This window comes from Aricia agestis, chromosome 21 (assembly GCF_905147365.1).
Source record: "Aricia agestis chromosome 21, ilAriAges1.1, whole genome shotgun sequence".
In the NCBI taxonomy this organism is placed as follows: Eukaryota; Metazoa; Arthropoda; class Insecta; order Lepidoptera; family Lycaenidae; genus Aricia; species Aricia agestis.
The window spans coordinates 3,854,900-3,975,995 of record NC_056426.1 but is presented as its reverse complement, the minus strand read 5'-3'; the positions used below and the strand labels follow the sequence as shown (position 1 = coordinate 3,975,995).

Here is a 121,096-nt window from a genome sequence, read left to right as displayed (position 1 = left end):
ATTCGCAAGACGTGTCACGCAATTGAAGTCTGTCAATTCAATACAAATTTAGAGATGCATCTACGCGTTGCGTTGTGGTCTGAGCTTACTCTTAGTGTCTAAACACACTACCTATGCCGAAGTTCCGCGGCGGAAATTCCGCATGATTACGTCACCAATGTCGATCGCATACAACTGCGGAAATACGGCATAATGAGTTTAGACACTACGCGGACGGAACCACACGCGATTTCTAGTGAATAATATTATTGTATAATGTGTCCAGTCCATTTACATAAACAAAGGGTGTCCCAACAGAGCAGTTTAAAGACAACAATACCTCATTTATATGTATGAGATCCGCACGAATCGTATATTTTTGAATACAAACATTAGGATTTTGATGAAATCCCGTATTGTATTAGGATTTTCCGTGTATTGTATTAATAAATCGGGGGCTCGATTCGCGTGAATAGAAAGTCGCTTCGAATTTCACATGAGTCTGAATTTGACGTTGCATTGGGGTCAAATCAGACCGCAACGCGACGCATAGATGCATTTATGGATTTGACAGATTTGCAAGACGTCTCACTCAATTGATATCTGTCAATTCAGTACCAATTTAGAAATGCTTAATGTGCGCGTCGCCTTGCGGTCTGAATTGAACCTTACCGTGCGTTGCGTTTCCGCAATCGGATAGTATAATCCGCCTCATTAAATTACGGATAGCCGATTTGAAAAAAAAAAGGTTTGAACAAAAAACGGCCGCTAGGTGACTATCCAGATTGCAAATATACAGGGATAATAATATAAATGATAATAAAAGAATACAGAGATAATACTTTAGGACTTCACTGTGAAAGTAGCAGTGCTGAAAGAGTTACTTTTAATGTATGTTTCTATGAAAAATGTCCCAACGTAATAAATTTGCCCTTTCAAAGGCCGGCAACGCACCTGCAACACTTCTGATGCTGTGAGTATCATGACTCCTAAGGCGACGGTAATTCATCAGTTGACTCGTTTGCATCTTGCCTTCTAATTTTATATGATTAAATAAATGTGACTCTTTCGACGCTGCTACTTTCACAGTGAACTCTACCTATATAATGGGCAAATACAAACCCTTAAGTATTATCACTTTGTTTTGTTACAATCAATCAATCAAATTAGCCTATATTCGTCCACTGCTGGACATAGGCCTCTCTCAATAACGCTAAGATGGCCGATCTGCTACTCGCATCCAACATGGGCCTGCAACTAAACGGAGATCGTCCACCCACCTAGTTGGAGGTCGACCTACACCCCGCTTACCCAGCCTTGCTGGCCGATTCTGTATCGTACATTTGTGAGTTAATAACTGAGTTAGTAACGAAACGGAGGAGTGAGTAACGGAAAGTGACACTTTTTGTATTCACTTGCATTCCAGAGTAAGTTTACTCCAGCGATCGTCTGTTTTTTGAGCCACGTGGCCAGCCGAGTTCCACTTCAGCGTACTAATTTTCTGCACTATGTCAGTGACTTTAGTTCTCTGACTTTGTTTTGTTACGTATAAATATTTTCCAACTCCACTGTGCGTCACGTCTTTATAATCAAACTCTCTCTAGTTAGAAGGTTGTTTAGAGGGAATCGTGAGCTCCCCAGAGTCCTAATTGTGAAGAAACGCTACACCAAACTCCCAACATTCTTGGTAACAAGTTTGTCGCGTGGTTCATCCTAGTTCTAATTTTCTTTGGAATTCGATGGAACCATGGTACTGATGGTGCTCGCTAACTATTTTTCCGTGGAATAGTAGATATAATAACAGACGATACATATAATATTTTATAAATAAAACCAAAGTGCGAATCTGATTGGCGCACGTAGGGTTCTAGCTGTTATTCTGTAATATTATGGTGTACAATTATTAAGTGCTACATGACCCCGTAAACTTCTTATCACTTCCCTTCCAATTAAGGCTTCCCAGGGGGGTGAGCCAAAATCTTTTCGTTATCGCTTCGTTATAGAATCGCCGATGAAAATGTATGGAATTGACATAAGCGTTCGTTAATCTGACTGTTCGACTCGTCTTATGTCAATTCCATACATTTTGATCGGCGATTCTATAACGAAGCGAAAACGAAAAAGTTTCGGCTAAATGGCCTGAACTGCTACAAAAAATTTAAGACTAAAATTAGCCAAATGTGTTTAGCGGTTCTCTTATTTTAGCGAAACTTATAAAATTTAAAAATATTTTTTATTTAAATAACACGTATAAGTTTTGAGAAATGCCTGAAGTTCTTTTCAGTAAGTAAATGTATCCCTGCTCCTGCTGTTTCAGTACTTCCGGATTTTTTTTCTGCTTCTGTTTTCTTACTTTAAACTTTGAGAAAAGTTCGTTAAAAATAATTGCGTTATGTTTACGGAATTAATTTCCTATGGATACCCTCGTATCGGAAAGCGGATCAAAATTTAAGAAGCCTTGTTTAGTAATGAATTCGTCTTATAAAAATCGCTAACGAAGGAAAAATTAATTACCTTAATTCTTAATTGAGATTTTTTAAAAATCGTGCTGTCCTACTTTTTTGTTTTATCATGCAATTTATTATTCCTAGACAAACTGACCCGGCAGACCCGGCAAACCTTGTTTTGCCATGTAAAGTATTTCGCCCATATTATTTTATTGAAGTGACAAAATAAGAATGGCACCATGGCAACGTCCATCGCTATCCCGTCGCACAAACAATGGTCGCCGTCAGTCTCGAGTTGTAATAATTTACTATTACTTATTCAACAAATGCACATTTAATATAAAAAGAAGCCATTACCCGATTCTCAGTCCTCAGTAGGTCTATAATTAAATTAATTATGCATATAAAATTTGGTAAAAATCAGTAAAGCCGTTTCGAAGGAGTACGGTGACTAACATTGTGACACGAGAATCTATATATATATATATATATATATATATATATATATATATATATATATATATATATATATATATATATATATATATATATATATATATATATATATATATATATATATATATATAAAACTATCTATAATATAATAAATAAATAAATAAAAACTCAAAGGTGACTGACTGACATGGTGATCTATCAACGCACAGCCCAAACCACTGGACGGGCTGAAATTTTGCTTGCAGGTAGATGTTATGACGTAGGCATCCGCTAAGAAAGGATTTTGATAAAATCCGTCCCCGAGGGGTTAAAATAGGGGATGAAAGTTTGTATATAATAATACTTCTTAACGCGAGCGCAGCCGCGGGCAAAACCTCGTTTTATATTTTATATATAAGATAAAGCGTGTAAAACAACACACCTATCTTTAGCTAAACCGTATTGTTATAAAAAAAATTACAAAGCGAAGGCTTTTTCATAACTTTCGATTAGTTTTATAAAAAACGTGCAAATTCAAAAACATGTTGTTAATTTAAACCACTAATGAACACTTAGACTACTAACAAATTCATCTAAAAAAACTAGTATAACATTATGCTTCACATCCGTTGTGGATGATTTATACAGTACTCAAATACTGTATTGCCTGGGACGTGAATTTTAAATGTCCGTATGGTTGCCCAAGTCGACCTAGTCCAGAGAAATTAGCAGGGTCCCCATGCGTCCGTATTTATGTACTTGTGATATGAAAATGTCTCAGTGGTACACGCCTCCACCCGGGATCAGACCTACATCCTCGACGTGTCTCTCTCACCTTTTATACGTGGGAGAGCCATGCTTCTGCACGAATGGGCCGGCTCGACCGGATAAATACCACGTTCTCACAGAAAACCGGCGTGAAACAGCGCTTGCGCTGTGTTTCGCCGAGTGAGTGAGTTTACCGGACGCCCAATCCCCTACCCTATTCCCTTCCCTGTCCTCCCCTATTCCCTTTCCTTCCCTCCCCTATTACCCTATTCCCTCTCAAAAGGCCGGCAACGCACTTGCAGCTCTTCTGATGCTGCAAGTGTCCATGGGCGACGGATGTTGCTTTCCATCAGGTGACCCGTTTGCTCGTTTGCCCCCTTATTTCATTAAAAAAAAACCTTAAAAAACCGAACATTTAATAATTATGATTTCAACGATAATAATAACTAGCTCGTTCACGTCTTCACACCTTGACTGACGGATGTACACATATCTTTAAATAAAAAAAAATACTATGCACATTCAATAGGCGTGAATTTTTGAAGTGAAAACTTCTTTAGCGGCGTTGAGCACTTTTGTGGGATGGGTAAAAACTGTGAAACTCGCGTCAGATTCTCGTGCTGATCGAAAAATCGTAAGACGGTTGGAGAGTAGTGTTGTAACATCGAAATCGAATCGATTGTTTTTTCCGATTGTCGATATTTTTTAAATTGATTGTAAGGGTTTCGATTAATTAAAAAAATAGATTTCTTAAAAATCGATTTTCATAAAAAATGGGTTAAAAAAATAATGCACAACGTTAATAATCAAGTTTTCACTTCTGCCGGTACTCCCGGAGTGCAACCTGTCTTTTTTTTCCCGTAAAGTGTAGTGCTCGCTTCGCTCGCCCTGATACTGTTTTTCCGCACAAGTCTTGTGATTACTATCGAATGCATGTATTTTCGTCCCACGATATCCATGTAACCTTACTTCCGGATAAAAAATTAACCAAGGGCCAGAAGTTCAAAGTCATTATCAGCAAGGGCGACCGCGGTCGATACTATATTACTGCTCCGCAAGGCCCATGTAACCTTAGTATTGAAATGGGTAATGTTCATATTATTATGATTTGGACTATAATAAAATGATGCCTGCAATTTATTTGTTTACTAATTTGTTTATTGCTTAAAATCCGTTCTTTTATTTACGGGCTGAAAGACTATTATTATGTGTCCTTTCCCAGAACTCAAAGTATCTTCATACTCGTTAAATCTCACATACTTCCTCCTCTTCCCTATTATATGTTCTGTACTTTCGTTGCAAAACAGCTTTATCATGTATCTCGGGCTCCCTGAGGTCATAATATTATTATCAAATGGTTTTCGTTGTTGGATACAGGTGGATACAGGTGGCGATGGCGGGAATGTGTGATGGGCCAAAGCCCGTTTTTTTTTTATGAAATAAGGGGGCAAACGAGCAAACGGGTCACCTGATGGAAAGCAACTTCTGTCGCCCATGGACACTCGCAGCATCAGAAGAGCTGCAGGTGCGTTGCCTGCCTTTTTAAGAGGGAATAGGGGAGGGTAGGGATGGGAAGGGAATAGGGGAGGTTAGGGAAGGAATAGGGTAGGGGATTGGGCCTCCGGTAAACTCACTCACTCGGCGAAACACAGCGCTAGCGCTGTTTCACGCCGGTTTTCTGTGAGAACGTGGTATTTATCCGGTCGAGCCGGCCCATTCATGCCGAAGCATGGCTCTCCCACGTATAAAAAATATAGATCATCCCATGCGGAACGTGCTGCGTTTTTTTAATAAAACAAGTGTAACTGAAATACCATTCCCTAATCTATGTCGACATCCATTCCTGCGTAATTCAAAGGTAATAAATCCAGAAGGCACTGATAAGGGTACAGATAACTCTCATGGAAATCAGATTCGGACATAACGGATGTGACAACTACGAGCAAAAACTTTGTTTTAGGGTGCTATGTGAATAGATGGGGGGTAGTGTAAAGAGATAGGGAAAAAATGGGATTTAAACTACCCTCCATATTTTTTCTAACATATAAATTATTGTCATGGAATGTTCGTTGCAAAATTGCTCCGCAATTAGAATGATTGTGAAACAAGTTTTTAAACTATTGCATACCTTTTATCGCAGGCTTTGATGCGGCGACCGAATCGAGAAATTCCGTAACAAAAATAAACCTAACACACTCCCACTCCGACCAGCATAGCGAATAGCGATGTTTAGAACGGTGTTTGTATGCGTGCGAAATATAATTGCTTAAGTTGATAAAAAATGGTATGCAATTAGGGTTGCCAGATGTCCGATATTTTCGAGGCCTGTCCGGTAAAAAATAAACGGCCATACCGGGCAGAACAATGTCCGGTATTTTGAGGAACGTCGGTGACTGATACCTAGTTTTAGGTGATTTTATGTAAATTATAGAGTAACTATATTATGGCGACCACAATTTTATAGCCGCAATAAAACCATACAAACAATTTGGTGTTGTCTGGTATTTTTTCCTGACTCACCTGGCAACCCTATATGCAATTACCGCGGCAGTCCAAGAGTGCCACACATATATTTTTTACCCGACTACGGCGAAGCAAAAAGGAGGGTTATGATTTTGGCCTGTATGTCTGTATATACATACATACATACAGGAGAGGAGAAATACCACGTTATCACAGAAAACCGGCGTGAAACAGCGCTTGCGCTGTGTTTCGCCGAGTGAGTGAGTTTACCGGAGGCCCAATCCCCTACCCTATTCCCTTCCCTACCCTCCCCTATTCCCTTCCCATTCCCACCCTCCCCTATTACCCTATTCCCTCTTAAAAGGCCGGCAACGCACTTGCATTACATACGACCACGGCTATCCTTTAAACATTTCCATATCCCTATAAACTGTTTTCTTGTTTCGTACTTTTTAGAGCGTGTTTTAGTAGTCGGGTTTTAGTTTTTTAAACTTTATTTTTATTAAATACTAGATGTCCCGCGCGGCTTCGCCCGCGTAAATTAGGAATTTTACGGAAACCGTACATTTTCCCATAAAAATAGCTCTTATGTCCCTACTCCCTTCACTTGGTCTACTCTATATCTGTGCCAAATATTGCCTTAAAAATTGCTCCAGTAGTTCGTAATTTCTAATATTTCCCCCGTTTTTCCCACATTTTCCTGAGTTTCTTCGGTCGTATTAGTCTTAGCCTATAGTCTTAGTTCTTACTCGATAAATGAGCTATCTAACACTGAAATAAGTTTTTAAATCGGATCTGTAGTTCCTCCGATTCCGTTCAAGCAAACATACTCTTCAGGTTTATAATATTAGGTAGGTATAGATTTTTTTAAATTATCGCTTGACAAACTCGAGTCTCGATCTAAAAGACTATGAAAAGTACTTACCAATAACATGGTATAATATGGTAGTGATGATGATGACGATGTTGATGATGAATGTAATTTGCATAGAAGCATATGCTTTCCGTTCTTAAAACAACGCCGAAACTCCCAAACTTGTATCTATAAAGAATCAGGAGTTCTCTCAGCACCTTCCGAACCACGGTATACCAGGTATACCTCGGTTCAAAATCTTACTTGTTGGTAGCATATGCTTAGAATACTTCTCACGAAACCGAAGTCACCACATATTTCCCTATAATTTTTGAGGAGTTCCCTCGTTTACTTATGGATCCTTCATCAGATCACCACTTTTGTGAATATAATACCGAATTGGGATGATACCCTATATTTATGATGATACCCAAAAGAAAAATTTTGAAAATCGGTTAACAAACGACGGAGTAATCGTTGAACATAAGAAAACGAACATAACACCTCCCCCATTTTGAAAGTCGGTTAAAATTGTAGCCTATGTGTTATTATGATGTTTAAGCTATATTATTGTAAAGTTTCATTAAAATCCGTTCAGTAGTTTTTGCCTGAAAGAGTAACAAACATCCATACATCTACATATACATCTGTGGGATAATGCGTGGCGACGCTAAAGGAAGATCTTCCGACCGAGCGAGGTGTTATGCTCGGTCAGGCCGAAGCCCACGTGATACATTTCAGCTGTCGTATATATACCGACGCGCTCAGAAAACTTCGATAGCGCGATGCAGGAATATTAGGCGATTTGTGGGTACCGCCACACATCCAAAATTTTTCTCACCTTTTAAACCTTCCCTAGACCTCCACGAATAATTCAAGACCAAGATAAGATAAATCCGTTCAGCCGTTCTCGAGTTTTAGCGAGACTAACGAACAGCAATTGATTTTTATATATATAGATTATTAACTGCATGACTTAGGAATATTGAAACTATTTGTCTACTCGGCGGGATTCGAACCTGTGACACCCGGCCTGAACGTCGATGCGCTCACCAACTAAGCCACAGAGGTCATAAGAGGTACCAGACAGAAATACAGACAGACACTGTTTCGCATTTATAATAATACTAGCTGTTTGACCGAGCTTTGCTCGGTATTCGATAAAACACGAATAAAATGACATTTTCTGAAAATGATTCCTAGCTAGATCGATTTGTCGCCCCCGAAACCCTCTATATACTAAATTTCATGAAAATCGTTGGAGCCGATTCTGAGATTCCAATAATATATATATATATACAAGAATTGCTCGTTTAAAGATATAAGATTAGTATGGATACAGTCCACTCATCTTTCATCTCAAACCAAATACTCATTACTCATAGATAATAATAGCTATGGAGCTATTATTGTCTATGTTTGTTTGTCCCACGGGCACCGAATGACAGCTACGAGAATACCCCATCTACTGACTTATGACGTCACGTCGGATTTAATTACGGGTAACGGGTATTACCCAATTACAACGGGTAATACCCAATAACAATGGGTAACCCGCGTCAATCAACCCATTTCAAAGTCGGGTTACATTTGGGAATCGAAGTTATGTGAATTATCATATTGACTGTCATATACGTAAAGGATGAGGCATATCGAAACACAAAGTGTTGTAAGTTTGATGGAGTGTGGGGCAGTTGAGTTTGATTGATAAAATGTTGCGATGAAAATTGGGCAAAATATAGGTATGAAATATAGTATATTTATTTATATTTTCTTCGAAATTAATCATAATAATATGACATAATAATATGGTTTATTATATAAAACCGCTCACTCGATTATTTTTTATGAAAGATTTTTTCTCAAAACAAAATTACTTTAATAATATTTCTATAAGCCGATTTTGGCTTATTTTTGTTGATAAAGTGTGCATTTGCACAAGTAATCATAATAATAATATCATGGTGCGGGAAACACTATTTTCAGTGTGAAGAGATTTCCTGTCGACGGTGCGACACAGCCCATCTTTATTTTAATATCACATTGTTGTCTAGGATTTACATTAGTTTATATACTTAATAGGTTTATGAAATATTATACCACTGTAGTCCCAATATGGTCATTTGTGGTTTAAGTTTACCGGAGGCCCAATTCCCTTCCCTATCCTCCCCTATTCCCTTCCCTTCACATCCCTACCCTCCCTCCTATTACCCTATTACCTCTTAAAAGGCCAGCAACGCACCTGCAGCTCTTCTGATGCTGCGAGTGTCCATGGGCGACGGAAGTTGATTTCCATCAGGTGACCGTTTGCTCGTTTGCCCCCTTATTTCATCAAAAAAAAAAAAAACATCTCACCTCGTTTCGTCACGTTTACTCTCCTTCTCTCCGTGAAGAGATAACAGACAGACAGACACACTCATCATTCATTTGTAGAGAATAATAATACTCCCCACACCGATTTCGGTGACGGTGGCCAGTTTCATTGAAACCAGGCCAGTTACGCAGGAGTAATTTTATAGTGCTCAAGTGTGTGCGCAACTCAAGAGCACTCTCTAATCCTTCAGTCTCGTAACCCAGTGGGACTGAAGACCGACACGACTGGCGAGAGATCAGGCACAGGACCGACTTTTTACATACCCATCCGACGCATGGATCATCTTACTTGTCAGACAATCAGGTGATCAGCCTGCATTGTCGTAACCAAACTTGGAAATAACATGTTTCCAACGCGGGAATCAAACCCACGACCTCCGAGTCGAGAGCCACGCCTTAACCACTAGACCACGGAGGCGTTCAGTTTAGTAGAGAATAGAGTTAGACGAAGTCACATGAAGAGCCTAGCTAAATATATTTACGTACAGCCTTTTATTAGCATTTTAATCAAATTATATCATAAATTGTAGGCAGTAATTCAAGTTAATTATCCCGAGCCGAGATGGAGTCATTTTGTAATGATATTATGTCCTCATGGTGTACTGGTTTATTTTCATCCAAATATTATAAATGCGAAAGTGTGTATGTCTGTCTGTATGTTTGTTACTTCTTCACTCACAAACCGGTGAACCGATTTTGATGAAATTTGCTATGGAGATACTTTGGACATAGGATAATTTTGATCCCGGAACAATGTATGGTTCCGTTCGTCTAAAAAGTCCGTTTAAAGTTTCCGTTTGTCTGTTTACAATATGCCTATTTATCTATTTGCCTATCTTATCTGTACCTTAATCTTATTTTCTAAGTGCTTTGAAATATTTCTTGATCGATTCTAATTAAATTTGGTATAGGAGACACTGAAGAAGATTGTTTCAGTCCCGGTAAAATACAAAATAGTAATAATAATAATAATATCTATGGACGCTTCACACTACGTCAGTCTGGCCCCGTGATAAGTACCTGATGGACTTGTGTTACAGGTACCAGACAACGGAAATATATTTAATACTTTGATACATATATTTAAGATTTTTATTATAAGATACATACATTTAATACACATCCATGACCCAGGAACTTTGAAAACTTTTTGTTCCGTCAGCGGGATTCGAACCCGCAACCCCCGGCATGAGCTACCAACGCGCTCACTACTGAGTCACAGAGGTCGTCTTTATATTAATTATATTATATTTTTTTTATCCTAGAAAAAAATGTAGTAACAGCGACATACAAGAAATGCAGTGAAACAAAGCAACGAAATCCATACTAATATTATAAATGCGAAATTGCGTCTGTCTGTCTGTCCATCTGTCTGTCTGTCTGTTACCTCTTCACGCCCAAACCGCTGAACTGATTTGGCTGAAATTTGGCATGGAGCTATTTTGAGCCCCGGGAAAGGACATAGGATACTTTTTGTCCCGGAAAAATGCACGGTTCCCGCGCGATAAACGAGTTTTGGTGCAACGGAGTTGCGGGCGTCATCTAGTATTTATATAATAGCCTATTTCTGCCGACAATTCATAAGAAATTGAATTTAAACCTAGAATAATTAACTCGTTTAAAAGAAAATTAAGTGCATTCAAGGAAAGAAAGATAAGTAAAGTGAACAAAGTAAAAACTAATTCATGAATATATTATGAACGAAGACTTTGTAACTTTCAAATAATATTACAAAACTTTGTAGGCAAGGGTGATAGGGTTGCCTATAAAACAAAATTGAATAGAAAGATTTTAAGGTCAAAACATATAAATAATAGTATGTATTTTTAACATATAATAATGAAATAAGGGGGCAAACGAGCTAACGGGTCACCTGATGGGAAGCGACTTCCGTCGCCCATGGACACTCGCAGCATCAGAAGAGCTGCAGGTGCGTTGCCGGCCTTTTAAGAGGGAATAGGGTAATATGGGAGGGTAGGGAAGAGTATAGGAGAGGGAAGGGAAGGGGAGGGAATAGGGAAGGGAATAGGTAGGGGATTGGGCCTCCGGTAAACTCACTCACTCGGCGAAACACAGCGCAAGCGCCGTTTCACGCCGGTTTTCTGTGAGAACGTGGTATTTCTCCGGTCGAGCCGGCCCATTCGTGCCGAAGCATGGCTCTCCCACGTTTAAGAATAACGGTTTGTATAAGAGTAACGGCTAGACCGGTTTTAGTATTTCATAGACATAATAATCTCTTAGTCTCGCCACAAGGTTAACTTCAGTTCCTTTGTGGTAAGAGTACCGACGAACCTTGGATGGATGGATGTAGTCTATCGGAGGTTCCGGGGGAGACTCCGGAACGAAGCGAGTCACGTCAAAATGTGACAGTGTTAGTTTTTAAGTATATATAAAATATGTATGTTAGTTTTAAGGTATTATAAATTTAAATTTAAAAAAGTAGTTAAAGAACGTTTGTGTGCCAAAGCCTATTATAAGGTCAATGATTTCATAAACGATGGCACACCTTGGGAGTAGGATGGCTTCTTGCAAGGCTACTTCTTCATTATTATAGGACTTACAATTATGTATGTGGATATTGTATATAATATTTAGTTACAAAATTGTAAACTTTATTTTAAAAGATTAATTTTTTCTCACTTTTTTTGGTAAAAAAGTGGGCCCCGTGCGAGTTTCTTACGCCGGTTCTTCTCGCCGGGTTAGTTCCCGAACCGGTGGTAGGCATCATGTAGGACTTTCTGAAAACATTTATTTTAAATTTATTCAGAAATAAAACAATTTTGATTTGATTTGATTTGATTTGTAATATGGACCTCTGATGCCCGAATTAAATGATTTGATTTGATTTGATAATAATATCCAATTATTGTAAGTATCTAGAGAGATACTTCGTTTATCTATTACCTTGAAATATTATGATGGTAAATAATGTTTTTTGAATTATACACATGTGATAGGGTTGACTATAAAACAAAATTGAATAGCAAGATTTTAAGGTCAAAACATATAATAATAGTTTGTAGAGTAACGGCCAGACCGGTTTTAATATTTCATAGACATAATATCTAATTATTTTAAGTATCGAGAGAGATACTTCGTTTATCTATTACCTTGAAATATTATGATGGTAAATATATTTTTTTTTAATTATACACACACTTTAGCACTAAAGCAGACTGGTTCCGACAAAAATGACACGTCATAATGAGATTTTCAAAATTATTTTAATGATATTATAATTTACTAGATGTCCCGTGCGTCTTCGCCCGCGTAAATTACGAATTTTACGGAAACCGTACACTTTCACATAAAAAATAGCTTATGTCCCTACTCCCTTCACTTGGTCTACTCTATATCTGTGCCAAATATTGCCATAGAAATTGCTCCAGTAGTTCGTAATTTCTAACATTTCCCCTGTTTTTCCCACATTTTCCTGAGTTTCTTCGGTCGTATTAGTCTTAGCGTGATAATATATAGCCTATAGTCTTACTCGATAAATTAGCTATCTAACACTGAAATAAATTTTTAAATCGGACCAGTAATTCCTGAGATTAGCGCGTTCAAGCAAACATACTCTTCAGGTTTATAATGTGTATTAAGTATAGATTTTTTTCAATTATCGCTTGACAAACTCGAGTCTCGATCTAAAAGACTATGAACTATGCAAATTACATTCATCATCATCATCATCACTACCATATTATACCATACATCGTCCCATGGTTATGATTTATGAGTCCATAATGACCCTGTTATTGGCACAGGTGCCTTACTCCGATTTTCGATTTTCGATTTCAACGGTTTTTTGACATTTTTAGACATATTTTAGATGGCTAAAGTGTCAAAAAACCGTTGAAATCGCAAATCGAAATCGATATCAGGGAGTAAGGCACCAGCTGTACCAATAACAGGGTCATTATAGACTCATAAATCATAACCATGGGACGATGTATGGTATAATATGGTAGAGATGATACCCTATATACCAAAAGAAAAATTTTGAAAATCGGTTAACAAACGGCGGAGTAATCGTTGAACATAAGAAAGCGAACATAACACCACCCCCATTTTGAAAGTCGGTTAAAATTGTAGCCTATGTGTTATTCCTATGTATAAGCTATATTATTGTAAAGTTTCATTAAAATTCGTTCAGTAGTTTTTGCGTGAAAGAGTAACAAACACCCATATATCCAAACAAACTTTTGCCTTTATAATATTAGTAGGATTGTGCTAAATATACTACATTTCTTTGTAAGGCAAAACCTAGGCAAAGTCATTAAACACTGTAATTTTTGGTAAGTAATCTATATTATGATAAATCAGGATTAAAAGTCTACTACTATGCATTTGATATAATCCATTCAGTAGTTTTTGTGTGAGGAATTGACAAACATAATAATAAATTATACACTCACAAGTTCTCACCTTTGTTTGAGTGTGAATTTGTGTACTTATTAAAATATTAAGCTCTAAAGCTTACAGAACTTTAATAACATTTTTCAGCGGCATGTACAAAGAAAGCTTCCATCGCACTTTTAAGCTTTTAACAGTTTGACACGATGCAATTTTAACACAATCATTATTACGAGCTTATTAAACGGCTTTCAAGTTCTTTCACGTAGTTCCTTATTAGAACGTGGTTAGAATGGAGCTTACTTGAAAGTTCCTTGAAAACTCATTTTTTAAATTGGTATTCCTATTTTGTAATAGTACTTTACTTATCATACTTAATCCATCTACTAAATTTTTAAATGCGAAAGTGTTTTTTTTTTTTGAAAACTTGATTATGAAATTTTGTATGGAGATAAGTACTTACTTCAAGTCCTAAGAAATTATATAAGGATATTTTTTATCGATCAACATGGCACATCCCTAGTACGACATAAAGAGTAAATGCCAAAAGAATTTAATCAGAGTCACGTAGTAAGTTTTTGTTTACGGTAGGCAAAATATTAATATTCCGCCGCTTTTTAAATAAATTTCACGTTACCCGTACACTCATTTTACAGCTTACTTTACTCTCAAATATTAAATGTCTAGTGTTGTGCCGTGGTCGATAAAAGTATCGTCTATGTCAAATCAAAATCAAAATATTTTTTAATACGCGATACATATTTACTGGTAAGTATGTAGAATTTGATGAAGTTAGGGTCGGTAGAGTTAGTCCGTGTAGATTCAGAAGCTTGACTCTACATAAGATCTCATATATTTTTATTTTTCTACTAAATCGGGGCGTATTTGACTGCAAACAAAACCATTCTTTGACAGAAATCATAGCTGTTTATTGCCAATATTTTCCCAACAACCATACCTCATTTGGATTAACGCAGCCGCAGGCAAAACCACGGACGCAATTACGCAGATTACTAAAGGTCAATCCAGACCGCAATGCGACGCGTAGATGCATTTCTAAATATTTTGTACCATAAAGTTAATATACCTAGCGGAATAGAGAAACCTACGAATAATAAAAACTAAGAAAAAGTAACTCCGTCAAAAAACATGCACCACAATACTTGTCAAAAAACTGTAAGAGACGTGTGATACATGATAGCAGCATTCTTTTTTGACGTCCAGTCGGCACGTGCCGCACGTTGACAATTTAATCTCATAGAAATCATGTTCAATCATGCTTGTGTAAGTGTATACGTACACATATTTTTACATACAGATGAAACCAATTTCGGTTTCGTTTGACAGCTCGAGATTGTTGCTCTATTCCGCTAGGTATATTAACTTTATGATTTGTACTGAATTGACAGATTTGTATGACGTCTCAAATCTATCAAATCTGTACTTTAGAAATGCATCTACGCGTCGCGTTGCGGCGTGAATTGACCCTAACCGTTGTATATTCCCTGGCGAACTAAGATGGCGCTAATACGTTTATCCAAGTTCTACGATTAACTCATAACTTGATAGTAACGTGTATCGGCGTGAACTTTCCTTGTTCCGTTAGTTGATTGATTTAATATTTATTGCTACACATAAATGCCATTTTCTACGTTGAAGTATGACTAGCTAAAGGCCGAGCTTTGTGAGGGCTCGATTGATGCTAACATTCTTCATCTACATTTAAATAAAAACTAGCTCTCCCGGCAAACGTTTCTTTGCCATATAAAGTGTTTCGCCCGTATTATTTTATTGAAGTGACTAAATAAGCATGTCACCATGGCAACGTCCATCGCTATCCCGTCGCACAAACAATAGTCGCCGTCAGTCTCGAGTTGTAATAATTAACTATTATTTATTCAACGAATGCACTTATCAATATAAAAAGTACCCAGTAGCCGATTCTCAGACCCACTGAATATGCATATGAAATTTGGTTAAAATCAGTAAAGCCGTTTCGGAGGAAGACGCGGCCTAACATTGTGACACGAGAATTTTATATATAAGATTACTATATTAGCACAAATCAATAGTCATGATAGTTTTTCCGTAAAGTGTACTACAAAATGTACAGGTTGTGAGATATACTGGGGCTCGTTGTGCTCGCCCTGATGAATAACGAAAAATAACTATGGAAAGGTAATTGAATTGAAGGACTGCAGAAAATGCACTTGGAATGGAATTTTCTTGCTCTCAGTTGGTTGTCAAAATAATATTTTGTATTATGATCAATTCAGACCGCAACGCAACGCGTAGATGCCTTTCTAAATTTGAATGGATTTGACAGATTGCAACCGCATATGCTCTTGCCAATCTGTCTGTCCGGAAGGAAAGATAAAGTTAATCGATTAAAAAATATCGATATTTACCACAGTACATCACTAAATAACCATAATGAGCACGGCTCGAAACCTTTTAGCGCGAACTTCCCAGCTCTAGACAACACTTAACCGAAGTTTAAACAAAGCGAATAACTTAGAAAGTATCATGTTACATCTGCCGCTATCATCAGCAACCGTGTTTTGGGCGTACATAATTTACAGGAGAACTTTTTGACGTTCTTCTTTTTACATTCCCTATGGTATTAGATATCTAATATATAAAAATAAGTCGGGTTTTCCTTCCTGATGCTATAATTCCAGAATTGTATATTGTATATTCGTTAGACCTGAGAATAGGTTTTATCTACTTTTTATATTGATACTAGAAATAATTAATATGGTAAAACAATGTTTGCCGGGTCAACTAGTGATGACTATATGCCAGAATTCTCCCCTCTTCCCCTTGAAGTAATAAAGAAATAATAAGTTGAATAAGTAGGTATAAAATAACCCAACTACTCAAATTAAGCTTGAAATTATTACCAGAATTTTTCTGATTACAGAGATGAGATGAGACAGGTGTGAGATTTGGCTGGGCCTTTCCTCTCGTAACCAGTGGACGTCCCTTTTCCAAGGCACTTAGTTAAATTGCATTCGATAATTTAGACAGTGAAGTTATATACAGGGTGTATAACAAAACTAAGTGATAATACCTTAGGGTGTGTACATGTGCGGTGTGCCTCGTAGAGAGTTCACTGTGAAAGTAGCAGCGCTGAAAGATTTTTTTTTTCACTTTTGTATGGGGAAACTCGTGACGCTGGGTCGCTTGCCCAATGCCCATACAAAAGTGAAAAAATGTTGGTCTTTCAGTGCTGCTACTTTCACAGTGAACTCTCTACAAGGAAAACATAAAAACCATTAAGTATTATCACTTAGTTTTGTTACATCCTGTATAATATAAAAAAGTGCGATGGCTTAATATGGTATGTTCACTGTCGAACGTAATTTGGCTAAGTACCCTGGTCATAAAAGTGATTCTTCTGCTCTTTGGTTGTGACATTATAACACGAGCCAATGCCAAGTCCACGACCTTCGACAAGCAATGAAAGTTCAAGCACAATAGAAAAATACAGTAGGATAACTTATCCGCGTTATTAAAATGCGACCTTTGCGTTACAAAAATTGGATTTTTCTAGGATTCTCTAAGAGGTAGATGCTTCAGCACGAATGGGCCGGCTCGACCGGAGAAATACCAGGGGCCACAGAAAACAGGCGTGAAACAGCGCTTGCGCTGTGTTTCGCCGAGTGAGTGAGTTTACCGGAGGTCCAATCCCCTACCCTCTTCCCTTCCCTATTTCCTTCCTTAACCTCCCCTTTTCCCTCTTAAAAGGCCGGAAACGCACCTGCAGCTCTTCTGATGTTGCAAGTGTCCATGGGCGACGGAAGTTGCTTTCCATCAGGTGACCCGTTTGCACGTTTGCCCCCTTATTTCTTAAAAAAAAAACTACGAAAACTGTGCAGGTGCTACGCAAAACCGTGCAAGTTCCTACGACATTTTTTATAGATGTCTACGAAAACATCACGAGGTCTATGAGAGTTGTTTAGAAACTGTTTACAAAAACTGAGCAGTGTCTACGAAAACCCTTGCAGGTGTCTACGAGATCTGCACAGATGTCTACGAAAACTATACAGGTGCTAAAATTTTGCAGGTCTACAAAAACGGCGCATGTGTTGGCGATAAAGAAAACGTGTTGGCTGGGGTCTCTGGTTTAGACAACAATTAGTGCTACGAAAGCTGTACACTGCATCTACTGTATTATAATAGCTCCCACACCGGTTTCGGTGACGGTGGCCGGTTTCATTGAAACCAGGCCAGCTACGCAGGAGTAATTTTATAGTGCCCAAGTGTGTGCGCAGTACACAAGAATACTCTCTATTCCTTTACTCTCATAACCCAGTGGGACGGAAGACCGACACGACCGGCGAGAGATCAGGCGCAGGACCGAATTTTTACATGCCCATCCGACGCATGGATCATCTTACTTGTCAGATAATCAGGTGATCAGCCTGCATCGTCCTAACCAAACTTGGAAATAACAATTTTTTTAACGCGGGAATCGAACCCACGACCTCCGAGTCAAGAGCAGCGCTCTATACCACTAGACCACGAAGGCGATCTACTGTATTATTTATAGTGTGGTTCAAGCGTGCTATTTAGAGCTCTTACATTATTTATAACTTAAATTCATGTCCTTGAGTAAAATTATAAGTTACACGACATTTACATGGCTAATGTCAATTATTGGATGAATTATTTTGTTGAGTCACCAAGGAACCAATCAATGATTTTGAAAGAAAAGAGTCTAAGGGTCAGTTAACATTGCAATGTGCCAGAGCGGTGCGATGCATTTTTGAATAAGATATCCTAAACAGAACTTTATTTCCTACACAAGAAGATACACGCCGAATTGACACCTGCCACGGTGATGGGATGCCTATTCCGATTTTGATTGCTCTTTAAAAGTGCATCGCAACGCCTCGTCATGTTGTAATAGGAACCTCGCTATTTTAGTCTAGACTCTAGTACTTTAAACCTTTAAACTTCTTCTCGGAGGTCCAAGGTTCGATTACTGACTGTTTCTGTATATAACTTTATAAGATAGACATTAGACATATATATAACAAAATATGTCAATAAAAAAATTTTGAAGTGAATCTTCTTTAGGCGCATTGAGAGTGAAATTTGAAGGTCACATCATGGCGATCGCGATACCGTCACGGAGTAACAGCCATGCCACACGACGCGGTGCGGTACCGCACCGGCGGAGGTCATCTCGCCGGAGTGTGGCGCACTGTGGTCCCAATTTCGACGCTCCATCACTCAGTTCTGGGCTGGTACCGACTTCAAACGAATGAAAATTGAGAACAGTGTCGAAATGAAGAATAAGAATTATTTCTTACTTCTTAGGTCATATTTTTTAAAATATTGTTTTTATAAACATATTATGTAGGAAACCGGAGCGGCACCGGTCAGGCGCCACAACGCCGCCGCACTGCATCGTGTGGCATGGTTACTTACTTAGGCAACGATCTTGACTAAGTTTCACTTCTGACACGTGTGCTCGGCACACACGGTCTTTTTTTTGTATCTAATAGTTATTTTGGAACGTAAGCTGCATGCTCAGTGTGAGTTGACCCTAAGCGAATAATTACGTTTCGTACTGCAGACAACCATTCAAGAGCCTTATTATAGAAGTACTTATGAGTATTCAACAATCAGTGAGGTATATTTTCAGGGTTCCGTACGTAAAGGGTGTAAAAACGGGACCCAATTACTGAGACTTCGATGTCTGTCCGTCTGTCTGACCGTCTGTATGTCCGTCTGTCTGTCCATCTGTCTGTCCGGCTGTCTGTCCGGCTGTCTATCCGTCTGTCTGTCCGTCTGTCTGCCCGTCTGTCCGTCTGTCTGTCCGTCTGTCTGTCCGGCTGTTTGTCCGTCTGTCTGTCCGTATGTCTGTCTGTCTCTAGGTACAATATTATAGGATTTATTCCGTACGAGCTTTTGCCCGCGGCTTCGCTCGTGTTAAGAAGTATTATTATATACAAACTTTCATCCCCTATTTGAACCCCTTGGGGTTGGAATTTATCAAAATCCTTTCTTAGCGGATGCCTACGTCATAACATCTACCTGCATCCCAAATTTCAGCCCGATCCGTCCAGTGGTTTGGGCTGTGCGTTGATAGATCACTATGTCAAATGTCAATCAGTCAGTCACCTTTGAGTTTTATATATTATATAGATAGATAGATAGAAGATTATATATTATAAAATAAAATAAATAATTAAGGGTGGCTCCCATACAAAAACATATTTTTTTCTCTTATTTTCGCTTTATAACGGTACGGAACCCTACGTGCGCGAGTCCGACTCGCACTTGGCCGATTATTATCCAATTGTACCGATGGATGCCGACACTTAAAAATGTTCAAAATATGCACAGAATTATGAACGCCAGCCATTCTCAAAGTTTCTCGGCTCCACGGGCGACACATAAATAGTTTTTAGTAATATTATCAGACACCAGCATAGAAATAATTAATTTAAAGGCAAAGCATTATTTTTGGTGGTCTGTCTAAAATATAACTTCTCCAAAGAGTTTCAACACCAAAAAAGATTGAGAACCTCTGCAGTACATATTTCTTATAGAGAAACCAATGAGCAAACGGATCACCTGATCGAATTCACCATCCACCACGTCAATCGTGTCGGTTATCCGTTTAGGTTATGAGACTAAAGGAAGAGAGAATGATGTGTACTGCGCATACACTCGGGCACTATTTAATAATTTCTGCGTTGCTTGCATGGTTGTAGGAGGCATTATTGTTAATAGAAGGTTATAGATTATACCGACATCATGCGTTTTACCCCAACTTAATATAACAATTACCATTAGACAATGTGTCTGCTCATTTACCTTATTCTCATTACGGGTTTATGCCACTTTTCCATTTGCAAGGAAAAGAAAACAATTACTGTAATGGCTACCCGTCCGAGTTAAAACGTTGGTTATTCGGACCACCTGTTTTACTTTCTACTTTATTTTGTTGGATAATGGAATTACTAGTTAACCCCCGCAACTCAGCTGCGCCAAAATTCGCTGTACATATTTCCGTAACAAAACCTTTTCTATGTCCTTTCCTGTCACTCAAAGAACCAAATTTCAGCAAAATCGGTTCAGCGGATTAGGTGTGGATACCCTAATCCGCTGTGTGTGTGGAACCTATACCTAATAGGTAACAGACAGACAAACAGGGAAAGAAAGCCAGACAGACAGATTTTCGCATTTATAATATTAGTATGGATTCTTTAGGTTCTTAAATAGTTAATATTATTTCGAATACAAGTTCTACTTACAATAGTAAATAGATTTTTATTATATCAAAATACTCTAACGCACTCAAAGACATTAAAAGACATTGATTAAATTAATTGAATGAAGTGTTTAACAGTAAATGTATCGAGCTTAATATCTATACTACTTAATGTCATTATAAATTCGAAAGTTTGTATGTCTGTCTGTTACCTCTTCACTCCCAAACCGCTGAAACAATTTTGCAGAAATTTGGTATGAAGATACTTTGAGTCCCAAGAAAGGACAAAATATATTTTTATCCTGGAAAAATGTACGGTTCCCACGCGATAAACGAATTTTGGAGCAACGGAGTTGCGAGTGTTGTCTAGTTTAATTTAACATTAATTTAATGAAGAGTTTTACATAATGGCACTTATCTCGATATCATTAAAGTTAACTAATCATTCTGGATACGGTCGTAAAATAAAATATAACCTTAAATTTTTAACGTTATATAAATAGACATCGTGTTTGTTTAATGAAATCCCCTCCGACGCCTTATCAGAAGTTTTGGGTTAGATCTGATTTGAAATGGAGTTATTTACTTTTACATCTAACCGGCTTTGAAAAGTTAAATCCGATAGGAGATAGTTATTTGTTCCTAATAAGGCAGTAAATCATGCGTGTATTTGCCAAATGACTTACTTTAACAGGTGAGAACACCTGCAATCTGCATATTATAAAAAACTTGAGAGGTGTTAAGGGGCACCCGAATGAAACGAAGTTATTTCTTATGTTCAAAAAACCTGTATAGATAATAGATATATAGTATAATATATAGTAGTAGTCGCCATTACATGCTGTCATTGAAAGCCTATAACTTACTATTGTTAGTAATTTATTTAATGTGTGAGAAGATATTAGTCTAATGGTGAATCGAAATAAATAAGTAAATAAATCACGTTAAGACCAAAAAGGAGCGAAGCAACCATAAAGAATGTCTTAAAACAGCTATCCTCCGCGGCCCGCGGGCCGCATGCGGCCCACCGGGACTCTATCAGTGGCCCGCGTAATGTTAAACCATTTTGAAATTCACGCCGACCGGCTAAATAATGTAAAGTTATCGTGAAAGACGTGAAATTTTTTCCCACTTTCAAATCGTTAATTTTGAAGAACGTTATTTTTTAACCCTAAAAAATTTTTGCTGTGGACCGTGACACCAAGACCAAAAAATGTTTGTGGCCCGTATGAAAAATGTTTGGGGACCACGGTCAAAAGGTTTCAAAACGACTCGACAGATTTCGATGAAATTTTGCACAGCTGAATAAAGATGATCTTTTTGTAAGAAAATGTATGTTTCCTACGGGATGTACGTTTCAAAAGCATCATATGATTTTTAGAACGTATAACAATGCAAAACGTAGGCACATATTTGGTTATACAAACGAGAGGAAAACAGAAAGCAATCCGAACGTGAAAAAGGTTTGTGTGTGACAAGAATTTGATCTCAGTGATTGATAGATTTAAAGGCATAGGATTTGTGCGACAAAATATAAAAAAAATCTGCCAAGTGCGAGTTGGGCCAGCGCACAAAGTGTTCCGTGCTATTTTAGAGCACAAAAAGGGAAAAATTGTGATTTTGTCTGGGCTGGGCACCCTTTTTATTTTAATTTAAGCAATTGTTCAGTTTACTAGTCTATTTTATCTGTTAGGTTGTAAACTTTTATGTCTTGAAGCTCTAGATCAGTCAGAGTCAGAGGTTCCCAAACTCCTTTGTTTCGTAGACCACTTTAAAAATTTAGGAGGATCCGGTGAACCCCAGAAGCACTCCTCCTACAATACTAATCAATGAAACTTGCTATTATTTTTCTTTGCTTCTTAACAAATTATCTGGATATGCTTCCCGATAAGAGAAGTCAAACACACTTTTTAGTTTTTCGCTGCAAACCATTTTTTTTAATAAATTTTTCCCAAACTGTTAACCATAAGGAAAGCAACCTATCGTCGCCCATGGACACTTGCAACATCAGATTAGCTGCAGCTGCGTTGGCGGCCTTTTAAGAGGGAATACGCTCTCTTCTAGGATTGTGGAACCCCATTTTTCTCGCGTGGACCTCTGGGGGTCTACCTGGGTCACTTTGGGAATCACTGCTCTAGATAATACCTTAGATTTGAATTAACTGCCATTACTCAAGTCAAAGTTTCGAATTTAACGACGTTATGACCCATTTAATACCGACTTTAGATTAAACACGTGTATATCGGTCATGTAGAAAACCGGCGGTAAAAACTTAAGGATTAAAAAAGAATGCATGATCTTTAACCAACATTTTTTGTTAATTTGTGTAGATATTAAAAGCGACGAATTCAAAAACAAGATAATATGTAATTTTGTCGCAAAAATACACGCGTCATACAGGATTTTACTTTGCGCTTTTAATATAGTCACGGTCTACGGCTAGTCCTTTACTAACGGTTTAGGCAAAAAGAGATAACATACAAACAGACTGATAGACAGACACACTTTCGCTTTGGCACCTTTTTATTAAAATCGGACTAATAGTTCAGCTGCTACAAAGGCATAATATTACATACATAGTAATGTGCTTTTTTAACCAAAAATACTCTAACTGCATCTAAACTCCCAGTTGTCCTGAGCTTTCATTTACCGTGACGTCACAAAAACCTATACCCATAAATATTGATTCCGGCGTGAATTATGAGTTTTGGGGCCATTAATAATGTCCCCTTTCTCCCGATCTCAAAACTTTGTAAACATAAAAAACATTTTCAAACTTTGCAAAATGTAACACCCTGTCGAATCATAATCATCATGATTTCAGTGCAAGTATTGAGTCTATCTGTGATTTTGTCTGTCTTTACAGACATATAGGTAGATGGACATAGACTAGTTTTTTTGCCGTCTGAACCGAGGGTAAAAAATCTAGATTCTTATATCTTTAAACGAGCAATTCTTGTATATATACATATATATAATTGGAATCTCGGAATCGGCTCCAACGATTTTCATAAAATTTAGTATATAGGGTTTAGTTTCGGGGGCGATAAATCGATCTAGCTAGGAATAATTTTTTGAAAATGTCATTTAATTCGTGTTTTATCGAATACCGAGCAAAGCTGTTACAACATATTAATTGTTACAGCTCTTAATATGCGGGTTATTATCATCATGTTAGTATTTATGAAGCACATTTAAATTTTAATTATTTAAAGTTACTTGTAAAGGATTAGTCCAGTTTTTTCCTAACATTTTAAAAACATCAATTCCCAGTAGGGCTAGAATTACTCATTCCATAAGGTAGGCACTATGTAGGACATTCTGAAAATATTTATTTTATATTTATTCAGAAATAAAACAATTTTGATTTGATTTCATAATAATAGAAATAACAAATAAAACATTTATCTAATAAAAATTGTTTGCTAGGCCTCGTCCATGCTTTTAAAATCAAAAGAACATAAAATCAGCCTCGTCTTTACTTTCAAAATCGATTGTACAAAATAGGTATTCCGATAACGCACCGTCTATTTAATTTTGCGTACCAAAAACGAATTCATAATCATTATAATGGAGCCACGTACATCGGCGTAGAGGCGTTAAGCAGGGGTCACAGTGAGACTCGATTTATATGCGTCAACCTGAACGCGCGGTTTGGCGGCTAAACCGCGTGACCACAGCCAATTGTAGGTATGTGAATGACAGCGCGACCGCGGCGCGAATTAAATAAATTGCAAAGTATTGCTTGTGATTTCGTGGACACGTATAAATTAAGGTCAATTCACATTACAAAGGAACGCAACGATGATATGCATTTAGGAACCATTGAACAAAGGATCAGGCAGTTTGACACTTGAAATAAAGTTCCGTTTTCATGAATTTTATTACCAAAGTGATAAAAAAAACACTTTTAACAAATACTACTTAGGCTTCATGCAGACAAAGGGCGATAATTGTCGACGGCTGCCGTCGACAGCAGACAAGTGCCGTTCATCTGTAAGCGCTCGTATTCAACGAAAAAAAAACTTACAGATGGAAAAAAAATGCAACGACTTTCTCATCACTAACGGCTGTAGGATTAAAAAAGTTCGTGTCATCATAGAAACGCAAAAAGAATCGTCAATTTAAAATTCAGATATTGTTTGAAGAGACAGATTGTAGAGCGTTCGGCTTTGACAGACCGAATTCAAGAGTCTGTTTATTTTACTCATTCGAATCTGAATGGTTTCGGACGAAAATGAATTGGGAATACTTGAAAAACTGGGAATAAATAAAGGGACGAATTTACAGTGATTTCAGGAATAATTTGTAAAGTTAATTTGTATAGGCAATTTTTTTCGTTCTCGGGGAAACTCTTGACGTTCGGGCCCTTGCCCATACAAAAGTGAAAAAAAATGTTCGTCTTTCAGAGCTGCTACTTTCATAGTGAACTCTCTACAAGGAACACGTACACACTCTAAAGCATTATCACTTATTTTTGTTACACACTGTATATTTATTTTTATTTCGCTTGTTAGCGGAATTTTACTCGCAATAATTTTATTTAAAGCGTTTACCTCGTTCTCACAGTAATTTTAACGACAAAACCTCAAAAAAGAAGCTACCTAGATTCCAACGAAAATATCCCTTGTACCAAATGATTTGTAATAAAAAAACGTAATGTGGTGATTAACAAACCCCTTACGATTTATCTTGAGCTTTACCAGGAAATGGAATATATTATATGCGATTTTCACACAAAAGATACAATGAGTATGTCTTAACCCGTCGAACTGCGAAATTACACGCTCAACAAAAAAATCTTAACGCCAAAACGACAACAATGATTCCAGTTGAAGCCTTCAGCAAACAGCTACGTCTTTATTGAGATACAGTACCAAAAAAGAGACGCACATATCAAATCGCACGCGCGAGAAAGGGATGGAGATATTCATAATGCGAGCGTCTCGTAGCACTGTACAGCTACGGCAGTAACGCCGCGTAGCCGATCCGCGTAGCACAGCTACGCGCCGCTACGAGAATTTACGATTTTACGGGTATGAGTGAATTTTGTCGGTCGATTTACGCGTAAATTGTTATGTAAAAAGTGGATAAGTTTTTGTCTGACTACCCCCCGTACAATATCATACTGCGAGGGAATGGGAGCGCTTTCTATGGACTGGAAGGTAATATTGCCGCAACGGAAACTTATTAAATTAAGTTTTTAGTTTACTTATAGAATATTTGACTTTATTAAAATAAACTTTTTTGTTTTACTTTAATAAAATTTTATTCTATTATTATTAATAATAATATTAATAGAATTATTAATATATTATTATTTTTATTATTATTATTAAAGAACATGCTAGCTGTTATAGTGACTCTGATAGAGTAATAAGATGAAGCGTAATAATTTTAGTGACTAAGGACAGTAATTTATACTATATTTATACGTGGGAGAGCCATGCTTCGGCACGAATGGGCCGGCTCGACCGGAGAAATACCACGTTCTCACAGAAAACCGGCGTGAAACAGCGCTTGTGCTGTGTTTCGCCGAGTGAGTGAGTTTACCGGAGGCCCAATCCCATACCCTATTCCCTTCCCTACCATCCCCTATTCCCTTCCCTTCCCATCCCTACCCTCCCTCATTACCCTTACCCTATTCCCTCTTAAAAGGACGGCAACGCACCTGCAGCTCTTCTGATGCTGCGAGTGTCCATGGGCGACGGAAGTTGCTTTCCATCAGGTGACCCGTTTGCTCGTTTGCCCCCTTAATTCATAAAAAAAAAATGTTTCTAAAAGTATTTATCTTGATAATTTTGTTAGATATTATTTGACATTTTTATTTCTTAATTTTGTTTTCCCACTTAAATAAGGAATAGATTATGACAGGAACAAATTATTTCTGGAATAAAATTGACTATGTTTTTGTGTGTACTACTATCAGTTTTTCACGTACCACACGAATATCTACCGTTGTCAAAGCAACGGAAGTTTTTCTATGAAAAATATAAAACCAAATATAAAAATAGACAAAACGCTGGTGAAATATTATATTTTTATTTCTTATTTGACAGAAAAACAAGAGGATCGCGTTTCGAAAATAAAAGTTGTAGTAAATTCATACAAAAAAAAATTTTTTTTTTCTTTATTAGAAGTTTGTGATGAAACATTTACAGAAGAACCATTTTCCCATTAAAAATATAATGGAATGATGACCCGGTACCTTCCCTGAATTTCCACGAATATTTCAAGATAAAAATTAGCCAAATTTGTTCAGCCGTAATTATATCACCAAACTAAGACGACCTCTGTCGCTCAGTGGTGAGCGCGTTGGTAGCTCAAGCCGGACCTCGCGGGTTCGAATCCCGCCGACGGAACAAAAAGTTTTCGAAGTTCCTGAGTCATGGATGTGTATTATAAATATGTGTATCATATAATAAAAATCTTAAATGTATGTATAGTATAAAAGTATTAAATATATTTCCGTTGTCTGGTACCCGTAACACAAGTCCTTCAGGTACTTACCACGGGGCCAGACTGACGTGGTGTGATTTGTGAAGCGTCCATAGATATTATTATTATTAAACTTTCTACATAAATTAGTTAATCGTACTTGTCTATACTTTGTAGTATAGATCCAAAAGTATATCGGTCGGTTTTCGTGTTCATGTACCTATCTGTCAGTGTCTGTTCATTACTTCTTTACACTTAAACCACTACCGATCTTTATAGAATTGATATGCACATTATTTTTTTAACACAAGAAAAGAACATACATAAATTTAGCTTCAGAAATATTCATGGTTTGTCGGATTTTTCTAAAAAAGGAACCGCGAGCGGCGAATATATACAAAGTCGCTTTTTTCCCTCATGTCCCTTTGTTCCCTTTAATCTTTAAAACTACGCAACGGATTTTGATGATTCTTTCAGTGTTAGATAGCCAATTTATCGGGGAAGGCTATAAGCTATTTTTTATCACGTTAAGGCTAATAGGAGCGAAGAAATAGAGGAAAATGTGGAAAAAACGGGGAAAATTATTTGAAAGGGCTAACTTGAACGCGCTAATCTCAGGTCCGATTTGAAAAATTCTTTCAGTGTTGGCTACCCTGTTCATTGAGGAAGGCTATAGGCTATATTTTATCACGCTAGACTAATTGGAGAATGTGGAAAAAACGAAGGAAATTATTTGAAATGGTTTATCTCGCGAACTATAACTGGAGCATTTTTTATGTTATTTGGCACAGATAAGAAGTAGACCACGTGAAGGATCATAGGCTATCGATTTAAATAATTTTTTCAGTGGCTATATATTTTATACCCGTGCGACGCCGGGGCTGGTGGCTAGTTTAAAATAAAATATAGTTATAGTTTATTTCAAAATAGATAAGTTGCTAGTAGACTATTTCCTGCTAACAAAATGTAGGACAAATAATAATTATATTCTGTCCTTGCTATATCTATTTTAAAATAGACGGCATGAGCTATGATAGACTGGCCATTGTGTTACTGATATGTTTGAGAGATAGCTTTGATAATAGTAAGCTTTGACAATATAATAATATTATATTGTCAAAGCTTACTATTATTATCAAAGCTGTCTCTTGTTATTTGATGGGGAAACTAAAGGTAAGTCTAACATTGGTTTATTTTTGATCAAAATACAACATAAATAGATCTTTTTTTTCTGAGAACCACTTCCTATTATTATTTTTTTAAGTGAAAGCGTCTCTGTCTGTCTGTTACCTCTTCACGCTAAAACCGCTGAACTGTTGTGGTTGAAATTTGGTGTGGTCGAGATACGAGTCCCGGGAAAGGACATAGAATACTTTTTATCCCGGAAAAATGTACGGTTCCCGCCCGTTAAACGAATTTTGGCGCAACGGAGTTGCGGGCGTCATCTATGTATTATAAAACATAACTCTCAAAGGCTTACAGCCATGCCACACGACGCGGTGCGTCGCCGTATCGGAGGCCATCTCGCCGGACTACCGGCCACACGGTGACCGGCGCCGCAACGTTTTGCAGTACTGTAGCAGCGACGGACTCGAGCTCCACCAATACATACACCCCTCCCCACCTCGTCTCGATTCCGGTGCGCGTGCGGTGCAGCGCCGGAGCGCACCGGACGGTGCCGTGTGCCATACCATACTTTTTTATATGTAGGAAACCGGAGCGGCACCGGTCAGGCGCCGCACCGCCGCCGCACCGCATCGTGTGGCATGGCACTTATTCTACTCACTGAACTGAGAGTTTATGAGATGTAATGTCGTAACTTTTTAACTCATGCGTGTTACGTCTAACCAACAAGAACCTGTATTAAAAGTTTATTATGTACATGATATTGTTCGCGACTGTACTGCGCAGAAATTTGTTTATTGCGCAGTAACTGTACACCTCTACAGTTCTGTGATAATCATTAGTAAGTAGGTCCCTATACAGGGTGTCAAAAATAAGTGATAATAGTTTAGTTTAGGGTGTATTTGTTTCCCTTATAATAATAGAGTTCACTGTAAGTATATTTTTTATGATTTGTATTGGAAAGTGAATTTGCAACATGAATTTATCCAAACAAAGGCGAAAAAAATTACTCTTTCAGCGCTGCTACTTTTACAGTGAACTCTATATTATAGGAGACCCATACACATTACACACCTTAAAGTATTATCACTTAGTTTTGTTACACCCGGTATAAGATTTAATGTACTACTTTAATGTATTTTACTATAAACACTAATTTACTATAAACACCTCCGTGGTGCAGTGGTTTAGAACGTGGCTCTTGACTTCGATACCCACGTTAGAAGCATGTTATTTCATATTTTAGTTAGGACAATGCTGATCATCTTATTGACTGATAATTAAAATGGTCCATGCGTCGGATGGGCATTTAAAAAGTCAGTCCTGCGCTTGATCTCACGCCAGTCGTATCGGTCACTATTCCAGCAGTAATCCAGCACTGGATTTACTGGATTGGAATAATATAAACTGGCTATTAGAACTTTAAAAAAAAACTTGAGAGGTGTCAAGGGACACCCGAATGCAACGAAGCTGTTTCTTACGTTCAAAAAACCTGTATACATATTAAACACTCAAAAACATCTTTTGACGCCGAGGAATACTAACAACGTGTCACTGTTTATTCTCAAAAACGCCATCTAGTCGACGCACAGGAATACTATCAACGCCCTCTGCTCCTACCATGCAGGTACTAATAAAAAAAGTGTCAAGGTCAAATATCGTACTGTCTAGCCTATCTAGCCTTCATGGACGCGCGATAAGGAACTACGTTCCAAAAGCCCCACTCTGTTTCGCTTTCGTAAATAAAATAATTTATTAACAATGAAAGATTTATTGGTACGATAAAATATATCGTTTCGGTCGTTGTTTTTGTTGTCCATTTTGATTGTTTGATTCAATGTTAATTGTTTTTGATTCATTGCTGCGTATGAATTGAATGAATAAGGACATCGCGTTGTTGTTTTCGCATTACTTTCGCTTTCCTCAGTAGAATCCTAAACAATATTGTTTGTCATACAAAAACATTTTACACATAACTAGATGATACCCACAACACAAAATGCATGCTAAAATACGTTTATCGCGCGGGAACCGGGACAAAAAGTATCATATGTCCTTACCCAGGTCTTAAAGTATGTCCATACCTTCCCATGGGTGTGAAGAGGTAACAGACAGCCATACACTTTCGTATTTATAATATTACTTAGTATGGAGGAATGGATTCTAACTTTGACATTATACTCGTAACATTGTTACAAAGTCTGAGATCACACTTGAAACTTTACCGGCTATTGCAGGTATTTTTAAGCTAGAAATTCTAATAAAAATATTATGTTACCTTCACTAAAACTGCGTTTTAAAACAGTTGGTGTACCTGAAAATGTATAATAGTAGACATTATATTATTTATTTATTTATTTTAATTATTAACACTTTATGCAAATTTACAAAGGCGGGCTTAATGCCTTGTGGCATTCTCTACCAACCAATCTTAGGGTGATACTGAGAATGTATAATACAGGCGCATTCGTGGTAATGAGACACAAAGGATTAACGATAAAATAAATGGATTTATGTATATATATATATATATATATATATATATATATATATATATATATATATATATATATATATATATATATATACAGTATGTAACAAAAATAAGTGATAATACTTTAGGGTGTGTACGTGTTCCTTGTAGAGAGTTCACTGCGAAAGTAGCAGCGCTGAAAGAACAATATATTATATATATATATATATATATATATATATATATATATATATATATATATATATATATATATATATATATATATATATATATATATATATATATATATATTATATAAATCCATTTATTATTATTACTATCTAGAATGAAAGCAATAGTAGTCTTTACGTACTATCAGGGAAGTTGTTCATACGAAGATTGGATCTAATTTCTTCACGTTATGTCAAACCTACGTAGCTAGCACGGGGTTTCCCAGTCGATTCTTCGGAAGAAAGTAATGGCAGTTTCTTTCCCATGTCTACATATCTTAATCCCGAGCATGGCACCACCCATCGACTTGAGTTTCAGTGGACAAAGACAAGAAACTCTTTCCATAGCAACCATTAAAGCAACGGCAATTATTATTTTTTTGACATTTAGTTTCTTGGTTCTTTTTTTTTAATTATGGCACCTTGGCTATAAAACCATGGCCAGTGTCGAGTAAATGGCGGCAAATTAAAAAAATCGACGTGTAGCAACCTTGTCTATAGCCGGAATTATAGTTTTGATCTACGAAATACGAATAATAAAAACTAAGGAACTTTATTATTCGTAGTTTGTAGATCAAAACTATAATTCCGGCTATAGACAGGGTTGCTATTCATCGATTTTTTGAATTTGCCGCCATTTTCTCGACACTGGCTATGGTTTTATAGCCAAGTGCCATAATAAAAATAAAAACAGAATCAAGAAACTAAATGTCAAAAGCGGATCGTCATGCTTGACATATAGATTTTCAAAAGCGAAAGATATCGAGATACGAAAGAAACTTTTACTCCAATGTTTTTCCGGTAAAACTGTCAAAATTTAGTTTCTTTCGTTTGTCTACGTGCTTGTGCTAGCTATGCTAGTCGACATATTAAGATTATTGGATTGATATATAGCTCGACCAAGTGACGTAGGTCTGTCAACTGCCTATGAATCAATTTATTCCATGATAGAGCTTGTCTAATTTGAAATGACGCACCCCTCCACTTCACAAGTTGATATAAATATGAATACGATGGAGGGGCACATCATTTTAAGGTAGACATGCCCTACTTAATTTAATGTGAGCAATAAAGTATATAATATATATTTCTTCCGAAAATAAAACTACCTAGTCTATAAGTCGATACGCCAATTAAGATAAGTCGCGAGATAAGGGTGCTGTCAGACGCAAATCTCAATTCACTGACGAGGGGTATCGCTATATTTTATTAATAACATTACGTACGTTATTTTGTAGTTAATCCATACATAAATTGGTAATTGAAGTGCGCCTATCTGTTATTGTTATTGTTGATGAACAGAATTTTAAATAAGGAAATTAAATCTACTGTCTAAATATTGCCATTTAGACAGTCGATTTTCGTGTCGATTGTGCGGCTAAAAGTCACCTGTGTAAACCCCGCATTACCTTTTTCGGGAAATCCTAATATTTCCCAGTGGTATGGTCTGACCTTTTCTGTGCCAAAAAGAAAGATTTAGCCTGTTATGTACCCACCATCTTCGAGTTCGATCCAAAAATATATAAACCATTGGATTATCGAGGTTGTCTGTCTTATATCACAGAATAGAGAATAGTACAAGTACTTATATATCTAAAATCTATGACACATTGACACAACACTAAATCAAATACCTTTGTCCACTGCGTAAACATACTTTTCATATATCATAGTATTGAACCACTATATCGAATACAATCATATCCACTTAGCAACATAATACCATAGTGTCTCGTATATCACATATGTACCATTGTCCGTTGGGAGCAATTTTCCTCACAGCTATAATTTCTATGGCACAATGGGATTCTTTTTAAGTGTGTAATGTACAAGGGTCTAAGGCTGATGCCTCGAATGTAGCGACGAGCGGGGCGGGCGGCGAAGACGCCGCCCGCTGCCTTGCTTTTCAATAAATGGTACATAGCAAAGAAAACCTCCATTCACTACTTATCAAACAAGTTTTCTATGTGTATTCGTCATATTATCTTTTAATTTATTTCATTGATACGTTGACAAATTGCACTCATAATTTTGTATAACGGCATGTCAAGTTTAGTAACGAGTGTCAAATACCATATACATATTTTTAAATCTCTCTGCTCTCTCTGCTTCCACCCTGCTGGTCGCAAAATCCATACTAATATTATAAATGCGAAAGTATCTCTGTCTGTCTGTCTGTCTGTCTCGCATTCACGCCAAAACTACTGAACCGATTGCAATGAAATTTTGTACACAGTTATTCTAGAGTCTGAGAAAGGACATAGGCTACATTTTGATGTGGGAAAATATCTTATTTCCATGAAAATATTGATGAAAATTAATTGGCATTGCGCTTGGCCAGCGCTCATCCCGGGGGTCCTGGGTTCGAGTCCCGCAGGCGGAACAAAAAGTTTTCAATGTTCCTGGGTCTTGGATGTGTATTAAAATAATATTTCAAAAATCTTAAATATATTTTATGTATAATATTATAAAAAATCCAGAAATATATCGATGCAATGAATTTAGTTCTTATACGATTCAACAGATGGCGTGTTATTTTTTACTTCATTGTAACATAGAACTAATCATACTTATTAGTTATTATGTTTTTGTTTATAGTTTTTAATACGTTAGAATATTATGTTTAATAATATTATCACTTGGTATAATAATAATCAATCTATCTTATCTTATACACTGCATTTCTAATATATGTGACAAGTTGACAACAGAAGGCGCTCTAAAATAAAGGAGTTCAAGTGTACCGTGTTGGCCTATATTCCATCCAGAAAATATATCAATGCCATCAACATTTTAATTCTAATATATGAAAACAGATGGCGTTTTATTTTTTACTTAAATATATTTTATGTATAATATTATAAAAAATCCAGAAATATATCGATGCAATGAACATTTTAGTTCAAATACGATTCAACAGATGGCATTTTATTTTTTACTTCATTGTAACATAGAACTAATCATACTTATTAGTTACTAGCTGTTGCCCGCGACGTCGTCCGTGTGGACTTTAGTTTATAGCGCGCGGTGTCAACAAAATTTGTGTCAAATTTAAAAACTTTTTAAAACCCTGGTAAGTGGTACCCCTTAGGGCCGCGCTACACCGGAATGGCAGCGCTGAAAGTGCTCGCCTCGCCGCTGCCATTCCGGTGTAGCGCAGCCCTTAATTAATCAAAATACCCAAAAACAGCTGTGCAGTGTGCACATAATCTATACTAATATTATAAATGCGAAAGTATCTCTGTCTGTCTGTCAGTCTCGCTTTCACGCCAAACGCTAAAACTACCGAACCGATTGTAATGAAATGTTGTATACAGATAGTCTAAAGCCTGAGAAAGGACATAGGCTACTTTTTTACTGGAAAAAAGGGTTGTCAGGGGGTGAAAATGCGTAAATTTGTTCAAATTAAGTTAGTTCCAAAAATTCATAATAGATGGCGCCGTGCGTCTTCTATATAGCGCTGACGCTTGCTCAAAAGTCTTTCTATAAGAGGTGGTATCATCTTACACTTAAGTTTCAATTTTTTTCGATTGTTTTATCTATTCTACGGTATTAAAAAACTCAGTACTTTATCTGTGCAGTGACGTAACCTTAAACCTATCAATGATAAATAGTTTATGGGTAAAGTTGTGTAATTGGGGGGCTAAATAAGCTTTAAAATTTGGCATAAAATATAAAGTTTAATATAAAAAATGAAATACTTATTGTGTGCACACTGCACAGCTGTATTGATTTAAGGGGTACCAGGGTTTTTTTTATAAAAGCTTTTAACACCAATTTTGTTGACATCGCGCTTTATAAACTGAAGTCCACGCGGACGAAGTCGCGGGCAACAGCTAGTTGGTGCCCGCTACGGGCCGCCCGTCACGGGCAGGTCTGTCGCATGTCTGCTCGTCAATTCCTAGGTACGGGCACAGACATGCCCGTTGGCCCGTGCCCGCAGCCTGCCCGCGAGATCGCATTTTCCCCGCGCGGGCACGGGCAAGTCTGAACATGAATGGTCGCGACGGGCGGCCCGTCGTCATTCGCGCCTTGGAGAGCGCTTAAAATTTTATTTTAAAACATATTATTGCAAACATCACAAAAGATAAACTTAAGAATTTAGGAACGAAAACAATTTTGGCATTCGTTTATTTCCATTCACCGGTCGCATCCTTATTTGTGGAAAGTTAAAAGCAAGTATTGAATGAACACCGATCTATGTAATGCCGATTACAGCGAACTTATTGAAAAATCCAAAGAATGCTGATCTATCATCTGTTAAAAAAAGATCGAGTCCATGAGTCCACGACCGAGCTGCAGCTCCTTATCTATTCGTGTGTGTGTGTTCAATAGGGGCAAGCGGCAGACTTGTGCCAGACCTGGCGGCCCGCGGGCAGCCCGGTAGTCAATTCCCCGCTTAAACGAAGGACGACTTGTCTATACAGTACAATGCAACAAAAAATTGAAATTTCTTTGCACCGCTTCCATTTCCGTTTTACTCGACGCGCCTCCGTTTCTGTAACCCAGTTGGCAGTAAAAATTCCAACATGTGGTTTAACAAGTTAATTAATTCAAGTCTATCCAGTGTAAAAGCGCTATTTAGAATGTATAATTACTTAACACTTCAAGCTACTCGTTTTTCATTAAAGGATTAAAATATTAAAATACCCTTACAACTAATTAAAATATTTATACTTACAGCGAAAAATAATTTAAGGTACTCGTATGCTTGTCGTCGTCTTTTAAATAAAAATACGAGTAACACTCGGGGACTGCCGCGGTAAAGGTATCGCATAGCGTTTTTTATCAACTTATGCAACTCGTATACACGTAACGTATACGTCTAGTCGCACGCACACAGCATCGTGCCGGACTGGGGGATGTTAGGTTTATTTTTGTTACGGAATTTCTTGATCCCGCGATAAAACAATAGCTTTAAAGTCTAATGACGGACAACGACAACGAACCTTGAATGATAACTGATACACGTTCTAAATAACATTATCTTTACAGCCTGCTGTTTGATGGTTTGTCTCTTCATCTCTATTGACCCTAGCATGACAAACAATTTTTCTCGCGTAGATCTATCATCAAAATAACACGATAAAGTTTTGTCGAGATAACGTCGAGATTTTGACATTATGAGACGAGTAGTTTTTAATTATCTCGAGAGTGAGATATCTCGTTGGCGCATGCTAGGCAGGCTGGTGAGAGTGGTAGTATAAATCCATACTAAAATTCCCAATTTGCCAAACTCTTCAGAAACGGCTGGATCAGTTTTGTCTTATCCTTGAGGTCTGAGAATCGGCTAACATTATGTAAATAACGTTGAAGCATCCAAATACATACTAATATTATAAATGCAAAAGTGTGTCCGTCGTCTGTCTTACCCCCGGTTACTGAAAGGCCTGTCAAGTCACTGATCAACTAACACTGCTGTTAATTTAGCATGGATGTCAAATCAGTTTGAGTTTCTGATACATTGATCAGCCGAAAAGTAACTTATCTCGCCTAAAATCTAATAACGCCCAAACCGCTGAACCGATTAAGCTGAAATTTGGTACGTTTCCCGGTTGTACAGTCCCGGGAAAGGACATATCACATGGGATACTTTTATCGTAAAGTTAATATACCTAGCGGAATAGAGCAACAATCTCGAACTGTCAAACGAAACCGAAATTGGTTTTCTTCTGTGTGAAAAATGTGTGTTTCCGCTAGGTATAACTTTATGCTTTTATACAGACAAATGTACGGTTCCCGCGTGATTTTAAGAAAACGGAGTTGCGGAAGGCATTTGGTACTTACTAACGTACTAAATAGATTACAGTCCTGAATCGTTCCCATACAAACAATTTCTTCATGTTAACTTCTGAAATTATAACAGTGGGTACAAGCATACTACCAAATCGTATAACAAAACAAAGTTTGCCGGGTCAGGTAGTTCGTTATAATATTATAATATTATCAATAAAAAAAAATGTGTGAAAAAATGTAGGAATCCAATCATTTAATTCACCAACAGAATCACATTTAGTACAATGCAAAATAATGCAGCGGAGTTTTTAATGGATGAAATATTTTCCAATGATAAATGAATTTCCACGTGTTACGGAAAACGCCTAGTGAGTACATAAAATAGTTTTTCACGGGGAAATCCGCTATGTATTCCGGGATATCGGTGTCGTCCGTAATTCCCGTCCCGTGAGATTTCCGCGAACCTCTGTCAATTCTCCGCTTGATACAAATCTCAGAGAAATCCGAACGATTACCGTAACATAATATACTATTATGTGACTTATTACAAATATTATGTTGCTTATATAGCTAAGTTGCGTTTGCGTAAAATGCAGTGACTATAACTGTTGCCTTAAAAATAAAATAATTTGGAGTCTATACATTTTCTTTAATTTACGTACTTTTATGTTTCCATGTTTTATAAATTGTCTTAACTCAATTTTTTTTAAATAAAAGAAAACTATGTATAATATCATAACAAATCTGCTCATGCATAAGAAAAACTCAAACAAAATTGCACATTTTTCAAAAGCGACGCGTACCATCGACGAGCAAAATGCAATTTCACGCCTGGCCACCCACACATGTCACTGTAATAGTGTTCGACTCATTTCATCATCAGCAGTTCTTCTACAGTTATTATAAAATTACAGAGCAAATAGGTAAGCACCCACCTGCTTTCCAACAAGGTCACCTGTTGGAAAGCAACTGCCGTCTCCCATGGACACTAACAACAACAGAAGGGGCCCTTGCCGACCTTCTAAAGGAAAAGCTCCTTTTAAAGATTTACAAGTCGTATTGATCCGTTAATACTGCTGGTGACAGTTCATTCCAGGGTTGGAAGACTACCACTCATCGAGTTGATGAGGATGGTATCTTTTCCGCTTGGAACGATGGCAAAAAGTTTCAGGAGGTATGAGTCCAAACAATTCTACAGAGCACTCCCCAACGATACAACCGATATAATAATAATAATACTCCCCACACCAGTTTCGGTGACGGTGGCCGGTTTCATTGAAACCAGACCAGGTACGCAGGAGTTATTTTATAGTGCCCAAGTGTGTGCGCAGTACACAAGAGCACTCCCTATTCCTTTACTCTCATAACCCAGTGGGACGGAAGACCGACACGACTGGCGAGAGATCAGGTGCAGCACCGACTTTTTACATGCCCATCCGACGCATGGATCATCTTACTTGTCAGACAATCAGGTGATCAGCCTGCATTGTCCTAACCAAACTTGGAAATAACACGTTTCCAACGCGGGATTCGAACCCACGACCTCCGGAGTCGAGAGCGACGCCCTAACCACTAGACCACGGAGGTTTTATTTTATATACAACCGATAGCAGATGCAGGGAGAAGCCACATCTCGGTGCTATTCCAAGAAAGGACAATGCTGATTACCTTTTCTGACGCGGACAATTATTAAAAATATGATCCATGACTCATGAATCGGATGGGCATTTAAAAACAAAAAATTCGAAAATCGGTTCACAAACGGGGGAGTAATCGTTGAACATACAAAAAAAAATCTCCACAGCCGAACATATAACCTCCTTCTTTTTGGAAGTCGGTTAAAAAGTCAGTCTTCTCTATCTATTATATATCTCTCTTCTATATGTTGTCTCTATTTAATATGTCTCGCCAGTCGTGTCAGTCGTCCTTAGCGCTTTGCTAGTAAGAGAACATAGATTGTTCTGTGTTGCGCACATACTTTGGCACTATACTCTAACGTACCTTCCATGATTCCTACAACACACATTTAACCTGTCGTAGGAGCCACAATTCTTCACTATTTAGTAACCTATTATTGCCAAAATTGTGTGAGTGAGTCGCAAGTAATTGCTTCGCGCTATAATTGTACTATTGCTTACAATGGCCTTTAATCAGTTAATGCCTACGAAATTACTCGAAACGGCCCATTTATGGCCTGTAATTATTCATAATTGTTCACTTGATGACGTAATAAATGAATTGAAATTCATATCAATAGTAAATACGAAAGTGTGCCTGTCTGATACCTACGATACGTGGGAGAGCCATGCTTTGGCACGAATGGGCCGGCTCGACCGGAGCAATACCACGTTCTCACAGAAAACCGGCGTGAAATAGCGCTTGCGCTGTGTTTCGCCGAGTGAGTGAGTTTACCGGAGGCCAAATATCCCCTACCCTATTCCCTTCCCTACCCTCCCCTATTCCCTTCCCTTCCCATCCCTACCCTCCCCTATTTACCTCTTAAAAGGCCGGCAACGCACCTGCAGCTCTTTTGATGCTGCGAGTGTCCATGGGCGACAGAAGTCGCTTTCCATCAGGTGACCCGTTTGCTCGTTTGCCCCCTTATTTAAAAAAAAAAACCTGTTCATAGTGAGCCACTGGATAGATTTTGATGGGTATTTAGATAATTTTTTCGAGAGAAAGGACGTGGAATTATTATACAAAACTCCATACAAGAAAAAGTCACATGACCCCAAAGATTACTGAAGGTGGCCCCATTGTTTGTCTCAAAATGCCATATCTATTACATTTCTCTATTTTTTTTTATGAAATAAGGGCGCAAACGAGCAAACGGGTCACCTGATGGAAAGCAACTTCCGTCGCCCATGGATACTCGCATCCATGAATCAGAAGAGCTGCAGGTGCGTTGCCGGCCGGAACAGGGTAATAGGGAAGGGGATAAAGGAGGGTAGGAACGGAAATAGGAGAGGGTAGGAAAGGGAAAAGGGTAGGGGATTGGGCCTCCGGGAAACTCACTCACTCGGCGAAACAGCGCAAGCGCTGTTTCACGCCGGTTTTCTGTGAGCCCGTGCTATTTCTCCGGTTGAACCGGCCCATTCTTGCCGAAGCATGGCTCTCCCACGTCAATTCATCCGTCCGTCGTCATTTCTCTATGCTTTAGCCTACACACAACAGAATAAACTAAATAATATTATTATAATAGACTCCATAATACAACTATTTGTATGTTATACAGTGTGTTAGCATAAACACCGTTATCCTTGAAATGAACAACTTTTTCTATAAGAAAAATGCTGGGAACTCAAAAAAAATGCCATCTTCATACCCATACGGATACCCGGATCAGCAATTTGTATGGGTATGAAGACGGATTTTTTTCAATTCCCAGCATTGTTCTCATGGAAAAAGTTGTTCATTTTGACGGGCTCATTTGATGGTTTCAAGGATAACGGTGTTTACACTAACATCAGCTTGTATATTTTTATCTTTATACGGAACTTTTCGTTCGCGAGTAAGATATGCGTTTGGACTGTTTTTTTTTTTCTTTTTGTCCCTTTCTAAAAGTACAGTAATCATAATTATCAATATAAAGATGAAGTGACACTTGAACCTCAATTTATATAGCCCGACGTTATCTCGGCATGATGGATCAACTCATTTCAAACTTTATTACAACTTCATAAAACTCATTTTGCGATGTCACAATCCGTCTTTTTTCCTCGTTCCTTTTTATATTTTCCTCCCAAATGCTTGAATTTCAATGTAAAATGTTCCTAAATCTTTGTTCTATTTTTAATTTCCTGTGATATTGTCGCAAAAAACTTGTCCATACGACTAAAATAATATTTGTTAGCGACTTGACCATACCGCCGTGCTGTATGCCGCATTTTAAAATGCATAAAAAAGTTAAATATTATAATAATAATTGTCTATGGATTTTGCCGCGCTTTTCGTCCGTCCCGCTAAAAGCGCCCTGCGCGGTGAAAAAGAGGCGGGATTAGTCTTCCTGCGCGGGAGGTCATAATAAAAAATAATAATAAATAATAAAAATGTTTTATTTCTGAGTAGATTTTAAGAAAATACTTTCAGAATGTTAATATTAGCTACGGTGCCCACCGGTTCGGGATCAAGGGGTCAAGTGCAGAAGTAAAATATTTATTTTATTTTATTTATTTATTTATTTAAATCAGGCTACGTATGCCCATACAATATATACCTTAATGACTAACATACATAAAAAATAAACTTGCGTGCAAAAATATCGACCCACCTCTCTCCTTATGATTCAAACGGTAATAACTCAAGAAATATAATTAGTATTAAATAAATGTTGGTATCGTTTTAAAGGTAGTACAATAAGGATTTAATTATTGCTATAGTTATTGTAATTGTAAATTGTTTACTAATTCTACAGCCTTAAAACAAAAACCGGTCAGTTTGGCATAACATTTCAGTAGGTGATTAATGATATTTTCCTTGTAAAAAACACTAACAAATTGATTTCAATAGCTCATAGTGCCACCCATTACCCTAATTTAGGTTTACATCCGGGTTTTCCTTGTCCTTATCAAAGTTATGATGAACTCCTGAGCGATACCATGCCGATCTTCTTGTACAGACACCTGGAGGTCCTGAAGGGTATCTGCGGCAAGAGTCCGGGCCCTGACCCTCCTTTTGAGTTCTCCCCATAGGTGCTCAATAGGATTAAGGTTAGGACTCCTTGCTGGCCAGTCCAAACCCGAAATTTCGACGTCGGAGAGATATTGACGAACTTTCGCAGCAACGTGCGGTCGAGCATTGTTCTACATCAATATGAAACCTTCATCAACAAAACCAACACATGGCACCGCATGTTGTCCTAGTACGCCCTGAATGTATTGATAGGTACTCAAAGTGCCAAGGCGTGGCCCGGTTACGAACTCAAGATTGGTTTATGCATCAAAAGAAATCTCGCCCCATACAGTCCCCGAACACCTACCAAATGGAAGCCTTTCGTCAATGCACGCCTGCGCAAATCATTCTCCTTATCAACGGTATATGCTTTTCTGCGATCATCGTTACCATAAAGACTGATTTAGCTTTCATCAGAAAAGAGCACGACCCGCCATTGCTCCAATGAAAAATCAACATGAGAATGTGCGAAACTAAGCAGCGCTTGACTGTGTGCTGGGGCTAATTTTGGACCGTTAGCGAGTTTTTGTGAAGTCAAACAGCTGCCTGCAAGACTTCGTCGTACAGTCTACTCAATTACTGTAACTCATCCGACTTCTCTTGGCCGTCGTTGCACTTGAACTGAAATGAGATGTCGATTCCGCAAGGACGACACCTTAAAACGGTCATCACGTTCAAATGTAGCCCAATGTCTTCCTGAACATGGTCGCATGGTAAAGTTTAGAGTCTCTAGAATACTTCGGTATACTCTTGTAACCGAAGTTCGACTTAAATTAAGACTTCTAGCCACAACTCGTTGTCTAAATTCAGCTCTTAGCAAAGCCCTTGCTTGAGAGGCTTTATTTGGAGTTATATCCATTAAGTTAAATGAACAATAAATCAATAAAAATCGAGACAAAACAAAAACAATAAGATTTGACCGATTTTTCATACAGAACAAAACCGTTCAATTAACGATTAAAAAACTGAGTGATGGGGGTGCTTAGTGATTTGTGTCGTTTGTAGTCAAGCATGTTGGAAATGAAAATGTAGAGTAAACGTACACATTCCCTATCATATTAACTCGCATTATTAATAAAAAGAAATAATAAATAACTATAACTTTTTAAGATATAGCGACTTGAATAGAAATGCGCGGGGTGGGTCGATTTTTTTGCACGCAAGTGTATATAAACTTAACAACTACACATTATCACGAATTAACGGCGACGTGACGCGCGCTTCATTCCGGAGTCTCCCCCGGAACCTTCGGTAAACCACATCAGTCGGCCAGAATTCCTCCGTTTCAAAGGTCGGGAGAAGATGCGTCGGTACTCTCACCACAAAGGAACTGAAGTTGACCTTGTGGCGAGACTGCAGACGCTCGACCCTCAAGTGGAGGGAAGTCTTCTTACTGATGAAGTCCACGACATCTTCGACCTCCATGGACCAGTGCAGGCGGGATATGTACAGGGGCGTCGCGGGGACCTCGCTCCGCAGACGCAACTCAGGTACATGTGGCGCGGTGCCGCGATGGTTGCGGGCGGCGGGCTTCTTCTTCCTTCTCTCCACCAGTATGAATCCCTCCTCATCGCATCTCCTGCTCTCGTCCTTGCCAGGTCGAGAAGATTTAGCCTTGCAGGCTCTTCGTAGTCTTGCGATTCTCCGAAGCCTAAATACTCGTATGCACAACAGCTGCACAACTCGTTGTATTGTAAGATGCTTTATTTTAAAATCAGTGTCATTGTTTATTAATTCGCTTCTAGTTCGAGTTTCGATCGAAGATTAAAAAAACATTTTCCGCGCAAAATTGTAATTTTGTGTGATTCCGATGCGTGAAAACACGGTGAGTTTTTCTCGTACATCCGTCGTTTCATTATCAAAACTCCACCCCCCGTAGCCTACAATACAGATAAATTGCAAAAGTGGTTAAGCTTCCCTTTTTTACGCTCGTTTGTATCGATACAAACGCAAGTTGAACGCTCAGCAAACGGAAGGAAGCCGACACGTTTTAAACTTTATATGTGCCTAAACGCGGTGAAAACGCTTATATCTGCCAAAACGCGATGAAAACGCGCTTAAGACGAGCGCATCAGAAACGCGCGTCGCGTCGTGTCAAAATACATCGTGTGGAAAGGCCCTTAGACTGCGTCCCCATCAGACACGGCGCGGCGCCGGCACCGTGTTACGGCACGACGCCGCCACCGTGATACGGTACGGCGCCGCACCATGTCACGGTGCCACGTACGGTGCGTCCCTATTCAGTCGATATTTGCGCTCGAACGAGAGTGCTTGTCTGGATAATGGATATGGATCGCGAAAAAATTATTCTCTTGTTGTTACTAAGACGAAGATTGAAAAAGAAACAGAAACAGAGGAAATTTTGGGTAAATCCGTATATTTATACAATGAACCCAGACGGAAGTCATTTCAGAAGGAAATATGCAGCGCTAAAATTTTATCTATTATTTATTGTAGATAAAATTTCCTCGTTATACATGGCAATATTTGCATTACGCGACTTTGATATGTATTTTCATATGCCTCGTTTAAGTTTGGACACAAATTTTGTTCGGAAGTTTCACCAGAATAGGGGCGCGCGGTGCACCGTACACGGCACCGTGTCACGGTGCGGCGCCGTACCGTATCACGGTGGCGGCGTCGTGCCGTAACACGGTGGCGGCGCCGTGCCAAGTCTGATGGGGACGCAGCCTTAGGCTCGATTTATATGCAACCGCGCTACCTAACGAGTGGTTTGGCCGCTACAGATACAGAATAATTATTATTATTGTATCTAACAATTTATTTTAATCGCGTATATAATATTATAATAATAGCGGCCGCGTCGCTATTTATATACAATTGCTTGTGAATTCGCGATGTAGCGGCTGAACCGCTCTTTCTCGCGGACGTTTACCAATTAAGTCCAATACCACTGAACCGATTTTGATAAACATTGATATGGAAATACCTTGCAGAAAAAGGACATAGGATTACTTTTCTCATCTAGTGTATAATAAAGCCATTTATAGGGTCTATCTTTACTATATTATGTACTTCTTAACCCTTAATTGCTTCATACATTTTACAAAAGCAATTCTTTCCGTATAAAATAATCCTTAATGACTACTCAAGTGTAACCAATAATGAACTGTAACTTTAAGTAATAGGGTTTAATTTACCTTGAGCTCAATTTGTCCCATGTGAGAAAGGAGGATTTATTGCAAAGATTATCTTGAGTATAGATGGAACGGTTCCATTGTATAGAAGTATATTGATGTTCTGTCAGTAAGTTTATCGAGTACCATAGATGATCCATTATGTATGATACTTTTATTTAAGTAAGTACAGGAGTTGGGGCTCCATAACGCAGAAAATCGTTATTGACATGGGAACCGTACATTTTTCCGGGATAAAAGTATCCTATGTCCTTTCACAAGACTCCTGTACTTAAGTAATGAAATGAAATCTTTATGTCAAATTTCAGCATAATCGGTTTGCGGTTTTGGCCTCAAGAGGTAACAGACAAATAGACAGACACACTTTCGCTTTTATAATATTAGTAACTAGTTGATGCTGTTAGTTATGAATGAAAAATGTTTATTGTAATCACTTTCTTTATTTATAAAACACATCTTCGAAGAACAATTTCTGACAGGCAAGAGGACAAGTCCGAATCGGTCCTTCTCCTTCTTTTACAGTTTAACTTTTTAAAATGACAATTGAGGTAAAATATTAAAGTACACATACATACTAACAGATGCACGCAACTCCGTTGCGCAAAAATTCGTTTGTCGCGTGGGAACCGTACATTCTTCTGGGATAAAATGTACCCTTTGTCCTTTCCCGGAACTCAAAGTATAATCATACCAAATTTCAGCAAAATCGGTTCAGCGGTTTGTGGGCTTGTAGAATCTGGTGCCAATTATGGGATAACCGCCAATGGTTATACCATTCGCGTTGAGTAGCAATCTCTTTGACTGGAAATAAAAACAATATGGTCACTGGTCAACCTTTTTGGAGTTTTATATGTTTTAAAAAACTGAAGCTTTGGAAATTTAATTAAAAGTAATTGAGCGTCGCATTAGTAAGGGTGGAATATTTCCAGTCTTATAAACGGATTAAAGTAAAAAGTAGGACGGAACGGTCGAGAAATAAATGAAACAGGGCTGTCAAAACTGTAAAATACTTAGTTACTGATTAAGTGGGAGAGCCATGCTTCGGCACGAATGGGCCGGCTCGACCGGAGAAATACCACGTTCTCACAGAAAACCTACGTGAAACAGCGCTTGCGCTGTGTTTCGCCGAGTGAGTGAGTTTACCGGAGGCCCGATTCCCTTCCCTATCCTCCCCTATTCCCTTCCCTTCCCATCCCTACCCTCCCCTATTACCCTATTCCCTATAGGCGACGGAAATTGCTTTCCATCAGGTGACCCGTTTGCTCGTTTGCCCAATTATTTCATAAAAAAAAAGTTTTAAAATTAGTAGATATGTTGGGGTGAACTTCGTAGCACTTCTCTTCTAATATACACCTTCCCTGAATTTCCACACAATACCTATATTAATATATAGCCAAATCAGTACAATCGTTAAATTTAAAAGAAAGTGTGTATGTCTGTCTGTTTGTCTGTCTGCCTGTATAAGAACACCATTGTATCAATTTCTTGGAAATAAAGTATATCTTATATCTTTAAACGAGCAATTCTTGTATATATATAATTGGTATCTCGGAATCGGCTCCAACGATTTTCATGAAATTTAGTATATAGGGGGTTTCGGGGGCGATAAATCGATCTAGCTAGGAATCATTTCTAGAAAATGTCATTTTCATCGGATAGCGAGCAAAGCTCGGTCAAACAGCTAGTGAATATGAATATCTACCTCACACCCAAAACGTTAAACCGACTTTGCTGAAATTCGGCATGGAGATACTTTGGAGCTTACTTTTTATCTCGGAAAAATGCACGCTTCCCGCGCGATAAACAAATATTGGCGCAACGGAGTTGCGGGCGTATAACAAGGCTGCGGCAATATAAACTTTTATTTCTATTTTTCCGATGAATTTAATTAAAAACCAAATTTTCTATTTTCGATTAAAAGAACCACTCGACCTACAAAAGTTCTTAATTTAAAAAACTTTTAAATTAACATATTTTTTAAATCCAAAAAGGTTTGCGACAACTGACAGCGGTCTGAGGGTCAAAGTAATTACAAAACTTGACCTAATGGATGGATGTTTACAAATCACAACTTACTGTGGACGGATGAAATTCGCGTCACGTTTCTTGGGGGTCAAAAGTTATACCTTCTGCCGTTTCCACGCGTGTATATCATGACCAAAGTTAGAGTAGTCATGATGTAACTAGTTTTTGCTGGCATGCCTTACATATTTAAGGGTCAATTCAGACCGCAACGCGACGCATAGAATATGCATTTCTAAAATATGGATTTTGACAGACTTCAATTGCATGAGGCGTCATGCAAGTCTGTCAAATCCGTACTTTAGAAATGCATCTACGCTTCGCGTTGCGGTCTGAATTGACCCTAACATATATACGAAAACTGGACAGTTTTGGTAATACTACTGTATGTATTGTGTAATATGTATACATCGAACTGATAATCTCCTCTGTTAAGTCGGTTAAAAGCAGCGGCTTCTTTGAATCATAAATAAATTACATCAATCGGCCCACGTGGCAAACAAAAGCCCATAATAAAAGTCATAAAAAGGAAAACTTTTGTTTGTTCATTTCGCTGATAGCCTTTTGTTTTCTTTTAAAAAATAAATGGGTTTTGTTGGATAAGGGGAAAAGGTAAGATGACACTTTCGAAATACGGTCAAGCGTCAGACGGTATACGATGGTTCCGTAGTTTCATTTTTTAATCTCAGCATGCGTTTTCCCGCAATTTTATTTAAATTTGGTGTTGCTTATGTGTGTTGCCTATGTTCTTTCCCATGGCTTACTCAACAACATGTAACAAAACTAAGTGATAATAATTTGGAGTCTGTATGAGTCCCCTGTATAGAGTTCACTGTGAAAGTAGCAGCGCTAAAAGAGTAACTCTTTTTTTACTTTTGTAGCAAACCCCTGACGCTGGTGTAATTGCCCATACAAATCACAAAAAAAAAATTACTCTTCTAGCGTTGCTACTCATACCAATTCTCAGTTAAAATCGGTTCAGCGATTTAGCGTGAAGAGGTAACAGACATACAGACACACTTTCGCATTTATAATATTAGTATGGACGTGAAAGTGTATCTGTCTGTCTTTTCCTCTTCACACAAACAGAATTGTTGTAATAGTATTCGTACTAACTATACAGGGTGCAAATAAACCTTCCTGATCCTGCCAAATTTTGATATATTGATCTTTGTTAAAAATAAAAATACACGTATTTTTTCTTTTATAATCACTAGATAGTCAAATGTTGAGAAATAGCTTCCGAAACTTATCCTAAAATACACTATAATTAATGGACACGATGCGTCGGCCACGCGTGACGTGCCCCCGCGCTCGCGCCTCCCTCTGGGTATCCCCCGCTCATTCCCCCGCGCCGCGAGTGACCGTTCTGCAACGATTTTAAATGGAATAAAATATGTCATTAAAAAAAATAACACCTAATTTTGTTTTGGTTAAATGAACTCTCCTAATGATACTTAAGCCCTGAAAAAAATTGGCAGGAAAGTTTAATTGCACGCTGTATAATAATACTTTTTAAATATATTGTTATATAGTACGAATAATTCATAATATAATTCGTACTATACATATAATATACGAGCTTTTGCCCGCGGCTTCGCTCGCGTTAAGAAATATTATTATATACAACTTTCATCCCCTATTTTAACCCCTTGGAGGTGGGATTGATCAAAATCCTTTCTTAGCGGATGCCTACGTCATATCATCTACCTGCATGCCAAATTTCAGCTCGATCGGTCCAGTGGTTTGGGCTGTGCGTTGATAGATCACTAAGAAGATTAGTTATTAATCCTTCAAGCCCCATAAGAGCACCGGTGGTCGCGACAACAATAGAATACAATAGCATTTCCTGGAATCCGCAATCGCAGTAATTTAGCCCTAAGACTAGGCGACCTGTGCCTACGTGGAAGAACCCTATCCAATATTAAATTTCATTTTACACCTTCGGTTTCTCGGATTCGTAAAACCGTTTTAATATTCCAAAAGGCTTTTCCCGCCGCCATGAAGTAACAAAATGTCGTTTATTGTTTTTCATTTCGAACGGGGATTTCTTTTCGGTTTTATGAGGAAAAAAAAGGTTATAACTTTCATTGGGTTGAACTGTATTATATGAATTGGGTTATATATTTTGCAGTGAAAGCTTCTTTAATTCGCATCAAGTCATGTGGCCTGATCGAAAATTCGTAAGACGAAGAGAGAGTAATCCGCCGGCGCGGCGCGGCCAAACCAATTTGCAGGCTAAAGGGGGTGACAGACGTGCGAGTAAGTACGCGGACTTATGGCTCGACGATCTTAATCGCCTATGTGTCAGCAAAGAGCCGCGAGCCGCGGCCTGGGAGCATGGTAATCCGGCGTGAGAGATTCTCGTGTGTCATCGACGCGAGCCGAGTAAGTTCGCGAACTTAAAACCCGCGTACTTTAAGTTCGAACGTCTATCAGACACTTAATATAATCACTTAATTAATTATTAAAACAATATTATCCTTAACATAACATTATAACATATAAGACAAAAAACCTAAAATATATTCTAAAACTAAACTAGCAGCATGAAATTGCTTTATTCGCTGAAAATTTGCCCGTAGCGGCCATTAAAATTCGAAACTTTCGAAAATCGAACGTTCTAGAACAAACTTTACAGCGCTGGTTTTGTTTGAAATGTGGAACAGTTTATTTTTTTGCACTGGATTCTGGAATGCAAGTTATAAAATTATTATTATTAATTTTACTTGTTGATCCGGCAAAAGTTGTTTTGACAGTTTAGGATTTTGCTCTGTTTGTTGCTAAACTCCTCCGAAACTACTTGAGTGATTTTAATATCATTTTGTGTTCTGATTTTTTTTTTATGAAAGAAGGGGGCAAACGAGCAAACGGGTCACCTGATGGAAAGCAACTTCCGTCGCCCATGGACACTCGCAGCATCAGAAGAGCTGCAGGTGCGTTGCCGGCCTTTTAAGAAGGAATAGGGTAATAAGGGAGGGTAGGGATGGGAAGGGAAGAGAATAGGGGAGGATAGGGAAGGGAATTGGGCCTCCGGTAAACTCACTCACTCGGCTAAACACAGCGCAAGCGCTGTTTCACGCCGGTTTTCTGTGAGAACGTGGTATTTCTCCGGTCGAGCCGGCCCATTCGTGCCGAAGCATGGCTCTCCCACGTATAAATTTCAGGCAGAAGGCTCGATTTATATGCGTCCACCCGAACGCGCGATTTGGCGGCTAAACCGCGAGATCACAAGCAACTGTATGTAAATGACAGCGCGACCGCACCGCTATTCAATAAACGTTACATGCGATTTCTTGTGATCACCCGGTGTAGCCGCCAAAACGCTCGTTCGCGCCGCGCGCGGACGTATATAATCCTACTAATATTATAAAGGCGAAAGTTTGTTTGGATGTATAGATGTATGGATGTGTGGATGTATGGATGTTTGTTACTCTTTCACGCAAAAACTACTGAACGGATTTTAATGAAACTTTACAATAATATAGCTTATATATCAGAATAACACAAAGGCTACAATTTTAACCGACTTTCAAAACGGGGGAGGTGTTATGTTCGTTTTCTTATGTTCAACGATTACTCCGCCGTTTGTTAACCGATTTTCAAAATTTTTCTTTTGGTATATAGGGTATCACCCTAATTGGGTATTATATTCACAAAAGTGGTGATCTAATGAAGGATCCATAAGTAATCGAGGGAACTCCTTAAAATTTATAGGGAAACATGAGGTAACTTCGGTTTCGTGAAAAGTATTCTAAGCATATGCTACCAACAAGTAAGATTTTGTACCGAGGTATACCTGGTATACCGTGGTTCGGAAGATGCTGAGAGAACTACTGATTCTTTATAGATACAAGTTTGGGAGTTTCGGCGTTGTTTTAAGAACGGAAAGCATATGCTACTATGCAAATTACATTCATCATCATCATCATCATCATCACTACCATATTATTATACCATGCATCGTCCCATGGTTATGACTTATGAGTCTATAATGACCCTGTTATTGGTACCTACTTTTCATAGTCTTTTAGATCGAGACTCGAGTTTGTCAAGCGATAATTAAAAAAAATCTATATCTACCTAATATTATAAACCTGAAGAGTATGTTTGCTTGAACGCGTTAATCTCAGGAACTACAGGTCCGATTTAAAAACTTATTTCAGTGTTAGATAGCTCATTTATCGAGTAAGAAGATAGGCTAAATGTTATCACGCTAAGACTGATACGACCGAAGAAACCTAAGGAAAATGTGGGAAAAACGGAGGAAATATAAGAAATTACCAACTACTGGAGCAATTTTTATGGCAATACTAAGCACAGATATAGAGTAAACCAAGTGAAGGGAGTAGGGACATAAGCTATTTTTTATGGGAAAATGTACGGTTTCTGTAAAATTCCTAGTTTACGCGGGCAAAGCCGCGCGGGACATCTAGTTATAATATACAGCCTTAAGTCGGCACTACATATAGGCGAACGCGTTGGCCGACGCGTTGGCCGGCGCGCTGGCCCAATGTGTAGAACGGGCGAAATATCTACGGCCAACGCGCTAACGCCTGTTCTACACATTGGTTCAGCGCGCCGGCCAATGCGTCGGCCAACGCGTTCGCCTATATGTACTGCGGAGTGCCGACATAAGAACAGTAAGAAGAGTCTAACATCTACTTTTCATACCAGAAATAACAGCAAAATAACGTGCCGGGTCTGATAAAAAAACCTAAATTTGAAATCTACGAATGGTGACTGAAGCAAAAAGGTAAATTGTCAGGGCTTCACTTTTTGTTTGCACGATTGTGAACAATTTAACCTATTTTAAACCTAATTTCCATAACAATAAGGTTGAAAAGTGTTTTGTAGCTCTCTTAATATCATTCTGCGTTCAGCCATAATTCTAACAAATGGGACGTCTTTGTTTAATTTTTATATTATTCCTCGATTTATAAGCCAGATTATAATAAAAGGTGTGATTTATTGTGACTTTTTAATTAAATTTTTACCCATAAAATTTGATTTCGGTGTAAAAAAGTAGTTTTAGAGCGTTTATAATTTTTACCGCTTTTTCCGCAACAAAAACTATGGACCTATTTCCCTTCCCGTCTCTAAGGGCCGGGACACAAAAACACGTTCACAATGCCGTGTCGTGGGAATTCACGACGAGCATCGTAAAAAACTACGACGCTACATCGTGACGTGCCACCTAGAAATTCAAAGATCACGCATCGTGTATGGAGTGTAGATGGAGGAGAACAATCTCTGTATGTAAAAAGTATCCGCTGAAATGCGTTAAATTAGGGCAACAGGGTAAATTTTAAATCATTTAGCAGCTTTTATTTCAGCTATTTTAAGTTAAATTTTTCAAAATAATAATAATAGCTCCCGCACCGGTTTCGGTGACAGTGGCCGGTTTTATTGAAACCAGGCCAGCTACGCAGGAGTAATTTTATAGTGCCCAAGTGTGTGCGCAGTACACAAGATCACTCTCTATTCCTTTTTACTCTCATAACCCAGTGGGACGAAAGACCGACACGAACGGCGAGAGATCAGGCGCAGGACCGACTTTTTACATGCCCATCCGACGCATGGATCATCTTACTTGTCAGACAATCAGGTGATCAGCCTGCATTGTCCTAACCAAACTTGGAAATAACATGTTTCCAACGCGGGAATCGAACCCACGACCTCCGAGTCAAGAGCCGCGCTCTATACCACTAGACCACGGAGGCGTTTTTCAAAATATATTTGTATTTACCCAGTAATTCTGTGACTCGGCTATTCGGCTAACTTCAATTTATATTTCGTCACCAACGGCTACATTCATTCCATACCCTTTGCTGCAGCTAGCGCCACTCTTGGAGGATTTTTCAACTGTTATTTACTGCGTACAGCTGGACACTTTTTCAAATATCCCCCATATAAGATAGTTCTCCTCCATCTACTCTCCATAGCATCGTGAGTTTCTACGACGCGACGTCGTGCCGTATATTATCGTGGTACGTCACGATGTCGCGTCGTAGTTTTTTAGGATGTTCGTCGTAGATTCCCACGACACGATGTCGCATCGTGAAACGTGGTACGATACTACATCGTATCGTGTTTATGTGTCCCGGCTCTAAAGTATCTCTAATCTCTATACCAAAGAAAAATGCTTATTTTCCTTTGAATAATAAAAACAAAAAAAAAATAATCAAAACATAACGAAATTAGGAGCTGTAAAAGTACACACTAAATGACAGTAATTCCCTAGAAGACTAAATGAAATTACGCTTTTATTAGGTTCCATAAAAATCTTTACAGCAATCACTCATAATTAAAATGCCTCGTGGGTCACATTTGGTGTTGCGTTTGAAACAAAATATTTTTATAAAATAACACTTTTCAAAATATTCATTTACTTAACCATACTTCCATGTACAAAATTACATATACGTGAGAGAGCCATGCTTCGGCACGAATGGGCCGGCTCGACCGGAGAAATAGCACGTTCTCACAGAAAACCGGCGTGAAACAGCGCTTGCGCTGTGTTTCGCCGAGTGAGTGAGTTTACCGGAGGCCCAATCCCCTCCCCTAGTCCCTTCCCTTCGCATCCCCCCCCCCCTATTATCCTATTCCCTTTTAAAAGGCCGGCAACGCACCTGCAGCTCTTCTGATGCTGCGAGTGTCCATGGGCGACGGTAGTTGCTTTCCATCAGGTGACCCGTTTGCTCGTTTGCCCCCTTATTTCAGAAAAATAAAAAAAATACTAATAATATCATAATATTATGTCTTCAGGCCGAAGTCGCTAAACCGATTTTGCTGAAATTTTATATGGTAAGTACATGATAGTACCTCCTTTTTATTACAGACGAAGGTACGTTCTTTAAATAGGATATAATTTTACTGCTGTCTTCATGTTATAGACATGTTATATAATGCACTAGCCTTTTAATCCCCAAGCGGCCGGATCCGGCCGCCACAGATTATACTGCAGCCATTCCGTCTACACCCAAGCGGCCGGATGTGGCCGCGCTCTTTCGTTCGATTGAATTACGTATTTCGTTGACTTAGAGACTACTTTTGTATGAAGAAGTTTGGTTAGTTATGATCTACGATAAATTTGCCACATTCTGCATGCAAAATATTATACAATCTGTGGTCGACGAATATTTGTCAGTCATTTGAAAATCGTGAATTTTTCGTGTGTGTTCTGCCATGTTGTGTTGTTTGTTTGATATTATTGATGGATTTAACGAATGTAAGTAGTAAAATAGTTTAATTTATTAATTATAATTTATAAATAGTTTTAGATAATCATTTGAAAGAAATACTTACATCGTAATAACTTCTAGTTTACACGAGAAAATTTGGTTGTTATTTATGTGATTTGAACGCGATTTGTTTAATATTTTTGTAAATAATTGACGTTAAAAGCGTATATTATCGTGTACAAAACGATTTAGATCCTAGTAATAGTATATAATAGTATCGTTTTAGTAAAATAATCAAGATAAAAATTACCTATTTATAACGGCTTTTTGCCGGCCGCGGCCATTTTGAACTTTATTTGTATTGCACTAAGGACGAAGTTTGCTTGTGTATAATACCAAAACCGGTTTTTATTACTCTTATCTCTTATCTGTTTATTGATAACAAGTTAAGTTATTTCAAAGAATTGTTTACATAAACAGTTTGTATAGCTCTGTGTTATTGAGATTATAATAATGTATTAATATATTTGTTGCGAAATAGTTAGAAACATAGATTTCAAAGTTTACAGTGATGAGACAAATATCACATCTGACTAAATACTATATTATGATGGCTTGATAGATAGAAAATTTAACATATATTATAATATTTTTCACTCAAACATAAAATATGGATTAGATGTAAGGTTATTACATTATTTGTACAAAGAGGGTAGGCCGGGTGCCATTTTTTTTTTGCAAACCACGTACCCTACATTTTTGCAAAGATTTTGGCACTTACTGAAGGGCTAGCATAAATAGTAAACAAAAAGTTCGACGTTTGATAACGTTTTTATCAATATTATGACGTTGTATGCAACATGTCGGATTTTAGCATAAAGTTAATATACCTAGCGGAATAGAGCAACAATCTCGAGCTGTCAAACGAAACCGTTTTACTTTTGCGTGTAAAAATATGTGTACGTATACACTTACACAAGCATGATTGAACATGAATTCTATGAGATTAAATTGTCAACGTGCGGCACGTGCCGACTGGACGTCAAAAAAAGAGTTCTGCTGTCATGTATCACACGTCTCTTTTTACCACGAGTGTTACTGATAGTGACATCTCGCCTGCTCAGGCCTTTGTTTCTCTATTGCGCTAGGTATTACATTATGGATTTTAGTCGGATCTTAGGCCGGTATAAATAGTCAGTACTCAAGATGCATCTCGGTCCCAAGACACGGTTCAGGCTCTGTGATTGGTTGGCTGTCAAAATTTGGACCAATCATAGAGCCGAGATGCATCTTGAGTAGGTACTGACTATTTTTACCGGCCTTAGTGTTCTAGTAGTGCCCTCTACGTAACATTCCCTAATAAGTGATAATAATTTTCCTCATATTGAGAAAATGATTAATATGCCGTGCCAGACATAATGCTATTAATACATTATGTTCAGACAATTAATATAATTTTCCGAACATGGGTAGAACCCACGGAATAGTACCACAATAGACAGAACAAACTAGTAGGCTGACTTAGAAGTGTTGTCGAAAATACGTTTGACGTATTTAGGGTCAATTCGGACCGTAATGCAACGCGTGGATGTCGTGAGATGCATTTCTAAAAAATCTATAGATTTGACAGATTTCAATGTTTACGTGGGAGAGCCATGCTTCGGCACGAATGGGCCGGCTCGACCGGAGAAATACCACGTTCTCACAGAAAACCGGCGTGAAACAGCGCTTGCGCTGTGTTTCGCTGAGTGGGTGAGTTTACCGGAGGCCCAATTCCCTTTCCTATCCTCCCCTATTCCCTTCCCTTCCCATCCCTACTCTCCCCTATTACGCTATTCCCTCTTAAAAGGCCGGCAACGCACCTGCAGCTCTTCTGATGCTGCGAGTGTCCATGGGCGACGGAAGTTGCTTTCCATCAGGTGACCCGTTTGCTCGTTTGCCCCCTTCTTTCATAAAAAAAAAAATTGCATGGCGTCAAAATCTGTCAATACAATTTTAGGAATGCATGTACATTGTACGCGTTGAGGTCTGAATTGACCCAAGTAGTGTCGGCCGGCGCGCGCCTTGACAATGTGTTGCTCAGCCGTTCGTACTTAGTAGCATGCTTACAGCAGCGGTACCCGCGCCGATTCATCAGTATTTTTGTAGTCAACCTACTGGTTAGTTCTATCTATTGTGGTTGTACGATCCAATTATTGTCATGTCCTCGTTATCTAACGATAATGACGTAATTATGTCATGTCATACTGACGTGTGTTATTCTTTGCGCCATTCCCGTAACGACGACTTTGCTTTTAGCGGCTCATTACCTAAAAATATTCCCATTTACTTACAGCAAGACTAGGTGACGCCCGCAACTCCGTTGCGCCAAAGTAGTTTATCGCACGGGAACCGTACATTTTTCCGGGATAAAAAGTATCCCATTTCCTATCCCGGGACTCAAAGTATCTCCATTCCAAATTTCAGTAAAATCGGTTCAGCGGTTTGGGCGTGAAGAGGTAACAGACAGACAGACAGATAGACAGACAAACATTGGAGAGTCATGCTTCGGCACGAATGGGCCGGCTCGACCGGAGAAATACCACGTTCTCACAGAAAACCGGCGTGAAACAGCGCTTGCGCTGTGTTTAGCCGAGTGAGTGAGTTTACCGGTCCCAATCCTAGGGGATTGGGCCACCGGTATAATAGGTGAGGGTAGGGAAGGGAATAGGGTAGGCCCTATTCCCTTCCCTACACTCACCTATTCCCTTCCCTTCCCATCCCTACCCTCCCTTATTACCCTTATTCTCTCTTAAAAGGCCGGCAACGCACCTGTAGCTCTTCTGATGCTGCGAGTGTCCATGGGCGACGGAAGTTGCTTTCCATCAGGTGACCCGTTTGCTCGTTTATTTCATTAAAAAAACAGACAGACGGACAGACAGACACACTTTCGCATTTATAATAATATTAGTATGGAAATATGGATTAGTATGGATACACACCTAATGATACAAAGAAATTCAGATTCCTTTAACTTTTTCGATCGATTAGCTCAGCAAACGTTCTATATTTCTCTCATTACGCATGGGCGCGCACGGGATCGTGTTTGCGTTTTAATTCGCGTCGCTGCGCACGCGTGCGCTACGGTGCGCTCCGTTAGCGCGGCCCCGAGTTAATGCGAAGCACAAAATAAATACAGGACTTTTTATGTTAGGGATTTATTTGCGAATGGAAATGAGGTATCGCAGGACACATCCGTATTAAGAGCGATCCACACCGCCGTTTTTCCATACAAACGTTGTCCGCTGTTTCCTCCCTGGATAATACCGGTAGAGTTATAATTTTTTTGGCCACAAATACAATGTAATTTTTTTTCATAATTTAATTATTAAAAAAGATATAAACGTTCAAAAACCCAAAAAAATGGCCAGATTTTTCTCTGTGTTCAAAACACCCGTAAAACAAAACTGGCTGGAATATACCAAAAAAGTAAAACATAGGAACACTAAGCTCAAGCCTTGCTTTAATTGTTAATGAAAAAAGTACTTAAATCGGTTAAGTTTTGGAGAAGGAATCAGAGGACAACGAATCGATGATTTTCTTTTATTTTATTAGAACTTTTGTCGTGTTGTCTCTATCGCGCTCTGCGGTGGGAGACTTGAGATTGGTGAGACAGCAATACATTTTCAAAATACCTATTTCGAATTTCTCTCGCCCCTGGTGTATCCTCTTAATATTATAAATGCGAATGTGTCTGTCTGTTACCTCTCCATGCATTTTGTGTTTTTCTGTAACCTCTTCACGCTTGAGGTGCTAAAACGAATTTATAAACAGAAATTGAAGAAACTTGGCCATTTTATAATCATCAAAAAATAACGGCACCAAAAATTGTCGGCGCTACTCAACACAATTTTTCACAAAACTAATTTTTTATTTTAACAAGGCAATCATTTTACGTTGATTAATGGTTAATAACATGAAAAAAAAATTCGTTAAATATTTAGATTGGCATTTGCATAATTATTACGGACTAAATTCCCGTGGGTGTAAAAATCTATAATAACGGTTACAGACGCTCCAATAATTTGGACCAATTAATTGAGAAAATTGACAGGTGAATGAAGAATGATTGAGACGGAAAATACCTAATCAGAGCGAGAGAAGCGAGACGTAGTATATCCCATTAAACCTGTACATTTTATGGTACACTTTACGGAGAAACTATCACGCCTATTGATTTGTACTTTAACATAGTAATTTTTTTTTTATATGTAGATGTGTGATCAGAAAGTCAAGGAGTGACGACGCGAGCTCTCACAAAGCTCGGCTTTTAGCTATTTTTGTCGTGAGGCAAGAGAGTGGTAATCTAATTATTTAGCTATTATTATCAGTCTCATACCTGTATATTTTTTTCACTTCGCACATTTTTCATCATTATATAATTTTTATGTATGTAAGTCATTAAGGTATATATTGTATGGGCCTACGTAGCCTGATTTAAATAAATAAATAAAAATAAAATTATAGCTTTTTCAGCGCTTCTACTTTCACAGTCTGTGGTAATATTATAAGGAACACGTCATATGTACAATACAGACCCTACAGTATTGTCACACAGTGTGACCTACTATCACATGATACTCTATACTTCCATCTATAACTCAAAGGTGACTAACTGACTGACTGACTGACATAGTGATCTATCAACGCACAGCCCAAACCACTGGATGGATCGGGCTGAAATTTGACATGCAGGTAGATGTTATGACGTAGGCATCCGCTAAGAAAGGATTTTGATAAATTCCACCCCTAAAGGGATAAAATAGTATATAATAATACTTTGTAACGCGAGCGAAGCCGCAGGCAAAATCTAGTAGTCTACACTGTTAATCAGAGAATTACCGTAAATTATACAATATCATACCATATTAATTACCATGTAACATACCAAACCACAATTTATACAACCATTACCAAAGTAACATATCAAATTTAATCTAAGTCGGTTTTATAAGTGGGAGAGCCATGCTTCGGCACGAATGGGCCGGCTCGACCGGAGAAATGCCACGTTCTCACAGAAAACCGGCGTGAAACAGCGCTTGCGCTGTGTTTCGGCGAGTGAGTGAGTTTACCGGAGGCCCAATTCCCTACCCTTTTCCCTTCCCTACCCTCCCCTGTTCCCTTCCCTTCCCATCCCTACCCTCCCCTATTACCCTATTTCCTCTTAAAAGGCCGGCAACGCACCTGCAGCTCTTCTGATGCTGCGAGTGTCCATGGGCAACGGAAGTTGCTTTCCATCAGGTGACCCGTTTGCTCGTTTGCCCCCTTATTTCATAAAAAAAGCACTTTAATGGTAAGCAGGTAACAGAGATACAGCTTCAAATAAATATGTCAAAATATGTTTGTTTTTTATCTCTTCACGTTACTCACTTTCGCATTTCTAATATTTGTTACACATTTGAGCGTGTGAAGCAGCCATAAGTCGTAACTATAATATTCGATCAATATTCAAGGATTTTCTTTGACATTGATTTAGTCAGGCCTTCACATTAACGACTTCCACAAGGGTGAACTTTTCGCCCGCTTCTATACTAGCGATATAATATTATAGATATAATACAAGCTTCTATAATAATTAGCCGATTTCGACAAAAATAGGGTAAAGTTATTCAAGTGTTTGTATTGTTACGGTACATGGTATACGGACATGTGGTGTCATCTAGCGACATACCAGCGAAACTTACCGAGGGAGCACAGGCAACATAAATCCCCTACTCAATACTACATGGCATGAGGTGCGCAAGTACATACTCGAACCTTCTAGAAAAGTCCAACATTTTGTTTACGTGTTTACCTGTTTATTTTGTTTACGTGTTTACGTGTTTAGTTGTTTATTTTTATTGTGGTACATGCTCGAGCCTCCTAGAAAGTTCCCACGGTTGTTTACTTGTTTACGTGAATCGGGAACTGTCTGGAATTCGTCTCGCCATATAAAAAGCCGCAGGCAGGCCCGGCAGTTCAGTTCGATCTGAGCGATCTTCGAGGCGACAACAAGTGATCAATAGTGAGTGAACCAGTGAAACCTGCGACTTGGCTACGACCTAGGACAGTGATAGTGCTTAGTGATTGGACCTAGTGATTAGTGTTTGAACTTAGTGCTAAGTGTTGTGACCTAGTGCTTAGTGCGGTGTTAATAAAGTCTTCAAGAGAGTCACCAGGTCTTTCTCTCAAAATCCGCGCCCCCTGGCACGTAACAGTATGTTGAAATTGTTAATCCATCTTCAATACTAAAATTATAAATGCGCAAGTATGTCTTTTTTTTTTTAATGAAATAAGGGGGCAAACGAGCAAACGGGTCACCTGATGGAAAGCAACTTCCGTCGCTCATGGACACTCGCAGCATCAGAAGAGTTGCAAGTGCGTTGCCGGCCTTTTAAGAGGGAATAGGGTAGGGGAGGGTAGGGAAGGGAAGGGAATAGGGGAGGGTAGGGAAGGGAATGGGGTAGGGGATTGGGCCTCCGGTAAATTCACTCACTCGGCGAAACACAGCGCAAGCGCTGTTTCACGCCGGTGTCTGTCTGTCTGTTACCTCTACACGCAAAAACCGCCAAATTTTTTGTTGAAAAGAGTATGTTTTTAATTGTATGGAGTCTGGTCCAAATTTCCACCACTAACGAGACCTATATAGTAAATTTGGCTACTGAATACTGAATTATTATAACCAGACCGCAATCGAAAATACCCTGTCAGTGAAAAGTAATGGCTGAATAAAAAGTCGTGTTTACTATTTTGTATGAAAAATATTGTAGATGTAATAAAAATGTATTGAGTTTTGAGCAAATGTCCACAACCAATAACACTTATGTAACGGTCTGATAAATACGGAATCATTATTACTGGACAGCAACCAAAAATATCCTGTTAGTAAAAAGTTATGACGGAATGAAAAAGTTTTCTAGCATTTTATTACATAAAATAGTATTAATAATATGATCCATTGCACTTTTTAACTACTCAATCTATGTTATGTCAGGTTTTTACTGAAATAGATGAATATCAAAATCAATACTGCGAGTTTCTTACGCCGGTTCTTCTCGCCGGGTTAGTTCCCGAACCGGTGGTAGGCATCATGTAGGACATTCTGAAAACATTTATTTTAAATTTATTCAGAAATAAAACAATTTTGATTTGTGATTTTGACTGAATATTTTCACTTAAAAAATATTTTTCGTATGGTCATAACTTTTTACTGATAGCTTATTTTTAATTTGTCTCATAATGAAAGTTACTCTATATTTAATGGACAATAAGTCAATATGGGTCTCGTTAGTGGTGGGGACCACTTTATTCATTCTCCAAGGTACAAAGAAAATTAATTTGAGTCCGGAAAAGGACATAGGATACTTCATCCCGAAAAAGTGTACGATTCCCGAGGAGTTGCGGGCATCAACTAGTTCAAGAATAAAACTGAAATCTACGATCAAAGCTATACGCGCTCTAATATTTCATGTTCAAGAGAGCGGCTTCGCGTGCAGTTGTAGCCTTGCCCTTAACTCTCTCAATGAAACTTGTAAGTGGCGCGGGCGTGCCATTCTGTGCCTTTATCACATAATAGTTTCATAATGGCACATAAGTTGTTTCGAGAGACTGTTGTTTTGAGACTAAAAATATATTAAAACGAGCTTTTGCCCGCGGCTTCGCTCGCGTTAAGAAGTATTATTATATACAAACTTTCGTCCCCCATTTGAACCCCTTGGGATTGGAATTTATCAAAATCCTTTCTTAGCGGATGCCTACGTCATAACATCTACCTGCATGCCAAATTTCAGCCCGATCCATCCAGTGGTTTGGGCTGTGCGTTGATAGATCACTATGTCAATCAGTCAGTCACCTTTGATTTTTATATATAAAAAAAAATATATAGAATATAGATAACTTGTTTCGAGAGACTGTTTAAGAGACTAAAATATTATGTTACTTCCCACTTTGGAACGTCCCTGGCCTAGTGGGTAGACCTTTGGTTCACATGGATGCATTTCTAAATTTGTATGGATTTGACAGATTTGCAAGACGTCTCACGCTTACGAATTATCTCAATTCAGTACAAAAGAAATGCATCTATACGTCGCGTTGCGGTCTGAATTTACCCTTGAGGGTGTAGGCTCGGTTCCAGGAGGCGTGAACCAATAAAATATTTTCAGATCTCAAGTACATAGTGCGAGTGGGACGGTGAAGGAAAATATTTTGAAGAAACTCGCACATAATATTGGCCTGTTTATTCCTCTGGACTAGTCCGACTATGTTGACCTGTTCATTCCTGCATGCAATGCGATGCATTTTTAATGAAACTTCATTTTATTTACTATCCAAGAAAATATAAATTGAATTGACAGACTTGCCGGTCGTCTGTTCCAAATTTAAATGGCTCATTTAAAAATGAGCAACACCTCGCAACGTTACAAAGTAAATTGAACCTTACTGTACCAATAACACGGTCGTGGCCACGTCAGGGTCGATTCAGAACGATTCATGACGCGTATTTCTAAATACTGAATTGACAGATTTGCAAGACGTTTCACGCAATTGAAATCTGTCAAATCCATACAAATTTAGAAATGCATCTACGCGTCACGTTGCGGTCTGATTTAACCCTTGCTTAGACAAACTTTTAGCCACGTCTTGTCCACTAAAACAGAGTTTCTTAAAGTGCGGTACGCGAACTCCTAGGGGTTCGCCATTTATCAACCCCCTGTTGTTCCGTTGTTGCTGTTCGCGACAAGATTTACGTAATGGTGGCAACAAGAGTCATTATTAGAAATGTCCGTGAATAAAACTCTGATTGTGAAGTGAAGCTGATTTTAAAAGGCCCGAGACCCAATAACCTATCTGCATGTCTTTGATAGGTTTTTGGGCAGCTAGACAGGCAGATTATTCCGAACTGCAAAGCGGTGAATTTCTTTTTACCCTTTGTTACAACATACCTATGTGAGAGTGGCACCTAGTCATGATTTAAACTAAATATAGAATTCGACTTGATACCGAGTCGGAATGAAGGTTAAAATTATCCAAAATTACTCCTAACATTGAATCCATTTGCGACATGAAACGAGCACACCCATCACATTACACACACATATATATATATATATATATATATATATATATATATATATATATTTGGGTTATTTCATGTGTATTAAGGGGTTCGCTGTCACCTGGAAAATGTAACAAGGGTTCGGGTTCGTGGAGCTGAAAGTTTGAGAAACCCTGCACTAGAAAATAGTGTACTAGCCGCTTAAGCCGACTTTAAAATTATGCAGCTCTTAATTAATCTTAAGTAGGACTTAACTAAGCTATTACATTAAACTTCACAGTAGTTATCATGCAGTTATATATTATACTTTATGCTCACCAAAGTTAAGCATCAAACTATTTAACTAGTTAAACCAGAGCTGCTTTTCATCCAACTGCAATTGGGAAAAGGAGGGTTGTGTTTTTAAAAAAGGTTAATTGTACCTTAATTCTATAATATGATAAATCCGCATGAGTTTCTGTCTGTCTATTTGTCACCTCCTTGCTCTAAAACCACCGAACCGAATTTAATTATACTTTAAGTCGAATATGGATACTTAAATGTGTGTTTTTTTTTTGTTGCTTAAAAACGTACGGTCTCCACACAATAAACTTATTTTGTTGCGGACAACGCCTAGTATCTATTACTATCTTTTTATCTTCAGATCTATAAAAAGGAAATGGCGTTCTATGTGATAATGTGTTGTATATTTTGCGCGTTTTTCTCGGTTTATTGAGGAAAATCTACGACCCGAAAACCGGACCCCGAGCCGAACCCGCGAACACAGCGTGACGCGCATAACAAATTGCTAATCGATTTTGGCGAATACCTAAGTGTCTAAACACTAGGCCGAAAACACGCGGCCGAAGTTCGGCATGATTACGTTAGCAATGCGCTACGCATACAACATACGCGACGTAATTTCGGCATGGCGTGTCACCCGTGATTAAAAATACATTGCAGGCGTAACCATGCCGAACTTCGGCCGCATATCTTCGGCTAGGCGTTGACACTAACGGTCTTACAACAAAAGATTAAGGCCGCGTTTCCACTGACACGGAGCGGAGCTTACCGGTGCCGAATTGACTCTCCGCTCCGCGTCAGTGGAAACGCACCCTAAACATCAGTTGTTTGGAGATCATTTGGTACTGAATTTTTCTCTAATCAACTGTTTAACGGGTGTTTAAATCTTTTGTAGTAAGACCACAAGGCTTTATCTGCGTCCGCTCGAACAAGCGGTTCGGCCGCTACACCGCGAGATTACAAGCAAAATATGCATGTAACGATTTATTTAAATAACGGCGAGATCGTGCTGTCATTTTCATAGTACGATTGCTTGTGATTGCTGATTGCTCGCGGTAGGGTCGCCAAACCGCGCGTTCTAGCGGATGCATATAAATCCAACTTAAGGCATTCGGCAAAATCGATTAGCAATTTGTTATGCATGCTGTGGTCGCGAGTTCGAATAAAAAACGCTAAAACTCGAGAACGGCTGAACCGATTTGGCTAATTCTAGTCTTGAAATATTTGTGGAAATCCAGGGAAGGTTTATTTAAGAAGGGCAGTGTTATGAAGTTCACCGGGTCAGTTGTTAAATCATAAAAATGGCGGACTCATGGAATTTGGTCTGATAATGTTAAGCCCAGCCGACAGATTTGCTTGCAAAATTTGCTGAAAATCAACAAATGATACGGAACCCTTCGTGAGCGATTCTGACTCGACACTTGGCCGATTTTTATTTACACTTTGATCAAAATTCATAGAAACGCGAGCAATTGTTTTCTTGGAATATATTCATGAAATCAAAAATGAATATTTCATGAGACCTAGAACGAGTCTAGAATGTAGATGGACTAACTTCGGCCATCGATCTATGTTTGTTTTAGGAACACTATCTAGGACCTAACTTCTGGGTCGTGTAGATGATTATTCTGTAGTTAACAATAGCAGCGTTAGGGTCAATTCAGACCGCAACGCGACGCGTAGATGCATTTCTAAATTTCTATGGATTTGACAGACTTGCAAGACGTCTCACGCAATCAAAATCTATCAATTAGGGCGCCTGGGTCAATCCAGATCGCAACGCTACGCGTAGATGCATTTCTAAATTTGTATGGATTTGACAGATTTGCAATCAAAATCTATCAATTAGCGTCCGCCCAGGGCGCCTGGGTCAATTCAGACTGCAACGCGACGCGTAGATGCACTTCTAAAGTACTGAATTGACAGACTTCAAGTGCGTGAGACGTCTTGCAAATCTATCAAATCCATACAAATTTAGAAATGCATCTATGCGTCGCGTTGCGGTCCGAATTGACCCTATGGAAAACAAAAACAGGGGGCGCCTTTTTTGGTAAGTAATGCTTTTAGTAACGCTAAAACCGCCACTGATAGTTAGGTCACCGGCACTGGTAGCTATTTACTGAAATGCAACGCTGAGAATATGAAAGATTGAAAATTTTACTGTATTTCTATTATATAAAAATAAGTCGGGTTTTCCTTCCTGACGCTCTAACTCCAGAACACACAAACCGATTTCCACGGTTTTGCATTCGTTGGAAAGGTCTCGGGCTCCGTGAAGTCTATAGAAAAAAATATTAGAAAAAACTTCAAGAGAAAAGCACGAAGGGAAAATCATTTTATCGCAAAACAACATTTGCCGGGACAGCTAGTTACTTCTAGATAACGCCTGCAACTCCGTTGTGCCAAGACCGTATATTGCCAGGAAACCGTATATTTTCCGGGACATCATGTTTCATAAGTGCATTCCGGGGACTCAAAGTTGGAATCAAATTTCTGCAAAATTGGGTAATAGTTGTTTGAGCTTGAGGAGGACAGACAGACATACAGACAGACAGATAGGCACACTTTCGCATTTAAAAATATTAGCAATTTTTTGTGGGTTAACCCACAAATGCTTAACAGTGCCTATTAGTTAGCATCTGGGAATTTAGTATGCCACAGAGACTTGTTGCCCCCACATTTTAATCACGTTTCGTGAAGGGTTAAAAAGGTTTTTGTTTAGGGTCAAACCTCAAAATAGCTTATTGATTGAAGGTTCAAGGTTAACCGGCTTGGACAGCCGCCAGTCGCATCGGTTAGCTACAATAGTTATGTGATAACTGATAAAGTTATAATGCAGTGCCTTTTAACTCTATCTAACGCCTCTGTGGTCTAGTGGTATAATAGAGCGCGGCTCTTGACTCGGAGGTCGTGGGTTCGACTCCCGCGTTGGGAACATGTTATTTCCAAGTTTGGTTAGGACAGTGCAGGCTGATCACCTGACTATCTGACAAGTAATATGTTCCATGCGTCGGATGGGCATGTAATAAGTCCGTCCGGCGCCCGATCTCTGGCCGGTCGTCTTCCGTCCCACTGGGTCATGAGAGTAAAGGCATAGAGAGTGCTCTTGTGTACTGCGCACACACTTGGGCACTATAAAATCAGGTAGCTGGCCTGGTTTCCATGAAACCGGCCACCGTCACCGAAACCGGTGTGGGGGCTATTATTATATTATATCGCCTATCTAATATCAGCTATCCTTTAACAAAGTAATGGAAATAAATAATACTTTATGGTGTGCATATTGTGTGTTATAACTCTACAATTATATAAATAACTAATTAAGAGCTGCTGCTGTTATAATGCAGTATCTTTTATATCCTTCAGTCGCAGTCCGCAGACATTAAAAAATTGGCCAAGTGCGAGTCGTACTCGCGCGCGAAAGGTTCCGTACCGTAGAGGAAAAATAAACCCAAAATCGTGTTTTTGTATGGGAGCCCCCTTGAATTTTTATTTTATATAAATATTATTATTTATTATTAAAGAAGTTATGTAACTAAGGACTTTATGAAAATTTCAAATACCTAGCAGTTGCCATTATTGATTATGAGCAAAAAAAGGCCATTATGTTTATTGTATGGAAGCCCCCCTTAAATATTAATTTTATTTTGTTTCTAGTATTTCATGTTATAGCGGCAACATAAATTCCTAATTTATGAAAATTTCAGAAGTCTTGCTGTAGCGGTTATTGAGTTACAGCCTGAAGACAGACAGACATACATACAGACAGACAGAAAGACAGACAGACAGACGGACAGACATCAAAGCTTATATTTTTAGGGTTCCGTACCCAAAGGGTAAAACGGGACCCACCCTTTGGGTACGGAACCCTAAAAATGATTAAACATCAATTTAATAAAGAATTTGACAGACACACGAATCTTCAGTTAATTACAGTTAACTAACTAATATATATTTCTGTTTAAGTTTTATTTTTTAACCCCTTTAATTTTTTAACCCCTGGACCAAAAATAGGGGTGTAAAATAAGTTTGACCGTCTCTCCGTGAGTCAAAGGTAGACTTTATTTTTGATCGGCGATTCAGGATTATATCTAAGCGATAAAAAAAACGTCTGTCTAGGGCAGCCTTTCCCAAAGCGATAACGCCCCCTAGTGGGCGCTGAAGGTCTAAAGGGCGGTGTGGGGCCCAGAAAAAAATGAGGGCGTTTTGTAGAAGCTTGGCGGTGTTTTATCCGAATGCATTTTAAATTGAAACGGTGCGCTAAAAGCGCGAAAGGGCGCTAAAACATTATTTGTTCTCAAAGTGGGATGTAGACAAAATAAGTTTTGGAACCACTGGTCTGGGGGCTCAGGCGTAACAAAACAAAGTGTGTATGTGTTAGCACTAACCTAAGACACGGCAATTTCGCCTCAATGGAAATGCTCGAATCTGTAAGAATACGAATCAATAAAATGTAAAGTACAAAATTCCATGAATAATATTATCATATTTTCATCGTAGCTGAGAGTTAAGATTAGGTTCACGGAGCTAATACAAATCCGTGGTTATCTTACACTGAGTATACGCTGGGTTACTGGAAATTAAACTGTATTACCAGATAATATTACACAAAATCGCTTCCCGCTATATATCCCTATCAGTTAAAGATTACTGTGTAGTGTTAAAGATTAAGAACTAACATAGGGTCCCTATACCACATAGGCCATAGCTTAGTCAACGCCCCCCTCTCCCTCCAGCTCACCTCCTAGACGTCAGGACTTTTAGTATGTTTTGTCCCTAATCACCCTGAATAAGTTCCAGCAGAAATCGCTTAGGTTCCCGCTCACGCACTCTATACCCTCGTTTGAGTCATTCGTTAACCGGACTAACAGATTTTCATGCGATTTTTAATAGATAGAGTGATTCAAGATTTATTTGTTTAATTATTCAGTACCTGGATGACCGAGCTTTGCTCGGTATAGCAAACACTCATTGATTTCGTGTTACTTAATAACGCCATCTGCTGGTCGTTAAAACAATTAGTTGCTCACATAATAGTATTATTATTCGCCAATAGATGTCAGGAAGAGTCATATTTTTCAGTTTATCGATTATCGATAAAACACGAATAAAAAGACATTTTCTGAGAATGATTCCTAGCAAGATCGATTTATCGCCCCCGAAACCTCCTATATACTAAATTTCATGAAAATCGTTGGAGCCGATTCCGAGATTCCAATTTAATAAAATTTTGCATTGCGTTAATCGCAGGCGCGGTCCAAAGAGGGGGGGGTCGCGGGGGACATGACCCCCCAAAATCTAAGGTCAAATTGAAAAATCTCAAAATCTTGCTAAATAATAAAAGGAAATTTCTAGTTATCCTGTAACAGCGATAAATTTTTAGTGTAGTGACTAGTGAATGACCCCCTCCAAAACTTGGCTGCGACCGCGCCTGGTGAACCGATACCCTAGACGCTAGAGGTAAATGGCAGCCTATGTGTGAATACATTGGGCTACCACAATATTTTATAAGAAAAAATAAATATATCACAATTTATTTTTTCTTATAAACCACGTGGCTCAGCTAAATTATATTATGTAAAGAAATTATTCATTGAGTTTCACTGGGCGCATTTCGCGTTTACGGAATATTACGGTCTTTCCCGTAAACACAACTTTTCCGTAATCGAGTTACGTTTTTTGCAGGATGTTTGCGAGATCTGAGTTATTTTGTATTCTGTGTTTTTCACGTTCACAAGAACCCTTTTAATAATTTATGAGGGTAATCGGAAAAATGAAAATAACACTGTAATTTTGTTCAACAATCTACTATTGGTAAATAATTATTATTTCAAGGATAAATAAAAGTAAAAGAAAATTAAGGGGTCTGCATTTTTGTATCCGTTAATTTTTCAAGTTTATATTAACCTTTTTCATGTTCAATACATAATATATTATACTGCTGGAGTCCTTTAAAAGATTAAATATCGTCACACAGGGAAATTATTTTACAGCATGGATATTCGAAAAAAGTGGTCCTATATTATTATAAAGGCCATTTATTTCAAGCTTGCAACGGATGATCTTACAAATAATATATTAAGATATATGTAATTAAGATGATTTAATAACTTTATTGGAGTATATGGCCATGGAGTCCCACCACAAAATGAATTTTAGCTCCTTTGTGGTGAGAGTCGACGCATCATCTACCGACCTTCGAGAAGGAGGAGTTCTGGCCGATTGGAGTCGTCCACAGGAGGTTCCGAGGTAGACTTTCGAACATACGACATACGTGTTTACTGTTAGTCTATAAGGTATTTATAATATGGGCCAAGATGCCTGACTTAAATAAATAAAATAAAATAAGTAAATAACTTTAATATTTTTTTAAGCCCACCACACATTCTCACCACTATGTCTCCTGTGTCGCCAGGATCGACAGCGGTATCCAATCACAAAAACCCTTTGATAATAATATGATCTCAGGGAGTCTGAGGGACATAAAGCTGCCCTAGAACCCGCAACGAAATTAAATAGAAGAAGATAGCAGTATGAAGTATTTAAATTCAAATGCAATACTGGTACAAACCGTTTAGCGAAAAAAAAACTCCTTTGCAGTGGTGTGGCGGCCATTGGGAATTGTCGAAAAAGTATGGCAAGGTGATTTTCGTGAATGGCTACTCGAAGATGATTAGCTATGCAAAAATTAGCCTGGCACAAATAGTTGAATTGTTTTATTTAAATTTATGTAGGTATTCGCGTCGGTATGGCGCGGGCGGGCTGGTCACACCCGAGAAGTATGGCATTACACTACCGCCTACTTATTTGTTTCGACTATCTGAAAATACAAGCATTTTTGTGGAACAAATCGTTCGACACTCGTTATTTATCCGACACGTTCGATTAACGCCCACGCGTTTGGGCTGCCAGTGCGAGCGCTATGACCATCATTTTCCTTTTTGCCTTTACGTAATTAGACCCTTGAAGGACCGCCATACCGGTACAAATGTCCAAGAATTTTGTGTCACCATCTCCCGGTCTATAATAATAATAATAATAATAATATCTATGGACGCTTCACACCACGTCAGTCTTGCCCCGTGCTAAGTACCTGAAGGACTTGTGTTACAGGTACCAGACAACGGAAATATATTTAATTTAATACTTTTATACTATACATATATTTAAGATTTTTATTATATCATACACAAATTTAATACACATCCAGACCCGGGAACATTGAAAAACTTTTTGTTCCGTCGGCAGGATTCGAACCCGCGACCCCCGGCTTGAGCTGCCACACACTCAACCAATTGAGCCACAGAGGTCGTCAAATAAGCCCATCTATAATAATTATCTATAATAAGCCCATAATATTATTAAACGTACTATATTTTATCACACTTTATATTGTGCATCTTCACATTTTCTTTAACTGAACGAAATCGTTCCGTATAAAGTTATAACGCCTACACGTTGACCTTAATTTCCGGTGTATAAGCCCACCTCTACACGAGCTATTTATTTGGCCAACACCAAAGACTTATAACGCTAGATATGCCCGTACGACCCGCCTTGCTCAAAATAAAGATGAAAATAAATGACTATTATTTCAATAATAGTCATAAATAAAATGATGTATACTGATAACAATGGTTTTGTCTTATTGTTTTGTTATTTAACTTGAAATAGAAATACATATTATTTCAATAATTCATGTGAGTTGGGCATATTTTTATTATTAATAATTAGTTCAACTCACATGAATTATTGAAATATGTATTTATATTTTGAGCAAAGCGGGTCGTACCTCACACCCGCATATTAGCTTTGAAATCCAGTCACGAGATAAATTTCTCTCTGTGTTTCATAGCATCAAAATATAGTTTTTATGTGATTTTCATGTAATCTCGATGGAATAGAACTTACAATATTCAATTAATAAAACTCAAATGAACGTCAAGAAAATAAAATGTTACTTACCATAAACGCAAAATTAGAAAAATCAGTATCATCATCAATACCATAAAATATCAAAGCAACATAATGCTAATTAATAGATTTTCGTGTCAGTACTGGTATAATATAAATTATATATCTTCTATAGAAGTAAAAATAGTAAAAATGTATTTTTAATTTTGTAAGTCTCGCTAAATCTCGAGAACGGTTGAACCGATTTGGCTAATTTTAGTCTTGAAATATTCGTGAAAGACCAGGGAAGGTAATTAGGATATAAATTTGAATCACTTACACAAAGTTCATGGGGTCATCTAGTCAAAAATTAAACTCTGAAACCAAGCTGGCTCTATATGTCTGTATTTGCGACAGCCATTTTTTTCCATTGGCACATCTAATGGTTTAGATCTCTGGCACCACTTGGCAGCGCGCCAGCTGCAATTCGCTTGCACGCTAAATCGTCTGTCAATAGGTAAAGATTGTAGAATATTCCAGAAGATACTTTTTAAAGCAGAACGTTTCTAGAATATTCAAATAATTTATAGATCTTTGAGTTTAAATAACTTTCATTTTAAATGTTAGGGTCAATTCAGACCGCAACGCGACGCGTAGATGCATTTCTAAATTTGTATGGATTTGACAGATTTGCAAAACTCACGCTCACGAAATCTGCCAATTACAAATTTAGAAATGCATCTACGCGTCGCGTTACGGTCTGAATTGACCCTTAGTGATAAATTTTCAATATGAAAACGTATCTACCTGTAACATTAGAAACAAAAGTTTATTTTAAGTATATTTTGTTTATTTTAACTAAAGTGTATAAACTACGTTGTGTTCCTAACTTTTTTGTGCTGTCATTCTTTTTTCACGGGAACCGTACATTTTACGGATTGTGTCCAAATTTTATCAATATTGGTTCAGCGGTTTGAACCTGAACAGGAAGCAGAGAAAACAATTTCATATTTTAAACACGCATAAGTAATTTATTGGGTAGTATCATAATATTAATACGTGAACGAAAAACTTTGTAACCCTTTTTACGAAAAATGGGGAAACGTAGGTGCATGAAATTTTGCACAGTTATAGTTTTTATGATGAAGGAGTGCATCGAACTAATATTATTTTGAAATTATGATTTTATCATACATTTTTTTAACAAATAAAACATTACACACACTACAACACACACACATGAGAAATTACAGATTTTTGAGTGACAAGCCTATACATACGAATTATACTCTTTTATTTATGGTTGAAGTCTGTTGACAACAAGTTGACAAATTGAAAATGGATTATGTTTTTTTTATTGGATCTAATACTATTAGACAATGCTTACACGGCCAGTCTTCGATCAGCTGAGTCCCAGAGACAAGAGTTGAAAAAAAATGATAAAGTCAATATTTTTTATAAAATATAGGTAGTCGTCCTAATGACGTTGAAACTAAGGTCGAATTTCAACCATTGCGAGATCTCTAGTATTAGTAAATATACATCCTGTAGCTCTACCATGAGTTTAAAGCTATAGTTTTTGTCGATCCTCGATACCGACTACGTAAATTTTTAGTATGGCCATTTTAGTTCCGCAAGTGACCGCTAGAGGCGCTGTAAAATTTTGCAACGTATTGGGTATCGAGTATCGATAAATACTATAGCTTTAAACTTATGGTAGAGCTACAGGCCTATCTAAATTGAAATCTCTGTTTTCTATCTCTAAAACCCTAAGTCTAAAACAAGAATCTACTCTAGCAAGCTAACATAGTCAAAGTTAGTGAAAGTCGAAAGGAAAAAGTTAGATTAAAGTCTTACTTAAGCTAGGATTAAGTGTAAGACGGGCGTCGGTAGCCGCTAATTCTTTTAGTATCTTAAGCCGCGAATGTGTTAAGGATTTTCGGACTTTTCGAACTAAAATGTACTTTTAACACGTTCTCTGCGAAACTACAAGCATAGGAGCTGAAAGTTTGTAACGTTAAATATATTTAAATACAGTTGTTCGGGTGAACACCGTTATCCTTAAAACTATCAAATGAGCCCGTCAAAATGAACAACTTTTTGCTATGAGAACAATGCTGGGAACTCTTTTGAGTTCCCAGCAAATCTGTCGTCATACCCATACAAATTGTCGATCTGGGCAATTTGTATGGGTATGAAGACGGCTTTTTTTTGAGTTCAACCTGTATAAAAATTAAGTGTCACGTGGTTTGTCCGCGATGTATCTCCTAAATCGCTGAACCGATTTAAAATTTGATTTGTACGTACCGTGTGCTATTTGATTCAAGTTGAGATATAGGAAAGCTTACATCTCAATATATAGTCACAATATTAATAATCTATTGTTAAAGGTGGTAACGGTAAAAATATCAATTAATTATTAACGGTAAAAAAACTGCCGGTCACTCTAGTCCAACTCACGATAGCATTAGATTTAATATAAAGTGCCTCGCCTCGTTGCTGCTTAAGCTGCATAGTGCTCAATAAAAATAAATAGAGACGTCAAACTAGAAACTAGCATTTCATACTCGTTGTTTCATCGTAAAGTTTTCACTTCGCTGTATTTTACTCCTCGGGGAATCAAGTTATTTCTTCAATCTCAGGAATTATTCCAGGGAAATTCTCCTGGAATTATCAGTTTCCCGGTATGATTTGTCACTGTAATGGTTTGTTAAATCAGTTGTATTTGAAGCATTATGGCTGTCATACACGCTACGGTCTAGGAGAGGTCCACCTGTGCAGGTATGCCTGCGCAGGTATACCGGAATGTGTGTGGGAAGTCTGTCAATTCAATAAAAAGTACCTGGATGACCGAGCTTTGCTCGGTATAGCAAACACTCATTGACTTCGTGTTACTTAATAACGCCATCTGCTGGTCGTTAAAACAATTAGTTGCTTACAAAATAGTATTATTATTCGCCAATAGATGTCAGGAAGAGTCATATTTTTCAGTTTATCGATTATCGATAAAACACGAATAAAAATACATTTTCTGAAAATGATTCCTAGCTGGATCGATAGATCGATTTATCGCCCCCCAAACCCCCTATATACTAAATTTCATGAAAATCGTTAGAGCCGATTCCGAGATTCCTATGTATATATATATATATATATATATATATATATATATATATATATATATATATATATATATATATATACATAGGAATCTCGGAATCGGCTCTAACGTATATCTTTAAACGAGCAATTCTTGTATATATATATATATATATACAAGAATTGCTCGTTTAAAGATATAATATTTAGAAATGCATGTACCGCGCGTCGCGTCTTCCTCTGAATTCACCATTACACAATTACACAGAGAATCACTGCTCTAGAATACTCTCGAAGAAACGTATATAAATAACCATGGTAAACAGACTAAGAAGAAAATCTCAAAGCAAAAGATAATAAGATTTAAATTTATGTAGATCCTTACTTAAGCGTTTTATACACTTACCCATGGGAATGGGGTTGGAGGTCAAATCTTAATTCGGCGTCATTCAACTTTTATCTGTATCTAAATGTTATAAAGTTCTAATGGTATATTGTTTCGAGTCTTTTCAAGTTTATAAATAAACCAGTTTCCTTATATCTGAAGAGTTTTCCAAAGGTTCTTTAAAGATCTTCCGTAAATTAACATAATATGCCTGAGTTTTAGTTATAAATATATTTTGAGGAGAGGATTTCAGGTATATTAAGGGCATTAATCTTCTACTAATTAATAAACACTGAGGTTTTTGATCAAAAATAACCCTAGTCCGTAAAGAAGAGATTTTCAAAGGCTCCAAACTGTAGGAGCCCAACTTTTCCTTTATTAATAAATTATTATTCAACATAATATCAACCCAAGTTTCACTTATCTAAAGTGCGAATTTTAGTTTATATTAGATCCTTCCCGTCTTATTCTCTGACCTTAAACTTGAATAAGCGACCCTTAAGAAAAGTTTACACCACAATAAAATACAAGGGCAAAGAAAATATAAATCATTTAATTGCGTTTTATGCCAAAAGCACCAAGTACGTTTATTTTATTTATGTTGTTGTGATATCATAAACACGTTTCGAATATTGGGCATAAAACTTTCTAAATTGCAAGTAGTTTGTCATAATAATAATGATGTACAGATCGATAAATGTGCCCCCAGATTCGAATGTGTAATGCAGGATTTTATAAAACTAGAGATCGCCCAATGGTCGAAACTCGACCTCAGTTCCAACGACATTAGGACTACCTACTTACCTACTACCTATATTTTGTAAAAAATATTAACTTTATCATCATATTTTTTCAATTCTTGTCTCTGGGACTCAGCTGATCTCAGACAGGCCGTGTAAGCATTGTCTAATAGTATCTAAAATTAAATAAAAAAAAAACAATAATCCATTTTCAATTTGTCACATTGATGTCAACAGACTTCAACCATAAATAAAAGAGTATAATTCGTATGTATAGGCTTGTCACTCAAAAATCTGTCATTTCTCATGTGTGTGTGTTGTAGTGTGCGTAATGTTTTATTTGTTAAAAAAATGTATGATAAAAGCATAATTTCAAAATAATATTAGTTCGATGCACTCCTTCACCATATAAACTATAACTGTGCAAAATTTCATGCACCTACGTTTCGTCAAAAGGGTTACAAAGTTTTTCGTTCGCGTATTAATATTATGATGTATAGATCGAAAAATGTTTTATCAATATACCTATCTATTCGAATGTGTAATGCAGGATTTTATAAAATTTTGTCCTGGATAATAATAATTAATAATATTTTGCACGTTTAATGTACGTACATCTTATTATTATATTATTTTGTATCATTCTTCTTACATCATCTTAACTTACTTTAAATTTAAAATTTGACAATCTTCTTTATTCTTCTATTATATTTAATCTTCTTGGTTACGACATTAATTGTATATTAATTCATTGGCCAAAATTTTTGCTAGAATTTTTGTTACAAACTTCTTACTAACTTTAGGAAAAAAAAAACAAAAAATATGGAATCGGTTTAGCTGTTACATTTAGCTGTTCATTTTCATAATATTATTGAATAATCGATGCTATTCAAACCGGCATTACAAATACAACTTGAGGTATGTAGATACATTCGAATATCTACATATAACAAACGTTGAATAATTACCGTTGTTAATCGGATTAATGAAATCCAACACTCGATGTAATACGCTTATTGGTCGTGTATTAATGGTGTGGGCGCCGCTTAATTAAATTTTATGTAAAGATCCGTTCATATCGGCAAGTTACTGGTAAAGCGTATTACGCGGTTATAAATTTTTGTTATGTTATAAATTATTATGTTATGTTTTGTATATTTCAAATAAAAAATATAAAAAAAATATATATAAATAAATAAAAAATAATCATCAATTTTGTTAATCTCGCTACAACTTGAAAACGACTGAACCCATTTTGCTAATTTTAGTCATGAAATAATCGTGGAAATCCAGGGAAAGTTTATAAGTGTCATGATTTTCAAGACATCTAGTAAATTATATAATATTTTTAGCTGAACAAACAGCGGGGCAAAAATGGTTGCTTTGGAGAATCATATTATGAATCATAATATGATTCATTTTTTTTATCGCAAAATGCAAGTTTGCTTGCAATTCATGTCTAGTAATTCGTACTAATTTGACATTTGTCAGTTTGACAGTTTTGACGATTCATTTGCTGAATTTATTGAGAGGAATTGCTAAATGTGACCATTTTAGTCCCGCAGATCTATTTTTGATGGTATTTATCTTGCGTAAGCGCGGGGAATGACATTGAAGCCATTAACCTATAAAATTAATTTTTGGATAATAATAGCTCCCGCCCAAACGTCTTATTACTAGACTCTTGTGTCAGAATAATCCAGCACTGATTCCTCCACTTGTCACCAGATGTCGCGCTGCGGGGCGAGGTAGAGGGGCGCGGGCGCGGCACGGAGGCGTTACACGAGCTGCACTCCACATTGCCGCCCGCCGCGCCCGACGCCTGGCACACCGTCTCCCTCGTCCTCAAGGGGCTGGTCTTCATCACCATCATCCTCGGCGCCCTCTTCGGCAACGCGCTTGTCATCATCTCTGTCCACCGCCACAGGAAGCTCCGCGTCATCACCAACTACTATGTCGTCAGCCTCGCCGTTGCGGATATGCTTGTGGCGTTATGCGCGATGACTTTCAACGCTAGCGCGGAATTGACGGACTCCTGGTTATTTGGTCCGCTCGTCTGTGATATATTCAACTCCTTGGATGTTTACTTCTCCAGCGCATCTATACTGCATCTCTGCTGTATCTCCGTGGACAGGTACTACGCTATCGTCCGTCCCCTGGAGTATCCAGTCACCATGACGCATAGAACCGTCTGCTTCATGCTCGCCAACGTGTGGCTCTGGCCGGCCTTCATCAGCTTCGTGCCAATCTTCATGGGATGGTACACAACAGAGGAGCATAGACAGTACAGGAAAATTCACCCAGACGAGTGCATATTCAAAACCAACATGGTGTACTCCATCATATCGTCGAGCGTATCCTTCTGGATACCGAGTTTGGTGATGATATCGATGTACTGCAAGATATTTCGAGAGGCAGTGCGTCAAAGGGAAGCCTTGACACGGACATCGTCCAACGTGCTGCTAAATTCTGTCCATATAAAGCATACATCGCATAGCGCTCACCATTCCCACTACTTACACCCTGACAGAAGACCATCCGATATAAGTCCAAACTACAGTACCTTTACGGAAGTCGGTCCAGAGGAGGCTGATATAGGTGGGGAAGTGATGATAGCTTTAGGAGACATCTGTCCAAGTAAGGAAGCGAGTCCGAGGAAGTCGGTCAACGTGAGCTGTGACACAGCCAGCTCGGGATATTGCTCTGGGGGGTCGAATAAGAGATCCTCGTCCAGCGGCCAGCCCCCACCTCCGGGGTGGCGGCCAAGCTGCACCTCCACGGTAGCAACGAAAGACTTCGCGAGGGCATGCACCGAGTTGAATAATCAAGGTAACTTTTTGCCCCCACCTTATCACTGGTTTATGTTCTATTTTTAAGAATATTTTTGTAGTCAGTGACTCGATTCTTCTTTTTTGATGAATATTGGTTTGATGTAGTTTTGATATAGCCTCAGTGTAACAAAACTACAAAATGATATATTCTCGTAAAGATTCACCAACATCAATAAGCTGACAAACTTCAGACACAAGATAAGCAGCACCAGCATAGACAGTAAAGAAAAAGTTTTGTTCGACGTTTAACAACGTTTCTATCAATATCCTGATATGACGTTCAAGGTGTCGACATGTTGCACGTATTTATGTTTTTTTGTATGAAAATATAAGGGGGCAAACGAGCAGACGGGTCACCTGATGGAAAGCAACTTCCGTCGCCCATGAACACTCGCAGCATCAGAAGAGCTGCAGGTGCGTTGCCGGCCTTTTATGAGGGAATAGGGTAATAGGGGAGGGCAGAGATGGGAAGGGAAGGGAAGGGAAGGGAAGGGAAGGGAAGGGAATAGGGGAGGGTGGGAAAGGAAATAGGGGAGGGTAGGGAAGGGAATAGGGCCTACCCTATTCCTACTACCCTAAAAGAATCCCCTAGGATTGGGCCTCCGGTAAACTCACTCACTCGGCAAAACACAGCGCAAGCGCTGTTTTACGTCGGTTTTCTGTGAGAACGTGGTATTTCTCCGGTCGAGCCGGCCCATTCGTGCCGAAAATGTACTAGTAGCGCCTTCTTCTCCAACCTTTGCATAATATTCTCTATTATTAGACGTTTGGACCCGGATCGGATTGAATCTTTATTAACATTGAATTCGAATCTCAACCGAAATACTTATCCCAAACATAACCATAAAACCGTGTCTGGAATAGTACACGTAACCACTATTTACTCCTTTACCTGTGTGGAAGATAATCTTAAGAAGATATTTACCCCAATATCCTTTAGATCACACAATATACTTACTTTGGCCTGACCCTTGACAATTTCTAACCTTCCAAACCTTTTTAACGATAATGGCGATTGTGCTCTATTATTTGTTCAAGAGGACTTACTCGCTTCACAAAAAGTCACACAAAGGGGTGTTGTAAGTTTGAAGTGTCTTTGTATCTTGGCATTAACTACTAAGGTACTCTAAGAGTGAAAATAATACCTTTTGTCGGGTTCGGTGACGGAAGCTGGTTTAATTTAAACCATGCAGGAGTATGTATACATACATAAAAGCACCCTCTATTCCTTTCCTCTCGAACTTAGATACCACACAGGACTAACGAGATACCGACTTTTACATGCCATCCGATGGATATATCTTGTCAGCCAATCTGCATTATCCTAACCAAACTTTGAAATATTTTCCTAACCCCAATCGAATCCACGACCTCTTAGTTAAAAGCTGAGCTACTAATTGTCCACGGAGGCAATCCACAGTAGTGCCTCAAAAACATGGGAGGACCATGCTTCGGCACGAATGGGCCGGCTCGACCGGAGAAATACCACGTTCTCACAGAAAACCGGCGTGAAACAGCGTCTGCGCTGTGTTTCGCCGAGTGAGTGAGTTTACCGGAGGCCCAATCCCCTACCCTATTCCCTTCCCTACCCTCCCCTATTCCCTTCCCTTCCCTTCCCATCCCTACCCTCCCCTAATACCCTATTCCCTCTTAAAAAGGCCGGCAACGCACCTGCAGCTCTTCTGATGCTGCGAGTGTCCATGGGCGACGGAAGTTGCTTTCCATCAGGTGACCCGTTTGTTCGTTTGCCTCCTTATTTAATTTAAAAAAAGACACAGGACTAACGAGAGACCGATTTTTACATGCCATCCGACGCATATTTCTTGCCAGCTAATCTGCATTATCCTAACCAAACTTTGAAACAACATTTTCCTAACGCGGGAATCGAATCCACGACCTCTGAGTTAAAAGCTCTACTAATTGTCCACTGAGGCAATCCACAGAAGTTCCTCAAAATCAAAATCAAAATATTTTTTATTCAGAATATTTTTTTTACAAAAACATTTCCGAACGTCGATACTAAGGTGCCTACTACAGTTCCCGAACGGAACTAACCCGGCGAGAAGAACCGGCGTAAGAAACTCGCACGGGGCCATATTTTACTAAAAAGATGGAAAATTACAATTTAACACTAGAACGACCTGAGCGGTCAAATGACCGCATTTTCGTTTTAAATTTGCGATATTTTTGTTACCGTTGCATGAAATTTGTTTTCCTTTCGTGACATTTAATAATTTTTGATTGTTTAAATTGTTATAAAATGTTTTCAATGATAGCTCAATAATTATTGTAAGTCTTAAATAATAACCTACCTAGAAAGACCGCAGCGGTCAAGTGACCGCTTGAATACAATTTCTAAAGAAAATGGTTTTATCTTGCATGTTTTATTTTTGTTTCAAATGTTTTATTATTATTTATGCTTTGTTTGTGTATAATATATGAAATTTGATTTAAAATTTATTAAAAACTCGACTGAAATAGATAATTTGTGAATGACTCATAGGACAAAGACTGGGATAAATACTTTTATTTATGTAAATTGTCTAAAATTTCACATTTTGATATGTAAACAAAATGGGAATATATTTGCAAATATATTATCACTAAAACGTGTACAAATAAAATATTTTGCCTTGTCTGTTTTGACATTGTAGTGTATTTCAAGGTTTTTTTCCTAGTGAAACCCTGTTTATTGAAAAACGTATTATTGTTGCCTGACTTGGCCTAACACAGCCAGGGTTTATTGGTTGTTCGAATTGAAACAAAATATGTATGCTTAGTTGATGTTATTTGTTTGTTTTACTTACACAAACAAAGCAAATAAGAAATTAAAGGTTACGAATTCTAGTTCTATGAAAAAATTATAAAAATTGTTATTTTTATGCAATTTTTAAATATATTTTATTTCTATAGCATATTTTTATACTTTTTTAGCTTTAGTGATAATAGATTTTTATGACGTGACTAAAAATACGATACCAAAAAATAATATTTTTGACCTCAAATTGGGTATTTTCACCAAGATGCTCATAGCTTCTTGACATGATTTACTGTACGTTCAAGTAATTTTACCATTCTATGCTAAAATTGGAAAATATAAAATATGTAAAAAACTGAATTTTATGCTCAAATATAGGAACAAAACCTACAAGTCTTGTGGAGTCATTATAATGTCAATCATGTTAGTAGTAGGTCTATAAAATGCTTTTTTAAATATTTTTTTTTAAATATTTGTTCTATAATTTAATTTAATGACATTTATAAATAATTACATGATCAACAAAATGCAAAAGCAAAATAATAAGACACACAAAACACGTCAAAACATACGATGGGTCATTTGACCGCTCTTGGTCTTTCTAGGAAGTTCAGAATTCCGGTTTTTCTAGTGTTAAAACATATAATATAGTGCACCAAGGCCACAGTATAGCAATATGACATATCTAATATTGCTATACTGTGCCAAGGCTATGAATACTAGTAAATTGGAGAACTGTCAAAATGACGTTTTTGTATGAAAACAGCGTTAGTTCCTTTTCTCGCCGCGTTCATTTAAAGCCTTGTCGAACTGTAACAATATTATGACTCATGATCAAAAAAGAAAATCAATTAAACCTTTTTTGAGACATTATAACGTGGATTATAATTTACAAAATTCGTTAATTTACCTTAAAATTTTTAATAATTTTTATATATAAAAAATTTTTAAATTGGATATTGAATAACATAATCAAATATATCCTTGCCGTAATCACTGATATTAAGAATCTTCAAAGCGAACGACAATCATCTTTGTCACAAAGCATTTCTACATGTTAAAATAATTGGAACAGAATGGGGTGACATGGGGGAAAAGTTGGGGGGAGATGGGGGAAGATCAAAAGGGGAACACGGCTGAACGGATCAGCATCTGAGTGTCTTTTGTCAATTGACGAGGCGAGTATTGATTTAATTTGAAAGAATATTTGACTTGCCGATCAAAAGGATAATGCTGAAGAGGAATTAGTATGATTTTGTGGGCATTTCATTAAAGATCCCATATAAGGAGTGAGCACACTGGGACAGGCCGTGCCGGGGCTCATCGCAAAAATCCGCCTCCATACAATTTGTATGGAAGCGGGTGCGCGTATCGCACACTGTGTCGGGGCGCAGCGTATTTCCGCTTCCATACAAATTGTATGGAGGCGGATTTTTGCGATGAGCCCCGGCACGCTGAGCCCCGGCACGGCCCGTCTCAGTGTACTCACTCCTTTACGGAGAGGCCGATCGTAGGCGTCTGTCTCGTGACAGCAAAGCAACAGGCGAAGATTGTATAACTTCTTAAAATTCTATTCATACTCGTACTAATATTAAATGCGAAAGTGTGTTACTCTGTCTGTAGTTCACGCCCAAACCGCTGTACCGATTTTGCTAAAATTTGATGTGGACATACTTTGAGTCATGACAAAGGACATAGGATACTTTTAATGTACGGTTCCCGCGCGATACACGAATTTTGGCGCGACGGACTTGCAGGCGTCATCTGGCTTACAATAGTAGAATTCTCCAATGTATCGGTCTACCAGAAATCAGAATCTGATGGTAATTTTTGACAGCAGATATTCAAAAAATATTCTTGGTCATTGGATAATTTTTTATATTTGCATGTTTAACACACAGAATAAGCCGCTTAAGGGGAAAAAAGGATCAAAATGTTTTATTCCAATTATCCCGGTATTGCTAGAGTCAATTTATTTTCTCACTTTTTGCCATCAGATTCTGGTAGACCTATAGTTCGTTACAAAAATGCAAGTCAGAATACATAAATTGAGTTATTCAGATATTTCTAGTTCAGTAGTTAGCTTGAAATAGGGCACTGGCTTTTATTTTTAAATCGGAAACAGTTAACTTTTTATAAATGGCAATTCATTTTATTTAAAAGCTATATAATATTATATTAGATAAAAGGTTTATAATAGATAATGATATTATAAATTGTGAAATGATTTAATATTTCGATGTAATTACGTCAGTAAAAGTTAATTACTTATCAAATTTCTTTTTCGTCAAATGGTAATTTATAAGTATTTCAATTTATTTATTTTTTGACAAATATTTCCTTATTACTTGTTGACAAATTATTTGTCGAGTCCAAAAATAACCTATATTTTTCAATACCGAGAGTCAATTTCCCATTAAAATACATTCATATTTATAATACTTAGTCGGAAAGTATGTATTTATTACAACCTTAACTCCGTAAGCACGCTTTAAATGTATTTGAGTAACAAACAACACAATTACTCTTAAGTTAGATTAAATGGATACACAAGTCAACTCTATTTCATTAACTTACAACCTAACATCCATACTTAATAATCCATACTAATATTATAAATGCAAAAGTGTGTCTGTCTATCCGTCTGCCCGTCTGTATGTATGTCTGATGATGAGGTAACGACTTACTTCTTCACGCCCAAACCTATGAACCGATTTGGCTGTTTGGTATGGACATACTTTATGTCTCGGCAAAGGACATACTAGGATATTTTTTATGCTGGAGAAATACATTTTTCTCGTGCGATAAATGAATTATGCGGGCGTCGTCTAATATAAATAATAATGTACAAACACAACCTAAAAGTTTACTACATCAAACTGACATGAAAAGTATCTTAACTCCGTAAAGGCGTTTATATATTTGAGTAACAACTGAAGCCGGGTCCAGACGAGTGTAACGTGTAATGTAAGAATTAAGATTATGTGTAATTTAGCGTCAACAGTGTGGACGGCACACGAGCTCAAAGCGAATTGTCTGCTCGCGCGAAATCCGACAGCCAATGGATAAACCCCGAGCGTTACATGTAATGCTCGTAGTGCCGTCCACACTACGAGCATTACATGTAACGCTCGGGGAGTAGTAGAATTCGTGTTTCACTACACGGTGAATTACATTACACGTTACACTCGTCTGGACCCGGCTTCAGTTGTTACTCAAAACTTACTTACTACTGAACAAACAACATAATTACTCTTAAGTTAGATTAAATTAACGTTAAACAAGGTTATGGGGCTTACACAAGTCGACTCTCATTAACATACAGACATACATACATAATATAAGTAATCTCCCAAACCAGGTCACATACGATATACTCAATAGAACAGGGGAGCGAAACCTTTGGCGCGCGACAAATTCAATTTAGAATCTCTGGTTTGGTTTTATCGAGTGTCGGTGGTTATTTATAAAACGATATAATATGGCTTCGGAACCTTTATACGATATATTAAGGTTCCGTAGCTAAAAAGGAACCCTTATAGACTCGTCATGTCTGTCTGTCTGTCCGTATAACACAACCACTTTTTTAGGACGGGGTATAAGCGAAATTGTAATGGTTTATTGGATAATTGAATAAAAAATTAAAATAAGGTTTTTATTTATATTCATAGTTTGCTGTATTTGTCTGTTTTGTGACGTTTCTGATATGACAGACAAAAAATATTATTTTAATTATCATAAATGCGAAAGTGTATCTTTCTGTCATCTGTTGGGCGCGTCATTTCAAATTAGACAAGCTCTAACAGCTTGTCTAATTTGAAATGACGCGCCCCATCACTTCACTACTAAGAATGCACATGACCCTAACTTGACTACATACTTAAACCTAGATCTCAAAATCTGTAAGGTCTAGAAAACTGATTTTTACACAAGTAACTTCAGTTCATGAAGATTAAATGCTCAAGACGAAAACACGATTACTGAAAAAATGATCGACAGTTTTATTTTTACGAAAAACCTTGTTTTAGACACATTTTGGATCTTCGAAGTTTGCTGTCATTTCTTTAATAATTTTTTAATATCTTAAAAATTTATGAAACCAAAATATGCTCAAAATACTTTTTTAATTCATAGTAAAACTAATTTGGCGATGATTCCGCGTCGTCCTTTTTCACCTGGCATATGAAAGACGGGCGTGAGTGTGAAGAGAGAAGGACGATGTTTGATTTTTTGGGTTAGTAGGCCTCTTTAATGAAAAATTGTGTATTTCAAGTGAGACAAGCCCTATCTCTTCACAACCAAACCGCTGAACCTATTTTGTTGTTTGGTATGGATATACTTTGAATCCCTGGAAAGGACATAGGTTACTTTTTAGCCCGAAAAAATGTACGGTTCCTACGCGGTAAAAGAATTTTGGCGCAACGGAGTTGCGGGCGTCATCTAGTAAAATATATTATATTTAAAAACACAAAAAAAAATGTTATGACTGACTGCAATGAAGATCACATTTTGCCCTATCCCTAATTGATTTTACCAAACCTTATTAAAAGTCCAGGCGAAAGGGAATCCTGAATCAAAGCGGAGTAATGAGGAGACGCGCGGCGACCGCAGCCAATTTGTGCCAGGTCGGAGCAGATGCTCCTAATAGTTTCATATTTAAATGTTTCTGACATTTAAGGCAAAATTTATATTATAATATTATTTTTAATTTGTGTCTTCTATTATTTTTGTTAAATTTTTATTTTGATATAAAAGATAGTTTATCTAGAAGCAGATTTTCGCCGCGGCTCTTCTCTGTCTACATCTTAAGGTGACTAACAGATATTATTTTACTTTCTACAGACATTGGTCTAGCGACCCATACCGCCGCTGCTTTGTAGTGGCGTAAAGCAAAATAACACTTATAGCCTATGTCATAAAGTGGCATTTTAATTAAATTTTGTCGGTCGTGGTCGCTTACCGCATTGTTCGGAATGGTACCTTTAGTATTAAACCACTCTTTGCGATTGAGATGTATCCATACCCATAGCAATCACACCTAATATATTGTACATTATTAAGCACGTGTAAATATTAGATAATATTTACACGTGCTTACTTTAGCTTGTGATATAGAACTTAATTTTTGACGTTCTATATTCTGTTATATATATATATATATATAAATAAAGATGAATCTTTAGCAATGACAGTAGCTCTCATCTAACTTTTTATCTTTATGCCTTCTTTTTTCCTTCTCTCTCTTCTGTCACCAAAGGTGGTGCACACCTGCAAGACGGTTAGCATCTCTTTCCCGTGTTCGAGAGTAATAGATAATCAATATGCAAATGGGACCGGGATATCTGTTCTAACGCGGATAACACCTATATATTTACATAATATTAATACTATACCTTTATGTAACCAGTTACCCTTACCTAGCTATACACCGAGCTTTGTGAGGGCTCGCGTCGTTTTTCTGCGTGGTAATAATCTTTAAGGCAGTTTTTTTTTTAATATTTTAATTGTAATTTGTAACCAATCCTTTGGCTTACTGATGATAATACATCTACGTATACAATATTCTATACATATTATAAAACAAAGTCGCGTTTTTTCCCTCATGTCCTTTTGTTCTCTTTAATCTTTAAAACTACGCAACGGATTTTGATGATTCTTTCATCAAGTATATATATAGTGAGTATAGTGTTAGATAGTCCATTCATCGAGGAAGGCTACAGGCTAAATTTTATCACGTTAAGACTAATAGGGGCGAAGGAATAGAGAAAAATGTGCAAAAACGGGGAAAATTATTTGAGAGGGCTAACTTGAACGCGGTAATCTCAGGAACTACTTGTCCGATTTGAAAAATTCTTTCAGTGTTAGATAGCCCATTTATTGAGGAAGGCTATAGGCTATATTTTATCAGGCTAAGACTGATAGGAGAATGTGGAAAAAACGGGGAAAATTATTTGAAAGGGCTTCTCTCGCGAACTACTGGAGCAATTTTTATGTTATTTGGCACAGATAAAAAGTAGACCACGTGAAGGATCATAGGCTATCGATTTTAATCATTTTTTCAGTGGCTATATATTTTATACTCGTGCGACGCCGAAGCGAGTCGCTAGTAAATAATAATCACTATGTTAGAACACACAATAGGCTTGATAGTTTTTCCGTAAAGTGTACCACAAACGTGCTACTAGGGCTCGCTTCGCTCTGATTAATACTATATACCTTTAAGCATTTACATAAACTGTTTATGATTTAGTTTAAAACGAAACTGGTTATTGATATGAGCCAGTGACAGCCGGACTTTCTTCATTTTATTAACCGACTTCCAAAAAGGAGGAGGTTATATGTTCGTCTGTTTATTTGAAAGTTATCCCGTATATGACCGCTAAAACGATCAGCAAATATGAAGTTTGGTTCGCGGTCGCGCTATCCCGAAGAATAATTGATAAAAATTTCGCTTTTGGATGCCTTCTTAAGTAACCACGCCTTAAGGTAGATTTGAAGAAGAAATTTAAAAAAATAACGTCTCCTTCGCGCTAAAATTACTGAAAGGATTTTGATAAAATTTTGCATCGCAGTTGCTGAGGCTCTACCATAATATAGGCTTTATTCCAAAAAAAGGGTTTATAATGTGTAGGTATAGAGTTCACTGTGAAAGTAACAGCGCTGAAAAAGAAATAATATTTATTTGTGAGTTGTATGGGCAAGCGCCCCCATGTCATGAACTTTTCCATACAAAGGTGAAAAAAGTAATTCTTTCATCGCTGCTACTATCACAGTAAACTCTATTCATAGGACACATACATACTTACCTCAAAATTTTATCACTTAGTTTTCTAACACTTGTATATTTTAACAATTTTTTTTTTATGAAATAAGGGGGCAAACGAGCAAACGGGTCACCTGCTGGAAAGCTACTTCCGTCGCCCATGGACACTCGCAGCATCAGAAGAGCTGCAAGTGCGTTGCCGGCCTTTTAAGAGGGAATAGGGTAATAGGGGAGGGTAGGGAAGGGAAGGGAAGGGAATAGTTGAGGGTAGGGAAGGGAATAGGGTAGGGGTTAGGGGATTGGGCCTCCGGTAAACTCACTCACTCGGCAAAACACAGCGCAAGCGCTGTTTCACGCCGGTTTTCATATTTCTACCATATCTACAACTAGTTCTAGGAAATTTCGTTCTGTATATTAGGGGGATAAAAAGTTAATCGTACGAATCCTCAAAAGATACGATATATTGGGTTTTATAAATATTATTTCTGTTCCATTTATATGTGACAAGGAAAACGCTTACAGTGACGGTCTTGAGATAAGTCGCGGGATTTAGCTCGCATCTGATCCCACGATATTATATTATTACAGTTTGTTCGCATTGAGAATGGTACTATATTTAATGTTATCTTATATATAACATTCTCGTGTCACAATGTTAGGCCGCGTACTCCTCCGAAACGGCTTTACTGATTTTAACCAAATTTTATATGCATATTCAGTGGGTCTGAGAATCGGCTACTGGGTACTTTTTATTTTGATAAGTGCATTTGTTGAACAAATAATAGTAAATTATTACAACTCGAGACTGACGGCGACCATTGTTTGTGCGACGGGATAGCGATGGACATTGCCATGGTGACATACTTAATACTTATTTAGTCACTTCAATAAAATAATACGGGCGAAATACTTTATATGGCAAACAAACGTTTGCCGGGATAGCTAGTAATTGACATAATCAGGGCGAGCAAAGCGAGCCCTAGTATATCCCACAACCTGAGCACTTTTATGGTACATTTTACGGAAAAACTACCAAGCCTAGTGATATTTTGTGCTTTAACATAGTAATTTTTATTTATATGTACCATCGAGGAAATTGATTCCTAGGCATTTGAGAGATCAACGTCATTTGGTCGGATCATGTCAATTTAATGTTAATTGTGATCTGTCCGCTGGATTTGACGTAACGCGACCAAACTACGTAGGACCCCCATCTGCCTAGAAATCAACTTCTCTGATAGTACATTGTGTTATTATCGGTCAGTCTAGGTTTGGTTACTATTAAAATATTAAAAAAAACTGCCTTAAAGATTTTTACCACGCAGAGAAACGACTCGAGCCCTCACAAAACTCGGCTTTCAGCTAGTTATTATACCTCCGTGGCAGTTTATTGTGCCTCCGTGGTTCAGTGGTTAACAACGAGGCTCTTAACATGAAGTTTGTAAGTTCGATTTCCGCATGGAAAAATGCCTATCCTTTATATTATAAATGCGAAGAAAGTGTACATATGTCTGTGTATTACCTCGTCATGCTTGAACCACTAAACTGATTTTGATGATATTTGGTAGGTATAGAGATACTTTGAATTCCGAGAAAGGACCCTATGTCCAGGCCATAACACTGCGTTGCGAAGTCGGATCGCAAAAACAACCTTTGAAAAGCAATGTATTTTTTTGCGATGCGACGTCGCAACGTAGTGTTGTGGCCTGGCCCATACATCCCGGAAAAATGTACGATTCCCGCTATAACCTAATTTCTGCGCAACGAAGTTTTAACCTAAGATAACATTTTAAACTTTCGCGTTGCATTATAATTAAACTTTTTAATCGGGACTTAAGAGGATACAACAGCGGCTAGAGAAATGAAAAAAAAGTACGTGTAATATCTATAGCTGTCTCCCTTACCTCAAGCCTATACCGCAGAACGCGATAGAGACAACTGCAGAAAATCCAGAAAATCAACGATTCGTTGTCCCCTGATTCCTTCTCCAAAACTTAACCGATTTAAGTACTTTTTTCATTAAATATTAAAAAAAGGCTTGAGCTGTGTTCCTATGTTTTGTTTTTTTTGTATAATCTAGCCAAATCTGTTTTCTGGACGTTTGAACACAGTGGAAAATCTGGCCATTTTTTTGGGTTTTTGAACGTTCATATCTTATTTAATAATTAAATTATGAAAAAAAAGAAAACATAGGGACATTGTATTAGTGGCGTAGATATTCAGGAAAAAAATTATAACTCTACTAGCATTATCCAGGGAGGAAACAGGGGACAACGTTTGTATGGAAAAAAGGGCGGTGTGGAATCCTCTTAACGCGACTTATTTAAGTAGTAATGCTTACTACGAGTGCATACTTTTTCTTAACGTTTCGGCCGTGTTGCAACGGCCGTGGTCACGAGGGGACTGTGACCACGGCCGTCGAGAAAAAGTATCTACTCGTAGTAGCATTACTACTTAAATAAGTCGCGTTAAGTCCCGATTAAAAAGTTTAGTTTAGAAGTTTTAACCATCAATAATTGCTGTTACCGTTATATTTTTATCGTTGCTAAAATGTACGAAACCCAGTGAGTTTCGCTCTTGGACCGTCTAAAGGAGAACTCTCAAGCTACAACTAACTTACAATAGTTTGTATAATATTTTATGTTTATTCCACAAACTATTTAATATGGCTCTGTTGAGAAGGGTCTAACCATCTTTAGTCCAACAATATGGGCCCCTAGAGTGTTGTGATAACTTTTAAGGGTTTAGTTATCTTAACAAGTCAAATGAGAAGTAAATATCATCATTAAGTTGACTGGAACAAGAATATACAGGGTGTAACAAAAAATACATGTGGTACTCGCGGACCGCCGCAGTAGAACTATTGCAGTAAGCAGCTAGTCTATACGCATAGCTCTAGTCGCACGCACACAAACACCATGCCGAAGTGTGCCAAACTGAAACGACGTTAGACGAGTGTCAGGTTTATTTTCATAACGGAATTTCTTGATTCGGTCGCCGCACTCAAACCCCGCGGTAAAAGCTATACAATAGTAAAAAAACGGACAATACTTTAGGGTGTGTGATATAATATTATTATGTATCCCTTTTAATGTAAAGTTTACTGTGAAAGTAGCTGCACTGGAAAAGGCATTTTTATATTATACTTTTGGCAAATTCACGACGTTGGGGCATTTTTCATAGTGACAAAACAAATAGTAACAAAATAAAACTCTTTTAGCGCTGCTACTTTCACAGTGAACTCTAAACAAGGGACACATACACACCCTTTAGTATTATCACTTGGTTTTTTAACATTCTGTATAGATTTGATATTAAGAAATACTAGATGAATCCCGCAACTCCGTTGCGCCAAAATTCTTATCGGGAATCATACATTTTTCCGGTGGAAGAAGTATTCCCGAGACACAAAGTATCTCCATACCAAATTACAGCGAAATCGGTTCAGCGGTTTGAGCGTGAAGAGGTAACAGACAGACAGACAGACAGACTTTCGCATTTAAAATTGGTTAGCTGTTAAGCATTAGTGTCCTAACCCACAATTTTTTTTGTTGTCGAATTTCGAATGCAGTCTTGTTCTAAATCATCTAAACAACATAACTGCATTCATAACTTAATTAGGTAATTTTTGTGGGTTAGAACACGAATGCTTAATAGCGTCCAATTATCATTATAGACTAAGTGGACCATTTTCGCCTGAATTACCAAATTCTAATGACTAAAAACACCATCTGCTGGGCTTACCCCCTTGACCTTGTCCAGTCTCGGCCCTTATTAAACCAAGGAAGGGTCCGAAGGGTTTTTGCGAATGCTCTGTCATGTACAATATTTTTCGTCCGCAAGGTTGCTATTAGTGAAAAAATATGTAAGAAAATAAGGGTTTTTATGAATATGAATGTGTATTTTTTCAACCGTGTGTGCGCCTGATTTTTTGGGTACATTCACACTATTAATACAAGGTGTAACAAAACTAACTAATACTTTAGGGTGTGTACGTGTTTCTTATACAGAGTTCACTGTGAAAGTAGCAGCGCTAAAAGACTTTTTTTTACTTTTGTATGGGCGCCCCAGTGTCGTGAGTTTCCCCATAAAAAGTGAAAAAAAATTTTGGTCTTTCAGCGCTACTACTTTCACAGTGAACTCTCTATAAGGAATACGTACACGCCCTAAAATTTTATCACTATGTTTTGTTACACCTTGTATACAAATCCATACTAATATTACAAATGCAAAAGTGTATCTGTCTGTCTGTCTGTCTATCTGTCTATCTGTTACCTCTTCACGCCCAAACTGCTGAACCGATTTTGCTGAAAATTTGTAAAGAGATTCATTGAGTCCCGGAAAGGGATATAAAATACGTCTTATTACGGAAAAATGTACGGCTCCTGTGCGAAAAACGAATTTTTGCACAATGAATTTGCGGGCGTAATCTAGTATTTTACGTTTCAAAAAATACTAGAGATCGCCCAATGGTCAAAATTCGACCTTGATTTCAACGACAGTAGGACTACTACCTATATCTATTTTGTAAAAAAAATATTGACTTAATCATAATATTTTTTCAACTCTTGTCTCTGGGACTCAGCTGATCTCCGAGTTCCGACTGGCCGGGGCCGTGTAAGCATTGTCTTATAGAATCTAAGATTCAATAAAAAAGACTATAATCAATTTTCAATCACTGACCTCCATTGTACTTGTTTAATGGAGATAAGTGATTTTCAAAAGATTTCTCACCTTTTTGTCAATGTAGTCAACAGACATCAACCATAAATAGAAGAGTATAATTCGTATAAAATAACATAGACATAATATTTATATTATGTCTATGTAAAATAAAATAATATATCTTTTTATTCAAAATGGGTATCATGATACACTTTTTGAAAGTCGAACGAAGAAACTACCTTCCGGCCTACCACCGGTTCGGGAACTACCCCGCCGAGAAGAACCGGCGTAAGAAACTCGCACGGGGCCATCTTTTACTAAAAAAATGAAAAATTACAATGTTATGGCTTACAGCTATGTAACAAAAATAAAGTAACCTGCATGGAGCCACCCTATTCCCAAGGTGTGCTGTCCTCGAAGAAATCATTGACTTTATAATACGCTTTAGCACACAAACTGCTTTTTTAAATTTGTTTAAAGGTAGATTTTGAACATTTTCTGGGATTTTATTGTATAGGCGTATACATTGGCCTTTAAAGGATTTGCTTAGTTTGGTTAGTCTGAACATTGGTATTGCTAACTTGTTCTTATTTCTAGTATTTACATTATGATTATCACTTTTCTTTTTGAAAATATTTATGTTCTTTCTAACATATAAGAGATTTTCCAAAATGTATTGAGATGTGACTGGTCAGAATTCTTATTTCTTTCTTCCTTCGTATGTATATTATATATGCTTGTAACTCAAAAATCTGTCATTTTTTCTAGTGTGTGTGTGTTGTAGTGTGTGTAATGTTTTATTTGTTAAAAAATGTATGATAAAAGCATAATTATTTCAAAATAATATTAGCTCGATGCACTCCTCCACGATATAAACTATAACTGTGCAAAATTTCATTCACCTATGTTTCCCCATTTTTCGTCAAAAGGGATACAAAGTTTTTGGCTCACGTATTAATATATAGATAATATATTGTTACCTCAACAATATATATTTTTTGACGCGAGAGTAGAATTTAATATTGTGTATCAAACTGAAACCTTGTGGTTGGAATATAATATACGCTTATATTTTATCTGCCTTCCTCAGGATGTGATGCATCCGGGATGCCGCCGACAATCTTATATAACATACTATTATATATCTTATATAATATGTTATATCTGACCTTCTTATCTCTTTTAATATAGTAACACTTTCAAAGTGTTGCAAGCGTTATTTTCACGGCCACTATAACCGAAATCAGTTGAATTCGGTGGCAGTGGCCGTTATTTAAACTAAAAGAGCTACGAAGGACTGATTTAATAGTGCTGGGCACTATTGTGTGTGCAGTTTACAAGAGCACACTCACTCTCTTTCTTTACTCTCATAACCCAATGTGACAGATGACCGACACGACTGGCAAAATACGCAGGTCCAACTTTTTACATGTCCATTTGACGCATGGTCCATGGGTTATAATATGCAACTACGCCTCCGTGGTCTAGTGGCTTAGAGTGTGACTATATATATTTTTAAAATAAATAAGCCCCGTTTAATTTTAGTTAGTCACTTAAGTTTTATTTAGTATTTAAGAAGTAGTGAAATTCCATATTGAAAAAACACGGAGGCCGTGCCACGGCCCCAGTTAAGGAATTTCACTTATTTGCAGCCCTAATATTTAACGCACCTCAGAACAAAACTAACAAAATATAGATTAAATAGCACATATTATAATTACCAAATTTCAATTAAATCCGTTTAGTAGTTTAGCAGTAATTGAAATTCTACGTAAATTTTTCGTGACATCTAGGTCACGAGAATTAGGGCTGCAAATGACGAAGTTTTCGCCGGTCGAGAATTATTTTGCAGTATTATTTTAGTTGTCTCAACATACTTTTATTTATGTAATTATATATCAAAACAACAAAAATTTGTTAGAACATATAAACCATTAAAATCTTTAAAAAGGGACACACAGTAATTTAATAAAATTCAGTTAAATAAATAGTAAAAAACGCTTAAATAACACTAAAATTAAAAAGTTGACACAGTAATTTAATAAATAATTAATAAATACGTTGAATTTAACCCTCTCCCATTTCCTTCCCTACTCTCCCATATGGGAGAGTAGGGAAGGAAATGGGAGAGGGTGTTAGGGGAAGGGTAGGGAAGAGAATATTCTCTTCCCTACCCTTCCCCTATTCCCTCTTAAAAGGCCGGCAACGCACCTGCAGCTCTTCTCATGCTGCGAGTGTCCATGGGCGACGGAAGTTGCTATCCATCAGGTGACCCATTTGCTCGTTTGCCCCCTTACTTCATTAAAAAAAATTGATTCAAAGTCGGTTCAGCGGTGAATAGGTAAGAGACAGACAGATACATTTTCGCATTATAAATAATATTATTATGGATTTTATGCCTTACCGAAATACAGATGTAGATTTTTACTATACGTTAGCCATTTCTGACCAACGCATTTATAGGCAGGCAACTTATCTTTCTAATAACCTATATATAACATATATATAACCTTTCCTGATATCCACCCATTTATATGCTACGATGCCACAGATATACAGGCATACACACCCACGAACACGTCAGACTTATCTATGCATCCACTAAACTGATGATGACGATATATTAGATAAGCCCCATCCATCCATCCATACTTGTAATGACTCTAGTAATATAACGCAGGTGCCACACTGCGCGCGGCGGGCAAGTCGTGGCGGGCGGAGCATAAGGCGGCGCGCACACTGGGTATCATCGTCGGCGCGTTCCTGCTGTGCTGGCTGCCATTTTTTCTGTGGTAAGTTTTTTGCTGTTTTTCCTCAATGAGAATTTGTGGGGCTACTCATTGGATTTATTAAACATCATATTATGTAGTAGTAATAATAGGTCGAAATGTTTGCAAAATAATGGATTTAGTTTGTAGTATTTTTTTAGATTTATACATCATAATATAACATAACGCATATAATATAAACATTTTATTTGGTCACTGTTATGTATTTGTGTGTTAACACACAAAAATTAGGTATCTAATTATGAATGCAGTATTTTTCTATATAAATTTGAACAAGACTGCATTTCATAACTCAAAACCTAATTTTTATGGGTTAGCAGGTAAATATTTGACAGCGTTTTAACGTCAATCTTATTGACAGGTACGTCACATCAAACGTCTGCGGTGAACCCTGCGAGACACCACCTGTAGTTGTCGGTGTCCTATTCTGGATCGGCTACTTCAACTCTGCGTTAAATCCGCTAATCTACGCGTATTTTAATCGCGATTTTCGAGACGCGTTCAAAAATACGCTCATGTGTGCGTTGCCTTGCTGCTTCAGCTGTTGGAAAGACCCCGGAACGGCGTCCTTCGTGTAATATCGTGTCCCCACTGGCTTAGCGCGTGTGCGATAGTTGTGATGGCAGTGGGGGTTCGAATCGCCTATATCATTTGTGTAAGTAAATCGAGTATAATTTGTAACTTGGTAAAAAATTATCATTTGTGTAAGAAAAGTATACTTGGTAAAAGTAGCGAATTGACTAGATGTAATGTAGACAAAAGTATTCACCTTTCAAGAGCTAATAATTATTTAGTCTTCAGAGATGGAATTGAATTGGGCCCAGTGAGCGCCAAGCCTAAACGCTCGGGTTACAAGATTACAATATGGTGTTTTTGTAATAAAAATCTGAAGTTCTTATTAAATACATTAACAGTTTAAAATAGAAAGTAAAACTTTTTCGAAAAGAAACGCTAATTTTATGTTTCAAAGTCCATAACGTTACAAAATTATAATTGTAGTAAAGTGTGTAAAACGTATGATTTAATTTTTGTAGCAAAAACTGTAAATACACAACAAAATATTATGTTATTAAAAATGTAATCAAAATGCAGTATTGATTAAAACACAGCCATTACAAATTTTAATAAACAAATCTTAAACCCTTACCAAAACGCAACAGTTAACTTTTCAAGGTCCACTCTCTTTGTCTGTCTATGACTTTTTCATTGTGACAGACAAACAAATATACCTTGTATTATTTAGTAAGGGACTACAAAATTTATTTTAATACAAAGGTAATAAATGTCAAGGGTCGATTCAGACCGCATCGCGATGCGTAGATTGCATTTCTAAATTTGTATGGAATCGACAGATTTGCAAGACGTCCCACGCAATTGAAATCTGTAAAATCAATACAATAATATAATATGTATCTTCGCATCGCGTTGCGGTATGAATGCCCTTATGGGGAATATTGTCATAAGTCAGACAACGAAAACATCCAAGTCACATTAGAGATAAAGTTTGCCACAGAAAAGCAATAATTTTGTTAGAATAGTCATTTTTATTGTATAAGTAGTGTAATAATATGCTAAAGGTTTACTTATTAGTGCGGGCCTACTTGTATTACGTCTTGTGTAAATAAAAATATGTATAGAATTGGCAATAATGTTAGTATAGTATATGTATAGTGAGGTTAGTTCATATTGGAACTCGACGAAACGTTACGTGACGCGTTGCATAACATTATACAATTGTGCGCTTTTATAATTTCGGACACGGCGGTAATATCGTGGACGTAAAACGATAACATAGGGAAGTAAAATGTATGGAAATATATTATGCTTTTAAATTATCCGTCGACGATAACTTTTTAACGTGCACGTTAGAGGACATCACGACGTCTACACTCTTCTGAACCGCACAAAACGTCCGCGGTGCGTAAAATCAAAAGGACGTAACGTACCCAACGTTTTATCGTGGAAGTCGGCGTCCGCGATAACGTGACGACCAGAATTATAAAAGCGCACAATCTATATATCATACACGACGCTTTAGTGCATGGCTAAGTCGCGTTTCGTTTTGTCTCGCTTCAGTGTGATTGAGTCTTACTTAAAAATAGTATTATTATTTTGTTTCTTGGAACACGCCGGTTGCATCACGTAATTAAGAGCCGATTTTTGTAATTCAAATTTTTAATTTAGAATTTCTTCTCTCTTTCTCCCACACCGGTTTCGGTGACGGTGGCCGGTTTCATTGAAACCAGGCCAGCTACGCAGGAGTAATTTTATAGTTACCGAGTGTGTGCGCAGTGCACAAGAGCACTCTCTATTCCTTTTACTCTCATAACCTAATGGGACGGAAGACCGACACTACTGGCGAGAGATCAGGCGCAGGATCGACTTTTTACATGCCCATCCGACGCATGGATCATCTTACTTGTCAGACAATCAGGTAATCAGCCTGCATTGTTGCCTGCATGTTTCCAACGCGGGAATCGAACGCACGACCTCCGAGTCAAGAGCCACGCTCTTAACCACTGGACCACGGAGGCGTTCAAAGTATAAGCCTGTATAGGCTATCTTAATCGCCCCAACAAGAATTAATATTATGTTTGTGAATGCGATCGCTGTAGTTTCAACGAAATTTCTAAGTGAACATAAATTAATTACAAAAGTTGGCGTCTTACAATAATAAAAAAAAACAAAATCAATTTTGTTACTATACTATTTATTAGTTTATGGAGATAAAAATAGTGCCAAATAAAATTTTACCCGATGCATAAATATTAAAACAATTTTTTTTTTTCCAAATTTTGAAATTCAATTCGAAAAAGGATCAATTTAGTTAAATAATGTTGGTTTTTATTCCAGTAAATCTCAAAATATATTTTTAAAATGATAGTATCTGCAAAAGTTTTGAAAAATAATTCACAATTTAAGAATCGCATACAAGCTAAATGTAACAATACTTCACAAAATCGCTATGAAAAGAATTGCCTTCTAGCTATTTCCTACTTGCAAACAAAACTCAGCGTTTTTCTTTTTTTACTTGTCAAACCCACGCTCAATACACGTCGCAGTCTAGTAGCGAAGTTGCTTGCAATAGTTTATTATTTTTAACCGACTTTCTAATAAAAACGCCTGTATTATTTTAATCTATGTATTACTAAAGATTGTTTGGTTATTTTTATGGTATACTAAACTAATGTTTGTTTGTTTTGAAACGCTTTAAAAAAAATATCACGAATAAATTAAAATAGTTTACTACAAGTCGCGTCGTCCGCGTCGTAGCAGTACAAATGCTACGAGTCACTACGTCGTAGCACTACAACAGCTACGTATAGCTACGTCGTAGCACTACAAATGCTACGAGTCACTACGTCGTAGCACTACAAATGCTACGAGTCGCTACGTCGTAGCACTACAAATGCTACGAGTCGCTACGTCGTAGCACTACAAATGCTACGTGTAGCTACGTCGTAGCACTACAAAATATGCCAAAAGTGGCTTTCGGATCTTTGCCGCGAGCGGCCACGTCCAAAACCTATAGCCTATGTCATAAAGTGGCATTTTGTTTGAATTTTTGTCGGTCGCGGTCGCTCGCAGCAAAGATCCGAAAGCCACCTTAAGAGTGGCTACGTCGTACCCCCCCAGATCGCTACGTTCGTCGTAGCGTCTACGAAATACGTAGCCATGTTGTAGCTCTACATACGATGTAATTGCTTGAATAGTTTCTTCTTTTTTACTTTATATTTACATTTGTGACACATCTTTAAAGTTGTATAAAAACGATCATTAAATTATTGAAATAACAGTACGCAATAAAATGCAATAAATCTTTTAACTGAAGAAACTAAATATTATAGATTTTTAATTTTTATTACATTCGTAGACGATGCTGTGTTCATTTTAAAAGGCTGATGATTTTGTCACGCTCAATGTGTATGTTTGCTTTGTCGTTCTATACTCTTAAATGAAGAACAAAAACTGCAAAAAGAGGTGTCTTTTTTGCAAACGTAAAGACATTAGTAAAGATAATATTATAATGCTACCAATATTAATAGTTTTACAGTATAATATTATTTTAGTCAAAACTAAAATCCAAAAGTCTTTGTTTATGAGTATAGATTTGAAAACGCTCAGTTAATAGCAAATACTAGTCAAACAATTTAGTTTTAAGATTGTAAATAATGTATAGATCATATTAGTAATATATATATATATATATATATATATATATATATATATATATATAGGGTGTACCAAAAATAAGTGTTCCTTGTAGAGAGTTCACTGTGAAAGTAGCAGCGCTGCAAGACCAATATTTTTTTTCACTTTTGTATGGAGAAACTCGTGACGGTCGGGCCCTTGCCCATACAAAAGTGAAAAAAAATTTTGGTCTTTCAGCGCTGCTATTTTCACACGACGAGGAACACGTACACACCCTAAAGTATTATCACTTATTTTTGTTACACACTGTATATATATATGTTTAGAAATAATAGTAATTGACCTTAATGAGGTAAAAATATCACTATATGTAAGTTATATAATTAATTTTATTACAATTCAAGATATTAATGTGTTTTGATTTCGTTTTTTTCTTTTGTTTTGAAGCTATAATTCCACTGATACACATTTTGGCAACACCTGCAGCTCCGTCCGTGGATGACGGTGGTTGCTTTCCATCAGGTGACCGGATTGCTCGTTTGTCCCATAATCGTACATAAAAAAACACCCGGTATAGTTTCAGACAAATACGAGCAGACCTTGTATAGTTATTTCATGTAAATATTTTATCATTGAAAATGCCGGTGTAAAACTAAGGTGACATTTCTGAATTACTGAATATATCATGGTACGTTCCAAAAATATGATATCATTAAACGTTTGGTGACCATTGATGTAGAAATAAAGAGAAGTCACACTAGAAAAAAGTTGAGACGATAAAAAGATGTAGAAGAGTATAAAATTGTTGTATTCAATCTTTGTTAATTTTTCACTTGGAGAAAAATTAGCAAAGAGCATTGCATTCGCGTCTTATTACAAAAGGGCATTGGGTAACTTTGTATGGACCTGTGGCGTTATTTTTTTTTTCCAGCGGCCAGGGATAAAACCATAATTATTTTGTAGCACTACATTATAGAAACATATATTAGTAATAAAAATTGTTCTAAGTAATATCGGAGCTGAGCTACGATTATTTTAGTATATTTATTTTTGCATCTTATGTTCACAAAATCAACAGTAATTAACGTTACTTTATGAAGCTATCCTCAACAAACAGGCGTAGAAAGGGTAGGTATATTAATCTGTTGGATATATATTTCTCACTAACTATTGCCCACGACTTCGTCCGCGTCAAATATGAATATTTTTTTATACTTACATATTTTCACACTGGGTTTAACTCTCATCCGGCTAAAATACAGTGGTTTTCAAAAGGCCTGATGCAATATTCGGCAATTATAATAATAATTATTGTTCTTGTGTATTAATGTGTTGTGGGTAAAATGACTCTTGGGTGTTGTTCCCATAATATAATGTCGATTATTTCCACTATGTAGCGAATTTTGCAGTATGCAAAGTAGTATGACGGCCGACGCCACCAGCTCTCGGCAGAATTTTCAGTCCAGCTTTTAATCTACTTCCCGGCTCATTATAGAATTGTACAGCTGCAGGAATGTTTTATAGAATACTAGCTATCCCGGTGAACTTTGTGTCACTTTAAAACCTTCCCTGGACTTCTACGAATATTTTATGACTAAAATCAGCCCGATCCGTTCAGCCGTTTTCGAGTTTTAGCGCGACTAACACATTTGAAAATCCATTTTTATAATATAAGAAGAAGAAGATTAACTATGTACTTACACAAAAAATATAAAAAAATGAAGAAGATTAACTATGTACTTACACAAAAAATATAAAATAAATAGTGAAAATCTCATTGTATGTTAAATGGTTAAGTCATTTTCTAAAATGTACAAATAACTAGAATTTTTTTTTGTGATTTGCATTTTTTTTTAGGTCGGGAAATCGGCTCTACCCACTAAAACCCGACCGTGTTCCTTTCTGCATGGGCAAGCGCCCTGGCGTAAAGAGTTTCCCCATATGAAAGTGAAAAAAAAATGTTCTCTTTCAGCGCTACTACTTTTACAATAAACTCTGTACACGGGACTCATACACAGTACACACCTAAAGTATTATCACTTAGTATTGTTATACCCTGTATATTAATATTATGAAACTGAAGTGTTTGTGTGTTTGAAAGTGCTAATCTCAGGAACTGCTCTTTCGATTTGAAAAAATATTTTTGTGTCGGATAGCCCATTTATCGAGGATGACTTTAAGTTAATAAATAACGCCATTTTTTTTGTATTTTCCTGAATATTCAGGTTATTATTGAATTTACGTTTATTTGAAAATACGAACTTAAAATGCCTAATATCTCGGCTCCGACATAGTTTAGCTATATGTCCCCCATAATAAAGTTTACTCCCCTTGATATGCTCTTTCATAATATGCCAGTTTAGTGAGTGGCCGCGAGATTTGAAAATGACGCCAATATTACCCAAACCCCTTTATACATTAAAACCGAATGTATTAAAAAAATACAAAGGAGTAGAATCCAAAAGTGCCGGCAAAAGTGAAAACGAAAAACAGTACAGTAAGCATCTACGAATAATAAAAACTAAGGAAAAGTTACTCGGTCAAAAAACATGTTCTACAACACATTTTCAATACATTTGCAAATATTTAGGTGGCCTTCAGTGGTATCTGATGTTACACAACAGTTCGAAAGGAACCAAATTTAAAACAGTAATAGTATGGGAGTTACGTTTCCTTAGTTTTTATTATTCGTAGGTAAGCATAATATTATATTTTGGCAGCACGGTGGAAAGAGAGGGATCGTTTTGATCACGTGTTTGTATTGCCGCGTGTGCTTAAAAAAGTGTACAGCACTGCTAAGGAATTTATAACTTAAATTGAAGCATTTATTAAAATGATCGAGGCAACTCATACGTGGGAGAGCCATGCTTCGGCACGAATGGGCTGGCTCGACCGGAGAAATACCACGTTCTCACAGAAAGCCGGCGTGAAACAGCGCTTGCGCTGTGTTTCGCCGAGTGAGTGAGTTTACCGGAGGCCCAATCCCCTACCCTATTCCTTTCCCTACCCTCCCCTATTCCCTTCCCTTCCCTACCCTCCCGTATTACCCTATTCCCTCTTAAAAGGCCGGCAACGCACTTGCAGCTCTTCTGATGCTGCGAGTGTCCATGGGCGACGGAAGTTGCTTTCCATCAGGTGACCCATTTGCTAGTTTTCCCCTTTATTTCATTAAAAAAAAAAACTACTTACATACATACATGATTTTAGTCGTATAAAACTAATTTAGCTTAATACGACTGAAATGACGGACCAAAACCTCTGAAATTATCCATCCTTACATACTTACTCGTAATATTATAAATGCGAAAGTGTGTCTCTATATTTTTCTGTTACCTCTTCATACTCAAACCGCTTAACCGATTTTGCTGAAATTTGGCATGGATATACCTTAAGTCCCGGGAAAGGACATGAGATAGTTATTATTCTGGAAAAATATACGGTTCCCGCGTGATAAACGAATTTTGGCGCAACGGAGTTGCGGGCGTCTTAGCACTGTATACATATTATATTCGACGTCTCTGGCTATGGTACATCAATGTTCGCATGTTCAATGATTCAGTCGATGGCTAATTGTGAAGTAACATGTAACATCTCGTGACGCACAGGAGTATAGAATGTGTGTTTTGGTCAAAATAATCCTTGAACGGACATACCGAAATCTCCATTACCATATACATACAATATATACCATATATTTTACGTGGTAGAGCCATGCTTCGGCACGAATGGGCCGGCTCGACCGGTGAAATACCACGGGCTCACAGAAAACCGGTGTAAAACAGCGCTTGCGCTGTTTCACGCCGAGTGAGTGAGTTTACCGGAGGCCCAATCCCCTACCCTATTCCCTTCCCTATCCACCCTTATTCCGTTCTCTTCCCTTCCCTACCCTCCCCTATTACCCTATTCCCTCTTAAAAGGCCGGCAACGCACTTGCAGCTCTTCTGATGCTGCGAGTGTCCATGGGCGACGGAAGTTGCTTACCATCAGGTGACCCGTTTGCTCGTTTGCCCCCTTATTTCATAAAAAAAAAAACATTTTTGTGCCCTGGTCAAGTAGCCCTGATGTCTATTGTGACTCCTTCGCATTAAAGTACCGTCCCCAACCCAATGCTGCTCATAAATTGAACGATGTGGTTGGGGTTGGTGCCACACCATATACATAGTATGTCTTATTTATTATTTCAATATTTTAAATTCGAAAGTGTATCTGGTTATTTCTTGACGATTTAACTGCTGAACTATCTTCTTCTTCTTATATAAAAATGGATTTTCAAATGTGTTAGTCGTGCTAAAACTCGAAAACGGCTGAACGGATTGGGCTGATTTTAGTCTTAAAATATTCGTAGAAGTCCAGGGAGGGTGTTAAAGTGACACGAAGTTCACAGGGACAGATAGTTTTTGATAAAATTTGATATCGAGATACTTTGAGTCCTGAGAAAGGATATTGGATATAGGAAAAATGAATCCCACGCGATTTTCAGGGCAATTCAGTTGCGGTGGATACTCGTTATTACTAGTAATTAACAAAACTTAAAAAACAGTATTGAAAAAGCCTAAAATCCAAAAAACCATACAAGCTGCAAAGCGTGCCAACCAAATAAGTACATACATACTCTGAAAAATATGATCCTCCTTATATGACAATCGGGCAAAGTTCAATTTTATATTATAACCTTACGACAACCATCGAATTTCTCTTACATCCAACAACCTACTTTAAACACCAGTGTTTTTCAACCCCAGGGCGTCGCGAAGCTTTTGTAAGAGTTCTGTCGCCATAATTTGAGAGTACGATTTCAGTAACAAAACTATGAAGATTGAAACGTTTGATATTATATTAAGTAAGGAAATTTCAACAAAAAGATATATTCATAAGCATAATACGTAGGTACGTGATAAAAAACCAAAGGGTTGGGTTAGGTAAGTAACATATTAAATATTTTTTCGCATTATAAATAAGGTTAATAAATAATAGTATTTTATTAAAAAATATAAAACCGACTTTAAATTGTACGTAATTAATAATTAATATTCCCTGTCTCAAAAACTACTGAACCGATGATGAAACTTGCAGTATTCCCTAAGTTGAATAATACCTAGCACAACAAAAAATCACTTAAATTGGACTTGTAGATCTGGAGATATGCGTGCACAAACATAAAAACATACATACATACACTTTTGAAATTTAGCACATTTGTTCAGAAGCTGCTTTAAATTAACATATACAAAAACTGGACAGTTCTGGAAATATTAAATACATACGCGTCGAATTGATAACCTCCTTTTTTGAAGTAGGTTAAAAACACTGATACACACAAATGCGTGGAATAAAAGTTAATTCGAGTCAACAGCTTTAATTTGCACCCCAAGACTTAATCGGATTAACGAAACCAGTATTTACGCACTTTCCTCTACCACATAGAATTAAGGAGATATAGAAAGGACTTTGCCTTTCCGTTAATGAAATTTATCCCAAAACTCGCAACTCGTCCGCAACTCCGTTGCACCAAAATTCGTAAATTTTTTTTTTATGAAATAAGGGGGCAAACGAGCAAACGGGTCACCTGATGGAAAGCAACTTTCGTCGCCCATGGACACTCGCAGCATCAGAAGAGCTGCAGGTGCGTTGCCGGCCTTTTTAGAGGGAATAGGGTAATAGGGGAGGGTAGGGATGGGAAGGGAAGGGAATAGGGGAGGATAGGATAGGGGATCGGGCCTCCGGTAAACTCACTCACTCGACGAAACACAGCACAAGCGCTGTTTCACGCCGGTTTTCTGTGAGAACGTGGTATTTCTCCGGTCGAGCCGGCCCATTCGTGCTAAAGCATGGCTCTTCCACGTATATATTATGCGAGAACCGTAAATTTTTCCGGAATAAAATGTATCCAATGTACTTTCCGGGTCACAAGGTCCAAATACCAAATTTTAGTAAAATCGACTCAGCGGTTTTGGCGTAAAGAGGTAACAGACAGACAGACTTTCCGACAGACACACTTTCGCATTAATAATATCTGATATTAGTATGGATTCAAACCAATAGAAAATACTTTAAATATTAAAAATTTCAATAACAATTTAAAACTAAATTACAATAAAAACTAGCGTGCGTAAAAAAAAAAAAGAGATAATGATTTTTTTATTTTATTACTTCGATGAAACGAAATGCGATGCAATATTACCGTTTTAGGGTACCGTAGTCAACCAAGTTTTGTTGATTACAGAACCCTAAAACGGAACCCTAACCAGTTGATTTTTTTGCATATTAGTAGGTCAATCCATACTAATATTATAATAATATAATATAATAATATCTATGGACGCTTTACACCACGTCAGTCTGGCCCCGTGCTAAGTACCTAAAGGACTTGTGTTACAGGTACCAGACAACGGAAATATATTTAATACTTTTATACTATACATATATTTAAGATTTTTATTATATCATACACATATTTAATACACATCCAGACCCGGGAACATTGAAAACTTTTTGTTCCGTCGGCGGGATTCGAACCCGCGACCCCCGGCTTGAGCTACCAAAGTGCTCACCACTGAGCCACAGAGGTCGTCAAATAGTATAAATGCGAAAGTGTGTCTGTCTGTCTGTCTGTCCGTCTGTCTGTCTGTCTGTCTGTTACCTCTTCACGCCTAAATCGCTGAACCGATTTTGCTGAAATTTGGTATGGGAATACTTTGAGTCCCGGGAAAGGACATAGGATACTTTTTATCTCGGAAAATGTACGGTTCCCGCGCGATAAACGAATTTTGGCGCAACGGAGTTGCGGGCGTCAACTAGTAGTTATATAATTTAATAGTAACATTGTCCTACAAATAGAACAATCCATATTTTAGGACCAACAAATCAAAGTATGAAATCCTTTCTCTCTCTGTTAGCTACCACTTTCAAGATTTTTCGCAGATAAAAATGTTGTTTGTCTTAACACAATGAAGCTTCTCACAAAAAATTAGCTTGATAGCAATAAAGAAAATTGTTCTAGGGCTCCCTGACTAATTATAGTCAGGGAGCCCTAGAACATTTTTTTTTTAAAAAGCATTAGCTTTACATTGTTTCGGCAAACTCTCAAAACAGATGGCGACCTTTCTATGTCTTCATTTGCAAATCCAAATTACAATGAAGAAAAAGCCGAGAACTCGGATTTATTTGTGCGCCACCAGCATTTTTGTTTCAAAGCCCAACTGAATATTTTCGACGCTTAGATAGAATAACGAACTCATACTTTTAAGGGTTGTCACTTTTCAAAAAAGTTTTCGTAGTTGACTAAACCATAACGATGAAATAATATTAAATGTAATCTATGACCACAACTTAACACAAAAACTACTGAACCGATTTTGATAAAACTTGCAGTTTTCCCTAAGTTAAACAATACCTAGTACAACAAAAAAAGAATTCCTCAAATCGGACTTGTAGTTCCGAAGATATGTGAACACAAACATAAAAATATAGGTACATACATACAATACGTGGGAGAGCCATGCTTCGGCACGAATGGGCCGGCTCGACCGGAGAAATACCACGTTCTCATAGAAAACCGGCGTGAAACAGCGCTGTGTTTCGCCGAGTGAGTGAGTTTACCGGAGGCCCAATCCCCTACTTTTAAAAGGCCGGCAACGCATCTGCAGCTCTTCTGATGCTGCGAGTGCCCATGGGCGACGGAGGTTGCTTACCATCAGGTGACCCGTTTGCTCATTTGCCCCCTTATTTCATAATAAAAAAAATTGAAATTTGGGACATTGATTGTTCAGATGCTGATATAGACTAACATATATACGAAAATTGTGCAATTCTGGAAATATTACATACATACGGGTCGAATTTATAACATCCTTTTTGAAGTTTGAAGAATAAAATGTTATAATAGTCTGCCCTTTTATATTCGACTTTTGACAGCCCTACGTACCTTGGTCAGCGTTTATACCAGAGAGGCTTCGATAGTCTGCGTGGGCTGAATACATATTTCCATTATTATAAGACCGAAAACTAAGTTTCAAGTGGACTTTATAATCACAATAATAATAATAATAATAATATGTATGGACGCTTCCACGTCAGTCTGGGCACGTGCTAAGTACCTGAAGGACTTGTGTTACGGGTACCAGACAACGGAAATATATTTAATACTTTTATATTATATATATGTTTAAGATATTTATTATATCATACACATATTTAATACACATCCAGACCCGGGAACATTGGAAACTTTTTGTTCCGTCGGCGGGATTCGAACCCGCGACCCCCGGGCTTGAGCTGCCACACACTCAAACAATAATTGAGCCAAAGAGGTCGTCCGTTAAAATATAATTCAGTGATATTCAGATAATAACTTACCAATAAACGGTATTTCACGCAACGTATTCAAGGTTTTTTGTATGCCTGATTCTGCTGTTTTATTTTCACATCTGTCGGCACTCCTGTTAAGCAGGAGTATTTACAGACTAATACGACCTGCAAACCTTCAAGAAGAGAGCGTATTCCCTCTTTAAAGGCCGGCAACGCACCTGCAGCTCTTCTAATGAATGTTGCGAGTGTCCATAGGCGACGGTAGTTGCTTTCCATCAGGTGACCTGTTAGCTCGTGTTCCCTCTTATTTAAAAAAAAAAGACAGCCAAAACATTACTACTTTTTGACTAAAAGCATTTTAATAGCTTAAAGCCATTAGTTGAATAATAAATGCGTTCGCTTTATAGCCATCATTATTTTTAATGAGTTACATTATAATTTGTTTTCACATTTATTGGTTTTAAGTGTCAGTTTACATAGCAGCGTGCCGAGGCGATGCTTCCATTTTTCAAATTCATTCAATGCCATTCAAAACTAAACTTTATTTACTAATACAAGAATACATTATCAGTTGTTGCACTATTTCCCAGGGATAGGTTTTTCTACTCCTAAAAGCGGCCACATAAATTTCTGGGGAAAAAAACGTTACAATATAAATGTACTATCAGATTGTTGTTTGAATGTTGAAGTTGATTGTTGAAGTTGATTCTTAGGCAGATGGCGGACCTGCGAAATTTGGTCGCGTTATGTCAAAGCCAGCCAGATCACGACTATTAGGCATCCATTACACGGTAGGTTTTGCTGTCAGTTTTACCACAGTCATGGCTGTAACTGATGGATAACCAACCGTGTAAGAGCGTGACAGACGGTTGCATGAAGCTGATTGACGATAATCTGGATATCTTGATTTTTACTTCATGCAACCATCAATCACGAATTTTGAGTGAGTGTTGTCACATCTGACAAATAGGAAAAAAATTAGTATGCCTTTGAAAAATTTGGCTTTGACTGACATAAAACTGAAGAGAATTGCGTGGCCGTCTAATACCATTCGTCATTCCATCAGTCACCATCAGTCAAACATAATTCGTGATTGACGGAATTTACTGTTGCTTGTGTGAGCGTGTAATGGATGTCTTACTGAATTGTCACAATTCGACCAATGACATAGACCTGTCAACTGACAATGAATTAATTTCTCCGATGGTACAAGATTGTCCTGTTTTATGTATAGGATTAATTCTACTTGCTATAGAGTGTTGATTATGTTGAGTAAAAAATATTAATTTTGTTTACAAAAACTGTTTTTGAACTGTAATGTTGTCTTACGAAGGTATTTACATAAAACATTAGCATCAAGGCCACTCCTTACATTGGGCTATGATGATATGCCATGATTGTGAAGTTGTCTATAATATATTGTACTATTTGATCATAGGCGATAGTGCGCCAAATGTTTGTACTATATTGGTCTATCATAGGCCAAAGTGGAAAGGCCGCATTATACTTATAATAATAAATGTGTACCTGTACAAATTTTGAAGTAAATTAAATATTAAATAAGTTATAATTAGGGAATAAATGTTGTGATATAGACGTAATGGAAGCTTAAATCTTTGAGTAGCTAGAATTAAGAAGTATCTCTTGTTGATAATCTCTCTGCTAAGGTATCTCTGTGTTATGGAATATCTCTATTTTAAGGAGTATCTCTAGCTATGTAATGAAGAGGTGAAAAGGGGAAAACAAATACGTAAATGTAATCGTAATTCAAATTTATGTAAGCGTTGTCGTTTATATTATGTAAAGGACTTTGGTAGAGCAACATTTGAGATTTGTCACACAGTGCACCATGGCTACCTACCACCATAGCTTAAATTCCTAACATAGCTGTCGAAAATATTTGGCTAGGTACCCAAAGTTCTTTCTTCAATTGCTGCTCTACCAAACTTTAAGCAACTCAGTTGCTTAGTTCAAGATGTTGTGTTAGAATAAAAATAAATATAATTTGTAAATAAAGACATGTTACGAAAACTACTATTGAAAATAACACGTCCTTCTTTCAAAGGAATAAAATAAGAAACCAAGTTTTATCCTTGTCCGATAAGTCGGAATTAGACGTTGTGTATTCACTGTGTTACTTCTAGTAGGAATATAATAAAAATAATTGATGTTAGAACAAATTCTTCGAACCTCAAGTTAAGTACCCCTGCTGTTCTAACACCAATACAGCTTCGAATAAGTTTCAAAGCAGACCATAAAGTTAATATACCTAGAGGAATAGAGTAACAATCTCGAGCTGTCAAACGAAACCGAAATTGGTTTTCGTCTGTGTGTAAAAATATGTGTAACCACGTTTACACTTACACAAGCATGATTGAACATAAATTCTATGAGATTAAATTGTCAACGTGCGGCACAAGCCGACTGGACGTCAAAAAAAGAGTGCTGCTGTCATGTATCACACGTCTCTTTTTACCACGCAGTGTTACTGATAGTGACATCTCTCTTGCTCAGGCCTTTGTTTCTCTATTCCGCTAGGTATATTAACATTATGAAGCAGACTCAGCGTAGTAAAACTACAAAATGATAGTCTCATAAAATCAAAGTTATGTTAATGTAAGATTAGAATAGATGACCGTTTTTAAGTCCCAGTTTGAGTATTCTGATCTGTAAAAGTCTGTGACTTAAAAAGTATTGTTAGAAACGAAAACATTCGCTCATGTCTTTTAAAGGTGTTTAAAAGTGCATCCAGATTTTGCATGACTGTGATCGTAACATTTCAGAAGTAAAAAACAAGTACTGTATAGTATAAATAAAGAGACAAGGCCCCAACGGTTATTGACGTTACTGGTGTAGAAGCAACATGCAAAATGCTCGACCCGTATACTTTTGTTTTAAATTCTTATTTAGACACAGATTATAAATTCATCAAGCTACCTCTGGCAAGCTACCTCTGTAAGCAACATTAAAATAATAAAATATGCAACCGTCTTTGAGTTCAAAGCAATTAACTGCATACTCAGTTCTAACCGAGTATGCAAAATACGATACAAAATACGCACTGAGACTAGAAACATTATTACTCTTCGAGTATAATCACATTTTGTATGTAAAAAGACGTATACGTTAAGTTTATGACAGGGGGTCAAAGACCACTTGCGCCTCGCATCATCGCGGGAACTATAGGATGAATACATAGATATTATTATCTTATATCCCGATATAATCATATTATCTGGGACTATAGTCTGTCACGGTCACGCTAATCTGAACGCACCTTAACCTGTCGATAATCTTGTAAATAATGTAAAAATTAATAATAAACAATTATGAGCAATAATGGATACTGCTTCTTATTATTAAAATATATAATGTATGTGCTATCTAGAAGTTAATGTTATATTGAATCTTGTTGGATATTACTGTCGTGTATAGTATATGATAACGTTTTGATTAAATAGTTAAAATGTGATTTCTTGTTTCATTTCATAGTATAATGTTCCCGTTAGTTATTTTATTGCGCGGAAAATGAATATTTATTTCCTAATGGAAACTAACTGGAGAATTAAATTATCGTTGTCAAAACCAGTTCAGCGCCTTAGACAGGAACCGATGTCTTTAAAGAGTTTCTCATAGAAATGTAGAAGTCGAATTTAATTATTTAAGTGCTTCTGCTTTCAGAGTATATAATATTACTAGCTGTTGCCCGCGACTTCGTCCGCGTCAGCAAAATGTGATAACAAAGATAATAAAAAAGAGAAACAAATCCCCTTTTTAGGGTTCCTAAGTTATAAAAAAAGTTAAATACATGCTCCTCCTTTTGGGAAGTCGGTTAAAAAGTAGCCTAAGTTATTTCTTACTACATCAGCTATGTGCCTAAAAAAGCCCCGTCAAAACCGCTCCAGCCATTTCAGAGATTAGCCGGAACAAACAGACAGACACGTACATACATACAAAAATTGTAAAAAATGTTGTTTTGGTGTCTGTACCCTATATACATTCATATTATGCATTTAGTAAAAAACGATTCTTTCAATATTACAAACAGACTCTCCAATTTTATTTATATGTATGTATGTATGTATATACATCTATACATACATAGATAAGAGAAATATAGATTTGTTACAATCTTTACAAGGAGAATTAAAACTAAGTGATTAGATAACATTTTAGGATTGGTATGTGTCCCTCACATAGAGTTCACTGTGAAAGTAGCAGCGCTAAAAGAACATATTTTTTGTGCTTGCCCATATTATAGCAAGCCCCCTAGCGTCATGAATTTTGATATTCAAAAATAGAAAAAAGTTACTGTTTCAGCGCTGCTACTTTCACAGCGAGCTCTGTATACCCACGCACACCCTAGAGTATTGTCACTTAGTTTTGTTACATCCCATAATTATAATATAATAGATAATATACCCACTTTCGCCTTATAATGCCAAGCACGTAGTCAAGTATTAAAATTATTTTGTAACACAAAATTTAACCCAAAACTTTTAATGCAAAGCTTAAAAATCACGAGATAAATTCAGTCTTTCTCCGCCGAAATATTACTGAGCCTAGACAAATAAAAATAGGTCGTGCAACACCGTTGTTAACGTATGAATGAGGCATAGATTATGAATTATAGATTCACATGTTTATAAGTCGCTAAATGACCCGATGAACTTTGTATCACTTTCCTTCTAATATACCTTCCCTGGACTTCCAAATACTTCACAATAATAAGCCAAATCGATTTTGGCATTCTCGCAGACTAGACCGCCGGCGCAGAGTAGGACAGGTACAATAAGGGATATTTCTGTGGGCTGGATCATCATTATCTAAGATTTGATATAAAAAAATACGATACAAATGAATTTAAATTCCGTTCCGTACCGATACAGTGCAAAAATAGAAATTGTGTTTTAGTATGGGAGCCCCCCTTAAATTTTAATTTTATTTTAATATTATTATTAAATATTAAAGTGCACATATAACAAAAGAATATGTGAAAATATCAAATGCCTACAATAGTTGCTATTTTTGATTACAGCGAAAAGGGCGAAAAAGTCACGTTTGTTGTACGGTAGCCCCCCATAAATATTAATTTTATTTTGTTTTTAGCATTTGTTGTTATAGCGGCAACAGATATACATAATCTGTAAAAATTTCAGAAGTCTAATTATAGCGGTTCTAGAGATACAGCCTGGAGACAGACGGAGAGACAACGAAGTCTTAGTAATTATAGCGTCCCCCGTTTTTACCCTTTGGGTACGGAACCCTAAAAATTGAAATATTTGTATTTATTTTCACTGAGCCGTGAAAATGTATGCCTGTACCTTCTGTATTTTAGTTCTGTCGGCACCGCTGGAGTGTAATTCGTTGTTGTGTGTCTAGACATAATACATCAGCGGCCATGTTTAACAAAATAATCCCACGTGTCCTCGATGTGTTGGCGGGATTACAAAAATGTTTTGCGTCGTAAAAACTTTTAATATTGTTGTAAAAGGGATGAGTAAGGGATGAAGCTTGGTTAACCTTTGCCAAGTAATTAGGATTATAGGGACTTTAAAGTTAGTACATTAGATTTCATAAAAAATTAAGTTATTAAAAATATTTTGGAGTTTTTGCATAACTTTGAGGCGGCGACCGAATCAAGAAATACCGTAACGAAAAAACCTAACACCCTCACTCCGACCGGTACAGCATGGCATTGCCGGGCATTGATGACTTCGGCAGTGAGTTTATGTGCGTGCGACTAGACGTATGTGAATTATAATTGCATAAGTAATTGATAAAAATATATATGTAATAGCTAAACGCGGCAGTCCCCGTATTGTTTCTCCAGCTAGTTGATAATGATGAATTGTGGCTAAGAATAATACAATCATTTTAGATTTCAGACACAAAACTAGATCAATTACTTCTAAAATCTGTGATCAAAATAGATCCGACCGTTTGATTGCTAGAATGCCACATATACACACATGGCAAAACGTAAGATGCAGTCCATCTATGAAGATAATAAAAGTAGTAATGTGCGAACATTTTCAGGTCAATGATCGATTTTGTCTCTTCTCTTTATTTCGACTATACCTAGTTGCGTAACAGTTTTAAAAAATATTTTTTTTTTATATTTGCAACAAACGTACACTTTTAAACTTTGAACCATTGTAATAAGAGTTATCCTTATTCTAATGGGCTTGAATTTATCATTGTGCTTAAATGGTTCAACGCCCTCAACTTTATACGAAATTTAAATATACTCGTATTTCAGGACATTGGACAATGAGAAAATTTATTCTGATAGCTGTTATATACGTGACATTAATAATTTATTCGTAATAGATGAAACAAAAAACCTTAAGTATATTACTTTTATTTGGAAAAATAATATTAATGCCTTTTAAATAGGTTTCAATGACAGTGGCCGGTTTCATTACAACCAGATCAGTCAAATTAAAACTTTTTAATCGGGACTTAACGCTACTTATTCAAGTAGTAATGCTACTACGAGTACATACTTTTTCTCGACGTTTCGGCCGTGTTGCAACGGCCGTGGTCACGAGGGGACTGTGACCACGGCCGTTGCAACACGTTTTAATTATAATGCAACGCGAAAGCTTAAAATGTTATCAGATCAGCCAAAGTTTGATTTTAAAGTGCCCGTGTGTGGAGGCAGTACACAATACCACTTTTTCTTTACCCTCATAACCCAGTAGAACGGATGACCGACACGACTGGCAGATCAGGCACAGGACTGACTTTTTATATGTGTGTATGTATCACTTTCTAGTTATACAATCAAGCGATGAGCCTTGTGCTTAAAAAGATACAAAATCAGGGCCCAGGGACATTGAAAACTTTTGTCACAGAAGGATTCAAACCACAACAAAGTCAAAGTACATCTAGCACCTTTAATGATCCATTCCAGACACGTATATTTATGTATGGATGTTTGTTTAGCAAAGTGGTTCGGGGCCATTAATATAGGCTTTTAAATCTGCGAACTTTGCGGGGATTGTCCTTTGAATTGGAGGGTTAAAGGGATCATTCATCATCATTATCATTAAAACGTCGTCATCTTCATTTTGGAATTGAAAACTATTGTAGTTGAGTTGTACACTTTTTTGGAATGGGTAAAAATGTTTTGGAATGGGTAAAATTCGTTAAAGAACTAAAGTCACCGAGATAGTGCAGAGAATCAGTACGCTGAAGTGGAACTGGGCTGGTCACGTAGCTCGAAGAACAGACGATCGCTGGAGTAAACTTACTCTGGAATGGAGACCAAGGCTGGGAAATCGGGGTGTAGGTCGACCTCCAACTAGGTGGGACGACGATCTCCGCTTAGTTGCAGGCCCATGTTGGATGCGAGTAGCAGGAGATCGGTCATCTTGGCGTTCATTGAGAGAGACCTATGTCCAACAGTGGACGACTATAGGCTGATATGAAAAATGTTAAGATCGCGGTTAGGTCACGAGAGGACCATTTATTATATTCATACCAACATTATAAATACGAAAGTGTGTCTGTCTGTACCTCTTCAAGCCTAAACCGCTGAACCAATTTTGCTAAAATTTGTTATGGTTACGGAAAAGAACATAGGATAATTTTCATCCCGGAAAAATGCACGGTTCCTGTGCGATAAACAAATATAGGCGAAATTGAGTTGCGGACGTCATCTACCTAGTATATACTAGACAAAAACTATTTAATAAACTATGTATGTACTATATAGCAACTTATGTTATTGACATCCAACGGAGGTATTCCTACCCATGTCACACTCAATGTCAATAGTATGTCGTATGTTATTGGAAAATATATTGTATTGAGCGTTCGCGCTTGGCGCCGTGCGGTGACGTCTTTATTATCACAGAATTGAACTGACAATAGCAGGCCGGAGAGAAAAATAGAGCGTTTAGTTCAATTTACACTGTTAGGGCCACCGCACATTGAAGACACGACAGTTTCTAGACAATCTTGTTTCATATAGACGAGACAGCTTTACGATTAAAGAGAAACAGTTGTGTCTACCACCCGGCGCACACCAAGACGAAACAGTAGGCCTGCTACGAAACTGTTTTGAGACTCAAACAATCGGACGAGAATGCCCCGTCCTGCTCTAACAACGTCATTTCACGTTTGTTACAGTAGGAGGCGGCATTCTCGTACGATTGTTTGAGTCTCAAAACAGTTTCATGGTACAAGCCCTGTTTTGTCTACGACGACGCAACGCATACAATTGTATATTCATCAGTAGAGAACGCTCGGATCAGACTAGGTACACCGCTAGACAGTTTTGTCGTTGATGTGCGCGCTCGCATACACTTCAAAGAGAAGCCGACAGTCGTTAGTCAGACTTGTCACCGTGCAGTTCTTGTACACATTAAACAACTTTGTCTATGAGACGTTTTGTTTCAAATGTGCGCGTCTAGTACTTTTTATTATGCGATAGTTTGTCTTAAAACTGCTGTGTCTCAAGTGTGCGGTGGCTCTGACAGCGCCACCATTGTAAGCTAGTGCTAGAACAATGTAAATAAGATGCTAGATTTTTTGTAATTTAACCGACGCACTCAGAGACATTAAATACATAAAACTTCAATGTACAGAGTTTGAGAGTATAATGCTAAGTACTCACATGCGGTTTTGGTCGATAGTTTTACTCCAAATCGAGTAATAACACTGGTTAACAATGGTTTTGCCCATGAATGATGAAATACAAAAATAGGCAGTACTTGGTAAATACTAATCATCAATTATAATATTACAAGTGTCTTAGCTCGAGTTATCGAGCTATGCAAGTTCAAACTTGTATTGCGTTCGCCGCACTCTTGCAAGTTTTGACTTGTTCGTTATTATAACACGGCTTTAGTTTCGAAACCTATGAAAATATTAAACATCTATTACAAATGATAAAATATAAAAGATATTCTTGGAAAATATGTGCAGACTTTAAAGGGATTGCAATCATTTTAGGCATGCAACAGGGTTATACAAAGTATTGCTGTTTCTTGTGTCTTTGGGACAGTCGCGACAGGGAAAACCATTACATAAAAAAAGTATGGCCGTTACGAAAAACTTTTACACCAGGAACTGAAAATGTTTTTTATCCACCTTTAGTGCAAAAAGAAAGTATTATTATACCACCTCTGCATATAAAATTAGGATTGATGAAAAACTTCGTAAAAGCACTGAATCGCGTGGGTCAAGCTTTTCAATATTTAAAAAAAAAGTTTACAAAAATGACAGATGCCAAGTTAAAAGAAGGAATTTTCATAGGACCTCAAATAAATGAATTAATGAATGACAAGACTTTTGAAAGCACATTGAATAGCAAGGAAAAACAGGCCTGGACATCCATGATAAAAGTTTTTCAAAATTTCTTGGGTAAAAAAAAATCTGAAGACTATGAAAACCTGGTTAAGAATATGATCCAAGCATTGTACGCTCTCGGTTGCAAAATGTCCCTCAAAATACATATTCTCGACTCACATTTGGATTTTTGTCCTGAAAATATGGGAGATGTTAGCGACGAACATGGTGAACGTTTTCACCAGGATATTTCAGGCATGGAACAGCGATATCAGGGCAAATGGAGTCCTGCAATGTTAGCAGACTACTGCTGGACGTTGAAGAGAGAGGCTGTAGATATTATTTATAAACGGAAAAGCAAAATATTAACTCATTTTTAAATTTTATAATATGTGATTTATGAATATAATGTTATCTTAAGTCAAAAGATTTTTATTTGATTCCACAAAAAACGCGAGCTAACTCGACCTTAAAACTTACGTCAAAATGTATGTTTAGAGGTATTCTTTCGCAATTAGCACAACTCATTTCATGGATTAACAAAACCTTAAAATTTGTTAACCAGTGATAATTACTGTGTGGACCGCAAAACTCACATCTCGAAGTCTCGCATCGAGCCGGCTCGATAGAATTAAATATATCGATTTTATGTAAAACTATCGAGCAATGCTGAATTTGTGGACGAAATCCCGAGCCGCGGGTTTTGCTCGACGTTATTGCTCGATCGAGCAAAACCGTATGTGAGTACTTAGCATTAGGAGAATTTTTTTAAATCTTCATTTTATTAGATATAGGTAATTAAGGGCAAATTCGGCTGTCTGAATTGACTCTAATGCGGCATGCCTGCAGCAGTAGATGGGTGAATTTCAACAAATGACCTTTTTTTATCATATCGGTGAACTTTTTTATTTATACAATATACATATTTTATATACTTTTCAGGTTTTATGTATTCTTTAGAATACAAAATGTTCCCAAATTTAATATCATTAACGTATCATTTAAGACTAAGGAGAAAATTCAGTTTGAATTCTGGTTTCCACCGATATGATAAACCGGCACCGATTTTTATTTCTGTGCACCGATATGATAAGCTTAACCACCGAAATTACATACTAATCCAGCGATGTGATAATATTATTTTTATAATATTATATTTATGTATTTATTTTGATCAAGAACAGGGTGCTTAAAATATAATTAAAATATTTTTAAAATGTTTTACAATATTTGAGTGGATTTCAACAACTTGCATTTTTATATAATTTTGGTGGAAATTTTTGTTTCCACCAAAATTGGAGATTAGGTGTTTACAAGAAACTGGTACGACAACCACCACCTAGACGAGTTAGCTTATGACAGAATGAGGTGAATGGCGTATTTTTTATGCTTCAAGAATCAATAGTATTTTGTAAAAATAATGTTTTACACACCCTCTTACCCACCAAAATTTACCCACCAAAATTGGAATTTGCGAGAAAAATAATCATTAAAAAAAAATTCGTGCACTAAAGTTATAGCACATTAACTTAACTATAAACAAACCAAAACTCTACCGATATTCAAAATAACAACATGTTATTATTGCCACAAGTAGGATAATTTAAGTACACCAAAATTGCATAAAATCGGGGGTTTTGTGATAAAACGGTTTTCATAAGAGTCGCGAAAAAATACCGGACAAAGCCAAAGTCCAAAATACAGTTTTTTATATTTCCTAAGTAGGAAATATAAAAAACTGTATTTTTGCGACCTTCCGTACTACCCCCCCTTTGGACTTTGGCTTTGTCCGGTATTTTTTCGCGACTCTTTCGCGACTTTAACTTACTTCAAACCTTACGAAATAAAGGTAAGGCTTCTAAAGAAATTAAAATCACCTACAACTGGATACCAGTAACACCAACTTTCCTCAAAATACCGGACATTGTTCTGTCCGGTATGACCATTAATTTTTTACCGGACAGGCCTCGAAAATACCGGACTGTACGCTTAAATACCGGACATCTGGCAACCCTAGTTGTTGGCCGTTCTTATCTCTGTAGGGGTTATAACAAGTAAGCTTTCAGCCTTTAAAAATGACGGAAGTCTGGCTGTCACTTGTTCTTGAGCCACTGGGTTTTCATTTTGTGAAACTTTTCGACTTAGAGAGCTTACAGACGAACGGCACGTGTCGGCGGCAGTCGACGGCAGACGACGGCACGTATCGGCAGCAGTCGACGGCAGTCGGCGGCCCGTGTCAGCAGTCGACAGTTTATCACGCTTGCAGTTGTGAGGTACTTACTTTTTTTTACAGTATGTCCACTATATCGGCAGCGTACAAATTACCGACTAGCCACCAGTATGTTTATCTTCAAAATTTGTCCAAACAAGCTTCCTACTCGTAAGTCAAAATTTCTGCTTTCGACTTTTCCATCCACACCACATTTTGAGCATTAATTTACTAGGCTAGTCGGTAATGCGTACGCTGCTGATTCAGCGGACGTACTATGAAAATATTATCCGTTTGATGCGAGACGTCCATTGCGTATGATACCGACCTGTGGCCGCTTACCTTTAGGCGGTACGTCACAACTGGGGGCCTACCACCACCTCTACTAAATAACACCGTTTGACAGATAAGCAATATATTACTTTAACGTCAAGCTAGCGATCTTAAAAAGTTGATATTTCACAGCCGACTTAACAATGCTTTGCATTTTTACTAGAAGCCTTAGTTAATTTTCTGTGGTATTTATTATTTATCATATGCGGCTTATTCGTTAATAGTTGTGACTAACCTCATGGTTCAGATTATAGTATTAATATTGGATATTGTTTCATTAGTATCATAACTTGATCCTATCGCAAAGCTTTTGGATACAAGCATATTAAATTTCATTTAAATTCCACATAAGTTAAGCATATTAGCATCAAAATTATATTAATATCCACACGAAACTATAAGACGTAAAGGGATGCTGCTTTAATTAAAAAATTAACTTTACTTACAACGCAAGAAGATACAAAATTAATTGATAGATTTGGCGATCGAATTACCTTATTCAATTTTGAATGGCCCATTATAATTGCATCGCAATACTTCGCCACGTTGCAGTATACTGCAACGTGGCGACACTAAAGCCCCTAAATGTTCATAACAAAATCTAGAAAAGGCTCTATATTTTCCGTTGTCACAAGACAGAGACTACAGAAAATCTAGGTTTCAAAGGATAAAAATCTAGGCTATGTTTTCTTCAAATGTATTTTGATATTCTGTAACGAAAGAAAGTTTATACAGATGCAGAAAATCTTATACAGTAGGGATTTCTAAAATGGTTCTGCGGCAGACCAACTAGCGCTTACAATTTATCGGTTTCCGTTTAAGCTTAAATTAAACAGGAATACACAAATCACGGAATAATTTAATATTATAACGACGTGGAGCTATCTCATTAGATTAGCATCATCATGGAGCAAGAAGGTGGCCATAGGAACTCCCTAATAAAACGACATAGCCCCATCGACTTTGGGTTCGTTTGATTCATCTTGATGAGTACTTGGTCCTCAAATAGTTTTCAGGGTCTGATGATGAAGTGGAAAAGTGGCTATATGAATCTAACAAAACGAGATTACACAACGCATTCAAAAAGGGGCTGATTTAAGTATAGTTATCTCCCCACGAATAAAAGCCTTTTAAAAAGGTGCATTACCTATTTTAAATAGTAACTAAAACTATCCATACTAATATTATAAATGCGAAAGTGTATCTGTCTATCTGTAACATCTTCAGGCCCAAACCGCTGAACCGATTGTGCTGAAATTTGATATGAAAGTACTTTGAGTCACGGGAAAGAAGATAACACACTTTTCAACCAGAAACAATGTACAGTTCCTGCGCAGTCAATTACTTTAGGCATCGGATTTGCAGGCGTCAACTAATTACACCTACATAATATAAGCTCAAAATAGGTATAATTATTATATCTTAATATATATATATTTCTTGTGTGCGTGTGTATGTGACTGAACTCCTCCTAAACGACTGGACCAATTTTGATGAAATTTTTTGTGTGTGTTCGTGGAGGTTCGAGAATGGTTTAGATTTACAGTTTGGTCTACTGGAAAATGTTTTTTCAATTAA

The 121,096-nt window shown here is 37.4% G+C and overlaps 1 protein-coding gene and 1 long non-coding RNA gene across 2 annotated transcripts in view; both read left to right on the top strand.

Moving 5' to 3' along the window:
* Positions 1-25,650: 25,650 nt before the first annotated feature.
* LOC121737878 (octopamine receptor beta-3R-like) lies at positions 25,651-95,952 on the top strand. Its single transcript, XM_042129611.1, has 5 exons — positions 25,651-25,654; positions 25,990-26,067; positions 77,140-78,240; positions 95,109-95,220; positions 95,579-95,952. The coding sequence occupies exons 1-5, from the start codon at positions 25,651-25,653 to the stop codon at positions 95,793-95,795; spliced, it is 1,512 nt and encodes a 503-aa protein (XP_041985545.1). The 3' UTR covers positions 95,796-95,952.
* Positions 95,953-120,437: 24,485 nt separating this feature from the next.
* Positions 120,438-121,096, top strand: part of LOC121737773 — a 14,659-nt gene continuing 14,000 nt past the window's right edge. Inside the window, exon 1 of the long non-coding RNA XR_006037187.1 lies at positions 120,438-120,515. This is a non-coding gene — a long non-coding RNA (uncharacterized LOC121737773). The remainder of the gene's footprint in view (positions 120,516-121,096) is intronic.

Excerpts from the sequence above, each read along its gene's own strand:
- LOC121737878 (XM_042129611.1), top strand. Across the intron at positions 26,068-77,139 it reads CGCTTTCTATGGACTGGAAG|ATGTCGCGCTGCGGGGCGAG; the intron begins GTAATATTGCCG and ends ACTTGTCACCAG. Across the intron at positions 95,221-95,578 it reads TGGCTGCCATTTTTTCTGTG|GTACGTCACATCAAACGTCT; the intron begins GTAAGTTTTTTG and ends TCTTATTGACAG.